General features: G+C 47.5%; 4 protein-coding genes and 1 long non-coding RNA gene across 5 annotated transcripts; 1 reads left to right on the top strand and 4 right to left on the bottom strand.

The window, feature by feature from the left end:
• Positions 1 to 3,745: 3,745 nt before the first annotated feature.
• On the bottom strand, positions 3,746 to 17,716 carry LOC131906866 (zinc finger protein 282-like). The gene is made up of 5 exons (XM_059257685.1): positions 15,979 to 17,716; positions 12,815 to 13,168; positions 10,981 to 11,107; positions 6,478 to 6,585; positions 3,746 to 5,768 (listed from the first exon to the last, which is right to left on the bottom strand). Exons 1-5 carry the CDS (start codon positions 16,000 to 16,002, stop codon positions 4,681 to 4,683), a joined length of 1,701 nt encoding a protein of 566 aa, XP_059113668.1. The 5' UTR covers positions 16,003 to 17,716; the 3' UTR covers positions 3,746 to 4,680.
• Positions 16,051 to 29,334, bottom strand: Znf783 (zinc finger protein 783). The gene is given in 7 exon segments (XM_059257037.1): positions 16,051 to 16,199; positions 18,473 to 19,210; positions 21,317 to 21,448; positions 26,568 to 26,693; positions 26,814 to 26,940; positions 27,027 to 27,365; positions 29,176 to 29,334. Coding segments are annotated over 7 exon segments (1,635 nt in total). The 5' UTR covers positions 29,200 to 29,334.
• Positions 29,335 to 34,909: 5,575 nt separating this feature from the next.
• Positions 34,910 to 52,918, bottom strand: Znf212 (zinc finger protein 212). Its single transcript, XM_059257684.1, has 5 exons — positions 52,744 to 52,918; positions 45,446 to 45,835; positions 45,191 to 45,317; positions 38,460 to 38,540; positions 34,910 to 36,800 (listed from the first exon to the last, which is right to left on the bottom strand). The coding sequence occupies exons 1-5, from the start codon at positions 52,765 to 52,767 to the stop codon at positions 35,980 to 35,982; spliced, it is 1,443 nt and encodes a 480-aa protein (XP_059113667.1). The 5' UTR covers positions 52,768 to 52,918; the 3' UTR covers positions 34,910 to 35,979.
• Positions 52,627 to 64,497, top strand: LOC131906865 (uncharacterized). Its single transcript, XR_009378218.1, has 2 exons — positions 52,627 to 53,051; positions 62,260 to 64,497. It is a non-coding gene; the product is annotated as an uncharacterized LOC131906865 (long non-coding RNA).
• A 355-nt stretch (positions 64,498 to 64,852) lies between these two features.
• Znf282 (zinc finger protein 282) lies at positions 64,853 to 92,480 on the bottom strand. The gene is made up of 8 exons (XM_059257683.1): positions 92,256 to 92,480; positions 89,657 to 90,076; positions 80,216 to 80,342; positions 79,302 to 79,421; positions 77,009 to 77,128; positions 75,252 to 75,365; positions 74,384 to 74,497; positions 64,853 to 67,269 (listed from the first exon to the last, which is right to left on the bottom strand). The coding sequence occupies exons 1-8, from the start codon at positions 92,418 to 92,420 to the stop codon at positions 66,446 to 66,448; spliced, it is 2,004 nt and encodes a 667-aa protein (XP_059113666.1). The 5' UTR covers positions 92,421 to 92,480; the 3' UTR covers positions 64,853 to 66,445.
• Between the last annotated feature and the right edge of the window lie 8,903 nt (positions 92,481 to 101,383).

Genomic DNA, 101,383 nt, shown 5'->3' with positions numbered 1-101,383 from the left:
ATCAAGATCTTTTCCCAAAAGTATCACTAATTCTGTTACTTATAGTTAAGTGGGTTTTTTGGTGTTTGTTGTCTTTTTGTTTTGTTTGTTGTTAGCTCTTCCCATAATGCATCTGACAGGGCATTATGTGTAGTTCTGTGTCTACACATAATGTAGACAGGATCTCACTGTAGTCCTGGCTGTTCTGGAACTCATTGTATAGAGCAGGCTGGATTTGAACTCAGGGACACATGTGTCTATGCCTTCTGAGTGCTGGGATTAAAGGTGTACACCATCAGCGTCAAGCATCAAGACCTTTTTTTTTTTTTTTTTCTGAGACAGGGTTTCTCTGTGTAGCTTTGGCCCTTTCCTGGAACTCGCTCTGTAGACCAGGTTGGCCTTGAACTCACAGAGATCCGCCTGGCTCTGCCTCCTGAGTGCTGGGATTAAAGGTGTGCGTGCGTGCGTGCGTGCGTGCGTGCGTGCGTGCGTGCGTCCGTCACCACCACCTGGCTCAAGGCCCCCCCTTTTTTTTATTCTGCAGGGGGCGCCAGATCTTGTTACAGATGGTTGTTAGCCACCCTGTGGTTGCTGGGGGTTGAACTCAGGACATCTGGAGGAGCAGCCAGTGCTCTTAACTGCTGAGCCATTTCTCCAGCCCTAAGACCCTTTTTAAGAGAATATTTTTTTTAATGTGTATGGGTGTTTTTATCTGCATGGATACTTGAGCATCTCTGATGTGCCTTGTGCCTATAGAAGCCAGAGAGAGCATCAGATCCCCTGGAACTGGAGACTGGAGTCACAGACAAGGTGTGAGCAGCCATATGGGTGCTGGGGATCACACCCAGGTCCATTTGGAAGTTTTTGACCACTGAGCCATGTCTCTAGCCCATGACGATTCTCTTAGCCATTTCTGAGCAATAGGTTTAGAAGAAGTGGCCCTTGGTCTATGGCTGCCTAAAGCTTATTATTAAGTTCAGTTTCACTGCTCCATAGGTGCTGACATCATTTCAAAGCACTGGGCCAACATTATTCAGTTAGTTGTATTTCTATAGAAATTTGACAAGTAGCAGGTACCCATCTTAAAAAGGAATAGTACAGGGACATTGTAACAGCGTATTGACAATCCTGGTTTGTAATAATGGTTTCCAATTATGAACTCAAGGCTGAAGTTAACAACTAAACCAACCAGATGACAACAGGGGGTAAGACTTGTAAACAAATATTAGAAGAAACTAATTGAATTAAAGTAACTTGAGAATGATGAAGAGCTATAATTGAATAAAAGGTATACTATAGCTTTCTTTTGAAATATAAGCCGGGCGGTGGTGGCGCACGCCTTTAATCCCAGCACTCGGGAGGCAGAGCCAGGTGGATCTCTGAGTTCGAGGCCAGCTTGGGCTACCAAGTGAGTCCCAGGAGAGGCGCAAAGCTACACAGAGAAACCCTGTCTCGAAAAACCAATATATATATATATATATATATATATATATATATATATATATATATATATATAATTTTTCTGTTTATAATCACCTCAAGTGTCTACCTTGGCTTTGATAGCTTTCATAGTTTTTTGAGGCAAGGTCTTATTGTGTAGCTCTGGCTGGCCTGGAACTCATTAGGTAGAGCAGGCTGGCGTCAAACTCAGAGATCTGCCTGCCTCAGCCTCTGGAGTGATGGGATTAAAGGCATGCACCACCACGCTCAGTGCCTTTACAACACTTAAGTATCCATTCACTCGTTGAAATATTTGGTAATCATCTAAGGCATGCCAAGCAGTTTTTTTTTCGGGAACAAAAAGTCCCAGTCTTGTGGTTTTTGTCATGGAGGAAGATTATCAATGATTGTAGGTCAGACAAAGAGCTTATGGAGAAACATAACAGAATAAGGGAAATAGGAAGGGCCAGAGTAGACTGTGAAGTCAAGCATGGCTCCTCATACTGTAATTCTACCACTCACAGGCTGAGACAGGAGCTTCAGGCTAGCCTGGGCTACTGCATGTAAGACATGGTCTCAGAATACTACGTAATGGAAGAGCAGAAGGGGAATATAGTAGTTATTTTTGTGATCCTGGCAGAGTGTCTAAGAAGCAGTCTAATGGAAGGGTTTATTTTGCATCGCAGGGTAAGAACATTTGGTCGGTCCATCGTGGTGAGGGAAGCATGGCCACTGTGTTGGCCTCTGACCACGGTCGTGAGAGCGGCTGTACAGGGCTTCCTCCTTTCTGGGTAGATGGAGAAGAGGAGGAAAGGCTTTCCATCTCATCACCAGCTCCACAGCTTCGGACACAGGACCTGTTCTCTTACAGATCCCCAAAGCTCAGCATCTTGACATGCAGTAGTCAGATTCCAGCACCCTCTGTACAGGACTAGATTTCCTTTCCTACCACCTGTCCCCAGACGCTTCCAGTTCTCAGACATTCAGCTCCTGTTAATAAGACTCTCTTCTGAGATGGTCTAACTGTAGTCCAGGCTGGCTTCAGGACTTTGTCTTTGAAGACAGGGTTTCAAGTAGCCAGGCTGGCCTTAAATTCCCTATGTCACCAAGAATGAAGATCATTCTGCCTCCACATGCCAAGTGCTGGGATTATGGGTGTACACCATCGTTGCCAGTTTATATGGTACTGGGAATCACAGTTTCATGCATGCTAGGCAAACAGTTCTACCAGGCTCCATTCCCAGCCTTAATAGTATTATCGCAAGACACTTGTTCATTCTTTGAGATTATGCAACCGGATGCAGGCCCTTTGTGAAGACCATGAATGACGTCCTCACCCTAAAGGTGTTTGAGAAGTGATTGCTTCCCTGATGAAGGCACTGCAGAACAGGCTAGTTTCCAGGTCCTTGTCCTAGTGTGACATGGCAGCTGGGACTTGGGGTTATGGGGGCACTTGTTCATTAAGGAGTGCTTTCTTCGATGTGGGAGGGGTTTTGTTGTTGCTTTTCGAGACAGGGTTTCTCTGTAACAGCTCTAGCTGTTCTGGAACTCACTCTGTAGACCAGGCTGGCCTTGAACACAGAGATCCTCCTGCCTCTGCCTCAGTGCTGCGACTAAAGGCAAGCACGGTTGCGCACCACATGCTCGACTATTATGGGAGTTTTGAAATAATGCCACTGGGGTCCACGCTCTGAGTGTGTGGGGTGTGTGTGTTATGTAAAGGGCTTATATTTGGTACAAAGTAACAGGGGAGGAATACAAATTACCACCAGCACCTGGGGATGGGGAGACATTTGCTGGTCAGGATCTACCCAGGAGAACCTGACACTTTTGCTCAAATTGAAAATATGGCTACAGTTGGGATGCACTTATCTTGCATTGGTAAGTCATAAGGACAGGGCTAGAGCTTTTCCTTGCTTAGAGAAGTAGAAAACAAAGGTGTTTTACAATCAACAGACCTCAGGATTAATGAAAGTTAATGTATAAATATTGAGGTGGGAAGAGATGAATTGTGTGGTGCCCCCTAATGGAAACATAGCACCCATTCCACAGATAATGCTTTCTTTCTTAAGCTTCTCTATTTATGTGCACATGTCTATGTGAGCATGTGCTCCGTGTATATGTGTCCCTTGAAGAGGGCTCGAGTTGCAGGCAGTCGTGCTTTCTATGGCCCAGACACAGTGCCCTCCAGGAACACATCAGCCTGCCCCACCCCAAGTCTGCCTCCAAGTGCTTCCCATCACTCTTTCAGAACTTCAACATGGACACACAGTTAAAAATAATTCGCCACTATTACCCAAATCTGGAGCCAAATATTACTGTAAAACAATAACCAATTTTGGCAGGGTCATCAGGGCAAGAAGGGGAGTTTATAGTTCTTCATAAATATCTTTATTTACAGGTTTTAAGTGAATATGGGAAATCTCAGATCTTGGTAAAAATCACCTCCAGACGCAGACAAAGCCCAGAGGGCAGAGCAAGCAGCCCAGGTCTGTTTTCCCACATTCCTCCAAAGTGGGGACAATGACACTGAGTCCCAGCCCCTCCAGTGGGAGTCCTTGGGAACACGCATGCGGTTATTCTACAAATACGGGGCCCTGGTGAGACATAGGGTATCTGAGAACTCCTAAATGATACTTTGTTTCTTTAAACAGGGACACTGTAGCCAAACAGACCTTGAACTTCTGATCCTCCTGCATCAACACGAATGCTAGGATCACAGGTATGTGCCATCATGGCCAGCTTAATTTATGCTGGGGATCTAACCATGGCTCCATCCATGCATGCTAGATGGACACTGTTGAGTCACATCCCCCAGCCCTGTTCTAGGTTAATCTTGGAAACTAGTTTGAGTTGAGTTCCTCAGACAGAAGCGGAGCAACTCAACTTTTCAAAATTGCAGCATTCCTAACTGGCCAAACCCCTTTGATGGTGAAAAGCTCATTGCTGCCCAAACTGCTGAGATGGTGATGGAGCAGCCAGGATCTCAGGGGACGCTGCTGCTGCTGCTGCTGCTGCTGCTGCTGCTGCTGCTGGCAGATACTCACGTTTCACTCTTCCCTTCACCCGATGCTGGAGCCTTCCCTGCAGCAAGATCTCAGGGCACTTAGCACCTGCAGTCCGAGGGAGACAACCTTCCCCGGGAGGCCTAGCAGATGGCAGGCACCACACATCTGACCCAAGAAGCGCCCCGTAGGAGGCAGCTTGGATTCAAGGGGACCCAGAAGCCCTGTGCGGCCTCATTAGGGAACTCTCGGGGTGCTACCCTGCATTCTCCATCTTTACAGAGAGACAAGTATGCAGCGACCCCACCAGACCGTCCTGACCCTGGCCACTGAGCTGCTGACCTCTGCCATATGCCTTAGTGTCCTTGGACCTGGGTGAGCCAGAAGGGTCACTGGAAAACTTCCCCCTAGCTGCGCCTTTAAGGAGACCTGCCGGTGACTCATGGCTTGGTGAGCTCTTCTCACAAGCCACGTAAGTAGAGGAGGCTGGGCGGGCGTGACTGCCCTGGTGGCGCACCAGCCAGGAGCGGCAGGAGAAGCTCTTGCCACACTGGCCGCAGGTGAAGCGCTTCTCCTGAGAGTGGCTGCGCAGATGCCGCAGGAAACTGGGCTTGTGCGTGAAGCACGAGCCACACTGGGCGCACTGGAAGGCACGCTCCCCGGAGTGCACACTCTGGTGTACTGTCAGGTTGGCCAAGCGCGTGAAACGCTTGTCACACTGGGTGCACGGAAATGGTTTCTCACCCGTGTGTGTGCGCCGATGTTCCACCAGTGTGGACAGGCGCCCAAAACGACGGCCACACTGTGCGCACGGGAAGGGCCGCTCTCCGGTGTGGGTGCGCTGGTGCTCCAGCAGCGTGGACAGGCGACCAAACCGCTTCTCACACTCGGCACATTTGTAAGGCTTCTCCCCGGTGTGTGTGCGGTAGTGAGTGGTGAGTGTGGACTGGTGGACGAAGCTCTTGCCACACTGGATGCAGGTGTAGGCACGCTGGGCTGTGGGTGCACGCCGGTTCCTGGTGAGAGGGACCTGCTGTGTGGCACTCTGGGGGCACTGGAGACTGGCAAAGGACTGAGCTCCATGGTGTGGGTGATCATGCTGAGTGCCGGGCTCTTTGACAATGAAGTTCTGGCCATTCTCAGTGCCCTCAGGAGCTGGCACAGGCTGACTCTGAGAGCCTCGGGGGAGGGAGGCAACCTCTCTCTCTCTGGAAACAGGGAGCAGATCCCTACAGGTTCCCCTCTCGAAGTCCTCCTTGCTGGGTCTTCCATCGGTTGCCCAGGCTGACTCTGGTACCACAGACTCTCCTTCCAGGGTCCTTTTCTTGTTAGCTAGCCAGGTTTCTGGTGGGAGGAGACACAGCAATGAGTCATCTCTGCCACAGGCTCTGGAGCGAGGCCGCCTGATCCCTCCTGTTCTTTGGTATGGAAGGCCTGAGGCTCACATGAGTCTGTCACTGAAGGCCCTCACTCTGGCCCTAACCTACCCATTTCCCACTTGCTTTCTGCCAGAGGCCTTAGTCTGTGTCATCTACATGTCATCCAAACGCCCTTGCAGCTAAGCTGTGGCTTCAACAGCCTCCCAAGACCAGCTCCCTGACAGCCGGATGGGTGCCACCAAGACCATGAATGAGATAGCCCACCCACCACACCGATTACAGAAGGCCTTCACATGTAAATACATTCTGAGTGTACGTGCCTTCTGAGGATACTGTCCACAATTTTTATCATTCTCAAAGGGCTCTCTGGCTCAGACATGGTTTCCTCCTCTTAAGTTGTACTGTTAATTTGTGGTTGTCTTTCTCTTAACTGAAAAGTCCTGTGGGGATGGGGCTGTGTCCTCTGCATCAGTCAGTGTTACAGTGCCCACCTAGCACAATGCCAGCATAGTTCCTAAGCCAGCCAGGATACTGTGGGACAAGTGTCCACAGCAGACAGTAGAGACAACAGGACAACACAGGACACTTGCTCACTGCCACTTCCAGACACAAATACAGAAGGCCTCCCGGAGGTGTTCAGAGGCCCAGATAAGCAGCCTGCCCCTGGGCCTCACCTGAGCACAGATATGCACTGCTTGTCTCCCGCAGGTTCTTCTCATATGCCTCTTCTTCTTGCTTGATCCAGGGAAGAACACTTGGGACAGAGTCCAGCTGGCCTGTTTCTAAGGAAGAGAGAGGAAGCCCTGAGGGCATCAGATGTCATGGCCTCTTTCCTGTGATAGTCTCTGTCCAGGACCAGTGACCACAGTGCACTCCCAACAGAACCACAGAGCCCAGCAAAGGCAGAACAAATAAGTACTGGGATTTCTGATAAGACAGGAGAGCAGGGGTACACGGCTTCTGAATGACCAGTGGTAGCCTATGACCAAGGGCCGGCAGCCTTTCATCTTTACCACCCCGCTTTCTGTAGGAAAGAACAGCTGGAGTTTGGCTGGGCCTTCAGATCCCCCAGAATACAGACCATGCCTCTAGAACACTTCTTCAAGCAGATAACCAACAGGATGTAATAAGGCTCAGACTTTTCTAGCTACATGACCTCTGATAATTTACCTAATATCTCTGTGGCTTAGTTTTTTCATCTACTTATATGAAAAGACACAAACCTACAAGAGATTTAAGTGGATTAATATTTATCGTGCATAAGTACTAACGGCAATCCTTTCCCTTCTAGCTTTTTGTTGTTTTTCTTTTTTTTTTTTTTTTGTTTTTTTTTTTGTTTTTCGAGACAGGGTTTCTCTGTGTAGCTTTGCGCCTTTCCTGGAACTCACTTGGTAGCCCAGGCTGGCCTCGAACTCACAGAGATCCGCCTGGCTCTGCCTCCTGTTGTTTTTCAAAACAGGGTTTCTCTTACGTGGCTCTGGTTGTCCTAGAATTTGCTTTGTAGACCAGGTTGGGACTAAAGGTGTGCGTCACTGCACCGGGCTCTTACTAGGTTTTTTTTTTTTTTTTTTTTTTTTTTAAAGATTCATTAGGTATACAGTGTTCTGCCTGCATGACAGAAGAGGGGACCAGATCTCATTATAGATGGTTGTGAGCCACCATGTGAGTGCTGGAAATTGAACCTGGGTCCTCTGGAAGAGCAGCCAGTGAGTGCTCTTAACCTCTGAGCCGTGTCTCTAGGTTTAGCTTTTTTTGAGACAAGGTCTCACTGTGTAGAGCAGGGTGGCCTCGAACTCACAAAGTTCTACCTGTTTTTGCCTCCTAAGTGCTGGCACTCAAGGTGTACGCCACCACCACCACCAGCTCTACTTGCTTCCTAATGGTCACCCTGAACGGCAGTGGCAAAGCTACTCCCTAGGAAAGACAGAGTGACAGGTTGAAAGACACTTGGGTCTGAGACACCTGAGCTGCCAAACAAGCCTGTCAGGAGTGGGAAACCATCTTGTCTAAGCTGTTACTGCAGTATTTGGGTATGGGTTTTATCAGTCTCTGTCTGGCGGCCTATGTAACACAGTACCCTAGGGTCGGTGTCCTTCAAGGGCCAAGGACCTCACTAGTCTGTGCCCATCTCTAAGCTCCACATCCATACCACAGCACGTCATCCATGTTCCCTCCTGATAAATAGATGCTGCCCAGCCACGTGTAGCCACCTCCCCTACACAGGCTGCTTCCATAATTTTAACTGGTGGCACTTCGAGCTTTGGGAAAAGAAGTCAACAGTAATGTGTCACCTGGGTAAAGCACTTGCTACCAAGTCTGATGACCTGAGTTGAATTCCTAGAACCCATGTGACAGGAGAAAAGGGATTCCCACAAGTTATCTTCTGACTCACACACACACACACACACACACACACACACACACACACTGTGAAGTCTCTGAGTACGAACACCAATAATAAGAATAGCAGCTATGCTGGGAGGGGCTTGGGATGGGGGAGGTAGCCAACAAAGAGGCTTTAAAAAATATGGTTATGATGCATGTATATATGTGTGCACATGAGTGCGGTGTGCTCAAGGACAGACGGCGTCAGATTCCCCTGGAGCTGGCGCTACCAGCAGCTCACAGACACCTGACATGGGTGTCTGACATCAGTGCTGGAGTCAGATTCAGAACCTTTAGACGGCAGCATGCACTCTTAGCTTCAGAGTCGTCTCTCCAGCCCATGAGAAGCCTTTTAAATTGGGCCTGGTGGTGCACAACTGTAATCCCAGGTCTCAGAAGGCAGTGGTAGAATGGCAGCTACAAGTTCAAGGCCAGCCTGGCCTATATAGTAAGTTCTGGGCCAGCCGGGGCTACATAGCAAGGCCGTATGCAGACAAAGAAATGCTTGACCTCTGCATTGCTGAGCAAAAACATATTCATGTGAGAATGCACTTGCATAATCATTAAAAGGCTAGACGCTCATCAGCCCTTGCCCAGGGGACCCCTATAACCAGCTTCTCAAACCCTGAGGGATCCAAATCACTTGAACATGTTGAAACTGTAGGCCTATGCTTACTGATTGAGGATTCTCAGAAATCTGGCAGGAAGAGCTGCCTTTGGAAACTTGTAGAAAATAAAGCAAGTTTACACCAAATGACAGTGGAGTGACGGCTAAGGCAGCAAAGACTCTCCAAGGTGAGGCAGTCCTAGTCCCCTAAGGATACCACATTCCAGAGCATGCCAAAGCTCCAGAGGAAAGTTCTGGACACCTCCAGGGACATACTAGCCAAGCCCAGCCTGTTCTGCATCTGCTTCCTGATGACACCTACCATGGGGCCCCAGGTCCCCTCACTGTACCACAGGAAGGGGAAGCAGGGTCCTCAGTGAACCAACAAGTATCTTCACCCACTAAGCAAGCTCTCCTGGTCCTTTATATCTCCCAAGCACTATTGGCTGATTTCTGTATCCTGGCACTCTACCTTCTCTGTGGTATCCCTACCCCTGCAGGGACCCCAAAACACTTTTAACCTCAGTGTGACTTGCCTACCACTCAGTGTGCTCCTTAATTTACCTACCCAAAGAGACCCCTTCAAATGAGGGCTTTTCTCCTCAAATATGGTAAAAATCTAAAAACAAGGAACAGGGCTTGAGAGAGAGTTCTTACAGAGAACCTGGGTTTGGTTCCCAGCTCCTACCACTGACTCTTAACTCTTCCTAGGGGATCTAACATCACGTGTGCAGTGACCCCACAGGTAGGTAGGTAGGTAGGTACATACATACATACATACATACATACATACATACATACATACATACACACACACACACACACACACACACACACACACACACACACACACCCCAACATGGAATGGTACCTTGGCTAATCTTTGTGTTCTGAGCAAACAGGGAATCTATTTCCTTTCAGTGGAGTGCTCCCTTCTTCTCCTATTGCTTCTTCCATTTGAACTAAGGGTTTCTTTACCTTTCAAAAAGCCAGGGTGGGTCACACCCATAATCCCAATACTCCAAAGGCTGAGGTAGGAAGCACAAGTTCAAGGCTAGCCAGAGCTACCCAGTAACTTCCAGGCCAGCCTAAGTTATAGTAAGAGCCTGTCAGATACCGGGGCGGGGGGGGGGGGGGGGGGGGGGGGAGGCTGGAGCTATAACTTAGTGGGAGGGGCTTCCCTTAGCATTCACAAGGTTCCATCTCTAGCAGTTGGAAAGCAAACAGTTTTGCAATTTGCATTCCAACTTGTGCTATTAGCTGAGAGAGAATGAAAACTGAGCTCTCATTCTGACCCAGTACTCTTTCACCCTAGAGTGTGCCAGGCAGTGTGGAAGGGAAACGTCAAGCTAAGACTCGGCTCCTTCCCTGAAGAGAGCACACCTGGTGTAAGCAGGGCAAAGAGCTGGGCCATGGCATAGACAGGGCATCAGAAGTCTCATGGAGGTGGTAGACCATCTGCCTCACCCTGACCCTTTTCCACAGCTCCTGGACTGGTATCAGAATTCAGTGGTGGAACAGGAGTAGGTAGAGTTACAAACTAAGTCCTAGAGGACAAAGGTAGTGACGTCTCCACTCTACAGAAATGAACTGGGAGGAACTGGACAGTGAGGAGCAGATTCTAATCTGTGCGTCTCCACTGAAGCCTTGGATAAGCGATTTAACCTTTCTGCAAGCTCCAGGATGATGCAAGAGCTGGGGATGTAGCTACGAAATTCTAGATCAAGTCTCACATAAAACTCCTGCACACTTGGCTGGAGGGCCTACTGTTTACTGCTAGCCCTCAATTCTTAGATACCTTTATAAATCATGCCCATGGGGCTGGAGAGATGGCTTAGTGGTTAAGAGCACTGAATGCTCTTCCAGAGGTTCCAAAGGACCCAGGTTCAATTACATGGCAGCTTACAACCATCTATAACTCCAGTTCCGGGGATCCAATGCCCTCTTCTGGCCTCTGCAGACACCAGACATGCATATGATACACAGACACACATGCAGGCCAAACCACCCATACACACAAAATAGAAGCATGTCTACACTTAGTTCTAAAGATGGGAATTAAGGATACCTTCTACCAGCTTCTAAGACAGAGGCCCAGTCTACTCTGGCTCTCAGATCCAAGAGTCTCAACACACTGAGGAAAAGGATGAAAGCACATCTGGAAGCCCTTGGGGATGTCTCTTACCCAGAGAGCCCAGCATCTCACGGCTCTCCTTTGCTCCGTGCGTGCAGAGCTCCTTCTGCCAATCTTCCGGACTGCCTTCCTGTTGCTCGGGGAAACACCCAGCTACCTCTTCAGTAGTCATAGAAACCTGGAGGAATACAAATCCCCACAGCCCTTCAGAGAACAGCCAGAAAGAGCTCCGAAACTGTGGGCACCACTGACCAAATGCTAGCTTCTGCCCACCACATGTCCATAGAAAGTGTCCTCCCAGCTCTCCCGGGCACACCTGGATCTTCTGTTGGAAGCCGAACGGAGATGCTTTCTGTAGATTTCCTCGACTTGAACCAGTCCTCACTCTCAAAGTCATTCTGGGGCCTTCCCTTCTAGCCCTCTCCATTCCTCTGTGTCAGTTGCCCACACTCAAACACTTTCTACCAAAGACCCCCAGCGGCCGCACCAGGCTGAGGCTCAAATCGGTGCCTCATTCAGCCCTCATCAGAGAAGCTTCTTCCTATAGGAGGTGGGAATTAACAGAGACCCACAACTGGACAATGTGCAGAGTGAGAAATTTGGAGCACTCAGTCCCAAATGGAATGTCTTCATCCCCCCTCCCCTCAAGGCTCAGGGGAAAGGAGGATGGTAAGAGCCAGAGGTGATGGACGACTCCTTGGAAAAAGTGTCCCCCAGACCCAGCAGGACCGATGCACGTGGGAGCTCAGAGAGACTGCCGTGTACACATGACCTGCACGGGTTCAAGGCGGATGCAAGTCCCACCCTAACTAAGGAGCTATCCGAAATTGATAGCCGATGGCAAAAGCAAAAGCAGTTTTTCCAGTGGAGTCTCACTGGGTATATTAACCACACTTCACGGCAGGCCCCATGTCCAAGAGGCGCTGGTCAACATAAAACAAACTCAATGGTATTTTTTTATAGACTTTAATTTTAATTAAAATTTTAATTTTAATTTTGCTTTGTTTGGACATGTTTTTGTCTTATTAGTAGTCTTTTGCTTGTATATTTTGGTATCTGCTTTTTTATTTTTGTGGGTTTTTTCTTTTTCTTTTTTTGTCTTTTGAGACAGGGTTTCCCTGTGTAGCTTTGGAGCCTGTCCTGGACCTTGCTTTATAGACCAGGCTGGCCTCGAACTCACAGAGACCAGCCTGCCTCTGCCTCCTGAGTGCTGGGATTAAAGGTGTACGCCACCACTGCCCAGCTGTTTTTTATTGTTGTTGTTGTTATTCTTTAAAGAGAGACAAAAAGAATGTAAAGTTGGGTGGGTGGGGAGATAGGAAGGATCTGAGAGGAACTGGGGGAGGGGAAAACATGATCAAAATATATTGTATGAAAACAATTTTTTTCTTTTTTTTGGTTTTTTGAGACAGGGTTTCTCTGTGTAGCTTTTGGAGCCTGTCCTGGAACTCACTTTGTAGACCAGGCTGGCCTCTAACTCACAGAAATTCACCTGCCTTTGCCTCCCAAGCGCTGGAATTAAAGGCATGCACCACCACCCAGCAACAATTTTTTTCTTTTTCTTTTTTGGATTTTCAAGACAAGGTTTTTCTATGTAGTCCTGGCCTCAAACTCAGAGATCCACCTGCCCCTGCCTCCCAAGTGTTGGGATTAAAGGTGTACACCACCAATTGAAAACAATTCTTTTCAATTAAAAAAAAGGGGGGGGGAGAGGTTATTCTGCAATAAGACAGCTGTTGCTGCCCAAACATATCCTTCCCAACAATTCACTCTACTGCCTAAGCAGACTCCTTTCCAATGTCACATTCTCTTTCTGACATTTTTAACAGCTTCTTAAGGTCCACTGTAACTAGACTGGAGACCTCCCTTCACACTCTATGAATACCTTGGGGGCTTCATCCTTGCTGCTAGGGGGCAGCCTCAGGACCCAGGAGTTCCGGTTTTGCATCTGACTTTCTAGGTTCTCCAGCCGACGCTGCAGCAGCCCATACTCCTGCAGCAGGGTCCCCAGCACAGCCCACTTGCCCTCCAGCTGGCTGCTGAGCTCCATGGCTGTCTTCTCAAAGTCAGCCAGCCTCTTCTCAGCTGACCCTGTTCGTATTTCCAGGCTTTGAAGATGGACAGCTTGGGATTCTGTTTTCTTCTCCACTGCCTGAACAGCAGCCAGGATGGCTAAAATGGAGATCTCCGCAGACTGGATCTGGACCTGTTGTTGGAGGTCAGTTCCCACATGCCAGTCCTGTGACCAGAGACAAGGAGATGGGTTAGCTTCCAGAAGGCCAAGAACTGTTCTCAAATATAGTAAGATCAGGATCCTCTGGAATGGGTTCAGATTCCTCACGGGCTAGATCCCAGTCAAAAACAAAAGACACTGGACCCCACAGAGCCTTCATGGGAGGAATAATTCCCATTGCAATGGAAAGCAAAATAGTGAGCATTCAAATGTATACTGGATTTACTCTTGCTCTGTTGAGGAATATTTGTTTAACTATGCAAAGATGTGTTGTATTTGTTTATGTTGCAGAATATTTGTTTAACTATGTAAAGATGGGTTGCTGTTTTACCTTGCCTGCCTAAAGCACCTAATTGGTCTATGGCCAATAGCAAGGGAGGAGGTATAGGTGGCACTTCCGGGCAAGGAATGAGAGGAGGAATTTTGGCTCAGGGAGAAGAAGAGAGACACAGAGACACCAGGGGCCAGACAGACAGACATGGAGGAAGCAGGAAAATAGGACGTACAAAATGAAAGAAAGGTAAAAAGCTTCAAATCAAAACACAGATGAATAGAAACAGGTTAAATTAAGTTAAAAGAGCTAGTGGGACAAGTCTAAGCTAAGGCCGAGCTTTCATAATAAGTCTCCATGTTTTTATTTGGGGGCTGGTTGGCGGCCCAAAGAAAACTCCAACCACATTGCTTTTCTTATATCATTAGGTCTATCAGTTACTTAACCACCTTTTCTTCCTCTGGGAACGCAGCCCAACAGGAAGGTCACAAAACCTGAATACCCAATGGCAATCTCACCCCCCCCTCCTCCCACCCACAGGGTTTCTCAGTATATCCTTGGCTGTCCTGGAACTCACTCAGTAGACCAGGCTGGCCTCAAACTCAGAGATCTGCCTCTGCCTCCCAAGTGCTGGGATTAAAGGCGTGTGCCACCATGCCCGGCACCCTTACCTCCTCTTACAGCAGCTTCCCCTAAAGTGAGGCCCTGCTGTTCTGACCTCAGTGATCTCTAAGGGCCACATGAATCATCTAGTGCTGTGTGAACTCCCAACCTGCCCGAGACACTAGGTGTCTTAGTTAGGGTTTCTATTGCTGTGATGAAACACCATGACCAAAACCAACTTGATGAGGAAATGGTTTATTTGGCTTACACTTTCACATCACTGTATGTCACTGAAGGAAGTCAGGGCAGGAACTCAAGCAGGGCAGGAGCTTGGAGGCAGGAGTTAAAGCAGAGGCTGTCAGGGAGTGCTGTTTAGTGGCTTGTTCCTCATGGTTTTCTCAGCCTGCTTCCTTATAGAACTTAGGACCACCAGCCCAGATGTGGCGCACCCACGACAGGCTGGGCCTTACCACACCAGACACTAGTTAAGAAAATGCCCTACAAGCTTGTCTACAGTCTGACATTATGGAGGCATTTTCTCAGTTGAGGTTCCCTCCTCTCAGTGGACCCCAGCTTGTGTTAGGTTGGACACGAGGCACCTCACCAACCAGCCCCTGAACTTCCTTCCCCACTGGAGGGCTAGCTCTTAGCTGCCAATAAGCAGGAGTCAGAGAAAGCTGAAAGCCAGCATCTAGTCAAAAGGAACTATCCCGAAGAGCACCCTGTCTAAAGGAGGTGGACAATGTATCATGCATAACTGCAAATAATAAGACAAAGAGCAAGGAGCTCCTCTGTGGGGACGGCAGATAAATCCTGCACCAGGCCTCTTCCAGAACTAAACTCTGTGCAGTTTGAGACAAAGATACACTATTCTCCTAAGGCTGTTTTCTCAATTACAAGGTCATCATGACTTTCCTATCTCTTATGCAGTGAAGGATGAAATAAACTACAGGTATAAAAAAAGCACTCGAGGTGTACCACATTACCTTATATTGTATTACTAATAAACACGAAGGTTCCAGACCACTGACCGGAATGTTTTATGTATTATAAACCAAAGACTGCAATTAATCAAATTTTGTGACACTAAACTTTCCCTTAGACATCTTCCATAAAAAGATACAAAAAGTGCCCCCCGCAATTAGATACTACTTGTCACCGACACCGATCTTTTCCTCCCTTCTTTCACAGCACCATGACACCATCCTGAGGTCTGACCACTGACCCATACAACAAAATATGGCTGGGAGCAGGCAAACAGTCTTCACAGGTAAGGGTCAAATGTCTTCGTTTCTCTGGGACCCTCGCCACAAATCTGGCACCAGAACTGTCTCTGAAGTCGCTGCAAAGCTCTTGCTAGCAGATGACCTCTACCTTCAGAGACAGTATCTCAGCAGTTCATTCACAGGAGTTGGAAGGCGATAGGTCATGCCTGAGCCTAAAACACGCCTACCAGCTGCAGTAGCAAAGTCTTCCTGTGGATTATTGGGAAACAGCAGGCGAGGATGTATGCATCCACCCTGAATGGAATCCAATTCAGGCCTGAAAGGCCACGGAACCCTCGTAGGCAGGGACAAGATTACAGTTCCCAGGACCAAGAGGATTAGCTGGAGAGACCTTAGCTCGGGAATAGATCTGAGATAGCTAATAATTTCGAGGGGAAGGCGGAGAGATCCCAGAAAAGGAGTCATATGGAGTAAAAACGTCCACAGCCGGTGCATCAGGCCCAGGCATTTCCTGGTTAAGCTCAATTGGCTTATAGTATGAATGCTCAAAACCTGGACAAGAGACAAGGACTTTATCATGTGGACATAGGCGTCCTAGTCTTCCTCCCTGAGGCCCTGGCTGAGCTCTACCCAATTTCAGGAGGTGTAAGATGTCCTCCTGGCTAATTCAGGAACCTTTTCGCATCCCCCACATGGTCGGTGCGGGCCGCCCTTACCGGAGCAGCGGCCGCCTCGGTCATGGCTGCACGCGATCCTGCCTCGTCCCAGAGTCGCCGCTGCGATCTTCCCTACAGACGGCCCTTCCTGGCCCACACGCACCAGGCTCGGATGGCCGTCCGGGACGAATAGCCTAGGGACGGAGTCTGCAGAGCCGTGAGCCCGCGGCGTCTCAGCTGCTCCTCCACGGCTCCCGCGGCTGGATCGCAGGCTCCACCCGCTGCAAGCGGGCTCCCCATTGGCTAGCCCTGGAGGTTCCGCCTCCTGGCTACACAGAGCCCAGGCCTCATTGGCGAGCCGAAGCACCAGCCCCACAGCGTGCGTTGGCGCGTTGTCTCCGCCCGGCAGGTGTGAGCGCCAGGTGTCTGGCTCCTTTCGCCTATGAACTCCACCTGTGTAGAGCCAAACAAACCACTGAGGTCACCAGCTCAGACTACCCTGTACAAACTAGGCCACAAGCACGTAGTTGCTTATTCCAACGTGTTTATAGAGCACCGATCAGGCTAAGATTTCCACCTTCACAGTTCTTAGAGTCATACGGCCCAACCATTTCTTTGTTTTAAAAAATGAGGGAGCCAGAAGAGTCTGGGATCCTATCTGGACTCCATCGCTGGGCTCCCGCAGCAAGCAGCCTTCGTTCATTTTAAACTCAAAACATTCTTTAACGTGTCCCACTGAATTCCCGGACAAACGCAGTAAGCCTAGTTGGGCATGATGGCGCAGGCAAGTAAATCCTAGCATTCTGGAGACAGAGGCTGGAAAATCACTCAAGCCCAGAGCTACAAAGCACTAATTTCCCCACTCCTAGCATTTGAATTTGTGCTTCAAATATAGAACGTGTTTCCAGGGAGCATTTAGCATTAGAAGAGGGCCTAGAAACCTTAGCCCTGCACCTCCAGAGCAGCAGCAGTGAGCTCTTGCAGCTGAGGATTATGCTGGAGACAGATCGACGGCGTATATCTTGTCTGAGCACTAACCAACAGCTGTAGTCTTGCTTCAGGGGCTTAGACAGCAGTTGGGTGAGCAGGCAAGGAGGATCCAGAACCATGGTTGAACTGTCATAGGCTTGCTTACTCATCCCTGCCCCAGGAATGATGGCAGTGCTACCCTCTGCCTCATCTGTTCAGGACTTTTGAGAGGCAAGGGTCTGAAGGACATGGGGAAACAGCACAGTCAGATGAGGGCACCTGGGGGCCCTCCTGAACGTGCCCAGGTGTCTGAGTGCCAAAGGAGAGCAAACTACCAGGAGAGCTGGGACCCACCAGGCTGTCTAGGCGGTATCCAGCATGGTGTGGCCGAGGCCCAGCCACCCTCAAGACTCTGACACTGTCACCTCAAACTCCTGGTCTTCAGCTTGTGCTTCTGAAGGGCCCCTAAAGTGCCAGCTCAGCTGGAAAGTCTTACTTTCCAGAAACTGAAGGAACTGCCACTTGGCAAAATAGAAAGGTCCTTCCCGAAGGAGTCTGGGGAAAAGGGCACAGGATCAACCAAGAAAAGGCCCAGACTTAAAAGGAAGGACAACCAGACGCACTTGTCTAGCGTGTCTTTTGGCACAGACAACTCTAAGGTGACATCCTGGAGTGTTTTCATTGTTAGACAACGAACATGAGGCTCAAGAGAGCTGAAGGATTCCCAGAGTCCCCCAGGCAGGGGCTGCCTGGGCTTGTGCTACAATCCCCACCGGCATTTCTGCAGCTCTGTCACGGTGGGTCAACCACACTGTCAACCCCAGACCAGAGGAAAAGCTTGCATTTCCCTCACTAGTAAAAGTAGTAACGGATGTGATGGTCTCGTGAGGGAAAGGCAGGGAAGACTGTGAGTCACTCTAGGTATTCAAAACACCTGGCACTCTGCTTTCAGAACAGCAGCCAAGCTGTCCCAACCAAAACAGGTCTAACTAAGAGGGTCCTCCCACCCTGTCAGCACCACATGGAGGTAGCAGAGTTCCTGCCCCTCAGCAGCGTGGAATCTCCTAGAAAAGTCTCAAAGTTACAAAGTAAAAATAATAAAAAAATTTTAAAATGCAAATTGCTGGTGCCTTCCCTTAGCTATCTGTGAACTGCTTTTTTCTCAGACTGCAGATTTTTATCCATTCAAACCTTTCCCCCCTGAGGCCTCTCTTGTCCCATTCTGGAAGAGCCAAAAATCTTTGTTCCTACTGACTACAGTACCAGCCAAAGACCCCACCTTAAATCTTAAGGAATCTTTCACCAGTCAGGAATGTCCTAAAGAGAGGATTAGGAGACAGAGGCACAGTCACACACCTACACAGTCACCAAAAGGGTGACTTCTTCCCATGGAAGTTGAATGGAAAACAAAACCAACAAGAGTCTCCAAAGCTCCAGAACGAGGGACCAGGGTCAGGTCAGGCACAAGGAAAAGGCCCTGAGAGAGCACGGATCCTCCACGGTACCCAGGAGAGCCAGAGGGGACCACGTAGGGCTGGGCTTTCCTGGTGGCCAGAAGGCACGAGGAAATGCAGGACAGCCTGGCCTCAGGAGTGGGTCTGCATGTGGACAGTCAGGTGGTGGTTCCTGTTGAAGGCCCGGCCACACTCGGGGCACTGGTAGGGACGCTCACCAGTGTGGATGCGCTGGTGACGGAAGAGGTCGGAGGGCCGGCGGAAGGCCTTGCCACAGTAGGGACAGGCAGGCCAGCCTTGCCTGCTGCCTGTGTGCTGACGCTGGTGCAGTATCAAGGTCTTCCGTTGTTGGAAGGAGTGCAGACATTCACTGCAGTGGTAAACCTTCGCTGCTGACCTCTGTGCCATGAAAGCACTGTTTGCCAGGGAACGGTGGCTCATGGGCTCCTCAGGCAGCCAGCCGATGACAGGCCCGGGGACCACCACCTCCCCGGGCTCCAGTGTGGAGTGGCTTGACCCAAGAGACAAGCCACTCCAAGCCTCCCTGTGTTCCTCCTCTTCGACGTGGGTCCGCTGATGGATTGTCAGATTGATCTTCAAGCGGAAGCTCTGCCCACAGTCAGGACACGGGAATGCCCGCTCCCGTTGTCGAGGAAGGATACGGGGTGGCTCTTCCGTAGCCTCTGCTGCCCGGGGTTCCCTACTCCATCCCCCAGGCACTTCCTGGGCATGATGCCGTCTAGGGCCTCTAGTCTTGTTCCTGGGCCTTCTGTGGACTCTATACATGGACGGGCTCGGGGACTCCAGAAGGTGCTGCTCAGGTTCATCCTCAGACTGGGCTTCTGTCTTGATGGTCACGGCACCACCACCTGGTAAAGGAATCATCACTGGTTCCAAGAGGACCCATGGCCCCCTCGCCATTTGATCTGGGTTTTGTGCCAGGCCCAGGCCTCTCCTCTATTCCCGGTTCTGTGAGTGCCAGCAGAGAAGATTAGGGTCCTACTCACAGACACCATGGGGCAGGCACTGCCTCCTGGATTATTCCATATGGTTTGCTGCCTTATGCTCATTCCTAGAAGACGAGCTAAGAACAGCAGAGAAGGGAAAATGTTGCAGAGGCCAAGAGGAGCTAGGGACTCTGTGGAGTTAAGGATTGGACTCTGGGAGACAGACGGGTGAGACCGTAGTGGAGAGACACTCCAGCCATGGCAATGGTGCTCCCGAGACCCTAAGTGTTGTGAAGATAATAGGTACAATCAGAGAAGGACAAGGGGCCCACGGGCCCCAGCTGCTTCCAGACCATGATTGGGAGGCCTTGTGGGTCACCTGTGGCTGTAACCCAGCACGCAGGAGGCTGAGATGGGAGAACTGCCACAAATTTAAGACAAGCCTTGCTACGCAGTGATTTTAAAGTCAGCAAGCTATATACACCCCATCTCAAAAAAAAAAAAAAAAAAAAGCCTCTGTGGCCTAGGGGAGGGGTGACTGTCGTCTGTCACTCATCGCAAACAAATCCTATCAGCCTGCGACTCCTGCAGGGCCTCAGTGCAGGTCTCACCTGATGCAAGGGCACAGGTGAGGGACAGAGCCATGAAAGCACAGGCTGAAGGGAGGACAGCTGTCCCCAGGCACAGAGAATAGAGGGTCTGGTCATTGAGCCCTACCAGAAAAACATGGACTTCAGGTGAAGGACCTACATTTAAACTATTGGTCAACACACAAAGTGGGAGATGCCACAGGCTATGAATGCAGGTGGGCCACCTCATAGGCTGCTGTGGGACTGGAGCAGACCACAGAAGCAGCCTTTCTATCACTAGCAGACCATAGCCTGAGGCATGCAGCATGTCCTCAAGCAGTCTTTCTATTAAGGCCAGTTAACCACAGGCCGAGTGCTACTCCCCAATGGCCCTCTGAGCTTCTGTGAGGCTCTGCCACGGCCACAAGTGTCTTCTCCTTTCACTCACCTGGCCCCTCAGAAGGAAGACTATCTGCAGGAGGGGAGGGTGGCAATTCTCTCTCCTGTTTAATCGATAAAGTGCTGGTGTTTGCTGGAATTCCTGCAAGAGGGAGAATCGGATGAGGGCCATTCCCGACACAAGTATCACAGGAGATATGACCATTTCCCCAGCAGGCCCTGGACACGCTTAAGGGCCTGCCAGGAAGAGGAGATCTTCAGGCTTCCATCTGGAGGGCTTCTGAGGTAGGAACAGAGCTATGAAGGCCACATCCCCAACCCCTTGTAGGCCCAGGCTCATAACCTGTGCCTCCCCAGGTCACCTTCATCAGCCTCAATCACAGAAGGTTTGGAAGGCCCAGGACAGAGTCCAGGTCTGTGAAGGGCAGGGACACTACCTCCTTCCTACCCGAGGTCCCACCTCACAAACTCCATGCATACAGCGTGGGCTTACAGACTGGCTGGGAGGAACACGGGGTAGGGAGAGCCACGTGCGATGGGGAAATGCAGAGAAACCACTAGAAGGAAGGCGACAGAGCTGGGAGTGGGGCCAGCGTCCAGAAAGAAGAACAGGGGAAGAGAAGGAGGCGGAGCTGAGTGCACGAGGCTCAGTGCCCTGAGTCAGTCTCAGAAAAGGACCAGCAGGAACTGCCTATAGACAGAAGCAGACACAGAGTCCTGAACGAGTGGGAAGTCAGAGTTCTCAACAGGTTTTCAGAAGACTGAGAAACTGCAGCATGCCAACCCAGCACCACACTGGAGGTGTGTGGACACAGACTGCCACGTTGACATGGTCACTGTAAAAGCTCCAGCAGGCCCCATCCACACTCCTCCCATTACTCCAGCCAGACAGGTATGTCCAGGTGCTATTCAGACACCTGAGTACTGAAGAGACTAAACCTACCTCTCCAAGGCCCATCTTAGAGGCCCATCTCCCAAGAGCCTACGCAACACAGCTCAATATTTGGCTTGTTTCCTATGCTGTGGACACCAGTGCTGCTGCCCAGCTGATCTCACTCACCAGTGTCTGGCTCAGGTGGAGTAGCTCTCGCTTCCTCTTGCTGCCGCCGCTGCTCAGGTGCTTGCCTTTCTTTTGGCTTCTCCTGGGCAGGGCTGGGTTGACTTGGGGCATGCTCTGGACTCAGAGGGATTCCTAGAAACACAAACCAACGTCACTGAGAACAATACCAAGGTCTCCTAGACAGGTGGCCAGTGACTCTGGGGCCACATAAATGTAGAGTCTTGGGATCCTGGGCTTTCAAACCAAAGATAGGATGTGAAGATACAGTGGCCATGCTCATTACCCCCAAAACTTGATTCTTACGTAATGCCTCTTTTTTGTTGTTGTTTTTTGAGAAAGGGCTTTTCTACATAGCCCTGGCTGTCCTGGGACTAACTATGTAGACCAGGCTGACGTCCAACTCGAGAGATCCACCTGTTTCTGCCTCTCTCTGCTGGGATTAAAGGTGTGTGCCACCATGATAAGCTATGTCTAAAGCCTCTTTGTCCACAAGGACTCTGCACAACATGTAATTCAACTGAGAGTGTGAGACAGGACATGACAACTGGATCAAGAGCCTGGCTGTTCACTCCCATGGTGGCTGACAACAGGCTGTAACTTCAGTACCCTGGGTCAAATGTCCTCTTCTGGACTGTGGGACAGCATGCACAGGGTGTGCATACATACAGGCAGGCGAAACATCTATACACGAAAGTAAAATAAATATACATAAACATAAAAGAAAGAACCTGGTTATTAAAGGAAAGGAGGAAAAGGATGTCCACCAGACATCAGATGGCTGCTGCCTTCCTGCTTCAAGCTATCTTCTGTAATGCCAGGGAGCCCCTCGGCACAGCAGAAAAGACACACTGAAGATGTCATCTCTGGAGCTCTGATTTTCTTAAATACTCTTTTTAAAAAGATGTATTTGTTTGTTTATTTAGTGCGTTGATGTTTTGCCTGCATATATGTCTGTGTCAGGATGCCAGGTGCCCTGGAACTGGAGTTACAGACGGTTGTGAGCTGCCATGTTGGTGCCGAGAATTGAACCAGGTCCTCGGGAAGAGCAGCCTGTGCTCTTAACCGCTGAGCCATCCCTCCAGCCCCCCAAGCACTCTTTTCAGACAACTCCACTTCCACACCTACCCTCTTCCTACCCTCGGATCTATGCATGGTGTTGCTGTGGCCTGCCTCCCAGAATAGCTCCTATAACCTGGTTGTGGCTGTGGTTGTTGAATGGAGGCCCCCCAAATGTGATTAAACAGCCTCTCCCACACAAAACAGAGCTGGGGGGAAGGGCATTTTGGTTTTCTTTCCTCTTGCTTTTGTTTTCTTTAGTTTTGTTTCGAAGACAGGGTCTCACTGCATAGCTCTGGCTGGCCTGGAACTCAACATGTAGACTGGTCTGGCTTTGAACTCATAGGGCTCTGTCTCCCTCCGCCTCCTGACTGCTGGGTCACACCATGCCCAGCCTTACTTCCTTCTTTTAGAAAAATTACTAGAGAGAGGTATATATGAAAGAGAGCGAAACAGAGACAGACAGACAGACAGATGGGGTATGTAGGTCAGAAAGCTACCTTCAGAAGTTGGTTTTCTTCCTCTGTGGGTTCTGGGGATAAAACTTATATCATCAGGTTCATACATGGTGAATACCTCACCACTGTGGTGAGGACCTCTCACCACTGTTGAGCTATCTCAACTGCCCTTCTGTGGTTGTTTTTGAGACGGGGTCTCACATGTATTCCAGGGTGGCCTCACTATGTGGCTGAGGATGACATTAAACTTCTGACCCTCCAGCATCTATATGCATAGTGGTGGGATTATAGGCATGCACCACCATACCCAGTTTTTCTGGTGCTAGGGATCAAACCGGGGCCTCATGTATGCTAGGTAAAACAATCTACTGAGTGAGATACTTCCTTCATACTTCCTCTCTCTCCTGTCTTTCAGGACTAAAAAACCACCACAACAAAAACCCAAACGATTAAGAAAAAGAAACAGGCCGGGCGGTGGTGGCGCACGCCTTTAATCCCAGCACTCGGGAGGCAGAGCCAGGCGGATCTCTGTGAGTTCAAGGCCAGCCTGGACTACCAAGTGAGTTCCAGGAAAGGCGCAAAGCTACACAGAGAAACCCTGTCTCGAAAAACAAAAAAACAAAACAAAAAAAAAAAAAAAAGAAAAAAGAAAAAGAAACAGACTATGAACAAAAGGTTGATGGCTAGAGAGCTGATGGTCTGCTGATGAAATCAGCCAAAGGTTCCCACCATGGACCCACGTGTGCTGAGGACAGCTGGGATGAACAGCATTTGGATGAGAAATCCACAATCACAGAAAGAGGAGGCTCTATTTCTACATGTGTTTGAACTTACCAGTGTGGTTTTTCATGAACACGGGGTTCAGGGAACAGGACATGTGAGACACTCAAAAGCAACATAAACAGGCCTCTCCCCTGCCTCGGCTGGCATTTCTCTTCCACAGGAACCACTAACACCAGCTATAGCGCCGTGAGAAGTGGATCTGACGTGCTGCTACTGACTCTTCCACATACAAGGCGCAGTGCTGGACACTGGGGGGCCACACTGTTCGCAGACAGTGTACACACAACACTCAGTACATCCCAAAATTGTTACCTCCATAATAAACCCAAACACAGCTGCTTTAGCTAGGTGTGGTGCTCATACCTACAATCCCAGCACTCAGGAGGCTGAGGCAGGAGGATGGCTATGAGTTAAAGGCCAGCCTGGGCTACATATTAAGTGACAGGCCAATCTGGGCTATGGTGTGAGACCCTGTCTTAAAAGCAAACAAGGCCAGCAAGATGGCTCAGGAGGTATGTGCCCTTGCTGCCAAACCTGACGACCTGAGTTCTGCCCCTTGAACTCACAAGTGTCAGGAGAGAACTGCCTCCAAGTATTTTCCTGACCTATGGACACACACAGACACATAAATGAATAAATATAATGGTTTTGTTGTTGTTGTTATTTTTAAGCAAACAACAGCAACAAGAAGCCAGTGTGGTGTCACATGCCTGTAACGCCAGCACTTGGAAAGCTGAGGCAGGAGGACCACCAAGGTGGCTACAAAATGAGTTCCAAGCAAGCCTGGGATACAAAATGAGACCCTGCCTCAAAAAACAATTCAGAATGTCTATAAGGGCCAGTGAGATGGTTCAGCAGGTAAGGCAGAGACAGGCAGATCTCTGTGAGTTCAAGGCTAGCCTGGTCTACATAATGAGTTCCAGGACAGCCAGGACTACATAGTAGCAAGATCCTGACTTAAAAAAAAAATAAGTAAAAAAACATTTTGTGCCTGTGTGTATAAGTGTTTTGCCTTTATATGTATATACTGTATGCATGCCTCCTGCCCAGAAGAGAGCACCAGATTTCCTAAAACTGGAGTTATAGACAACTATAAGCTGCCATGTGGTTGCTAGGAACCGAACCCAGGTCCTCCTCTGCAAGAGCAGTGAGTGCTCTCCAGCTCTCAGGAGTCAGTAACACTCCCCTTTGGTATCGGGGATTAAGGGGGTCCAGCCCCTCGATAGTCCCCTCCCAGGGTCCAGGAAGAATCTACAACCAGCTGATAATTTAATCTTGATGAAAAGAAATGAATCTATGTACACAAAACTCCTTAGTCCATACACTGCATTATTCTGTCAGTTCTCTCTCTACACAGCTTCTATTCTGCTCTTATTTTTTGCTCCTTTCTTGTCTGATTTCTCTCTACATTTGTCTGTTGTCCCCTCTAAGTTCTATCTTAATTCCTTCATCTTAGTTCTGCCCCATCTCGGTTCTCATCCATCTAGTTCTTTCCCATATCAGCTTCTCTCTCATCTTGCTCTTCCTCAACTTGTTCTTCCCCATCTAGCTCTTCCTCATCTTCCATCTTGTTCCTCTGGTCCTCTCTTCTAGTCCTTCAATCTAGTTCTTCCCATCTAGTCCATTCCTCTCCGGTTCTTACCATCTAGTTCTTCTGTTCTCTTGTCTCTTCTCTGTCTCATTTTCAAGTTCTTTCTTCAAAAATCCTCCTCTCTCTCCTTCTACCTCTCCGTTCTCCGTATTCTCTCAGTTCTCCCCAAGTCTCTCAGAAATCCAGTTATAAAGCCAAGCAATGGCAATCCTTTGCCAGAGCAAGGTCACCAGGCTTGAATTCTTACTGGGTCATAAAGGCAGGTAAGAATTTTCCTCAGGCAGTGACCACCAGGCTTTCTTTTACAACCCAAAAGGGGAGTGGTAAAGGAGGAGGCCAATAGAGAGCTAGTGATCAGTTAGTATATCAAAAAGGGAATTTATGTGCTCAGTCTACATTCCTAGAAGTGGTTAGGTGAGAAATTAGGAGTCTATCAGTAAGGCTGTAAGGAAGGAGGGTCTCACCCTAAATTGCACAAGAAATAAAGCTATCCTTCTGACCTAAGAGACAGGTGTTGTTTCATTTGGCCTTGGATGCTTAAGTCTGTTCTTAGAGAGTAGAGAGGGATCTCTAATAAAGTACCTTCATCCCTCCAGGGATGGAGCTGGCAGGATGCTGCCAATGACGATAATTACAGGGAGGCTTGAACGGGGGTTCTGGCTGTGCACAGCTGTCAGTGCAGGTTACCTAAACATTCCTTTAGTGGAGGGGAAATGGTGCCCAGTCAATGATGGAAAAGCTACAATAGCACACACGAAACTCATAGCAGGAAACGGCTGATAATCAAAAGCCAATATCACCAAGACTCCTCGAGCCTCAGCCTGACCTCTGAAGGCCTTTGGCTTCTTCCAGGCATTAGCTTTGTCATAATCAGCTGAAATCCTACTTTATACATTTTTTGTGGCTTGTAGCACACTGGCTATGGAGGAACAACCCCAGCCTTGTCCCCAAAGGGCCATCCCAGAGAGAAGTCCAACAGCAGCAGTTGTCTCCTGATAATGACTAAACTGAGCAACAGTGATGCCAGGTGGATGTGGACACCACTGAGGCTGGCACAGTGCAGTGGTGGTGCCACCATGCTTTACCATGACTGACCATCAGCCCACTTAGGAGACGCCTATTCTATCCTTCATCTGTATTTGCCATCCCTTTTGTGCTGGTGCCTCCTATACAGAGGCAGAATCCTTAAAGCTCTAAGAAGTCTTCTGCTTACTCCTGCTCAGAGCAGCCTTGGACAAAGAGCAGGGCATTCTGGGTGAAGGGCCTGTGCTCCCTTTCCAGCTCCAAGACAGTCCAGTATATCCAGGAAGGGAGTGTGTAGCTCACTGTGCCCCAGCAGCTCCCAACGTGTGCCAATACTTACCAGCGTTCGGTTTCCTGGGGCATGCTGTCTCCTCCTCACTCCCCGTCTGACCCCAAGGGTCCGCAGGACAGGGCTCTTCTCCCCTCTCTATCCGGATGAGGATGTCTGGTTTGGAGATGGCATAATCTGCATACAGAATGGGCGGGGGGGCATGGAGAAAGGTCTGGGGCTGACTGCCTATGGCAAAGGCAAAGACTGCAGGAAGCTATCCTCAGACAGAAGCCCAGGTATCCTCTGCAGCCTTACCCAGGGAGACCAGAGACTCATAGTTGTTCCTCATCACGTGCTTGTAGAGCTCCTTCTGCCAGTCCTCCAGCTTGGCCCACTCCAGTTCAGAGAAATACACAGCCACGTCATCAAAGGTCATAGGCACCTGAAACCACAGTGTCACACTCGCTCACCCACACATTTACAGGTATGGGTCCTCAGGCTCCCCACCTCAGGCTGTCCAAAGGCTACCTTGGGGACCTCGCCCTTGCTGCCTGGGGGAAGCCTCAAGACCAAGAAGTTCTGATTGCGCAGCAGGTTCTCCACATTCTCCAGCCGCCGCTGCAGCAGCCCATACTCCTGCGGCAGGGTCCCCAGCATGGCCCACTTGCCCTCCAGCTGGTTGCTGAACTCCACAGCTGTCTTCTCACAGTCAGCCAGCTTCTTCTCGGCTGTCCCTGAGCGTCCTTCCAGAGTCAGCAAACGGGCCAGGCAAGAATCCACTTTCTTCTCCAAGGCCTGAATGGCTGCCACCACGGTCCACAGTGTGATCTCTGTGGAGTAGAGGTATGAGCTCTTCTCTGCATCTGGCTGGGTTGAAGAAGAAGGGGCGGGAGGCCTCTTATTACACATCTGCTTGTCCCTCTGAGCAATCTGCTAAAGGGACAAGAGAATCACATAATCAAAATAGCCACATCGTAAACTAGGCATGGTGGCACATATCTATAATCCCAGCATTTACAAACTGAGGCAGGGAGATCACCTCAAGTTCAACGGCAGCCTGAACAGGACAGTTCCAGGCTAGCCTAGACTAAAGAGTTGAGACCAGCCAGGTATAGTGGCACATCGTCTTTAATCCCAGCCCTTGGGAGCCAAAGGCAGGTGGATCTCTGTGAGCTCAAGGCCAGCCTGGTATGGTTGGTCTACATGGCAAGTTCCAGACCAGCCAGGACTGCATAGTATAACACTGTCTTTATTAAAAAAAAAAAAAAAAAAAAAAGCATTTCTTCCCATGTACCTGCAGGTCTACATTTAAAGATTCACCCAACCTGAGATAAAAATATTTTGAAAGAAAAAAATTGTATCTGTTCTGAACATGTACACACTTTTCTTATCATTATTTCCTCCGCTATGCAACTTTTAGCCCTTCCATTGCATTGGAAATCTAGAGATGATTTACGGTATTTTGGAATATATGAGTGGGTTATATGCAAACACTACATTATTTTATGTAAGGGACTTGAGCATCCCTTGTGCACCGGGGGAGAGCTGGAGTTATTACAATAATGTGGTAGATAGTGTTGAGATCTATCCTGTTGGCAAGTTTTTTGGGATATGAGGTGCTACAAGACAGCTGAGGGATAGGAGCAGGTGGAATGATCGGGCAGGTGTCATCTGGGCAGGTACAGAAAGGCCTTCCAGCCCCACTCCCATAAAGCCCATTTTTTCTTCCTCGCCGTCAGGGAACCCAGAAGGACACACAGAAAACTAAAGGGAAGGAGAGGTTCCCTTCAACAACTTTCCAGGAAACTAAGGTTTCAGAAACTTGTCTAAGACATATCGGTAATAACAGATACCACTTACCGGGAGATTTTTACAGGCAAAAGTTCTTCTAGCATGTCCTCTGAATTGGCCATACTGAACATGACCAAGCTACCCTTTTAAAACTGCTAAATTTGCAGTAGTCTCTCAACCTTCCTAATGCTTCGACCCTTTAATACAGTTCCTATGCTGTGGTGACCCGCAACCATAAAATTATTTCGTTGCTACTTTGTAACTGTAATTTTGCTACTGCCATGAAGTGTAAATATCTGATATGTGACCCACAAGTTGAGAACCACTGAAGTAATCTTTAAAGAAACAAACGAAAAAGGCCACAAAATTCAGAAACCTGTTGCAAACAGGGTTCAAATTGTTTCCTACTTAAAAGAAGAGTTGCTAGGTATTTTAATGGTGGTCGCATTCCAAGGTGTTGGCCTGAGGCCTAAACTCGACATCTACCTGCCCCTCGGCGGCATTTTCAGCCTTGCGGATGTGGCCGGTAGGCCACCCTGGGCCTTCTCTGACTGCTCGGCCGAAGGCCTCAGAAGAAACAATGGACAGGGGCTCTCAGCTGTGTTATCTGCGGGGACCTTCGAGGCCTTCGGGGGAATCCGAGCGCCCGGCCCAGCGGGGACACGGGGGTGGGTCGGGGGAGCAGGTCACCGGTCTTAGGGCCCAGCCCACCGGGCCTGCTGTTTGGGCCTCCCGCCGCTGGGTGCAGGCCGGTGGCCTATGCGGCCTCCAGGCCGGTGGCTCCATGAGCCCGGCGGGCTGGGTGGGGGCCAGGGTAGGGAGGTGGCGCTCCGGGACCGGTGTGCCGAGACCCTCGCAGGCGGCGGCCACGGGCCGGGGCGCTTACCCGGGCGAGCGCCGCTTCGGCCATGGCTACCGTGCGGTCGCTGGGGTGCGATCCTCCGCCGACAGGTCGGGCCAGGCGCGGGCTGTGGTTCTCCGCCGACAGGCTGCGCGTCGGTGACGAGCAGGAGGCGCCCAGCGTCGGAACTGCTGCCCGGCGGCCGCAAACTCCGCACCGTCCCGTGCCACGTGCCCCGCGGGCCCTTTAACAGAGCCGCGGGGAAGGCCGCGGCCCGGCGCGCACAGCGCCCCCTGCAGTCCGAAGGACCGCACCCCGGGGGCGCTGGAGCCGGCCTTGAGCGCGCTCCACCCCGCGGCCGCTAGCCTGCGATGCCCACCCTGCCGCTGGTGCCCTGCTCGCCTGGCAGCTGGCCTCAAGCAAACCCTCACGCGGGTGAATTCAGGAAAAGAAGCCAGTGAGGGAAACGCTCAGGAAGTTTCCAGACTACCCTTATCCCAAGGGTTTTCAGATTCCAATTTCTAGGGCTTGTAACCTAGAGAAGGTAACCTAGGGGGAAACATAAAGGTTTCTAAACCCTCTCTTTGCTTTTTCAGAACAAATGGGAAGCCCTAAGGGGGAAAGTGGATTTAAAACAAAATGCAAGCCCAGGACTCAGGTATACCTCAGTGGTAGAGCGCTTGCCTGGCTTGCGCCAGAACTCGAGGGAGGTGTTTCTGGGGTATCCTCCTCTCAGGCACCCACCTTCGAGGTTCTTAGCCTCGGGGATTTATGAGTCTCATCTGCATCCTGAGCAGATCCCCCTCTTCCAGCCCTCTCTGCCACACCCAGTCTGGACTGGCATGTGACATCAGCAGAGCATCTGGAAAGCCTTGGTCCAGGCGGATCATCCTGTACCATTCAAATGATACAATGCAGGACCACAGCTACTGTGTTCATTTGTAAGGCTCTCTAGCCAGTTCATGTTCTGAATTATCCTGAATAAACTATTCCACTTAAGACCAATTTCCTTCTGAAACTAGAAAGCTTTACTCAGGAAAGCCAGAATTAACCTTGGAATAGAAAGTAAAACCTGCTTTTCTTCATTTCCTGCATTTTCCACTCATGCTATGGTCTTTATCCAATGAGCCAATAAACTTCTGGCTGGCAAGTGTGTGTGTGTGTGTGTGTGTGTGTGTGTGTGTGTGTGTGTGTTTTGTATTTTTGAGTTTGTTTTGGTGTTTAAAATATTTTAAAAATAATTCTAGGGCTGGAGAGATGGCTCAGTGGTTAAGAGTACTGGCTGCTGGTCCAGAGGACCCGGGTTCAATTCCCAGCACCCACATGGCAGCTCACAACCATCTGTAACTCTAGTTCCAGGGGACCTGACACCTCCACACTAATGTACATAAAATGAATTTAAATAAATAATTTAAATAATAATAATAATTCTAAAAGAGAATTAGTTCTGAGGCTGGCAAGACGGCTCACTATGTAAAGGCCTTTGCTGCCCGAGATGATGCAAACCTAATGATCTGAGTTCAACCTCCAGGGCTCACATAAAAGTAGAAGGGGAGAGCTGACCTACACACACACACACAGTAAGTAAAACTTAAAAAAAAATAGTTGCATGCTGGGCATGTTGCTGTACACCTTTAATCCCAGTACTTGGGAGGCAGAGGCAGGCAGATTTCTGAGTTTGAGGACAGCCTGGTCTACAGAGAGTTCCAGGATAGCCAGGGCTACAGGGAAACCCTGTCTTGAGAAACCAAAACAAGCAAACAAAAAAACAATTTCATATTCATCTGCGTGTGTGGCACTTTCCTGTAATCTCAGCACTTGGGAATCTGGGACAGGGAAAGATCTAGGTCTGCTTGGATTACACAGTGAAACCCTGTCTCAAAAAACTTTCTTTTTGCACATGAAAGCTAACAGTCATTTGGTAAATCGAGAAATCCATGAATTCTGCTTAAAGGGCAAAGGAATTCCTAGCACCCACATGGCAGCTCACAACTGTAACTCAGGGGAGAAAACTCACTGTATAGAACAGAATTGTCGCAAGTTCTGGAATGCTGGGCACAGTCTCACCTGGTTTGGGCTGTCAGTCAGTCCCTCATCCAAACCCTTGAGGGAGAGAAGAGAGCTGCACAGTGCATCTCAGGTCTTAAGGGTAGCCACGAGGCCACGACCCACAGGCATGTACTTCAAGGTCACAGGCAGGCAGAGCCATTACCTGCTATGTGTTTAGAGCTGGGCTTCAGGGTCACTGAACTACAATCTGGGAGTGCACACTATAATACTGTTAGTCTAGGGAAGTCTGTATAAAGACCCAGCATAAGAAACTAGATTTAATAGAAAACAAACTATGGCCCATGTGTCTGTTCACTGATGTATCCCAAATGTTAAAACTGCCTACATAACAAGTACCCATCATTTATTTGCTCTCTAAAGAAATGGATGAGAAAATGATGGCTGAGTAAAGAAGGTGTCTGCTGCTGAGCCTGCCACCTGGAGTCTGATCACCACTCCCACACGGTGGAAGGAGAGAACTCTAGGTTGTCTTCTGATCTCCACTGTGTGCCTTGGCTATGTGTCCTCATGCAGGCAGATTTTTCTGTCCCACCAATCTGCTCCCAAATCATGACACAGACACATTATAAAAGATCAGCCGATAGCTTAGGCTTGTTTCTAACCAGTTCTTATAACTTAAATTAACCCATTTCTTTTAATCTACGTCCTTTTATGTGGCTCAGTTACTTTTACTTTGTAATGCCCATGTTGTTTCCTCTGCGTCTGGCTGGCGACTCCACCTTCTTCTTCCCAGTGTTTTCTCTAAACCCCCCCCCCCCCCAATCCTACCTGGCTATTGGCTGTTTAACTTTTTATCAAACCAACCCCAGTGACATATTTTCAGTGTAAAGGAATATTCCCCAGCATCCTCACACATACAGTAAGTGTAGAGGAGATAAAGACAGCTCTTCCAAAAAGGAGCCTGGACACCAAAACACCAAAACACCAAAAAAACAAAAGAGGCTTCCTCAGGACAGGAAGAATAATGTGACTGCAATACAACTGAAGAGACTTGGTAAGGTAGGCTGCAGAAGCCTTCAACACTAAAGAGTTTGCTTTTGATTAGCAGCTGGGAATGCCACGGCAAGACCCTGAAGAAAGCCCATGTCCAACAGCTCCAGAACACCATGTGGTGATGAGAGTAGCCTGGCTGACTAGAGAGTCGAGTTAGCGACCATTAGAACCTGAACTGTGTGAACAGGAAGGAGAGAGAAGGCATGCCAGCTTAGTTGGGTATGTGATGTTGCTGCCCTGTGTGTGACATCCAACTTAACCAGTCTGCTTCCCACCTTCTTCTCCACACCTCCCAGAGCAGCCTTTCAATGTGTGACAGTTGAAACAGGCAAGTAATTTGTGTTATTTAAAACAGTGCCTACAGAGCCTGGCATGCCGGCTCACACCTGAAATACCAACATTTAGGAGGCTGGAGGTGGGGGGATTGCTGTGTATTGGAGCCTAGGCTACATCACAAGTTCCAGAACAGCTGGGTTAGAGTTCACTATTAAAAAAAAAAATGGCAGGCGGTGGTGGCACACGCCTTTAATTCCAGAACTCAGGAGACAGAGCCAGGCAGATCTCTGTGAGTTCGAGGCCAGCCTGGGCTACCAAATGAGTTCCAGGAAAGGCGCAAAGCTACACACGGAGAAACCCTGTCTCGAAAAAAAAAAAACAAAAAATGGCCAACACCAACTGACAACCTGAATCCGAATTTGACCCTTGGAGTAGGAGGGACCCAACTCCTACATGTTGTCCTCTGACCTCTACACATACACCATGGCATGCATGCACCCATACACGTACAAATGTTAAAAAACTAAAACTAAACAAAAAACAGTGCCTACTGAGGGTCACATAATGATGTTAAGATGTTGAATGTGCCGAACATGGTAGCACACACCTGTAGTCCCAGCACTCGGGAGGCAGCGGCAGGTGGACCTCTGAGTTCAATGCCAGCCTAGTCTAGAGTTCCAGGAAAGCCAGGGCTACACAGAAACCCTGTCTCCAAAAACAAAAACAAGTATGTTCTGTGTACACATGGACCCATGAGATTTCCCCAATGCCCAGCTTCAGTCTTTGTATAGACACCTACCTGTGTTCCACCACTCAGTTTTGATTCAGACACCTCTATGTCCTCTTCCTGTTCTCGTGTTGAATAAAACTATATGCCATAAAACCCAAGTTACTCATTTTGTTTTGAATGAAGATTCAGTTTCTGTCTTTTAGATATAGGACTCCAATGAAGGATATTGTCTAGTACTAATATCATAAGTGATGTGTTAACTCTGGAATAAGAATTGCTGTTCAGGTGGGGATGCAGGAATTTTAATTTTTGAATGAAATTATCTATTATACATTAAGACAGTCTTGCTGCTGTAATGCAAAGACATGATGGACTGAGGTGCTATTGATTTTTCTCCAATGTGAGGGAGGTCCTTCTGTTAAGTTCAAGTGGGAAGGAAAGGAGCCTTTGCCTGTGATAGCCCCTCCCATCTTCAGAAACTATCTGCCTTTTAAAACAGGTTCCTTCCTCTGTTGGACACTACAGTATCTGTCCCTCGGCAAGCAGGGATCTCTGAAGCCTTCTTTGTGACCTGGGCCAGGCAGGGGTGGGGCATGCCTTTAATCCCAGCACTCTGGAGGCACAGGCAGGAGGATCTCTGTGAGTTCCAGGCCAGCCCGGTCTATAGCGTGAAGTCCAGAACAGCCAAAGCTATTACACAGTGAAACCCTGTTCTGAAAAACCAAAAAAAGAAAAAAAAAATCCTTTTCTTTTTCTAGTGGATTTTTCACAAGTTTTGTAATCTTGTAACTGTCCAAGCTCTACTTCCTAAACTTTCAGAACTTTAATGAAAATTTTAAACTGAAGGTGTTGTTTAGGATTGTTTACAGGTGTTCTGCCCAATGCACACCCAGGCATGGTGACAAAGCCTTAAGTGTTCTCTGAGAAAATGATGCTGATCACCACAGACACAGCATCTCTTGGGTTGTGAAGCCTGGCTCTCTGCTGTTCTTCACTTCCTAGCTTTTCTTCAGTCTCTTCTCACCTCCTGCTGTCCTGTGTAGTGATCTGTGGGATAAAGTATGCTTTTGCCCCTACCCCCTACAACATATGTGTTTCAAGTTTTAATATTGCAATGAAAGTGCTATATGCTGGCATTAAAAAAAATGTTGCTCTGCATGGTGGTACTTGAGAAATGGTGATGGGAAGATCAGGAGTTCAAGGGTCACAGCAAGTTCAAGGCCAACTTGGGTCATATGAAACCCCACCTCAAAAAACCAAAAATAATAATTTTTTAAATATGAATTCTGCCAGGCAGTGTTAGCACACACCTTTAATTCCAGCACTTGGGAGGCAGAAGCAGGCGCATCTCTGAGTAGGAGGCCAGCCTGGTCTACAGAGACTCGGGTACCAGGACAGCCAGGGCTACATTGTTTGGAAAAACAAAAACAAACAAAAAAAATGTTCCAACCCAGAGGGATGGAGTCTGGGCGTGTACCACCTTCAAGTTCCTAGCAGGTGCTGAGACTGCAGTTCTGGGAACAGGGATACAGAATCTAACCCTGACATTAAGGTATATAACTGGAGAAGCAACAGTACCCCGGTCCAGTGTGTGAGCTCTGAGGCAAGGTGGTCATAGGTTCAGGCTAGGCTTCCTGGTGAGGGATCTCTCCCAACTTCATTCCAGGTGAAAATTCTTGGTAAACAGAAAACATCCCATGTGACTTTTTTTTAAATACATGTAACAAGATTTATTCCAGACAACTGTAAATCATCCAAGGATACATTCACATATGACCAAAGAACCCACTCTCCTCCCTCCCCGAATGACAGTGGGGAAGGTACTCAACACTCCTGAGACAAGCATCTGTGCTTTTCTCCCTCATCCCAGGACAGACACTGGAAAGTCTAACCTGAACCACCTCAAGTGATATCTGGTGTAACAGGATCAAGCTCAGTCTTCCACCCCCACCCCACCCCCACAGAGCTGCAGAAACACAGCAAAGCAAGGGCCAGGGATGAGGAGAGGATGTCCAGACACCGGACTCCCAGAACCGAACCCTCAGCTTCTTCAGAGAAGTCTGGACTCCCCGCAGGGGCTTCGGGGCTTCCTCTGGGCCCACCTGGGAGGACTAGCCCCATCTGAGTGCACTCAGCAAGCCACTGAGGGCAGCCAGCAGTGTGTCTCGGCTCTGTGGCCTATGTTAAGTGTGGGTGGGCTAAAAGAGCCCATAAACTATTCCCTCCTGGAGGGTAGGCTCAGTTCCCATGTTAGGAACAACTTCTACAACTCTTGAAATTTATAAAACAAGTTTGAGCTATATTTTTAAAAAATCAACGAGAATCTAACTCCAAAAAGGGGTCTTTAGAACAACCTAAGCAGTTCCTTTAAATTATTTATACTAGTTATTAACAAGGAGGCTACAAAAGGCAGGGAAATGTAGGGTGACTTCCTGGAACTCTCCACATATCTGTGGCCCCATTGAACTGTGGGAAGACGTATGAAATGCTAAGATGGACCCTGGAACTGACCACCAGTCCCTGTGGTGTGACAGTGCACCAGAAAGGAGAAAACCAGGGACCTGAAGGGCTGAAGAAACAGTAAACCCAGTAGCAGGGCCAAGATGGCCGAGGCTGGGGCCATAGATCCTCTCCTGTGTCTCACACTAGCCTTTGTGCTTAGCCAAGGGGGACAAAGCAGAAACAATTCTCCTCAGGAAGAAGTCAGCCTGACTTCGTAGTATCTCTGCGGGGGACTCATGCCACCCCCCTCCACCCCCGATGGTGAGGGGCCGGCAACCTTAGAGCAGGCCGTTGGGCCTTCCGTGCTCTGCAGCCAGCCCACCCCGCTCCCGCTGGTGGATCTTCTGGTGCTGCAGGAGGTGCTGCTTCTGGACAAAGCTCTTCTCACACTCAGGGCAGCTGTAGGGCCGCTCGCCGGTGTGGATGCGCTGGTGCCGCACCAGGTCGGAGGGGTGGCTGAAACTCTTCCCACAGTACCCACAGATGAGAGAACTCCGACTTTTCCTCCAGGGGATGTGGCCCGGCAGAGCAACCAGGCTGTTAGGTGAGAACCTCTCCTGGATCCGCGGGCTGGTGTTGGGGCCCTCCTGCTGGTGGCAGCGCTGGTGGGTCACCAGGCTGACCTTGCAGCTGAAGCTCCGGTGGCACACGTCACACTGGTGCAGCTTCGACTTTTTGGCCTGTGGTTTCAGCCGTGGCCTGGGCCTAAGGCTCTCCTCTGGGTCTGTGGCCGAGTAAGGCTCTCTGCCCGCGTGGCTCTGCATGTGAGCAGTCAGCTGCTGCTTGTAGCGGAAGCTGATCTGGCATTCAGAACATTTATACGGGCTGGTGTCCCTTTTCACCTTCTGGCTCTGTCCACACTCCTGACCCTGCTGCACCTGCCTGTGAGACTTCTGTTTTTTACCAGGGGCAGGGTCCCTATTGCCCTCAACAGACTCAGGGTTAGGGTCCCCTGGGCCTGATTCCAAGAGGGCAGAATCTCCTGGACTATTCCAGAACACAGCCTGCTCCGAGCCAAAGAAAGCCTGCTGTTCAGCAGCGCTGGAAAACATGCTGGGAAGACCGGCAGGGCCCTCCTGCTTAACCATGGCCCTATCTGCTGCAAGGAAGAAGACCAACAAAAGATTACATTCCAGCACTTCGCTATCTCCAGAGCCAAACGCTTGGGGACTTCAGAAGACTCAGAATAGAGCTCCTTAGGATGACTGAATGAGGACAATCTGGAGGAGGATCTGAACATCTTACTCTTAAGAGAACAATGTTACTATAGTTCTCCAAACTTGTCTATAGACTGGTATTTAAACTATGAAAAATGACAAAATATACTGTAACAACTGATTAATTCAAAAGTGTTAAAACAACAAATTTGGAGCTGGGCCTGGTGATACAGGCCTGTAATCTCAACTACTCAGAAAGATGAGGCAAGTTAACAGATTGCTTAGGCTACAGAGCAAGTTCAAGACGAGTGTGGGCAACTCAGTGAGATCCTAGCTTTAATAAAAAAATTCCTTTTGGTTTTTGGTTTTTGAAGACAGGGTTTCTCTGTGTAACAGCTCTGGCTGTCCTGGAACTCCCTATCTCAAGTTTTTAAAAGGATTTTTTAAAAGGGGGGCTGAAGATAAAGCCCAGCCGCAGATGCTTGTCTAGCATGTGCAAGGCCCTGCATTTAACCCACTAAACTAACAGTTTGACAACTATGCATCCAGGAGAAGGAGAGACGACTCAGTGGATAAGAGTCCAAGCTGTTCTTGCAGAGAACTCAAGTTCTTATTCCCATCACCCACATGGTGGCTCACAACCATCGATAACTCCAGTTTCAAGAGATCTGATATCTTCTTTACTTCAAGCATGCAGTACACATAAGCAGGCAAAACACCCACACACATAAAATGGTAAAATAAAATAAATTACAAGTCCATCCAGTTCTGTCCTCCTGGATATTCTGCTCAAATGCCTTTCCCAGTTTCTTTCTCCCTTGGCCCTGAGACTTGTTGTCTGCCCTCTCTCTCACTCACTCTGACCATAGGGCATGAAAAAGCATGCCACAATCTGCAATACTCCCAAGACTGGCAGGAGTTAAGAAACACCTATAACAGTTCTAGTGCAAGTATGGTGGCTCACAACTGTAATCCTGCTCAGGAGGTAGAATCAGGAGGATCATGAATTCTAAGCCAGCCTGAGCTACAGAGTGAGTCTAGTCTATTGTATACTACATAGTAAGACTTGTCTCAAAAACAAGCAGAGGCTGGAAAGACTGAACAAGAGCCTTTGTTTCTAACACCCACGTCAGGTGGCTCACAATCATCCCTAACTCCACCTCTAGGGGATCAAACACCCTGTTTTGCCCTATATGGATACCCCACACACATATCATACAGTAAACACAGACACACATGCATACATATAAATAAAAATAAAATAAACCTTTAAAAATAAACAAATAAGCTGGATGGTGTTAGCTCCCAGGACCAGGGAGGCAGACACAGGTGGATCTCTGAGTACAAGGCCAGCCTGGTCTACAGAGGAGTTCCAAGACAGCCAGACCTACACAGAGAAACCCTTTCTGGAAAAAAATAAAATAAAATAAGCAAAAACACAACAACAACAAAACCAAACAGGAGTCCACAACCTGCATGTGCTAGATGAGATCACTGACATTATTGGGCAGTTTGGCTATGGGAAAGCTCCCTATAAGCTATAAGACCCTACAAGATAGAGATAGAGGAAGAAGATGGAAGAATATGCTAGAACTACTCACCCAGGTGGGTACCTTCTTCCACCAGGTCACCCACCATCTCTGCACCCAATTCCGCTTCTTCTTCTGGCTGTCCAAGGACCTCTGGGTTGGAAAAGATACAGTGTGAGTCCAAGAGAGTAAAAACTTACAGCATGCTGGTCAGATGCCAGGGAATCAATACTAACGGTTAGAAAGACACAGAGATAATGTTACTGTCATTTCCCCTAGACATTTCCGGCCAATGCAAACCTCATGATGTCATCTTTTTAACAACTGAGTAGTACTCCATTGTGTAAATGTACCACATTTTCTTTGTCCATTCTTTGGTTGAGGGGCATCTAAATTGTTTCCAGTTTCTGGCTATTACGAATAATGCTGCTATGAACATAGATGAACAAGTGTCCTTGTGGTATGATTGAGCATCCCTTGGGTATATGCCCAAGAGTGGTATAGCTGGGTCTTGAGGTAGTTCGATTCCCAATTTTCTGAGAAACTGCCATATTGATTTTCAAAGTGAAAAGTTTGCACTCCCACCAGCAATGGAGGAGTGTTCTCCTTACTCCTCATCCTCACCAGCATGAGCTGGCCCTAATTTCTGCTATTCCTTCATGAGGGCCACTAGGCTTAGGTACCAGTGTCCACACAGCACTACCACCTCTGCCCATACAGCTGAAGTTTTGCCAAGGATTCCTTCCACAGTGCCTAATTTCATCCTCCTGGCCTCCTTGCTGAAGCAATGCCACCAGGTAAGGCAGGCTCTGTGACACGGGAATAGCCTTCAGAGAGTGCATAACCCATCTGGGACATCAGTCACCTCTCTGACCCACTGACTTTCCTCACCATCATTCTGGTCAGCCAGTGGCCTCCTTGGTATTCCTCCAAGGACCCACATTTTAAAAGTATTTATCTAACAAGAAAAGAATACATTCGTCATATAGCACGCATTAGTATATTTTACCTAAAACACTTCCACAGACGGTACTTCCAGTCTACCAAACAAACATGGAGACCACAGTGGCTGGTGATGACACCGGCTAATTGCCAAGAAAAGGGGGATTTGTCAGCCTGTGCTGCCTGTCTCAAGTCACAAGATTCCTTTCTTTTTTTTTCTTTTTTTTTTCCTGAGACAGGGTTTCTCTGTGTAGCTTTGCGCCTTTCCTGGAACTCACTCTGTAGACCAGGCTGGCCTCGAACTCACAGAGATCTGCCTGCCTCTGCCTCCCGAGTGCTGGGATTAAAGGCGTGCGCCACCACCGCCCAGCACTAGATTCCTTTTTAAGTGTTTTAATTATATTATTTATGTGTGTATGTATATAACATGTAACAGTTTGGGTACATCTGTGCCATAGTGCATATGTGAAAGCCAGGAGGCAATATTGTTGTGGCAGGAAAGCCACGTTGTGGAATATTACTTTTACTATGTAAAGGTGTGTTACATTTGTTACGCAGCATTTCTTTAACTATGTAACTAATATAACTATGTTGCTGTTTTACCTTGCCTGCCTAAGGCACCTGATTGGTTTAATAAAAAGCTGAATGGCCAATAGCTAGGCAGTAGAGGGATAGGCAGGGCTGGTGGGCAGAGAGAATAAGTAGGAGGAGGAATCTAGGCTTGAGAGAACAAGAACAAGGAAGAGCAAAAGGAGAGAACTGTTGTAGAATATCTGCAGTGGACAGCTGTTCTATGATCTTGAAGCACTGCCCCTAGAGATGTGGCAGGTAACTGATCCACCTACCTATGACCTTGAAGTACATGCCCCTGGGGCATGGCCTCTTGGTGACCCTTAAGACCTGAGATGCACATAGACATCGGTCTCTCTTAGCTCCCTCATGGGACTTAGATGCAGGACTGATCCAGGTGGCCAGAACAGCGTTCCAGAACCTGTGTCAATTCTGCTCTGTATGATGAGTTTTTCCCCTTAATAAGTTCTTTGCCCTTTAAACAGACTCTGTAGATTTCTTGTTATAAACATTATTTTAAGATGTGTTACATTTGTGCTGTGGAACATTTGTTTAATGATGCAAAGATTTGTTGCATTCTTTTATGTTGCATTTGTTTAACTCTGTGAAACTGTGTTACTTTGCCTGTCTAAAACATCTGATGGTCTAATAAAGAGCTGAACAGCCAATAGCGAGGCAGTAGAGGGATAGGTGGGGCTGGCAGACGGAGATAATAAATAGAAGGAGAAATCTGGGAGGAAAAGGAGGAGGAGCAAAAAACAAGGAGAGAAGGATGCTAGGGGCCAGCCACCCAGCCACACAGCCAGCCATGGAGTAAGAGTGAAAGTAAGATTTACAGAAGAAAAGTAAAAAGCCCAAAGGCAAAAGGTAGTTGGGATAATTTAAAGTTAATAAAAGCTGGTATGAAACAAGCCAAGCTAAGGCCAGGCATCATTTATAGTTAAGAATAAGCCTCCATATGTGACTCATTTGGCAGCTGGGTAGTGGGCCCCCCAAAAGAACAAACGAGCAAAACAACCAAGAACATGTTGGTGTACCAATATGAGGCTCAAACTTCCCTAGGGTCTGAGAAATTTGGGGGCGGGGGAGCGGTGCACACAGGGAAAGGATATGGCTCTTTAAGAGTTTTTGCCAGCTAGCAAGCCTTTGAGCAGCTGGTACGTGAAGTAGGAACAAAAAACTAACTAAGAATGCCTGCCACAGAGCAGGGCACTGGCATTTCATAGCTAGGAAGGTTGAATGCCCTTCCTGGTCATGTACCTCCCACAGGGCTTTAGGCTTGGCTCTCATGGACCTAGAAGCAAGCGGAGTCAACCAAGAGCTGCTCAGAGGATCCAGGTGTAGCTCAGCAGTCTAGTTCGCTCTTGCCATCAAATAAGGCTAAAAGATACGCAATAAAAGAAGTCCAGGGGCTGGAGAGATGGCTCAGAGGTTAAGAGCACAGACTGCTCTTCCAGAGGTCCTGAGTTCAATTCCCAGCAACCACATGGTGGCTCACAACCCACCTGTAATAAGATCTGGTGCCCTCTTCTGGCCTGCAGACATATATGCAGGCAGAACATTGTATACATAATAAATAAATAAATCTTTAAAAAAAAAAAAAAAAAGTCCAGATGGAGAAACCTCTAAACAGGTTCCAGTGTGTTTTACAATGTGCATAGGCTTAAGAAAGAAAGAAAACGGGTATGGGCAGTTATAGAAAGAAAGAAATAGTTTAGAAATAGGAAAGTCTTTAGAGAGAGAGTAAAATAATAAAATAATTAGTAAAAGAATAAGCCACATAGAGATGGGAAATACACAGGGAATCTGGATCATGTATATCATTGTGTTGATTTTGAATTTTTGAATGTTGATAAGCAAACAACAGCTGTTAAGAGACATGGGATTGCGAACTGGACTGCTAAATTGAACCAACTTAGATACTTTAGGAATGCTTGAACTTTAAAAAAGAAATTAAAAAAATGCATTACTTTGGAGAAGTAGTTTTGCTTTTGTTTCCACAGGAAACAGGAGGCTGTGGGTTTGTTCCAGGTTAATATGAATCAGGTTTGATCAAGGGAGACCTCCTGAACCTTGACAGGTGATATCTATCAACAAAGGTTATAGCTGGTCTTTCCAGGACTTGGCTATTATCTCAAAATTTTCTCAAGGACCCTAAAAATGCTTCATCAACAGACAGCAGGAAGCAGTTTGGAGAAAACAATGCTCACATTCCCAAGAAGGGTGTGGGGGGCTTTTGGTTAATTGGTGGGTTATGGATGTTTGTTATCTTTAGGAGAATATAGGAATGATAAAAAGGTAGATTATTGAATCTACTTTAAACTAAAAAACAACTATTAATCTCAAATATTTTGTATTGGTATGGACTTTTGTATATTGATATAAATTGAAAGTAATTTTTGTTATAACATACTGTATATATATTTCTACTCTTGTTTAAAGGATTTTTGTATATTGATACAAATTTAAGGTTATTTTTGTTACAACATATTGTATATATGTTTCTACTCTTGTTTAAGGTACTGTACATATGTGGTTCATTTAAAAATATAAGGTAAAATTCTAGTTTTTGAAAGCTATTATTATGAACTATTTAGGATACACATTTAGGATCATGAAACACAGGTCAGTAGTTAGTCATCTATAACAATCAAATTTGTAGATATATTACGTGTGTTTTCTAGATCATACAGAGATACGTTTTAAACAGATAAATGGTCTTCAAACACTTCAAAGACCTATAGAATATGGCATTTAAAATGTTCTGTTAGGGTTTTTCATGACGATGAGACACATCTGCTCTTGGCAGCACCAATTTACTTCAGAGAAGATGATGGGCATTGAAGAAACTCCTTATGGAGTTTGCTTTCTTTGTAGCAAGGTTAGCCACTGGGCAAAGAAACTGCTTTTGCCTTGACTGCTGACAATGTGCTGTGCAGACTGGACATGCAGGACACACAGGAAAAAGACTGTTGAACTTTGCCAAAATAAGGCAGGCAGCCCTTCAAGGTTCCTGCTTTACAGAATAGTCTGCCAGATATTCTGCAGGACACAGAGAAAAGCAACTGACGAACTTTGCCAATACAAGGCAGGACAGACCTTCAAATTTCCTGCTTCACTGAAAAGTTTGCCAGATGTTCTGGATCTGTAGGCTAAAGATGAATGTCCCAACGTTGTAGAGGCACTTTGGGTGACTATATAGGCAGTCAAATGTCTCTGTCATTAGATAATATTTCATCCTTCTGAGGTCTCTGATGGAGTTGAAGACCAGATAGTTATAGCTGCAGTTTTCCTTAGTTATGATAGAAAGTAAATTAGTTGAAAAACTTTGGGTTCACAAAGGTAGGATAGATAATGCATTATTTTCTCTGAATATGCTAATTATAGTGGACAGATTATTATAAGTGTAATTCTTACTTAAGAACTGTTTTTGTTATGTATAGTATTACTGTTAAAGTTAAAACCTTTCTTTTTATTTAGACAAAAAGGGGGAAATGCTGTAGAATATTATTTTAAGATGTGTTACATTTGTTTATGCTGTGAAACATTTGTTTAATGATGCAAAGACGTGTTGCATTCTTTTATGTTGCATCTGTTTAACTCTGTGAAGCTGTGTTACTGTGCCTGTCTAAAACACATGATTGGTCTAATAAAGAGCTGAATGGCCAATAGCAAGGCAGGAAAAAGGATAGGCAGGGTTGGCAGGCAGAGAGATAAATAGGAGGAGAAATGTGGGAGGAAAAGGAGAAGGAGTGAGAGAACAAGGAGTGGAGGACGCTAGGAGCCAGCCACCCAGCCACCCAGCCACCCAGCCACCCAGCCACCCAGCCACCCAGCCACCCAGCCACCCAGCCACCCAGCCACCCAGCCACGGAGTACGGGTGAAAGTGAGATTTACAGAAGTAAGAAAAGGAAAAAGCCCAGAGGCAAAAGATAGTTGGGATAATTTAAGTTAAGAAAAGCTGGCTAGAAACAAGCCAAACTAAGGACAGGCATTTATAATTAAGATTAAGCCTCTGTGTGTGATTTATTTGGGAGCTGGGTGCCCTGGGTGGCCCCCTCACTGCCCCCCACCCCCACAAAAGAACAAAGGAGCAAAAACAACCAACAACAGAGAACGAGGGAGAAAGAAAGGGAGATGCCTGGGGCCAGCCAGGCAGCCAGATACAGAGGAAGCAGTGAAAATAGGACATACAGAATGAAAGAAAAGTAAAAAGCCCCGAGGTAAAACACAGATAAAAAAAAAAACAAAAAAACACAGGCTAAATTACGTTAAGAGCTAGTGGGACAAGCATAAGATAACGCCGACCGTTCATAATTGATAATAAGTCTCTGCATCATGATTTGGGAGCTGCTGGGGCCCAGAAGAAAGCCCGCGATGGCACCTTTAAGGGTCAGTTGTCTCCTTCTATCCTGGGATTGAATGCAGGTATCAGGCCGTAGAGCGAGCACGTCTGTCCACTAAACCACCTCATCAGTTCCAAACTGACGGGATTTCTCATCAAACCATCTTAACTATTAAAGAGAAACATTAGCTGGGCATGGTGGTACATTAGGTCCCAGCACTTGGGAGACAGATGACAGGAGTATCTGTGAGTTCAAGGCCAGCCTGATCTCCATGAGTTCCAGGACAGCCAGGGCTACATAGAGAGGTTTTGTCTCAATAAACTAAACTAAACAAAACAAAAGTATATTTGTGGTGGTTTGAATGAAAGTGGCACCCACAGGCTCACATGTTTGAAGACTTTGTCGCCAGCTGGTGGAGCTGTTTAGGAAAAGTTAGGGGCGTAGCCTTGTTAGAGGAGGCAAGTCAGTGGGCACAGGCTTTAAGGTTTCAAAAGACTGAAGGCAATCTGAGTTAGTTTTCTCTGCATCCTGCTTGAGGTTCAAGGAATGAGCTCTCAGGGCTGTTCCAACCACTTGCCATCTGCTACCTCTGTTTAGCCATCAAGGACTCGAACCCTCTGAAACTAGAAACTCTAGGTAAATTTTTTTCTATAAGTTGCCTTGGTCAGTGTCGTATACAGCAATAGAAAAGTAACTAATACTTTGTAGCTCTGTATTAAATACCTATATTATACAGCAGCATAATATCATCATAAACAGTTTCAAGAAGTGAACTGTGTTACCACAGAGAAGAAATACAAAAGGCTCATCCCTGAGACCTTTCCAAGTCTCTGCAGGTGACTCATCCCTCCTCCCAGCAATGGATCAGAGGACGAGAGCCAGGCAGAGGCTCAGGTGCCATCAGGAGGGCTCTGAGAGGATTCACGGAGAAAACTGCCACTCACTCAGAGAGACCAAGGTCTCATAGTTGCTCTCCATGACATTTCTGTAGAGCTCCTTCTGCCAGTCCTCCAGGTTCTCCCACTCCTGTTCTGAGAAACAGACCCCGTCATTCTCAAGGGATCCAGACACCTGCAGGGGTAAGCCACAAGAGATGAGTACTTCAACTCCTATCATGAGTACGGCCAGTGATTTAACATCTTGACTAATCAGGGGCTAGGCTCCCCTTCTTTCCTAACTTTTAAATTTAGAGGTTCTACCTTGGGGGCCTCCCCCTTGCTGCCAGGGGGCAACCGCAGGACCCAGAAGTTCCTGTTGCGCAGCAGGTTCTCTACGTTCTCCAGCCGCTGCTGCAGCAGCCCGTACTCCTGCAGCAGGGTCCCCAGCACGGCCCACTTGCCCTCCAGCTGGTTGCTGAACTCTACGGCTGTCCTCTCAAAGTCAGCCAGCTTCTTCTCGGCTGTCCCTGCACGTCCCTCAAGGTTCTGTAGTCGGGCAGCCTGGGATTCCATCTTCTTCTCCACAGCCTGAATAGCGGCCACCACTGTCCAAAGTGAGATCTCTGTGGTCTGAAAATATGGGCTTTTCTCTGTTGTTTGTGAAGGTGGTGTGGCGGGAGCTAATGGTGTGGAACGCCGTTTCCTCCTGTGCTGTAGGATTGAGGATACGAGCCAGTGAGACAAGGTCACTTCCAAATATCAAAGAAAGCAAGCAAGTCCAAGTCCAGGACTCCTAGCTAGCTTCTTTAAAACAAACAAAAATTCAAATATGCTTTTTTTTTTTTTTTTTCTGATAACGTGCCAGCTAGTTTTATGTCAATTTGACACAGGCTAGAGTCACTGGAGCCTAAACTCAGAAAATGCCTCAGTAAGATCAGGATGCAGATAAGCCTATAGAGTATTTTCTTAATTGGTGATTGATGTGGGAGGGCCCAGCCCACTGTGGGTGGGGCCACCTCTGGGGAGGTGATCCTGAGTTCTATAAGAAAGCAGGCTGAGCAAGCCATGGAGAGCAAGCCTGTAAGAGGCTCCCCTCCATGGCTTCTGCTCAGCTTCTGCCTCCAGGCTCCTGCCCTGACCTCTTTCAATAATGAACAATGATATGGAAGCGCAAGTCCAATAAGCCCTTTCCTCCTCCCCAATGTGCTTTTTGGTCATGGTGTTTCATCACAGCAATAGAAATCCTAAATAAGACAGGTACTGAAAATTTCCTGTGGGGCTGGGCATGCAGCTCTGTTGGTATCATGCTCACCTAGCATGCACAAAGCCCTGACTTGGATCTGAAGCACCATATAAACCAGGGTGCACACTTGTAATCCCTGTACTTGAAAAGGAGGCAGCAGAATTAAAAGTTCAAGGTCATCCACTACAAAGCAAGTTCAAGACCAGCATAGGTTACAGAAACCCTGTCTCTCAAACAAACAAACAACAACAACAAAAAAAAAAAAAAAAGAAAAAGAAAAAGAAAAGGGAAGAAAGAAAAAGTTACATGTGTATTTTATAATAATTTTGGAAAATATTAGAAAAACAGAAAAAATATCACCATACAGTTAAGCTTTTCCCTCAAGTTGTCCTCTGATCTCTACACTCATGTATGCACACATATGCATGCACACATATACACAAATAAATAAATGTAAAAAACCATTTTTAAAGCCATTATCGGGCTGTTGAGCTTGCTCAGCAGATAAAGGCCAAGCCTGAGAACCTAAAGGTTGATCTCTGGGATCCACATGGTGGAAGCGGAGAACTGACCCCACAAGCTGGCATCTGACAACCACATGAGTAAAATGGCACACTCACTCACACACACACACTACACACAAAATAAATAAATAAATACATAAGAGCAGGGCCAGTCGTGTTGGCACATGCCTTTAATCACAGCACAGGTGGATCTTTGTGAGTTTAGGCCCATCCAAGGTCTACATAGTGAGTCCCAGGCAGCCAGAGCTACATAGTAAGACTCTGTCACAAATAAATAAATAAATAAATAAATAAATATCTAATAATAATAGTAAACAGTCAACATTTACCCACTAATCTGTAATGTTATTCTCTACCATAAATCAAGTTCCTTTACCTGTCAGTCTGTTTCCTTTTTTTTCTCTTCTATGGGTTAATTTTCTGTCACTTAACCAATATTGTGACCTTATTAACTCTAGCTGCATAGTAATTATTTATACTTACTAAGACAAATCCCATCTCTTTTATAGTAGTACCTTGGCTTCTTTTGGCCCACTGATATTCTACAAACATTAAGAATTTCACAAAAGTGGGCTGGAGAGATCGCTCAGTGGTTAAGAGCACTGACTGCTCTTCCAGAGGTCCTGAGTTCAATTCCCAGCAACCACATGGTGGCTCACAACCATCTGTAATGAGATCTGGTGCCCTCTTCTGGCCTGCAGGGACACATGCAGGCAGAATACTGTATACATAATAAATAAATAAATCTTTAAAAAAAAAAAAAAGAATTTCACAAAAGTATCTTCAGAGACTGTGTTGGGAAATGCATCAAATTCCACAGATTAAATTTGAGAAATAATATTTTTAGGATAAAATGTTTTGATCCATACATAGAGTATGCTATTGCATTTGAAGGAATTTTAAAGCATGTTCGATATTTTAATATATTCCCTTGCTTTCTATTCCAGACAACTCTAGCTATGTATCAAGCCATCTCAAAAATTAGTGACTTAAAGACAACATCTACTTTGCTCACAAATCTGAAGTCAAAGTGGAGAAAGCCTCGAGTCTGTGCTCCACTCTGTGTCAGTGGGGCAGACACAGGCAAGCAGGTATGTAAAGAAGCCCATGTGCATGCAGAAGGCAGAGGGACCCCAACTATTCAACAGCCCGACCCAAAGTCTAAGTCACATCTAATACCAACCCAGACCTGTGTGAACACACTTCCATTTCTGATGTGCCTTTTCCTTTTTTCTTTATATTTTTTACTCTATGAATGTTTGGCCTGCATGTACATATGGGTACCACACGTGTGCCTGTACCGGTGAAGGCCAGAAGAGGACATCAGATTCTCTGGAACTGGAGCTACAGATGGTTTGGAGCCACGATATGGGTGCTGGGGATTGAACTTCGGTCCTCTGCAAGAGTATCAAGTGCTAGGTGGCACCAGCCTACACTTCCAGATGGAGCAGTTCATCTCCAAAAGGAAGACTGATGGTGTCTACAGGATAAATCTGAAGAGGACCTAGCAGAGGCTGTGGCTAACAGCTTAAGCTGTTGTTTCCAATCTCCAGGAACACTGGACCAGAGAGGTCCGCTAAAGTTTGCTGATGCCTCTGGAGACACTCCAACTGCTGGCTGGGTCCCAACCTGGACCTTCACTGATGAGATCCCAGCAGCCTTCTGGGAGCCATGCTTCTGGGGGTGACTCATCCCAGGGCTGAGCACCAGCCCTTCACAAAGGCCTTTTTTTTTTTTTTTTTTTTTTTTGCAATTGTAATCATTTTTAAGTTCATAATTCAGTGGCATGAATTACATTCAAGATATTAATTATACTCATGATATTCATTAAAAAAAAAAGAGTATCAAGTGCTCTAATCCATGGAGCCATCTTTCCAGGCCATCCCTCCCTCCCTTCTTTCATCTATACTGTATCATTATATAGAGATATTATATGCTGATAGAAAATGGATAAAATAGTGAGGCAGTGGTGGCACACACCTTTAATCCCAGCACTGGGGAGACAGAGGCAGGCGGATCTCTGTGAGTTCGAGGCCAGCCTGGTCTACAGAGTGAGTTCCAGGACAGCCAGCACTGTTACACAGAGAAAGCTTGTCTCAAATAACAATAAACAATAAATAAAAATAAATAAAAGCTAAACAAATATTAATAATGGCTTTTGAACACACGTCTTTCCCCAGCTCTCTATCTATTCCTATTTTGGGGAAGGATTTCCCTTTTCTGAGACAAGTTTCTATATAGCTCTGGCTGGCCTGGAACACGTAATACAGACCAGGCTGGCCTAGAACTCGGAGATCTAGCTGCTTCTGCCTCCCAAGTGCTGGCATTAAGGGCAGAGCCATCATGATGAGCTAAACTAAAAAATGTAATGCTCATTTTGTCAGTCACACTAGCTGTACTTCAAGGCTTGGCAGCCCCTGCATCTAGACTACTGCAGTGAACGGAGCAGCGTATCCCCATCCTCTGCAAGAGTTCTGCTGGATGTACAACATCCTTACTATTTTTTTTCTGCTAGATAAAATACTAGATTATATTTGAATATTCTAAATGATGATGAAATTTGTCTGTCAATTTTTAAATATATCCGAAGCTATGTAATTAGCCTCAAACTAGTTTAAAGATGTCATTTCAAGACAGAAAATTGAATCCTTTTCCATATTAGCACAGGAGTATTTTCGATCTCTGGCAATGATTCACTTCTAAGCCAAGTTTCTTTTAATTAGTGTTATTCTGACAAATTGTTCTCGTACCCTTTTATATTTAACCATTTGTATAGACTTTTCTTTTGGATTTTTCCAAAACGAAGGTTGGATTTTTCCCATCCTCATAATCTTTGCCTTAGTTCAATTAAATTTATTGTGACTGACTTTTTAGTCTTTTAGCAATTATGAAAAGTTTATTTACAGAGACCACTGACTTCTCATCACTTCTTCCTAACTTTTACATCAATGTTGTCATATAGCTTAATTATTGCTCATTAACTCCGTAACAAGTTACTGTCTTTTTTTTTTTTTTAAGATTTATTTATTTATTTTGTATACAGCACGTATGACCAGAAGAGGGCACCAGATCTCATTACAGGTGGTTGTGAGCCACCATGTGGTTGACTAGGAGTTGAACTCAGGACCTCTGGAAGAACAGTCAGTGCTCTTAACCTCTGAGCCATCTCTCCAGCCCACAAGTTACTGTCTTATTCAGCCAGGCATTTAATTCCAGAACTTGGGAGGCAGAGCCAAGGGTTCTCTGTGAGTTCAAGGCCAGCCTGGTCTACATACCAAGTTCCTAGACAGCCATAGCTACCTACATTGTGAAACCCTGACTTAAAAAAAAAGTTTACTCTGACCCAGTGTTGCCTTCAAGTCCCATCTTTAGTTTTTCTTTTTTCCAAGGTCCCTTGATTTCATAAATATCAAACACAATGGTTCAGCAAATGCTCTCACAGCTGGCTTCACAACTCGGCTCATCTTTTAAGAGTTCACACTGTCTACTTTTGGGTTATAAGTATCATTTGTTATGCTGTTTTTAAATTATCATACAAAATAATGGGCTTCTGATTTACTATACATCTCATTTACATAGGGTTTTTTCCCTCAGTATTTTTAAATTTTTGGTTGTCATTATCAAGACATGAATTTGACTTAGCAGCACAGAATCCTCACCTGAAGAGATATGTGAGAATACAAATATGTTCAAGAACAGTTTAAATAAATTCTACAATGTCAAAACTGTAAGTTCAAGTTGAGTTTGAGATTTTGGTGGACCTTTACCGTCTCAATGAGGTCTGCCGGGGACGCATAACTAGGGGTGGGATGACCAGAAAAGGAGTCTGCTGGTCCTCCCACCTCATGCTAGTACAATCCAGTCTAGAGAAACACCAGACGATGCAGAAATGCTGTAAACACAGTGTCCTCTTTTCCCAGTTCAGTGTTAATTCCTTGAAAATAAACACTGATAAATCCTTCAGTCCATTCCTAATTTGTTTTTACCCATTTCCTAGAAAAACCATAGTCAATTCCAGCCAAGGCAAAGTTCTCAACACAATTTTTCTTTGACCTCTTTTTTTCTTTCACAAAAAGATATCTCAGGATCCCCAAAGTGTTTCTGAACCCAAATAGCTGCAGTAAAACTCAATTCGAATGCCAAAGTGCACAAGGGTGATCATACTAACACTATCTAGGAGTCTGGAGATGAGACAGCCTAGGGGTCTGGATGGGGTTTGTCCTCTCCGCCAGTTAAAGAACTAAAAGGCAAGAGAAATCTCAAACACGACTGACAGAATCCGCAGTTGATCAAAAGTGTTCATTGGGGGTGAGGAAACACGTGAGCAGCAGACACAGAGAAAGGACCGCCTGCAAAGCTGAAGGGAAACTCAGGAAGCTACTGGGACTTTTCTGAGGCTGGGGGTTTTAAAGCCTCTGAAGAGTTTCCCTCCCCTAATTTAGTGTCCTTCCATTCGAAGATGACTGATTGGCCCATAATTGTCGTGCAACACGGTCTGATCAGGCCTTGAACTTGTTGACCCAGACCATCAGCAGGGGACCTGCTGGCGGGAGACAAGCCTCCAAAGGCCTTTGGTTTAGGCTGCCAGTCTTGTCTCAAGTTGGGAAGGTGAGGAAGAGAATGTCCATCTTGGAAATTTGCCATCTTTACTACCTAGCCGTGGCCCCTCTGTTTGCCTAGCAGGGAGTCTAACTCCTAGTCTCTAACTAGCATTTGGGAAGCTAGCCTGGTCTACATAGCTAGTCCCAGGCAGCCAACTACATGTCAAGACCTTATTTTGAAAGATTTAAAAAAAAAAGTTAGACAAGAAAAAGGCTTATGCTTGTAATCTTTACACTTGGGGGTCTGAGGTAGGAGTTTAAGGCCATCCTCAGATATAGGCTAGGCTGAGGCACGTGACACTGTGCCTCAAAACAAACCACCACCAATCAAAACCGAGCACAAAGGTTCACACCCGTAATCCTAGCACTTAGGAGACTGAGTAGGGAAGACTGTCACCGGCTGGAGGCCAGCCTGTGCTACAGAGTGAGGCCCTGTCTCAACGACAAGAAGCCAGTTAAGTTCCATCTGTCCTACCCTTTTCCTAAGTTAACCGCTACTGTGACATAGTATGAGAAGACCAGAGCCAGATTAAAAAAAAAAATTAGAAATTTCTTTAACCACGAACCCAACATTCTCAATTCAAGTTAAGGAGACAAAGGCCTAGAGAGGTGCGCACAGGCTGCCGAGAGAGGTGAGCGCGGAGACAGGCCCTCAAATCATTTTCAGAGTCTTCACACTCCCTGAGGAGAGATAGCTGGAAGGGGAGGAAAGCAGATAACAGTGCGCACCTACAGCTCCGAAAATACACCTGTCCCCAAGGAGAGGAGGCCCCGCCTGGTTCAACCTGTAGCTGCAAACTCAGTACAGAAAGATCTACGACAGAACATGGCACCCGGACCAAAACCCACTGCTCGGAGAGCAGCCCTAAGTCCTGCGGTCTCCCGCAGCTGAGCTCAAAAGCAACGAGCGGAACCAGGGTTTTAACCCGCCATCACTCCAACTCAGAAAACGAGTCCCTCAGCTGGCACGCAGCTGGGACTAGGTGGGCACAACCACAAACAATTCAACAAGCTTCGCACAAGTTTCTCCGCCGAGACGCAGAGAGCCCAGCTCGGAGCCCGACGCACAAGGACCCGGAGAGCGAGCCGGCGGGCGGGCGGAGGGGAGGGAGGGTAGCCGGACGGAAGGTCGGCATCCGCCGGCGCCAACGGCCGCGGAGGAAACCGAGCCCGCGACCGAGCCGCTCAAGCCCCGCCCCGGGCAGGCCGCTGTCTCTCCCGACGCCCTCCCCGCCTGCCGGCGCGCCCTACCCGAGCGGGCGCCGACTCCGCCATGGCCGCAGTCGCCCCACAACACCGACTGGCGGGAGAGTGCTCGGGCCGGGTGCCACTCCGCCAACCGCCTGGACTTCGGGGAGCCGCCACCGCCGCGGTGTTGATACAAGGTGCATTCTGGGAACGTGCCCCCTCCCCGTGCCAAGAAGAGCTGCCCCCGCTCCTCCCGCCGCGCGGCCTTCCTACTGCGCCACAGTGCTCCGGGAAGGTGAACTGCAGCTTGCCGCTCCAGCCATTGACTATGGGGTATAAGCGCACAACCAAGAGCATCTTTTGGGTTTAAGGTAATCCCCTGCACACCGCGAAATGCTTTAAGAGATTCAAATATGTGTAAGTTAAAAAAAAAAAAAAAAGGCACGCGGGAAGGAGAGGGACTAGTAGAGAGGGTAAGGGGGGTTGGATGTGATCACAATACGTTCTGTACATGAATGTAATTGTCAAAAATAAAGATAATATTTTTATTTTATACATATGATATTATAATATTAAATGAGTAAACTCACACTTTTCTCTGAGGGGAGAACACAGCCTAAGCTGAAAAAAAAAAGATGAATTCTCAAAGGCCAGTGATTTTATTCCAAACGCTCACCGGTTACTTGGCTTTTTAGAAACTAGAAATGCAGATTCAAATGCCCAGGTCAATCTACTGTAGAATAATAATTATGGTAATCAGAGGCATTGCAGAATTCAAGGTATCCTTAATCACAAATAATTAACCTAGTCCTTGCGCCATGGTGAATGTTAGAGACAGTATGCTGTGCATTCTGGCTTGGAAATGTCTGGCCGCATCATCACCAGCACCTTTAACCCCAGCACTCAGGAGTTTGAGGCCAGCCTCAGCTCTGAAGTGAGTTTCAGGCTAGCCAGAAATATCGAAAGAGACACTGACTCCAAACAAACCCCCCAAACCAATACCAGCAACACCAGTCACACTTGCCTCGTTTCCACCACACTGTCCGTCGATGATGAATGAGAAGGATGGGAGTTTCCACTTTGAACAATGGGCATAAATAGCTTCCTCTGAGAATTAACTACTCTCACTAGACTGGTTCCTTCTTCATGTTCAGGACTGGGATCAGATGCTACAGGTGATCCCTGAAGGGACACTGGCCCACTCCAGCATGTGGCTCTGGCAGGCCCAGCCCTTCTCCCTGATTCCCTCTGCTTTGCTAAAAACCGTTAGATTACATTCCTGAAGCTAGCCCCCAAGGTTCATTCCTGTATTTGCCATTTCCTCCTCCTGTGGCTGACTGCCAAGGTCCAGCTATCAGAGTATTGAAGTCCAGCAATCAAAAGCCCCTTTGGCTCACCTAATTAACATGTAAATTAAACACCCCATCTTAACATGGGGGTTCCCTTTGTACCTTTATAAACTGCCATTTTCCTATGTGCCACATCTGTCTCCTCTCCGTCCAGAGGCGGTCCTCCCCCTGGGGCAGACACCCTGCCCCCTCTCCCTCCTCCCTTCCTCTTCTCCCTTGTCCTCTGTCTCCTGTCTTTGTCCCTTGTTCCTGTCCCCTGTCCCTCTGGAGCAAATAACTGTCCTTTGTGCTGAGTACTTGGTCTTGGGGGTCCTGAGCCCATACTTTTCCTTTCAATCCCTGTCTACATTGACTACAGCTAACAACGTCCTCCACGACCTGCTGAAAGAAATTTTTCAGCATCTGTTTTCACAAGCACTTAAAGCCTCCGTTTATATAATTTTTTTAAAAAGCACTGACTCACTTAGGCTCACAAGGCAAGTCCCAGTGTCTCTGCCTTCATCTTGTTTATTGACTTGGTTCGGATCATTCCTGCTTGACTCTCCATAAGCATGTAAATCCTCCAAGGAGTGTGTCTCCTGGACCCATCTCATCCCTTTTCTCAGCCGAAGGCGCAGACGTAAGTCATTGTCCCAAGCCTGTAGTCACTTTGAATCCCAGGAAGAGCAGAATGTTGAAAAACAGATCATCTCTCAGGTAAGGGCAGTTACACCCTGAAGCTGCACCCTGCAGCAGAAGTAACCATCTTGTAGGAGCCAGATGGATCCTCTCAAGCAATTCAATGGCAGCGATGAGGACTTCTTTTTTTTTTTTTTTTTTTTTGGTTTTTCGAGACAGGGTTTCTCTGTGTAGCTTTGCGCCTTTCCTGGAACTCACTTGGTAGCCCAGGCTGGCCTCGAACTCACAGAGATCCACCTGCCTCTGCCTCCCGAGTGCTGGGATTAAAGGCATGCGCCACCACCGCCCGGCAATAAGGACTTCTTCTAACCACTTTGCAGAACCAGAACTGCGACATCAATGAACTAGACCATCTATTAACCACGACTGCCTAATTATGCATACTTCTGCTTAATTATGCATGCTTTCTTGCCCTTTGTTCCAATTCTATATATGCCAAAACACCCCAAAAATATATTTGAGGTCTCTGGACCCCTAATTCTCTTCTCTCTGCTTTTCATCTTATCTTTTTAAAAATCTGTGTGTGTGTGTGTGTGTGTGTGTGTGTGTGTGTGTGTGTCTCGCATACCTTTAATCTCAACACTTGGGAGGCAGAGGCAGAGGCAGGTGGATCTCTGAGTTCCAGACAGCCATAGCTACATAATGAAACCCAGTCTCAAAAAATCTAATTTTTTTTTAAAGGCATGAAGGCTAGAGAACTACCTAGTTCAGTTCCCAGCACCCACATGGTGGCTCATGACCACCTGTAACTAGTTCTAGGGGGTCTGACACCCTCTTGTGGCTTCAGAGGTCTTCTGTATACATGTGGTACACATATGTTCATGCAGGCACACAAATACACAAATAAACATTTAGATGGTGTGGCTCGTGCTCTCTCTGTATTTGCTCCCTTTAGCTCCCCACTGAGAATGTAAGGCAATTCATGTGGACTGTTTGTGGAAGCTGTGTGCCTGGCATGGAGCAAGCACTCAATAACAAAATTTCTGGCTTCTGCTTTGCTTCTATATTTGCAAGAGCAAAGCCTTGTACTACAAGGAACTCACCAAGAAAAATGTCACTTTGTTGAGTCTTTCTCAGAAACTACATTTGCCCCTTCCTGCTGACGACATTCATGTGTCGACACATGCCTCTGGAAAAATCTTCCAGTGTGGCTTCCAATCGCTACAAACAGTGCTGCTGCTATTAGAGAAATAAGGAGTGTGCACATGTTAGGATCTGTGTCCTCTACGTCTGTAGAGTGTGAGCACTACACACAGAGCCAAGACTTGACATTGTCCATTAGCAGAGAAATCTTTGCAACACAAACCAAGTTGATTGACTACCCTGCAAGGGTGCAGCCACAGATAGCGTGGTGGTGTGGTGTGGTGTGGTGTGGTGTGGTGTGGTGTGGTGGTGGTGGTGTGGTGTGGTGTGGTGTGGTGTGGTGTGGTGGTGGTGGTGTGGTGTGGTGTGGTGTGGTGGCGGTGGTGTGGCAGCCTTGAATTCCTAATTCCTAAGCCTCTGCCTCCCGAGGCCTGGGATTACAGGTGTGTACCATAAGATAATACAATTTTAAGTTTAAAATGATGCCTTTAAAATATCTCTAGCCCAAAAACTATATAAAAGGGGGAGGGCTGGAGAGATGGCTCAGTGGTTAAGAGCATAGGCTGCTTTTCCAGAGGACTTGGGTTCAATTCCCAGCACCCACATTGCAGTTCACAACTGTCATAACTCCAGTTCCAGGGGATCTGACACCTTCACATAAAATAAATTTTAAAAATATATAAAAAATACCTCTAGCCCTTAAATTTTCTATTTTGTGTAGCATATATTTATACATATCATACATAGCATATATATTATATATGTATTAGCATATGTATGTAGCCTAGACTTTTTTTTAAATTTTGAGACAGCATTTATCTACATAGCCCTGGCTATCCTGTAGACCAGACTGGCCTTGAATTGACAGAGGTCCACCTGCTTCTTCCTCCTGAGTGCTGAGTTTAGAGGTGTACATCACCATTCCTAGCATAGACTTATTTTGGGGGGTAGAGGATGGTTCAAGACAAGGTTTCTTTGTAGCCTTGGCTGTCTTGGAACTAGCTCTGTAGACCAGGCTGGCCTCAAACTCACAGAGATCCGCCTACCTCTGCCTCCTGAGTAGGAGCTAGGACTAAAGGCATGTACCACGACTATACTGTTCAATCACCCCTGCTAACCCGCTAGTCTCCACAGGATGAAGACCATGCTTTTCCAGGTCATTAAAAATGCTAGACGGGCCGGGCGGTGGTGGCGCACGCCTTTAATCCCAGCACTCGGGAGGCAGAGCCAGGCGGATCTCTGTGAGTTCGAGGCCAGCCTGGGCTACCAAGTGAGTTCCAGGACAGGCGCAAAGCTACACAGAGAAACCCTGTCTCGAAAAACCAAAAAAAAAAAAAAAAATGCTAGACGGAGGCCGGGCGGTAGTGACACACACCTTTGATCCCAGCACTTGGGAGACAGAGCCAGGTGGATCTCTGTGAGTTGAGGCCAGCCTGGTCTACAAAATGAGTTCCAGGACAGGCACCAAAACTACACAGAGAAACCCTGTCTTGAAAAACAAGAACAAAACAAAACAAAACAATACTAGACAGAACATACCTTGGCTCAAGGTGCATCCATTGCTGTGTGTATGCTGAGGAGCCCCATTGTATCATCAGCCTGGCATGCCTCTCTTTCCTTGGCACAGAACTTTCCTCCCTGTAGGAAAGGCTCCTCTCAGGTTTTGTTTGCTTGGTTTTTTTTTTCTTCTTTTCCCCTTTATTTCTTTCCCTGACCTCAGTACTAGGAATCATTCACATATTTTAAAAGTGCCCCCTGATATGAGCTATATCCCAGCTTTTTTCCCTTTTTGTTTTTTTAGGGGTTTTTTGAGACAGGGTCTCTCTATGTAGCCCTGGCTGTCCTGGAACTCACTCTGTAGACCAGGCTGGCCTTAAACTCAGAGATCCACCTGCCTCTGCCCCCAAGTGCTGAGATTAAAGTTGTGAGCCACCACCGCCCCATTCTGTTTGTTTTTGAAACATAGTATCACTATGTTGCTTAGGCTGGCCTTGAACTCATTCTATAGCACTGGCAAACCTCAACTGGCTTAGGATGGCCTTGAATTTAGGATTCTCCTCTGTCAGCCTCCTGTAGTTGGGATTACAGACCTTTGCCACCGGGGCAAGTCACTATTGCCATCTTGTTAGGTGGCATCACCAGCCTGGTCAGTGATGGAAGGGCAAGCATCTGACTTAGCTGAGCTCCATCGTAGCATCCTAGTCTCCAGGCAATAGTCCTTGAGGCAGGGTGGGCTTGTGACATGAACTGAACCAAGTAAAGCTCTTCCTCTTCAGGGTGAAGTAACTATACAGGGTTTGGAACAGTCTGATCTCTCGTTTTTTGGAGTAAGTAAGCTGGTTTGGAAGAGAGACCCAACACAGAGAAGGGGACAGAGATAAGAGGTGATTTTTTTTTTTTTCACTGTATCCTGGGTTGGTTCAACTGCACCTGAGTCTGTGAATGATTCCAGATTCTTTCCAGAAGTTTCTCATTCTTGGTTCGTCGTCTGTTGATCACAGTTAGAACTATTTGCACTGATGAAAGCATTATGGGGGACTATAGAGATGGTTTAGCAATTAAAAGCACTGGCTCTTCTTCCGGGGGACTGGGACATTGCATGGTTGCTCATAACAGTCATTCCCATTTCAGGGGACCTGCTCTATTCTGGCTTCTGTGGGCTCCAGGCACATGTGTGGTACACAGACATATATGCAGGGGAAACACCTATACACACTTTTTTTTTTAAGTTAAGGACTATAGGAAGCTGGGAACTCTTTCCCTGAGCTGAAGCAAACAAACACCTAAGACAACAAATCAACGTGGGATTCCAGCTTGGGGAACCAATGCATTTATTGAACTTATTTACAGAGCATGGGTGAGGGGTTATCTACAGGAGTGTGAGTGACCCTAAATCAGCTGCACCACTGGAAGTCACACTTCACCACGGGCAGCAGTTTCCTTAGAGCTGCAGAGATGGAGTCTCCCATCAGTCAGCCTACACTCTTAGGTGCTCCAGCCCCTCCTGAGAACGGAGGCCACGTGCAGCTAGAGGAGAAGTGCATTCAAGTGGCTGGGAGGTGCAGGAGGGAGCTGCTGGGCCCTCACATCCTCCCTACTCTCTTCTGAGGGAATGTCAATAGTCAGCATGCCAGATCTGGTTTCTTGCAAGCAGTCCCAGCTGTTCTGAGGATGATGGCTGTTCCACTTGGAGGGCAGTGCTCTACGACACTGGGATACCGGACACTTTGTCTCCAATTGTTTAAAAGAAGTATTACATGAAGCTGGGCATGGTGGTGTGGATATGCTGTAATGCCAGCAGGGATGAGGGCGAGGTGTTGAGGCAAGATTTTTCTTCCCTGTTTTGATCCTAGGACAGGCTCAATCTCAGTCATCCTTCTGCCTCAGCTCCCTCAGTACTAGGATACGTGCCTACATCACCATGCCTGGCTTAAAGCAAGATATTGAGTTGGCCGTCAACTTGGGCTGCACACTGCACCTTTAAAAAAGTATTATAGTCTTCCATGATCAAACCAAATGTAAAGGCTCAGAAGGCCCTCTGCCTTGTCCTTGTGCTTTTCTCAGGCAGTTTCTAGGACCTGGAGATATTTCTAAAAAGCTCTGCTCAAAGTCAGAAAAGGATATAGTCTGGAGGGATGGGGCATTCTGTATTGAGGCAGTAGAGGCAGAGCTGGAGTTTGAAAGAACAAGACTTGAGCCTAATTTCCCTGGCCCAGGATCTCCTAAGAGTATGGATGGAAATAAATGGGGTCTGGTCTGGTCATGCTGAAGATACAGGCCTGGCACAGCAGAGAGAGAACTGTGGGCAATAAGGGACAGAGCAGTGAGGGCATTGCGAGAAAGGTGTTGTTCTCATAGGTGCAGTGTGGAGAAAGAAACGCTTCTTTAAAGCAGGCCTGGTGGTGCTGGTGGGACAGCTCCGTGGGCCAAGGCACTTACCAGACAAGCTCGGCGACCCGCGTTCCTTCCTGGATCCCAGGTAAAGGTGGAAGGAGAGAACTGACTCCACAAGGTTGTCCCCTGACCTCCACAGAGTACAACAGAACACCCTCAAATAATAATAAATTTTAAAAAAATAGGCCTGGTGACACACACACTTCCATGACCCCAGCACATGGTAGGCAGAAACAGGCCATCCTCAGTTACACAGTAAGTTTGCAGCAAGACCTTGTGTCGGAAGCAAGCAAGCAAACACATAAACAAGCAAATAAAAACACTCCCAATAAAAACCACAAGGTAATCAATAGAGATTTGGTAAAATAATAATAGTAATAATAAATCAGGTCCACCCACTCGTGTAAAACATGCAGCTGCTCAGCTGGGCATGGTAGCAGCCTACTTCTAACACTGGGAGGCAGAGGGACTCGGGTCTCTGAGTTTATACCAGCCTGGTCTATACAGCGAGTTCCAGGACAACTAGAGCTATATGGTTCGATCCTGATTTTAAAAAGAGCAACCACAAAAAGGAAGCCATTTCCTATGTGCCCATCCCAATAATTTCTCAGACACCTGACAAAAGGAAGGATATGACATGAAGAACCAAGTGCCATTTCTACAAAGTTAACATTAGAGGGAGTATTTTCTAGAACTCATAACTTGGATGCTTCCTCACAGGGGAGCCAGATATGTGTATGACAAGATTTTGTTTTGTCTCAGCTTCCAGAGTAGCTGGGACTACAGTTGTGGCCACCATGCCCTGCTAGATTTTTTTTCTGCATATCCCCTTTTTACATTTTTTATTTTAAATATATTAATATAAAATCTTCAAAATTCCATTCATTGATTGATGGTTTGGGAAAAAAATGATACACAATTATTCTTAAAGAGCAACTAATATTTTGTTTAACCAGCTTTTTATTGGCCATTTGAATTGTGGGAAAGGAGGCCACAGGAAATGACTTGGAAGACAGAGGCGAGCAAAGACAGAACAAAATTGTAGCATAAAAAGATTAAGATTTGAGCCGGGCGGTGGTGGCGCACGGCTTTAATCCCAGCACTCGGGAGGCAGAGCCAGGCGGATCTCTGTGAGTTCGAGGCCAGCCTGGGCTACCAAGTGAGTTCCAGGAAAAGGCGCAAAGCTACACAGAGAAACCCTGTCTCGAAAAACAAAAAACAAAAACAAAAACAAACAAACAAACAAACAAAAAAGATTAAGATTTGGGGGTTTCCCAAGTATATCCTGGAGAGGAGGGCTGAGGAGCCTCCGGATAGAAGAAAGCTGCCCCTTAGTGAGATGGGGGAATACAGAACAGAGAAAGATCAGGATGGTGGGCTCTGAGACATTTCTGGTGATGAGAATGCTTCACAGTCTTTTAAGAACAGAGACAGAAGCCGGGCGTAGTGGCACACACCTTTAATATCAATGCTTGGGACGTGGTAGCAGGAGGATCTCTGTGAGTTCGAGGCTAGCCTGGTCTACATAGTTCCAGGACAGCCAGAACTACATAGTGAGACCCTGTCACAAATAAACAACAACAAAAGAACAGAGAGGGCTGAGGGGGGTTAGGTATAATTTCAGGTCTTTTGCTATGCTGTGCTGTAAGGAGGCACCGTCCCTGACTTATAAAGTACAAAATCTACTACACTTAAGTGTCTTATGGGGGAAATCAATGCAGAGCTAGAGGGGAGACCAGCCCTGGGCCCAGTTTGCCCTGCAGGGCCGGTGTGATCCCCGCCCCCATTTTTTCCTTACTCCCTACCAATGTCCAAAACCCAGGAGTCAGATCTCAAAAAGACAATTAGGACACTAGAATCCTTGATCCTAAGATAGTGTTTGGAGTTGATGATATAGCTTAGTTGATAGTGTTTGCCTAGCACACACAAAGCTACAGGTTCAGACTCAGCAATATATAAAGCATGTGTGGTGGTACACGCCTACAATCCCAGCACTCAGAGGGCAGAGGCAGGAAGATCGGAAATTAAAGGTTATCCTTGGCCACATAGGACATTGCAGGATACTCTGAACTACATGAGACCATTTCGGAGAGAAAAAGAAAAAAGAAAGGAAGAAAAGGCTTGGAAGAAATACGGTGGGAAAGTGCTTACCTAACATTTAGGAAGCCCTGGGTTCAAAATTCAGCATCACCCACCCCACCAAAAAAAAAAAAAAGAAAAAAAAAGGGAGTGGTGGGCGGGGGCGGGGGAAGGGTGCTTGCTGTGCAGGTAGGAGGACCTGAATTCAAAACCTCAGCACCACAGAAAAAGCCAAGTATACTTGTAGCCCCAGTGTGCTGTGTGTGTGTGTGTGGAGGGGGCAGCAGAAGCAGCACTAGGGCTGTTGGCTGCCAGCTTAGCTTCAGGTCCAGTGAGAGACCCTCTCTCAAGGGAATAGGCAGAGAATGAAAGAACAGGACCTAACAACCTCTGCTCAAGTACAGGAGAGCATCCGCACACAAAAGGTATTTGCTTAGAAATGGAAAAATCCGTTTAAATTTTAAAAAGACATTTACCTATTTTTTGTCACTTTCAGTGGTCTCTGGCTTATGCCACCTTCTCAGGACTTCCATCGAACCCTTCCTGACCTCCTCTGACAGCTGTGTCTGCCCCGCTTCTAACAAGTTCTACAGGGCTACACCACAGTGGATCCCCGGCTCGCTGACGGTCATCTGTGGGACAGTTTGAGTATTCAAGGTCTTCCGTGGCCTGGACTGTGCCTCACCATCTAACTGTATATCCTACAAGTCCGTACCTCTCTGCTCTGGCCACACCGATCTCCTTCTTCCTTACAGTCCCTTCTCCCTGCCTTCCTTTCCGTTTGCCCCATGCAGCTCATGCTTGCAGCCTGACTTCTCCAGGCAGCCGCACCTGCTGCTTCATGCAACATGAGCTCAGCACGTCTTACATAGGCCAGCTGTCAACAAGCACTACTACCTTGGATTGCCCATCTCTTCTCCATGTGCATCAGCCTCCTAACTTCAGCCACATGCAAACCATCCCCCAATACTGACATGGGCTAAAACATCAAGGTGATTCACTGATTGATATGCACAGGCCAGCATACTGAAAGTCACTGACTTTGGTCAGTTCTGAGAGTAGAGCTTATTGTCCTGGGGCTTGTCTCAAGGACTGGGACCACTCATGCTGTAGCTGAGGGCACCAGTACAGTGAAAGCCACTGGAATGTGATCCAGGAACCCACAGGTAGGCACTGTGGGCATTGGTGCTTGCTCACTGGCTTCTCTAGACCAGTGTTCTCCAGCCTTTCTGTATCATGCCACTGTGGCAAGCCCTAAGGGAGATCAAGTGTGTGTTTCTACATCTAGCCTACATGCAGCCACATGGTTTCATTCTCACAAATGTCTTCTCTCTCCTATTACATCTCAAGCTTGACAAGAATTGGGTCTTACACATGGTCACTAAGTGTTGAATAATGATCAAGGCCCATCTGTCGTCAGTCTTATCCTCTAAACACTTTTTCTATAGAATGACACAAATCACAAAATGTTAAGGGACCAGGTCAAGCTTGGTGGTGCATGCCTTTAATTCCAGCACTCAGGAGACAGAGGCATGCAAATCTCAGTGAGTTCCAGGCCAGTCTGGTCTACAGAGCAAGTTCTAGGCCAGGCAGCACTGCATAATAAGACATGGTCTTTAAAAAAAAAAAGTTCCACAGGGTGGACACCTTTAATCCCAGCACTCAGGAGACAGAGGCAGACAGATCTTTGTATTTGAGGCTAGCCTGGTCTACAGATCAAGTTCCAGGATAGCCAAGCCTACACAAAGAGATCCTATCTCAAAAAAGAAAATAAAACAGAAATAACAAACAAAGAGGTAAGGGACTCAGGCCCTGACCAGTGTCACACAGCAGTTCTCTGGAAGGTAGACATGACCATCACCACTGTGAAGCAGAGCTGCTAGGGTAGCCTACAGGAGACCTTGGTCCACAGTCTCAGTAAAATGAACAGTACAGCCACTGGGTCTATAATGGCAGTGAGGCTGTTACGATCCCTTGTGGAGAGAGGGAAGCGTCACAGCTGACCTCACCAGAGGATTTGGTCAGCCCTCCCCCTGCCCAGTTGTATATAATCTTAGACATGCTAATGTGTGTAAGAGGTAGAAAACGGACTGGGGTGGAACTCTTCAGGGGTGCCGCTGCCCGAGCTGTCCGTGCTTCTGTAATTACTCTTAGTAAACCCACTCACCAACTGCTCTGGCTGGAATCCATCTTTGGTCTGTCGGAGTGAATACTACTTTCATGGCTCCCCAGATCCCCTCCTTGTCTCTCCTTTTGAGAAGCAGCCTTTGCAAGGCTCTGTACCCAGAGTGGTGGCAGTGCAGAGAAATGCTGCAAACCAGGAGTCAGCTGTCTGGACAATGAACACAGCTTCAGAAGGATCTAGAAGCAGCTCTGAGCACTGGATGTTTTCATCTTTCTGGGTCTCTTCCCCCCACTTTTCACTATTTGAGACTTTAAGCGCGCGCACGCGCGCGCGCGTGCACACACACACACACACACACACACACACACACACACCCCTGGGGCTGGAGAGATGGGTTCTTGCTATTCTTGCAGAAGACCTGGATTTGGTTCCTAGCACCCACATCAGGAAGGGGGCCATGCTAACAAAAGCCATTCAGAGTGTAGTGGAGGGTGGCAGGACCCACCAAACTGGGCTCCAGAGCCTTGGCTGTCAATAGCTCCATCAACATACCTCTTTGGGAATCAGCTTCTTAGGTGTAAAATGAACTAAGCTCAAACTATGTGTTAAGTGTTTTAAATTTATGTCTCAGTAGCTGTTACCCCTCCCCCACACACTTCCAGCTGTCAAAAATATTTGGATCTTACTTTCCGTGATTTAGATTATGAATTATTATCTTTGTATGCTTCTGAAAAGTAGTATATTGTCCCCTCCCAAACAATCCCTGAACTGGAGGGTCCCCTCCTACTCTACCAGAACTCCACTGAACACTCCCTTGCACATATTTCAAGATAACTTGTTTTCCTAAGATCAGCCTCCTTCAAAAAGCTTAGTGAAGAAATCCCAGCTTATTGGGTTGCAGTTCATTGAGGTCTGCTGTAGGATGCCATGCTGGAGGACCCCCCAGCTTTGGGAACATGCAGTCTGCAATCTGGATACCTTTTATTTAATTTCAAGAATTCCCTTTGCACGGCAAAAAGGGGTCTGAGGAAAGCGGAGCAGCGCAGATGAGCGGAAGGACAGAAGCAGAGCGCTCACAAAGGTGGTGCCATGAAATGCTGGCACCCGCCACGCTCCCTAGCTGGGAGAGAAACAGGATCCACAAGAGGAGCAGGAAAGCCATTTTTGACACAAACAAGGGTCCTGGGGCACGCCACCCCACCCCAGTGCCTGGCCATGCAAGATGCTGAAATGGAGACTGGCCCCCGGCTGCGGTGCTGGGAGCCATGGAGCGATGCACCAACATGAAAAGGAGTCCTTTGGGCGCTTCCCAAGGCGCCTGCAGGGTCAGAGCATAGTAGGTCTGTGTCCATGTCCATGAGCACAGTCAGTTAACAGATAGCACCAACTGGGATGCCCAGGGCAGGAGAGAGCTCAGGCGCTAGCACCCACTTGCCCAGCCCTCTTGGGCAGAGTCTCATTCCTTGGTGGCTACTCTGGCAGCCTGTCTTTCCTCACCCTGTGCCCTGGGAAGCTGGAGTAAATCATCAGGGTGAGGTCTGACCCAGGGCACCAGCTGCCTCTGGAGGGCCTGGCCTTAACTGTGCAGTGAAAAGCTGCTGCTGCACCTGACTGAATGATCAGAATTGGGAAAGACAGGCTGGGGGCCCAGGCTCACGTCAAGGAAGAAAGGGCCTTCCCAAGAACAAGCCTAGACATTTTACAGCCAATCAGTTCCCCGTTCCCAGTAACCCCAGGAGTTGGCCCCTGTTGCTTCTGAGAGAATTTGGGGGATCCGAGGAGGGAAGGGAGAGAGGAAAGAGACCAGGAAGGCCAGGTGAGAGCGGTCTGAGACCGACAGAGGTAGGCAGTGTGTGCGCTGGGGACACGGCACTGGGCTGGAGCCCGGTGCGGCTCGGCCACACTGTTCTCATGTGGTCTTGCTCAACAACTGTCTCACCGTGTCTCACTTTCCTCACTTACCACATCGGGAATATCCTACCCCACCTATCTCGAAGGGATAAGCTAAGGGTGTAAATAGATAACGGATAGAAAACACTTTTTAAAAAAGTACAAAGCGCTGTTAGAGCGCGAGGCAGTGTTGTCATGAGAATGTCACCCTTAGCGCACCCCTCGGTTTCCCATTGCATCTTTCTTTTTCAGGGCGTCTCCTCACCTTAGGATGGATCGTATTTCCTTATTTCAGAAGGGTTTTGAGACTCCCTGGCCACTTTCCCTGATCAGAATCTGTGGCCCCAGCGGCCAGTGGACACACTAGGAAGTTCGAGGCGTGTCCAAACGATTCCTACCGCCTTGCTGTCCCTCTGGAACCTTCCCTGGCCACTGGGTCCACCCTATGAGATGAGCTGGACTGTCCACGAGGGTTGGACAGTACTGGGGTACCCCGGTCCACCCTTTGGAATACCCTGTCTGGAGTGCAATTCCTGTGCCGATTTCCAGCAGGAGGTGGGGAGAGGGCGGGGAGGTGCGCTGAGAACCGTGGGGCAGGAGGGTTGGTCCTCAGGAACCCTGGCCCGCCCCAACTTCAGTCCGGTCCTCCCCGCCCTCCAGCCCAACCCTAGTCTCGCTCTGGCGGCACCTGGAGCGGCCGCGGGGCCCCCAGGCCAGGGCCGTTGTGCACGCGCAGGTGGTCCTTGAGTGACTCCTTGTAGCGGAAGCTCTTGCCACACTCGCCACACGTGTAGGGCCGCTCGCCCGTGTGGATGCGCTGGTGCTTTAGCAGGTTCTGCTTGCGGATGAAGCTCTTGCCACAGAGCGCGCACTGGAAGGGCCGCTCGCCCGTGTGCAGCCGCTGGTGGTTTTGCAGGTGCTCCTTGCGGCTGTAGGTCTTCTCGCACTCGGAGCATTTGTAGGGCCGCTCGCCACGGTGTGTCATCTGGTGGCGGATGAGGCCGGAGTGGCAGTTGAAGCTCTTCTCGCACTCGGCGCACTCGTAGGGCCTTTCCTTGGTGTGGCTGCGGTGGTGGATGATGAGGCTCTTGCGCACGCCGAAGGTCTTGCCGCACTCCAGGCAAGAGTAGGGCTTGCTGCGCGCGCCGTGAGCCAGGAGGCTCCGCCGCAGGCCGCCCGGGCAGCAGCTGCCGCAGCCATTGCCCGCACTTGCTCCCGTACTGCTGCCACTACCCGCACCAGTGCCGCCGCCGCCGCTGCCGCCGCCGCCACCGCCACCACCTCCCGCGCTGCCTTCCCCGCTGGGCTGAGTCTCGCCTCCAGTACTGCGCTCCCCGGGAAGCGCGGGGAAGCCGTCCTCCAGCAGGCTGCGGCTCCCGGGGCCTCCAGGGTTCTCCGGCACCGCCAAGGCGGGCAGGCTCTGCTGGTGAGGCTGGGGTTGCGGCTGCGCAGAAGCTGGGGTTGGATTCTTCACCAGCAAAAGGCTGTCACCTGGAGGCGAGGAGAGAGACAGAAGTGACACACTGATAGCTCTTCTTCAGGAGCCCACAGTGTCCTAGAGGGGGCTGGATCCTCAGGGCCTCGGTTTCTCTGATAGGCTGAGCCCGAATGCTCACCAAAGCCCCTGAGCATTAGGATTAGGGATAGGAAAGGCCTCCAGATACTTCTGCTACCCAGAAGTCAACTTCAAAGGTAGCCTGTTCAGGGGTCTAGAGTGCCAGCTCTTTCTCAAGATCTGGATTGGATTCCAGCATCCACAATGCAGCTCACAACTGTCTAACTCCAGTTCTAGGCGGGCGGGATCTGATGCCCTCTTCTGGCCTCCACAGACACCAGGCACGCACAGGGAGCATAGACATACATGCAAGCAACACCCCCTCCCCAACACACACACACACACACACACACACACACACACACATATTTAAAATTTTGTAAAGATAGACTGAGTTGGGTGTGGTGGCACATGCCTTTAATCCCAGCACTCGGGAGGCAGAGGCAGGAGGGAGGATCTCTGTGAGTCTGAGGCCAGCCTGGCCTACAGTGAGTCCAGTACAGCCAGAGCTGTTAGACAGAGAAAACCAGTCTTGAGGGAAAATAGCTGTAGTCTGAGGGACAATGCTAATTAATCTTCAGAGATTCTCTCAATGGGAAGGCGAGAATTTGCCCTAGGTGAAAACCCTCTAGAGGATTACCAGAATGGAGCACAGTGAGCTCAGGCCCAAACCTCAGAAGGATGTGCAATTAGGGCACCAGGCCTGAAAAGGCAAGTTGGGTGACTAGGATGGTGTGAGTCCTGTCAGGATTTAAGGGGGCCTGGCCTCTGACAAAACTGTAGTGTCATTTCACAGCATGGCTCACCAGGAAACTGCTTCTACCCAGGCAGTAGTGTCTTTCCCTTGCACCCCAGCATCTCCAGGCCAAGAGTCCCAAAGCTCTGGGTACCAGTGTGTGTGTGTGTGTGTGTGTGTGTGTGTGTGTGTAGAGGTGCAATGGGCAGAGTCCAGGCTCTTTGTGTCAGAACAATGACCTCAATTCCCTATATTTAGGAGTCTTATGCCTCCTCTTCTATCATACCGTGTTATGGGTCCCAGCTCCGCCCACCCAGGACCTGACCCCCATTCAGATGGTGAAGAAGGTGAATTTTTATCCACCCCTTTTGCTCCTCGGTACTCCCATTTGGGAGCAGGGTCAAATGGAGGCAGCTTCTCAGGTCACAACTACCATGTTTGTACCCCATCCTTGACTCACTGGCATCCAAAGCCAGCTCCTAAACACCACCTTACGCAGGCCAGGCTACCCTCCCTTCAGGCCTAGTGAACCCTGACCAATATTTCTATAGGAGTGGCCGGAGCAAAAGCCAAATGCATTCTCACCTGTATGCCGGATGCTCAAATGCACTATCCTGGCTCCACAGCATTGTGTGGGACTGGCTACAATGTGGGTTTGCTGCTTCTCCACCAAGGCCTGTTTCTTCACTCCTTTCATATGCTCATTAATTCCTGGGGAACCCACCTACAACCCCACCCCGATAATTCTGGAATCTCGGCAGGAGCAGAAGTCCACTTTCTCCACGGTCTGTCCTGCCTGCCACCCAGTCTTTGCTTTCTGTCCCAGTCCAGCACTCAGGGTCTAGCAGTGCAGTCACTCAGCAGCCAACACCCTGGTGGCTTTTGATCCTCCTCAGTTCGGTTGCCTAGAGAATCCCAATCCCCCAGCTTCTCTCAGGCACTTGCATGAGCTGAAGAAACCGCACACCTGTCCTGAGGGCCCTTCCCACAGGCCGGTGCCTGGGCTCTTGCCTTCAGTGACTTCTGCGTTCCCACCCTGCAATTGTGTTACCACACCCACCTCCTCTTCCAGCTGTGTCTCCTCCTGCGCCGCGCATGGGCGCTTCCACTTTCTAGTTACTGCCAGTGAAGATTCAGATACAAGCAAGAGACTGAGATCTGTAAGTAGGTGTGAGAAGTTTCCTGGGAGACTTCTGGAAGGTTCCTTATCCTTTAGAGCAGTGCTTCTCAACCTTCCTAATGCTGTGACCCTTTAATACAGGGTCTCATGTTGTGGTGACCCCCAACTATAAAATTATTTTCGTTGCTACTTCACAACTGTAATTTTGCTACTGTTACGAATCGTAATGTAAATATCTGTGTTTTCTGATGGTCTTAGGAGACCCCTGTGAAAGGATTACTCCACCCCCCAGAAGGAGTGGTGATGCACAAGTTGAGAAACATTGCTTTAGAGTTAGTAGGAACAGAATACTTTCCTCTTCTCATCAGGTCTGTATGTGATGCTTGGAATAGCTGATGGGATGTTGACATCAGCCCAAAGTTGGTACCATGGCAATGGTGGCCACTGAAAGAGGTAGAAAAAAACCTAGTTCCTCAAAAACATAGTTGGGTCCTCAAATCAAGTAAGCCTGACCCTGAACTGCCTGCTCTAGTTACAGAGAAGAATAAACTTTTTTATCCCTCAAGGTAGTTGAAATCAGGGCTCTAAAGGGGTTAAGAGTCCAGGTATTGGAGCTGGATAGATGTCTCAGTGATTAAGAGCACTTGCTGTCCTTCTAGAGGGCCTGTGTTAGGTTTCTAGCACCCACAAGGCTTCTCACAACCATCTGTAACTCTAGTCCCAAAGAATCTGATGACCCCTTCTGACCTCCTTGGGTACGCACACACATGTGCAAAGACATATATCCAGGCAAAAACTCATACACATAAAATAAAGGAAAAAATTATCCCAGATCCCATGTGCCCTGCCCCACCTGCCGCCACCTCCGCTCATTTCCCTGTTCTTTAACACAGCCATATTTTACCAGGAGTCAGAGCCACTCACATTTGCTCTCACCACTTCATCAACCCTCCCTGCCTGCTCAGGTTTGAATTCAGGACCTTACACATGCTGGGCAAGCATTCCACCACTGAACTACATCCCCAGCTGTTTTTGTTTTGTTTTGTTTTGTTTTTAAGACAAAGGTCTCACTATGTAGCCCTGGCTGGCTTTGAACTCACAGAGATTCACCTGCCTCTGCCTCCCAAGTGCTGGGACTAAAGGTGTGCGCCACCACACCAGCTAGAAACAGCTTTTGTGAAGGTCATGAATAATCTCCAGCCTCAGGGTCGTGAATAATCCAATAGCCTCTTCCATGCCAAGCATATTCAATCTCTCTTGGGAGATTGACATAACTTTTCCCTCCCTTCCATCCAAGAGATTATTTTCTTCTAGCCTCAGTGAGGCCATGTTTTGGTCTCTACTGAGATTTCTTTCCTTCACTGTCGTCTGTGTGGTTTAAGGGCTCACACAACCCACAAGCCTTGAAACAACTAATGTAATTATTTGATTCTTTGATCCTGGTCCTGGGAATGTAGCCTCTAAGTCCTTGGAGGTTTCTAAATTATTAACAGAAGTGTCCTTATTGCTCCAAGTGGGCACTGATGGAGTACGTTAATGGGCTCAGTGTGTACCCCAGACAGTTGCCACTAATAAGATGACTCAGGATGGGGCTGGCCATGCCAGCAAGATCAACTCCTAATTAAAGTTGGGATTTGTCACTCGACTTCGAGGGAGGGGATGACAGAGAATGAGTTGGATCTCATGGCGTTGACTCAATCAGTCAGTCACAGTCAAACTCTGGACACTGAAGCTTAGGGAAGCTTCACTGGGTGGCAGTACTCTGCATACTGCTACATATCAATGTGTTGGAAGCATGGAATATCCTGACTCCACTGGGAAAGGACCCAACAGACCTATCCAGACATCTTCCTTCTGCTGGTTCTGATTTGAATCAATTGGCTATAATAAAACTGCAATTCTAAGCACAGCGCATCCTTGAATTTTGCAGGGAATTCTATAATGTGTTTGAACTTGAGAGGCAGCAGGAATCCCAGAATTTGGAGTCCTGGGTAGAGGTGGCCTGAAGCCTCACAAACTGGATACTCATATCTGAAGTGAGTGCCATGTTAGACTCAACCAGGTAGATGGTGTCTGAAGTCATTCAACCTATCACGCTCTAAACTTTCTCTTGAACTCCAGACCCCTATACTCATCTACTCAGCTCACTTCTTGAAAGTCGCCTAAGATATGAATAGTCAAATGCAGAACACTCCGTTTCCATGGCTACTTGCCTGTTCCCCAGGCTGAGCATTTCAGCAAACCGTCCTGCCATGCACTGAAGCATTCCTAATGGCTCCTTCACACATGTCCCTTCTCTCCACGAGTACTGCTACTGCGCCTACTCTGACTTCACTTGGCTTATTGCAAACTTACCAACTTACAAACATTTCCTCAGCTTCCCATCTAGCTCTAAACCCACCATTCCCATTTCTGAACTGACCTTGTAAAAATGGAAACCAGGGGGCCGGACAGGACTGTTGAAGAGGATCTGGGTTTAATTCCCAGCACGGCCCCTCCATGGCAGCTTACCACTGTCCATAACGCCAGTTCCAGAGGATGCAATACCATCTTCTGGCCTCAGGCACCAAACATACATACAGTGCACATACATGCATACAGATAAAACACTCCAACACGTACAAGAAAAAAATGGCCAGGCACATTTGAGAGTAAGGCAATTAGATCTTGTTACATTACCCTATTGAACTCCCTCTGCTAGGCTCCTTCCTTATTAGATACAGTCCGGGGCTGGCATGATAGCTTATTGGATAAAGGCACTCAATTCTTGCCTGATGACCTGAGTGTGATAGCTAGAACCCACATGGTGGAAGGAGAGAACTGACTCCAACAAATTGTTCTTTGAGCACACACACACACACACACACACACACACACACACACACACACACACGATATAGGAGCTCTACCCACTGCCCCAGCCCCAGCTCCTAAAAGCTCCTAAAGCCTCCCTGGCTTTGCCCTTGCACTTCCCTCTAGTGTACTATTCCAGATAGGCCCGTGTCTCCTCTTTTTGGGGGTCTAGAGCACATTCAGCCCCCTTTCCCAGGAGGCTTTTCCTGGTTCTTTTGCCCTAAGCCCTCTTGCTTGCTCCCTTCTTCCTGATCTGGCACCTTGGCGCCCTGGCCACACTCTGCCTTTACTTAATGTGATTGCTTGTTGGCCTGTTTATTGCCCTTGTCCTTCCCACAGAGGAAAAGGTCTTCCTTCCCTGCCTGTCCTGTGTATTTACAACACCACAGAGCACTGAGTAGGCACTAGTAAATTACTGTTCAATAAACAGAAACTAGAAAAGGTGGGGCCCGTTCTTTTGACCCAAGGCAGTGGTTAACATGGAAATTTCATGAGTGCCTTCAAAACACAGGGCATCTGGGTAGAGAGGACCTAACTCAGCCTCCTCTGGAAGCAAATAGTAGCCAATGGACTCCAAACTTCTACCCAAACCTGCCTAATAGAGTCTCACTCACAGTAGTTTTTAGCGAACTAAATTTCCAATCTTTCCCTACAGTCTCAATTCACATTTAATACATAAAATAAGGAGCCTCTTTCACTGAAATACCACATCCAGCTGGGCTGAAGTCTGACCTTGAGTCCAACAAGGACACCCTGTGCGTGCACTCTCTCTTGTGCAAGGCTAGGACTTGGGAAGGAGGCTGGCCGGCCAGCTAGTACCTGTCCCTGCATCTTACCCTCTGCCTCTGCCACCCTCTTTCCTGCCAATCCCTTTCCAGAAGATTCTTACACATAACACCACATCTTCCAAAGCATCCATCTAGTCCATCTAGCTCTTCCTGGAAACCACTGTACTAAAGCTGCCATTAAACAAAAAAAAAGATTTATCTATGGGGCTGAAGAGATGTCTCGGTGGTTAAGAACACGTGCTCTTGCAGAGGACCCAGAGTCAATTCCCAGCACCCACCTGGGAGCTCACAATTGTCTATAACTCCAGCTCCAGGGGATCCAATGACATCCACATTTAAATGGTGCATAGACATACATGTGGACAACACTATACACATAAACTAAAATAAATCAATCCAAAGGTTTTAGAGATCTCATTCTACTTATATGTATCTGTGTGTGGGTGTGTACACATGAGTGCAATGCCCATGGAGGCTAAGGTGATAGAGCCTCTGGAGCTGGAATTACACGGGATTGGGAGCCACCTGCTGAGGGTGCTGGACACCAAAGATTGCTGTACTAGAGCCGTCTTAACCCCAAAGGAGCACGGGTGAAATGCTTTCAAATTCTAGTGTTAATAAGCAGGAGGCAGGTTCCCTCCAGGAGAAAGAGAGAAGCCTTACAAAAAGGCTGTAGTAACTGAAGGGACAAACATTTCTAGATCCTCATGCCTCTGCAACTCTGGGCATTGCCTCCCAAATGCTAGGGCTCAAAGCTGTCCCCCAAATAAAATACCCTGACTCAAAATGTTCTGTGAGTTATCATATCCAAACTAAAGTAGGAAATAGCCCTTTGCAAAGCGTAGCAAGTTTCCTGGGGGCTTTCCCAGATCTGTTGCCACGCCTGCACAGACCCAAGGAAAGGCTCCTTCAGGCCCACCTGGAGAAAGGGGCGGTGGGGCCAAGGACAAGGGCTGAGCAGACCTTCCTGGCAGTGCCTGCCGAGCTACTTCCCATGCCCTCCAGGCCGGACCTAAAGGGCAGGAATGTGCCTCCGTTGTTAGAATGCCTACCCTAGTACGTTTAAAGCCTTGGGTTTGATCCTCAGAACCACATAAAACCAGGTTTGTGGTCAAAGGCCTACAATCCCAGCACTGAAGAGGTGGAAACAGGAGAATCTGGAGTCCAAAGCCATCCTTGGCTACATGAGCCTTTGCCCAAAACACTCTAAAACATAAACTTTAAGTAAATTAAAAACACCAAATCTAGAAATGGTGGCTAGGGGCTACTGAGGTGGCTGCTACTATCACTTCTTCCAATGCCAGTGGCCAATCTTCTGGTTCTCCCCTACATCATCCTAGTTTGCCAACAGGTTGCAAAAATGACTGCTCTAAATTCCACTTCAAACGAGGACTCACACCTCTCCCATCCAGTGACAGTTCCTCCAGACTCTAAAAGGCTGTGACCAGCAAATCACCCGAGAAGGGAGTAGGCTGGAGAAAGCAGCTCTCCTGCTGCTTCAGCTGCTCCGAACCAAGGACCCCAGGCTTCTAGAAGAGGCACAGATTACTCACTTGGGCCGGAGTCTAGTCCAAGCTCTCCTTCCATCGAGTCACGTGGGCCCCATGGATACGGCTGCTCTTCCTGCTTGATCCAGGACAAAATGTCATGTGCTGAGATGAGAGATTCTGTTGTCAGGAAAAAAGGCAATCTTAAGACTTTATTCATTTTTCTCTGAGCATCCACTATCCACTGAACTCCAGAGAGACTATGCTGGAGGGAAGCTCAGCTTTGAAGGCCGGAAGAGTCACAGTTGGCTGGTCTGACCAATAGTGCAGAAGCAGCAGCCACTGACAAGCCATGGCAAGACCCGGGGACTCTGTGAGGGGACTGTGCTTCCATCTGCCTGGTCCCCTCAATGGACTCCTAGGCTCAATTTGCCATCCTCTCTCCCAGATACAGAGGGTAGGGTGAGACCTCCCCGCTCTACAAACTCACATAAACCATCCCCAGCCCAGAGGGGTGAGTTTCCCTAAACAGCTGGAACCTCCCCAGAATTTTCAGGGGAGATACAAATGAAATACAGAAAGGGACTGGAGGGATGGCCCTGTGATTAAGAGCACTTGCTGCTCTTGCAGAGGACCCAAGTTCAGTTCCCAGCACCCACATGGCAGCTCATAACTTTCTGTACTCGAGCCCCAGGGAATCTGGCCTCTGTAGGCACCCACATACAAATAAGTAAAAATAAAATAGGTCCTGGAAAAAAAAGGAAAAGAAATTCTAGAAAATATAAACTACTTGCTCTTTGACACATAAATACACATAGCTTTTAGAAGACTTTTGTTTTGAATCTTCAAAAAGCAATGCTAAGGTAATTTTTGTATCAGTTCCATGGACACAATGAATGCCAAATTTAGTAATTCCCTCTGACATCTCTCTCACCTGAGTTGGGATCTGTGGGAATATCTCTCTCTGCCAAGTCCTGCTGGTCCCACACACACTGTTGTTCCTCTTGCTTAATCCTGGACAAGAGGTCCTGGGCGGAGATTGGGGAGTCTACTCAGGAGAACAAAGGCAAAGGTATTAGAGAGGAGAGAATTCCCACCAGTCTGTGTTTGTAGTGACTCTGATTTCATGCAATTATTTGTTTTCCCTAAAAGTCAAGGATAAGAATAAATAAACTATCCCAATTAACTAAAGGTTGCACCCACTCTGGCCATAATGAATGGAGCTGTGGCTGAAGGTCAGTGAATGTCCCAGGGCAGTGAACAGGATATAGAATGTCTCCAGAGACTTACTAACCAGGATGAGTTCTCTCCTCTGGTGCTATGACCTCCACAGAAGGGACCTCATGCAGGCACTTCCCAGGAAAACAGCCTTCCCCGGGAAGCCTTTCATCAGTATCTGAATGGAACTTTTCTAAGACAAACATTTTTTTTCACAAGCTACTAACTGGTATTTAACACCTGTAACCCCCACACTTGGGAGGTGGAGGCAGGAGGATCAGAAGTTCAGGGTCACCCCTGACTACATAGTAAGTTTGAGGCAGCCTTGGCTACATTAGTCTCTGTATCAAAATTTTTTTTTCTTTCTTTTTTTTTTAATCAAACCCCAATTTATCCTTTACATAGCCTTTTTTTTTTTTTTTTTTTTTTTTAAATCTCTTAATGGTTTCTAGAGACTTCATACATTTAAGGAATCCATTTGACAACCAGTGAAGGCACAGATCCTGTCTGCCCTTCAGCTGCTGTCACTTGCCTGTGTGTCTCAGGCTTTCCTGGAGGAGGGATGGAGCATTCATTAGTAGCATATGGTAGCTACTTTTAGTGTCAACTTGGCAACAATACTCAGATATCTGGTCAAACATCATTCTGGATTTTATTATGAAGGTATTTGTTTTTTCAGGTGAGATTAACATTTAAGTCAGTAGACTAAATAAAGCAGATGATCCACTATAATGGGGATGGGCCTCATCCAACGTGGTGAAGGTCTTAATAAAAAAGATGGCCAACCCAGGGAAGAAGGGGTTCTGTCAGCAGACAATCTTGTGAACGGAGCTGCAACACCAGTCTTCCCAGATCCCATCCGGCTAGCCTACTTGCTAGCAAATTTTGGATCTGTCAGCCACTACATTAGCCAGTTAAACAAATCCCTCTCCATATGTACATGTACATGATCTCACTGCATACACACAAACCACTGGTTCTGTCTCCTGGAGAACTGGGCCTCATGCACACACCTGCCACAGCAGATTCTCATCTAAATACAGCCCAGCTGAAACACCATGGAGGGGCAGCTCCCCATGGCATGCAGCAACGGGGTGCCTGGCCTGGAAGTGGCAGCCCATAAACATTTGTGTAATGTATCTTTGGGTCTAGGAACAGATCTTATGGCTTCTATCTTCTGCCACCCACAGAGCCCAATAAAGTGCTTGTACTAAGCTGTTTTTATAGGGACAGAGGGACAATCCAAAACTTACTAGACAACGGAGAAAAAACCAAACAAGCAAGGCTGAATGTGGCTCTAGACCCTCAATGCTGAACTCCGAGTCTGTGCTCTGCAGAAGCCTTGTCTCAGCCCAGTTCCGCACTCATACCTCTTCCTTTGCTAGCACGGCCCTCCAGCCTGACACCCTCGGGGGCTACAGACCATTCCTCACCTCACCTCTCCTGGGCCAAGTGGCGATTTGGCTCACTTACCAGTGATGGATTCTGTGGGGATGGCTCTTTCTTCCAGGCCCCTCTGGGCCCGAACACACAAGGTTTCCTCTCGCTTTACCTGGGAGGACATGTCCTGTGCAGGCACCAGGGGCTCTGTTCCTGGGGAGAGAGAACCACACTTCTGAGAATCTTCTACCAGTATGTTGGTCACCGAGATGTTCCGCGGTCAGACTCATGGTTGTCAGCACTTCTAGGGGACAGTACAAGAGTCTTGGCTCCCTACTGGAGTCATATGGGACCCTGTGGAGCAGAAAGTCCCAGCAGCAGAGAAGTGAGAATATTCAAGAAAAAGGGATAAGAAAAAGGATATGATGATGGCTCATGGATGCAATCCTGGCAGTCAAGAGGCTGAGGCAGGAGGATCACCATGAGTTGGAGGTCAGTTTGAGTTACATAATGAGTTCTAATCCAGGTTAGGCTCAGAGTAAGACCATGTCTCAAAGAAGAGAGACTAGGCCAACAGCAGCATGAAGTATGAGAAGCCAAGGAGAGGCTTTGGAGACGGCGTAGCATATAACTGGTGGGGCTGACCAGACGTGGAGCATGTTTGTGCAGAAGTCACTTACCCTTGTTTTTTTTTGTTTTACACTAGTGGCCAGACACAAACATATTGCTCTATGGAGCAATCAGGCTGGGCAGAGGCACAACCAAATCCTGATGCTGGGTGAATAAAAAGTATCCTTAAGCATGAAAGCCAACAACCTTTATTTTTCACAGAATATGCTTTGTGACCAACAGGGCATTTTCTTCGGGAGCGTTTTAGGACAATGTAATAGCTCTTGGTGGAAGACAGCTTAGGCAACAGGAGAGACTGGGTGAGGACCTAAAGAGGGTGGCCCTGGTTCCACCACCATCCTGCTCCGTGAAACCTCCCTGAATTTCAGTCTGCCCATTTCATCTAAAGTGGGGGTAGTGGTCCTGGCTTTGTTTTGTGACTCATGATAACTCAGTGAAACTGCTGAGTTCACAGGGCCCAAAATGTAAAAATCTGCCATACAATATTAGAATCTGTAACCACAGCTGCCGAAGAATATCCGAGGTGCTTAATGAAGCCTGGGAAAGGCACTGAAATGAAACATCTATCATGTGAAATCCACAAAGACAGAGGCAGGCCTACCTTGCTGGGACTGCAGGAAAGGGAAGTGGGGAGGAGCCGCTAATGGTGTGGGGGAGTCTCAATCTGCATGTATGCCTTTGTACCAGAAGAGGGCATTGGATCCCACTATAGATGTGAGCCACCATGTGGGTGCTGGGAATAGAACCCAGGACCTCTGGAAGCGCAACCAGAGCTCTTAACCACTGAGCCATCTCTCTAGCCCCAAGTTAATAATTTAAAAGGGAGAATTTTATGACCAATAAACTATAATAAAACTGAAGATCTAAAAGGAGAAAGGATAGTGCTGGACATTCCCATGAAAATATTATTAAAAGACAGTGGTGGGGGCGAGAGCCAATGGGTGAGAGTTCATAAGTGAAGCAGAAGACACCAGTACAGCATCACTCCACACCTTGCCCAACACTGTTCAGGAAGCAGAGGCACCCAGGAAAGTCCTCCAAGGCACAGCTTGGGCTAGACCCTAGTGTCTTCCACCCCAGTAAAAGCTGCCAACTATGATATTCTTAGGACTAATGGTTTCTTTATGAGTGAGGGAAGAGACCTGGGGTGAGTTGGGAGGTGTGTGTATCAAAGCGAGAATAGGCTATGATGTATGGATTACACCCAGGCAGTGAACAACTGGCCAGGCAGAACCACACTTCTCATGCAGACTTCCACCACATCTGTCAGTCTCCCTGAGCCTGGGCCCGGGCCCTTTAGCTGTTCCTAGACCTAAGACCTCATGCACCCCATCATGTCTGGGAGGTGTCTCAGCTCAAGCCCTTCCTTACTTGGATTTTATTTTTTGAGATAGGGTCTCAATATGCTACCCTGGCTGGCCTTGAATTCTCTACATAGACCAGGCTAGCCTCACACTCACAGAAATCAACTTGCCTCTTACGCCTCTTGAGCATTAGGATTAAAGGTATATACCACGTCCCGTCTCTTCCCTGGCTGTAAGTTCAGAGCTATCAAAGGCCGATAAGTATGGCATGGTTTTAGGCCCTGAGGGCATGACCTGTGGTCATATTACAATTGTGGCAGCAGTGGGTCCTAGGAGCATTAAGAGCTGTTCTCTCCTGACCCACACAGAGTCAACTCCTTGTGTGAGTACAGGGTGCCCAGCTCTCCTCTCCTGCTCCTCCCTATTCCCACCCCTAGCTCAACAGCCATTACCTGTGTCTGCAGCCACTGGGATTTCTCTCTCTTCAGGATGCTGCTGCTCCCACACACAAGGCTCTTCCCTGGGTTCTGCCTGGACTGGAGCATCAGGCTTGGACACCGGGCCATCCGTGTCTGTGAGATGGAGAGAAAGCGGGAAAGAGGGGTTATGTGAAGTTGACTAGTGAATTCAGATTGAGGTGATGCAGCTGGGCTCTCTGGTACCAATGTTCCTCAGCATGGTAGTCATTAAGTAAGGAAGGAACCTTGAGAGCAAGCCAACAGGACCTGAGGCTTCTAATGTAGAAAGAACTGGTTTCCAAAAGTCAAGAGCACACAGCCCGTGGTTGACCCCAGGCTGCTAGGATACAACACAAGGAGGTATAAGCTTGCTATTTTATGGTACTCTAGAGTAACAGTAGTGTCACATACACTACCACAGTGACAGGCTCAGCTGTCACCCTTTTAATTTTCATCTTATCATAAAAAGATCTGTATTCCTTTCCATTAGGCTCCTTTATGCTATGGGATATTGCTTTTGTACACTGGTTTAATAAAACGCTGATTGGCCAGTAGCCAGGCAGGAAGTATAGGTGGGAAAAGCAGACAAGGAGAATTCTGGGAAGAGGAAGGCTGCATCAGAAGACGTCAACCCGTCGTCCAGGGAGCAGCATGTAATGATACACAGGTAAAGCCACGGAACACGTGGCGACATATGGATTAACAGAAATGGGCTGAGTTTAAGTGTAAGAACTAGTCAGTAATAAGCCTGAGCTAACGCCAAGTGGTTTTAATTAATATAAGCCTCTGTGTGTTTACTTGGGTCTGAGCGGCTGCAGACCAGGTGGGACACGGGAAAACTTTCAGCAACACCTTTACATCTTGAAGCCCTCAGCAGACCTCTGCCGGCAGAGGGGAGGTAGCCTTACCCAGGGACATGAGGGTTTTGTAGTTCTCCTTCACCAGATTGCTGTAGAGCTCCTTCTGCCATTCGTCCAAGTTCTTCCACTCATCCTCAGAGAAGTAGACAGCAATGTCCACGAAGGTCACTGGGACCTGGGCCAACAAGGGTTTCAGTAAGCAGCCTGCTGCTGTTCCTCAACCCCCTCTCCTGGGGCCACAGAGCCAACCTACCTCAGAGCTTGGCCTCTGTTCCCAGCACCCCAATTTCTACATCCCAGGTCCCATCCATTCAGTCCTATGGATTCAGAATCCCCTGTAGCTGGCCTTCCTAGGTAGCCAACAGCAATGCTGTCAGTGCTGCCCTTTTATTTATTTACTGTGTGTTGTCATGCGTGTAAAAGCATCTACGCAATGGCACACATGCAGAGGTCAGAGGACAACTTGCAGGAACTGGTTCTCATATTCCACCAGGATCCAGGTTGTCAGGCTCAGTAGCAAGAGCCCTTACCTGCTGAGCCATCTCTGGGCTCTCTTTTCTTTTTTCATTAAGCACTTACGCCTGTCTTTTGCTATTTCAGACAATTAGACACTGAAGGCAAAGCCATAGTCAGTGTGCGTCTTTGGGAGTTCAGGATAACAGGGATATGAGAGATACCAAGCGTGGGAAACAGGAAGCCAAGAACTGTAAAACTGAGTAACAAAACCTGTATTTCAGGTCGGATCACCTGTGTGTACACAGTTAATTTTTTTTCAAGATTTAATTATTTTTACTTTATGAGTGTTTTGTCTGCATGAATGGCTGTACACTATAGGCTTGCAGAGGCCAGGTGAGGGGCTAGATCCTCTGGAACTAGAGTTACAGTGGTTGTGAGTCTCCACTTGGGTGCTGGGAATCAAACCTGGGCCCTCTAGAAGAACAGGCAGTGCTCTTAACCACTGAGTCATCTTTCCAGCCCCCCAAAGTTAAATCTTGTCACCAAAACGGACAATCCAAAGGCATGTGCCTCAGCTCCAGGATGCTGCCCTGTCTTATGAGGAAGTCCTGCTGTAGCTGTGGCTACCGTCAGTCAGTCACTGCCAGTCCAGGTACTCTGATCTGCTGTAGAGAGCTGCTGTTTCATTCTGACCGGGAGCCTCGTCCATACTCATTTCAGCCTCCACCAGCACCGCCTCACTCCGAACCAAGTTGTTTCACTTCCATTAAGTAATCCCAGAACTTCCCTCTCTGACCACACAGGCTTCCTTCCTACCCCTCTCACATCCCTACTGAACCCGCTTCGGACTCTCACTCTGAAATCCACCCAGCCCTACACGCCTGCATGTTCAGGGACAAAGCTGGCCGTGTGGGATGCTGGTGTGAATGACGAAGAGCCGGCAGGGCCAGGTGCAAAGCTGCTGGGTGCAAGGCCTGCCAGCCCACAAGCAGGTGCATGACACTGCGAGGGACCCCATGCAGGTGTGATATGCACAACTGTGTGCAGGGGCCACGGCTCCCTGTCCATCACTAGAATTAGAACGAGAACTCCTACCAATCTGGGGAAACATGCGACCCCCTTTCTCCATTTTATTTCCCGGTTGCTAGATGAAACCAAGGAATTCTGCAATCAACATCTGCTCATGCCAACTGCCCCAGGGCTGCTTTGGAAGCCCTGTGTTGACATCTTGTCATGTTCCCCAGGGAGTTTACTGCAAACTTCACTCCCCAAGCCCTGTCTGGCCTCCCGGCATCTTCTCCTACCTCTCCCTGACCCTGGCTGGTGTTAGGGAGCTCCTTCTTTGCCCTTTTCTTCTTGCTAAGTCAAACCTGCCATATTCATTCTATGTTTCTCCTCTGCCTCCCATCTGCAAAAGTTAATCCAAACAGTGTTGACTCTTTCACATCTCTGGTTTCTCCCTCTCACTGGCTCTTTCTCCTGAGGGTCATTTCAACCTAAGAAAAACTGTCATTCACTCAGACTGGAAGATGGCTTAGTGGGTAAGGACACTTGCCACCAAGTATGACGACCAGCTTGATTCCCAAAACCCACATAGTGGAAGGAGAGAACTTATTCCTACCTCTACACCTGTGTTATGGGGGGGGGGGCACACACAAAATAAATAAATAGATGATTGATAGATACATAGATACATACATAGATACATACATTATATATATATATATATATATATATATATATATATATATATATATATATATATATATATATATATATATATATATATATATATAAAACCCAGCTGGGTGATGGTGGCGCACGCCTTTAATCCCAGCACTCGGGAGGCAGAGGCAGGCGGATCTCTGCTATCTCAGTTCACTCTGCTCCTGCTCTTTACTTGGGATATCCTAAGAAAAGTCTGTTTGTTTGGTTTTTTTCTTTTTCAAAATCCATATACATTTTAGCTCTCTAAAATCTAACATCTATTCTCTAAAACCAAACTATATCCTGAAAATTCACCCATGACTTGCTGCTAAACTCTCCCTTCGCTAGGCCAGACCACCGTTCTGGAGCTTCCTTTTGGGGTCCTGTGACTGCGTCGCCTGTCACTCAGCTGGCTCCTGTCCGCTCTGCTGTTTCTCCTTCATCTCCTTAGACGAAGCTCTGCTGTTATCCTTTGCTGTTTCTTCTCCTTTCCATTGTTTTTATTGTAACTGTTACCTCTCTGAGGATGGCTTCCCTTGTCCCCTTCAAAGTTCTACAGCCTTCTAAGTCACTTCTTCAATCACCTGTGAGTACCTAACACTAAATATATCCACGGTGTGTTCACCATCTGCAGTACAGCTGATTCTTCACTTTATTTTACCATTCCTTTGGAGAGTAAAAACTTCAGAATAATTTCTATACAGTTGGAAACAGACATCCCTCTTTAAAAGCTTCATGGTGGCAGAATATAGAAATCTAAGACATGGTCTGAGATAGAAGGGAGTCTGAGGACCAGCTTCAGACAGGAAAGACTTCCCATGAATTAGCTAGGAATCCATCAGTGGACACGATAAGCCTAAAGGATCAGAGAGAATATCCTTCCTAGACCTAACAGATAAAGAGAATGCATCTTGAACACCCAAGAACATACAGTGAGCCATTAACTGTGGTAAGCAACATTCATGAACACTCTCCTGGCACTCTAGAGTTGTAGTGGTTATAAAATATACCTGTAATTTCTTTTTGTGCGTATGTGTTCATGTTTGTGTGTGCAGATTCACATATGGGTATACCTGTATGTCTGGGTATCCACCTCCTTTGTGACAGGCTTTCAATGGCTTGGAGCTCATCAATTAGGCTAGACTAGCTGGCCATCAAGCCCACGGGATCCTTCTGTCTCTACCTCACTAGCATGTGATTCCAAGCACACACCAACATGCCTGGCTATTTTTCATGGGTTCTGGGAATCAAACTCAGGTGTTTATGCTTGTCTGGCAAGCATGTTACTGATTGAGCTATCTCAATAAACATTTTTACACCCTTCAAGTTGGAAGAGCCTAATTCTCCATCTCTTGAGTGCAGGCAGGATTTAGTAACTCACTTCTAGCAAATGAAGTGAAATTGTATAGCATAGAATACACAACACCCATCCTAGTCTCTTTCTTTGAATCCCTCATTCTAGGAAACAGGGAGGTAGCTTCTATGTTATAAGTAGGTTCAAGCAGTCTTGGGGAGGTCCAATCAACCAGGTAAGGGAGTTATAGTCAACCTTCAAATGACAGCATTACCAGTCAAAGGCCACACTGACACCTCACAGGACTGACTGAGTAGAACCACCCAAGCTGTTCCTGATTCCTCACTCACAGAAACTATCAGATGATTTATTTTTTAGGCTACCATTTTGGGGTCATTTGCTGCCTGTCAACAAATAACTAACAATGACTACATAGTGTTTTCCCATAAACAAAATCAATGACTTCTCGTAACTCCAAAAAGCAATTACAATGTCATCTTCATGTTATAAATGAAGCTCAAAGGGACCAACTAGGAATTTGCTTCACTACTTACACGTCTTTAAGGAGAAACTGAAGAGCCTCAGAGACAACAAAAGTACACTTGCCCAATAGCAGGAAAGGCAGCAGGGCAGCACAGTGAATGCAAACCCAGGCCTGCTGATTCCGTTATCATGCAATGGCACGGGGCAACGTGAGACTCCTACCGCTTCATCCAACCATCAGAACAAGTGGCAGGAGGTAAGGACACTGCACATGTTAAGGCACACGGTACAGACAAAAGCAAAGGGACACACGTGACTGGATGCTGATCATGCTACTCAGGCAATATATATGAAAATCACAGTTGACGCAAGATCCACTTAGGGCTATTGCAACTCAATTTCTTACAGCCTCGATACACAGATGTCGGGCAGCTCTTCTGGTAGTGTCAATAGACTGGGCGTCCCATTGGATACAAAGACATACTGAGACATGGTCCCTTCCCAGGAGCTCTGAGCTCTTCAATGAAAGACTAAGTAAACGTGTTCCACATGCCATCTCTAAGCTGATCGCCACTATAAACACAAGGCACAGTCATGAACCAATAATTTACATTCTGAGTAGGGAAAGCTAACCAAAAGGAAAAAAAAAGTAAATATTCAAGAGTCAGGAAGAACTTGGTACTCACTGTTGCTTATCTGTCCATTTGGACAGGGTCCTGCTATGTAGCTCAGGCTGGCTTTGAACTCAATACATATCCCAGGCTGGCTGCAAACTCAAAATCTTCCTACTTTCCAAATGCTGGTATTCCAGGCATGTGCTACCACACTCACTTGGGGCTTGATTCCTTGGTAATCAGGTGACCATGGAAGGGCACACTGATTAAGTAACAGCTAAGCAAACTCCAGTGGAATTGGGGGACTGACTAGAGAAGCAGATAATCAGGGAAGGAGCTTCCTGGAGGAATGTCCCTGTGGTAGGAGCATCTTATGATGCTGGAGAACAGCAGGAGGCCAGATGTCTGGCAGGTACTAGGCAAGAGGGAGTGTGGTGGGGATGAGGTCAAGAAGATAGCAAACTTGGATGTCTATTTGGAATGAGATGGGAAGCCAGGGACAGGTTTGAGGACTCAGTGTGTGGAGGCACCTGCCACCAACCCTGACAACCTGAGTTCCATCCCTGGGACCCACAAGGTAGAAGGTCAGAATCATCTCCGACAGGTTGTCCTCTGATGTCCACAGACATGCTGTGGTACACACCCTTCATCCCCCTAAATTAAATGTAATTAAAAAAATGAAACCAAAGATTGCATGTAAACTACATTTAAAAAAGAAAAAGATGAGAAGCCATTAGATGGGTATAGTATGACACTTTTTTTTTTTTAAAGACAGGGTCTCATATATCCCTGGGGTGGCCTTGAAGTTGCTGTGTAGCCTAGGATGATCCTCCAATTCAGACCCTCCTGCTTCCACCTCCAAGTGCTGTGATTACAGGCATGTGCTGCCATGCCAAAGTTTATGAGGTGCTAGGGATCAGTCCGTGCATGTTAGGCAAGCATTCTACCAGTGAGCCACATCTTTAGCCCACGGATGAGGTATGTGAATGGGATCACTGTGGCTATTCTTTCAGGAATATACTGTAGTATGGGACCTAAACAAGGATGGAGAACAGGAGATAGGTCAAGAGACTGAGACAATAAAAAGGCAAGACGAGACTGGCTTAAAGCAGGTGATGGGGGGGGGGGCTGGAGAGATGGCTCAGAGGTTAAGAGCACCGACTGCTCTTCCAGAGGTCCTGAGTTCAATTCCCAGCAACCACATGGTGGCTCTCAACCATCTGTAATGAGATCTGGTGCCTTCTTCTGTATACATAATAAATAAATAAATCTTTAAAAAAAAAAAAGAAACTGCTTTAAAAAAAAAAAAAAAAAAAAGCAGGTGATGGGGCCGGTCAGACTATGGAGGTGTACCAGAGGAGGAATGTGAGAAAGACAGCAGCTGAGCAGCATCCTAGGGCTTTGATCTGAAGGCTGAAAGGATGGAACTGTCACCAGCAAAGATGAGGGAGACTTTGGACAAAACAGGCTTCAGGCAAAAGACCCATAGTTTAGTCTGGTCCTATTAAATCCAGGATGCTGAGTTAACAGGAAGAAATGTGAATCTGACATCCAAGAAGAAAATATAAGAGGGATATATGGGAAAGGGTGCATCTGAGAGTCACAAGCCAATAGACTGCAGTTAAAACCATGGGTCCGGATGAAGTTATGAGTGAAGGGGTGCAATGCTGACTGACCCAGGACCACTCCACAAACACTCCGAAGATGAAAAGAGGAAGCCAAGCCAGCAAGGCAGACTGAGGACCAGTAGCTAGCGAGACAGAGAATGAAGACAGACAGGCATCCTAGAAGCCACATGAAAGATGTTTCAAGGAAGGAGTAGCCACCTGCTACTGGTGATGGGATTAAGAGGATGATGACAGAGACCAGACTAATGGTCTTATACCGAGGACAGAATGAAGGTCTTAGGAAGACCAACAGGAGAGAAAGAGGGGATAAAAAGTCTGATTGGCGTTGGTTGTGGAGAGAGTTATCCAGTTACCAGTGTACTGGAATACTGAGAAGAGATGAACCTGTTCAATGAGAACAAAGGATCCAGACAGCCCAGTCCCTCCACTACATGAAGTACACGGAAGGATAAGAAGTGAAGGGAGAGCCTGCAGATTTCAAAAAGTCCTAGGCCAGCAAGATGACTTAGCGGGTAAAAATTTGTGCCTCACGCCTGGTGGTAGCGCACCCCTTTAATCCCAGCACTTGGGAGGCAGAGGCAGGAGGATCTCTGTGAGTTTGAAGCCAGCCTGGTCTATAGAGCAGTTCCAGGACAGCCAGGGCTGTTACACAGAGAAACCCTGTCTTGGAAAAGAAAAAAAAAAAAGTATGCCTCAGAAGCAGTTCAACCCCAGAACCCACACTACAGAGACCCAAGTCCTGAAAACTGTCACCCAATCATGTACGACTCTTTAAATTTTGATTCAAACAAAGAAATGGAGAAAAAAAACCCACTGAAAATCTGAACATCATGGTGGAGGTGGTGGAGGCAGGGTAATATGGAATTTGTCATACTCTAAAACGAGTCCTTACAATTTAGAGTGATACTGAAATATTTATGAGTAAGACGATGACGATGATGATGATGATGATGGTGATGATGACGATGATGATGATGATGATGATGATGATGATGATGATGAAAGACAGGGTCTCACTTTGTAGCCCTGGCTGGCCTAGAACTCACTATGGAGACTAGATTGATCTCCTACTCACAGAGGTTTGCCTGTCTCTGCCCCACAGAGGCTGGGGTTAAATGCACGCAGCACGATGGCCAGTATAAATAAAATCACTGATGCCTAGGATTAGCTTCAAAATAAAACAAGGTTGGGAAATGAGTAGAAAAAACAAGCTCGGCCAAGAGTTTGAATGCTGAAGCTCATGATGGACACTCAGGGGCCCCTCACAATGTTCTATCTGCTTCGGTACATATTTGAAGAGCCTGTAATAAAATGGTAGGGAGGTATTGGATGTAACAAATATAGAGAACTCTTTCAAGGCATTTTTCTGATGATGAGAAGGAGAATGAGAATGAGGCAGAAGGAGGTGCAGGGTCCAAATAGGAGTACAGTCTTCGCATGATGGTGAAGATGATTTTAAGATAGAGGAGACAGCTGATGATGTAGAAGGAAGGGTACGGGTGGACACAGAGCCACAGAGGCAGGTGGAGGCAGAATCCACGTACACCAAGATGGCAGACCAAGGAATGAACTTCTATACTTCTATTTATGGAAGCATCTTTTTTGTTTGCTACATTTCCTTGCATGAGCATGCATGTAACAGGACAACTTATGGGAGTCAGTTCTCTCCTTCTATGTGGTGATATTTTACTTGTGCTGAAATGTGGTGATATTTTATTTGTGCTTTAATAAATAAAGCTTGCCTGGAGATCAGAGGGAAAAAACAGCCATTTATAAGTAAACAAAGAAGTCAGGCAATGGTAGCACATGCCTTTAATCCTACCATTTGGCAAGCAGGGATCTGTCTGGATCTCTGTGAGTTCAAGGCCACACTGGAAACAGAGCCAGATGTAGTGGCACATGCCCTAAATTCCAACACTAGTTAACCATGGAGGTCTGGAGGTCTGTACAGACAGACAGGAAGTGACAGAGCTGGGCAGGAAGAGGAAGTGATGTAGCTGGACAGAGAGAGCAAATCAGACGGCAGAACAGCAAGGCATATAGGCATGGGTAGACAGGAAGTAAGGCGCTTTTGGAAGCTGAGGTATTGGTGAGGGGAAGTTAGCTTGTGGCTGTTCCTATTCCTCTGATCTCTCTCAAGCTTTAACCCCTGTACCTGACTCCATGTTTTTTATTTAATAAGACCATTTAGAAATTCGTCTACACTTCTTCCGTCTAGGTCCCCTGGATCAAACTTAAATCATCAGCCTTATCTGCGAGTGCCTTTACCAACCCATTGCCAGCTCTGTTTTGCTTTGTTTTTTAATTTATTCATTTTTTTTGTTTTGTTTTGTTTTGTTTTGTTTTGTTTTCGAGACAGGGTTTCTCTGTGTAGCTTTGCGCCTCTCCTGGAACTCATTCTGTAGCCCAGGCTGGCCTCGAACTCACAGAGATCCGCCTGGCTCTGCCTCCTGAGTGCTGGGATAATTTATTCATTTTTAAGTGTGTGTGTTCCACGAATGAATGCTGGTAACCAGGAAGGACATTGGATCCCTACTGGATCCCCAGGAACTGGAGTTACAGACCGTTGTGAGCCACTTGACCTGGGTGCTGGGAATTGAACCCGGGTCCTCTGGAAGAACAGCCAGTGCTCTTAACCACTGAGCCATTTCTCTAGCCTTGGTTTTGTTTTATTGAGAAAGTGTCTCACTCTATAGACCTGGGCTGGCCTAGAACTCACCATGTAGCTCAAACTGCCTTCGAACACATGGCAATCCTACTGCCTCAGTTCCTCTAGTGCTTAGATTCCAGGTGTGAGCCACCATACCCAGCTTTGGAAGCCTCCATTCTCTGAGAAATACAGAACAGGGCCATCGACTTGGGAATGCAGTGTTGATGAACCAAGAGGAGAGTGGAAACGGGAATAGAACAGAACTCTATAAATTCCAGAAGGGCCCACCTGAAATCAGTGATCATAACTCAAAAACGATTCTAGGCTGCATGGTTTTGAGCCTTTCTCCAGTTCAGACAAGCACATACACTGTCACATGAGTAAAACCAAGCAGTAAGACCCATAGTTCTACAGACAGCTAAACGACTCAGGGAAGCTGGAGCAAGATCAAAGCCTCTAACATAAGCACATAGGGTCATTGTGGGGAATGGGGCCAGCTCTGCACTCGGGACCAAGTGAAAGGCATAGCACAGGCTTCCCATAGCCACCGAGACAACATGGACCAGTGAAATCTGCTACGCTTGACAAGGCAAAATCAAGGGTTTGTTCACCTGTGTCGGTCCTCACCTCTAGCCCTGCCCCTGTCTCACCACATACCTTGGGGGCCTCCCCCTTGCTGCCCGGGGGCAGCCGTAGGACCCAGAAGTTCCGGTTGCGAAGCAGGTTCTCCAGGTTCTCCAGGCGCCGCTGCAGCAGCCCGTACTCCTGCAGCAGGGTCCCCAGCACGGCCCACTTGCTCTCCATGTGGTTCCCAAACTCCACGGCTGTCTTCTCGCAATCCGCAAGCTTCTTCTCCGCTGTTCCTGTGCGTCCCTCCAGGTTGAGCAGCTGGCTAGCCTGGGCGTCCACCTTCCTCTCTACAGCCTGAATGGCAGCCACCACGGTCCAGAGTGAGATCTCTGCTGTGGGCAGCTGGGGTTCGCGCATCATGCGGTCAGGAAAGACAGGGGCCCTATCTGGGAAGGGCGGGAACTGAAAAGGCATGGGTCGCCTGGCATCCATGTCCCATTCTTGAGCCTGGGTACAAAGGGAGAAGGGGACAGCTCAGGATAAGAACATGTGTGAGAGAGAAGGGGGCCTAAAATGGGATAACCAATCAAATGCTATGGAATACCTTCCTTCTACCCAGCCTGCACCTCTGGCTGTGCTCTTTAATGACGTCAGTGATAGCGAGAGCAGCCACCCATCCATCCCACTAACCACTCTTCCACTTCCTTCTTATGAGAGCCAGGCTGGTTGCTAGTTCACCTGCCTTGGTCCCCGGCACGTCTAGGGCATGGCCTCCTGCCTAGCATGTCACAGGCCTTTCTCTGAACAGAACAGCCCAGCCGCTTTCCTCGTGGGCCACACCGAATGACAAACCTGCCATGTGGCTCTCACTCTTTGTTTCAAGGGAGGAATTTCCGTGTAACTTGTCTGAAGTTAATCTTCTGAGCAATCTCTCTTGCAGGTTAGGGCAAGAATGATCATCTCTGCTTTACAGATGACGAAATTGGGGAACAAAGAAGCAGCTGGTCATTCTTGAGCACCACCCTGCACCGCCAGCTGGTTCCAGGTGCCACAGGTAACACAAACACTTTGCAGACTCGCAGCCCCTGTCACTCCTACTAGGCCTACCAGCCAGAGGAGGCCGAGCACCTAGGCTAGACAGCCTACCAGGAGTCGTTAAGTCCTACACACAGCTACTTTTTCATAACTGTGCAAAAAGGAAAACAAGTTTACCAGGCAATATCGCTTATTAGGAAGAGGGGACATTCTTCCGTCCCATGAGGACTAAAGGGAAAAGCTCTACCCTTCCTTCTCTACTTCCGGACGAGGGGGCTCCCCATGGCCCAGAGCCTCCTTCTTTATTTTCCAGGAGGTACAGGCTGGGAGCTGAGCCCTATGGCAGAGAAAGGAGCGTGGAGGGTGGCCAGGGTGTGCTGGATGACAACAGGGGCTGACAACGACTCTCGGTCCCACACGGGACAGGGAGAAGCGTCCCTTTCTCTTTCTGTCCTCCCTGCTTCTGCCGTTGGGAAAAGTGGAATCCTACAGCTGTGAGGTGAGCTAGACAGGCCTTCGACAATACTACAAACTACTTTCTCAGATTCAGAGAAGCTGTGACAGCCAGAGGACCACCCCACAGTGTCTAAGAATTCTTCTCCGACACGGAGAGAGAAGAACAGGGCCCCAGGAACGGCAGCCCCTGCCGGGTCCCGGTGGCTGGATGGCCGGCCATCAGTGCCATCCACAGGGCTTATGGAGGCTTCACCAGGGCCTTGTCCAGAGAAGGGGTAAGAGTGGCAGTGGAAGTTCGGGAACTCAGAGGCTGGTGCATTTCACCAGGTTTGAAGACCTACTGCTGATCCTTTTGCTCAAAACCAAACACAGTGACTCCAGATTGACTTGTCAAGTCCTAAGTCCTGGCTGAGAGTCAAGTGGGGACACCGGGGCCTTCTGTGGAGTCCAGTCCCAGGGCAACTCAAAGCCTCCCCTGTGAGACAGTGATCTGTAGCCACTTGAATCCTCTTCCCCTTGTGTTTTATACCCAAGGCCGTGCCGGCTGAGTCCTAGGCACCCTGAGATCACTTGCGGAGCCTAAAGAAACAACTGGAGCCTTCTCTCTCACCCCCAGGACCCCAAGACAACGCTCAGGGATGCGGTTTGGGCGTAGTCAGTTGTCTTAAGCTGCTCAGGCGATTCCAATATGCAGCCAAGTTTGCTAAACCAAGGCGACAAAGTCCCCTCCCAGGCCCTTTGCCTGGCTCACCCCTTGTACAGAGGAAAAGTGGGCTGCTCTTTATTCTCGGAGAAAGACAGTAATAAAACAGCTTTAAACCCTTTTATTAAACTGACTACAGTGTAAACATGGTAGAATTGTTCCCTCTGTGGGTCGGGAAGAGGCCTGTCGCAAACCCAGGCGGGTCGGACGCCAAGAGGAACCCCGGTCCCGGCTCAGTGAAGCGGCCACGGCCGCGCCAGGTCCGGGGCAGCACAGCCCTGGTTCCTGCATCCCATGGGCCCTGGGCCCAGGCAGCACCGGCCCGGGCAGCTGCTCCGTGGCGGCGCGCAAGGGCCTGGCGCTCGGGGCCTGCGCCGGGCCCGCTTCGGCGGCCGCCCGGGACCGCGGCAGCCGCGAGGCTCCCCGAGGCCCGGCCCCGCCCCGCCCCCACGGCAGCGGCGCGGCCATGGCGCCCGCGGGCGCTGCACCCACCTGCATGGGCGGCATTCCCTCGGCCATTTCCGCACGCAGCGCCGGCTCCTGGTGGCAGACCTCCTCCGGGGGCAGAGCCTGGGCCCAGCTCCAGCTCCCGCTGTCCAGCCCCAGGCCCTGGATGCCCAGCTGCTGAGGCTGCGGCCGTGTTGACACAAACTGCATCCTGGGAGTGCTGTTCCCCGCTCGGGCCGGCCAGGGAGAAGAAGAACGTTTTCCAGGCGCCTTCCCCCTTGCCGGGGCCGGACAGCTCCATCTACAGCCCGTAGGAGCAAACAGTCCCCTTTGGTGGCGCTCCCCGCCCCTCGCAGCCGGCGCGCCAGCCAATGGCCTTGGAGCTCCTGCCCGCCTGCAGGGCTGGCCGGGGGCCGCTCCAGGCTGGGGGGCCACCGCCGCCCCCCAAAAAGGAGATGTGGCGGCGAACCCGGCCTCTAGGTCTGGGGTGGTCGGTCTTCATGTCACAAGCCATGCGCGGGCCTGGACTGTGGGCTTGATTTCTATGACTTATTATGAATGCATTGGCCATCCCAGGAGAAAAATGGTGAAAATTTTTTTTCACCCTTGTGAAAATTTTATGGAAATATTTACTGAACACCTACTATGTGTCAAGATTCTGCTTAGGCAGAAGGTGGCTTTTGTGGTTACATACTCGTGGGTTTAAACTGCAAAATCACTACTGGCTGTGATTTTTGAATATTTACTGTCCCCAAGCTTCCTGTGTTCTATATAAGCGATGGTGGGGACAGTACATTAGTCTTATTCTAATGTTGAAAACTTGGGAACTAAAGCCTAGCACACAGTAGGCTCTCAGCAAAGGTAGTTACCCTAACCCTTTTGCCAGGCGTGGTGGTGCACACTTTTAATCCAGCACTATCTAGAGGCAGCTAGATCTCTGAGTTTACGGCCAGCCTGGTCTTCCAGAGTTAGTTCCAGGCCATCTTAAAAAGAAAAAAGTAATCACCTCCCAATGATAAGTCCCTGTAGTTATCTACTGCATACTGTCCACTTTGTCTTCCTAAATGACCAGGCTGTATCTTGCTGGGGGGCAGAGCTCTCTAACGCTTATCACCTTACAGAAAGTCAGACCTGATGGAAGCCATGAGTTTTACTACACTTAAAATTGAGAACAGTATGAGGCTGTGGGGAGGGGGAGGGTGCCAGAGGGGCTATCTTCAGAAGGACAGTTATCAGGTGCTTTGTTAGGTATGCTTCCAGAATATAGAAATGGGTATTTCACAGGCTTATTCTCAAGGAGCTTTGGGGCTAGTGAAGGTTTCGCTTCCAGAAGTCGGTGATTTCTCTCCCTGTTTCCTGGATACAGGCTGTGCTTGCATGCTAGTGCAATATCCCATTGTAAATATCATGTCCACTATTATGAGAGGAACCAGGCAAGTCCAGCCTGGAAAGCTCCAGACAAATATGCTTCTACCAGCCATCCACATCTTCGAAGACATATTCTGACCTATGGAGGTCAATTCTATTTCCTCTTTCCTAGAGATGGGAAATGGAGGACTAGGTTAGTCCCAAGTGTTTAAGCTATCTCCTCAGAATAAAACCAATACGATTTCCCATCATAAGTGTGTAGTGACTCATAGCAATGTCCCTTTTCATCAAGTGACACCACCATCTAATTCAGTTACCTCTTTGCAGGTGGACTTTTACACAGTCACTCACACTTTTACCTTGTGGCAGTTTCTGCTTAGGCTAGCGGTCCAGTTCACATTTTTATACGAACAAAATGCTCAAACAGGTTCTAATGTGCATTTTCAACATAGCTGCATTATTTTATAATTACCAAGCCTACCAACTGTGGGGCACAAAACTCTATAATCCATGCCAGCTTTTCTTCTGGGAGAAAAGCAAGGAAGCACACGATGGGGGAGCTGTGGGAGCTGCATTGGTCATGGACCCTATGAGAGGTGCTGTGATGACCAAGGAACGGAGGAAGCTGAGCTATCCCAGGCTGCAAGACAGCCTGCACTGGGGGTGTCCAGTCAGTCATTAGAGCAGTCTCCAGCAACCACTGGTTAACTATGAGCTCTCTGAGGAGCAAAATGGGCAACTGGTTAAAGTATCATAGTTAATGTACACTTTCTGCAAGAGATAGACTTAGGCCTGGCCCTTAACTTGTCAGGTGGATATTGACTATTTCCATCTCATCTCCAAGAATTCTATAGCTATTGCTCTGGACAGAGGACAAAAGAGGGGACTCAGAATTTTCAGAACATTTATCTACCATTTCCTAAAGCTCTCCAAGCCTCCAATGTTATATATAAATGGGGGATATGCTAGTCTATTTTAATGTTGAAAAATTATAAACTAATGTCTGGCACATAGTAGGCACTCAGAAAAGGTAGTTACTTCACCCCTTTGCCAACATGGCAGTGTGCACCTTTAATCCCAGCACTCTGGAGGCAGAGGCAAGTGGGGTTTTATTTGATAAAGGAAATAGCTAGGCTTACTCTTGGCTTAAGTAAAGAGGATAATAGGTTTCTATCTACTAAATTAGGCCTCATCCCTAATTTAACAAGCAGGCTTTCCACATGTGATATTGAACATCTATCATCTCAGCATTCTGGAAGCTGAGGCAGGAAGATCAAGAGTTCGAGGCCATCCTGGGCTGCCCTTAAGCCACTCTCAAAAACAACAAAATGAACCAACCAAATAAACAACCTCCCCTCCCCCCAAAAAAGGCTATGGGACTGCCAAGGTGGCCAGTGGGATTAGGAAACAAGGCCAGCCTCAGAGACTCAAGCTTTCCTCCCTGTTGGCATGTGCATGGCTATAGACCTACCTCTAGAATAAAATTATGCCTTCGCACTAGGGAGTCAAAGACCCTTTATTATTCTCTAATCCCCACTCGCTGCTCTAGGAAAGCAGGCCAACTTAGGCTATTTCCAGTTCAATAACCAACTTTCTCATTCATGATCTTCTAATTCTCACAGGCACTCTGGAAGCACTTGAGGGAACTTGAAAAAAATAAAATCCATTCTCTGTCACAGAGCAATGAAGCCATGACAGATACTTTTAAGTATTTCCTAAGCCCCCCAGGTCATTCTCATGTTCAGCCACGAACAAACCAGTGCAATAGTCATTTGTATATCTCCTTGTCCTTACCCCACAAGATCATATGAGAAAATGAAAATCCTAAATCCTACTGGCTAATAACATAAGCATGGTTTAATTATCTTTGGTAACTTGTTTATCCTGTTTATTTACTGAGGTTGGCTGGTAGATATTGCATTTCTTATGCTATTTTTAATTTTTTTAAATTTTAAACTAGAAGCCAAGAATTGATTGGCATATATTAGTTCATGTACATCCTTAATTTTGAATTCTGCTTGGTTTGGTTAAACAAAACCAAATCTCCAGGAATGTGCTTGCTACCTTCCTGACTTGATATTCTCCATATATGTATTTATATTTATGAATATTACATAGTATGGATATAATGTGGTAGTAAAGGCTTATAATCTCAGCCCTTGGGAGGTGAAGACAGAAAGATCAGGAATTCAAGGTCATCCTTGGTTATATGTCAAGCTCAAGACCATGCTGGTCTACTTGAGATTACGTTTTTAAAAAAAGTTTTCTTGCCAGGCAGCTTTGGTGCACACCTTTGATCCCAGCACTCTGGAGGCAAAGGGAGGTGGATCTCTGTGTTCAAGGCCAGCCTGATCTACTGAGCAAGTGCCAGGACTACCCAGAGAAACCCTGTCTTGGAAAAAAAATTTCTTGGGAAAGTTGCAACCCTGGAGCTATTGTTACAGGAGGTTATGGACACCCAAAATGGATGCTGAGAACAAAACTCTGGTCCTCTGTAAGAGCAGTAAGTGCTCTTAACTCCTAAACCCTAACTCCTAAACCACAGCCCTATTTTTTAGGGCAATTTCAAGATTGTATTATAAATACTGCTTTGCTAATAAGCACAAACCAACATAGTTCAGTGAAGTTTTATCAAGCCCTTTATTTGGAATGTAATGATTGAGATGAGAACTTCGGAATCACTGTTTTTGAGGCTGTTCTGATGAGACTGTAGTGTTCTGTCTTCCTTGGTGGTCTTAGGCATGATATGGAGGGGACATTTAATCGACCAAGTTGACCAAAGCCGTCACATATCTGTGACTGCAGTCAATTCTATAAAAAGAAAAAGAGGCTGGGGGGTGTGGCTCAGTTGGTAGAGTGCTTGCCTGACATGCACAAAGCTCTGGGTTTGATCCCTAGCACTTGGTAAAACCAAGGAGAGGCAGGAGCAGAAGTCCAGAGAAATCTAGGCTACAAACCAAGTTTGCAGCCAGCCTGGGATACATGAAACCCTGTCTCAAAAAAACAAAAAGAAAAAGGAGGAAATGTGAGGTGGGGGCACTGAAGAGTCAGGCTTGGTCCACTCATCTGTAATCCCTTCTCCAGGGAAGCTGAGCCGAGACTGTGAGTTTGAGGCCAACTGGGTTATACAGTGAGACTTTGTCTCTAATAAACAAATAAACGAAAACAGGAGCAGGGTCAGAAAAGGACACTACCTCTCCCTCCCTTGACTTCAGGCGGCAAGTGACTCCTTTCACAAGACAAACGGCATCTTCCAGGTATTCTGAGCGAGGACACTAAGCGTTGGTCTTATGATCGTATTGGTGAAATAGAAATATTTGAAGAAAGCTCCATAAGCATTAAACAGAGATCCTGTCCCCTCTGGCAGCACTAAACTGCTGTATGGTTCCCATTCCTGGACACGTTTATGAGGTTCACAGATCCTGGTACAGGGGCCAGAGGAATTTTACTGCTGACTGTAGCTGACTGAGTCAGAATGAGCATGGGAAAAGGAACTGGGCCAGATTTCCCAATTATAGAATCTAAGAAAAACTGAGAAATATCTAAAAGAATATATTTTAATTTTTTTTTTTTTTTGAGACAGGGTTTCTTTGTGTAGCCTTGGCTGTCCTGGAACTAGCTCTGTAGACCAGGCTAGACTCGAACTCACAGAGATCCACCTGCCTCTGCTTCCAGAGTGCTGCCATTAAAGGTGTGTCCCACCACTGTCCTAAAATTCTTTGTTTTAAAACAGTGGTTTAGCAAAGTCCATCTTTGACTTCATGAAAAGCAACAGAATGAGCCAGCCATGTGGGACTGGACAGGGAACTCAAGACTCCCGAGGGGATGGAACTTGGTCCCCACACTGTCAGCAGCTGTCACTCCTTCATTGTGGTGTCTTTCTTTTGGAACATGGGAAACTGAGGATTGCTCGCATCTGTATTGATCAGCATGGGGCAATATGTTTACTGCCAACCTAATTACAGAATCTGCTTTTGAAGTTTAAAAAACAAAACAAAGTGGTTTAGAACACTTGTTGCAGAGGACCCAGGTTCGATTCCCAGCACCCACACAGTGGCTTGCAATCATTCATAACTCCAACTCTAGGGAATCTGACACCCTCTTCTGACCTCTGCAGGCACCAGGCACACACATGATGGACATACACACATGCAGGCAAAACACTGACACATAAAATACAATCTAAAAAAAAATTTTTTAAGAGGAGGAAAAAGAAGAAAAATCAAGTGAGAATCAGAGCCAAATGGGGTTGTGGCATCAGAAACTTATGTGGGCTGGTAAATGTAGAAAATAATCAGTAAGAGATCATACTAAATTTATGAAAAAGATGGTAGCAAAAGGCTGAGCCAGCTAGGGGTCATGTACTTCTGTGGGCAATCTTTTTTTTAAGCAAAAGATGTGCCGGGCAGTGGTGGCACACGCCTTTAATCCCAGCACTCGGGAGGCAGAGGCAGGAGGATCTTTGTGAGTTCCAGGCCAGCCTGGTCTACAGAGCAAGATCCAGGAAAAGTGCAAAGCTACACAGAGAAACTCTGTCTCAAAAAACAAAACAAAACAAAAAACAAAAGATGTTTGTTTCTATGTGTATGAGTGTTTGGCCTACATGTATATATATATGTACCACATGTATGTCTGGTGTCTGTAGAGGCCAGAAGACGGGACCAGATCCCTTGAAACTGGAGTTAAAATTGCAAGCCACCATGTGGGTGCTGGGAACCCTTTAAAAACAGGGTTTTCCTATGTAACCTAGGCTGGCCTAGGATCCTCAGCAATCCTGCTGCCCCAGCTTCCCAGGTGCTAGGACAACAGGTATGAACCATCACACCTGGACAAACCTTGGCTCTTAACACTTGCCATTTCCAGTGCAGCCTGGCTTTGTGATCACCTTTCAGGTTGGTTCTGTAAAATGTTGTGTCATGGGTTCTTAAGCCTTACCACATCTGAGATACAGGAAGCATTCCCACTACCTTATAAGGAAACAAGGTCTTCAGAAGGTAAAATAATGTTATATTACTTGAGACTTGAATCTAGGTCTGACATCAGAAGCTCTGCTCCTAGCCATTAATGCTGTACTGATGATGAGCATTGAGTCCCTGTACCCTCCTTAGCTCCACCCCCAATCAATCTGATGTGTGTGTGTGTGTATACACGTGCACGTGCGCTGTGTTATACTTTCGTGTGGAGACCAGAGGACTTTGGGAGTCATTGCTCAGGAGCCACTTGGTTCTTTGAGACAGGGTCTCTTATTGACCTGAGACTTACCAAATTTAAGCCAGGCTGACAGGCTAGCAAGAGCCTCCCCAGTGCTGGGATTCAAGCCCATGGCATTGGTCCTGGTTTTTTCACGAGTTCTAGGGATTAGACTCAGGTACTCATGCTTGTATAGCAAGCACTTTACTGAGATATCACTCCAGTCCCTAATTTTGAACTCCTAATTATCTTGTTTATAGGAACCTGAAACTTGCCAAAAGAACAGCCTGTTGTATACACCCCATATGATAAGAGACTACCTCTTTGCTACAGAGAACCAGGGTGAAATGAGCAGTCAAAAATATCCATCCAATGACACATGCCTTTAATCCCAGAACTTGGGAGGCAGAGGCAGGAGGATCTCTGAGTTCAAGTCCAGCTTGATCTACAGAGCAAGCTCCAGGACAGCCAAGGCTATATAGAGAAACCTTGTCTCAAAAAACCAATTATGTATGTATGTATGTATGTGTATGTGTGTGTGTGTGTGTGTGTGTGTGTGTATCCAAATGGATATGTATATGTATATAACAATATCAGGTCCTCATCTGAAAATGCCTCATTGCTACTCAAGCAGCTGCAGAGGCTGCTTTTTGTTGTCTAAGGAGCTAAGGCAAAAGAGGGGAGGAATGTTCTGTCTCTTCAAGAAATACGACATAAACCTGGGATTTCCAACCCATTGACAAGAACTTAGGTACTTTTTTCAGTGAGACTTTTTGAGACTGAAATAGTATTTGTTATTGTCTCATAAGTCAGGGGGACTGGCTGAGACAGATATGGATATCATCTCAAGAGAAGCCTAGGGGAGCCCTACCGGAAACTTTGTAGTTTATTAATGAAGGAAGTGATGTAGAGCATGGCTCTCTCTGGAGTTCATGACTAAGGTGTTTCCATTATCAAATGCCAAGTAGGAAGGGATCAATCTTCTTTTACTTTATAAACAATTGACCAACTTACATTTATTTTCATACTGTGGCTGAACCAGAGGCTCATTCAGTGTTGACAATGAAAACTCCAGAAAGTAAAGAGTAAATCTGGTTAGAGCCATCTCCTGGATGCACTCTGAGGAAGAGTTTTTGCGCCATCATCTAGGGAACAGACAGATCAGTAGGACATTTCTGGAGTTTCCTCTTCCCTACAGGGACTGGTCATGAGCACTAGGCCCCAAATGCCTCTTTAATTCCAGGGTTAAATGTATAGTTTCTCTCAAGACACCAGGTAGACAAGGAGATTCTACCCGCTGAAAATTTCTGTTGGACTTTACATTTCCAATGAGCCACTTTTGAATCTTTGACAAACAAATAGGTTCTACTTGATAGGAGATTGATGAATGGAAGAATTGACTATACAACAACTGAAGTCCCTACTTTGAGCCACACTAAGGATTAGCATTGATTCCATATAGTTCCAAGTTTCTGGAATGGCCCTGCCATTTTAGTTGGTTTTATGGCTCTTGTTTGGTTGGTATTTGAACTACATTCTCTTTTAGCCATTTTAGACCCCTGCTGGCTATGGCTCCTAACAGAACAGGCATTGGGATCCGTTGGCAGCACTCTGGTACATAGGCCTCGCATTAACTTTTGTGTCCTTGGTAAATCTGTTAAGTTCAGATGAACTTCAGATGCTATCTAGCCCCACACCAAAGCTTCAGTAGGTATCTTCTCTTCAGCTCTAGCAAATGCTTCCATCACCCTGAGTATAATGCCTTGATTCCTTCTTTTTCAGGTGCAAATCTCACATTCAAGTCCCTACTGGGTCATTAATGAAGCTAGAACCTGATTTGGGCATTTCAGAATTTCCAAGTTTTCCTGTGGGATGGTCCAGATTCTGGCTAAGCTCTTTATCCCAATATACCACAGTTCTGCCATCATCTGTCTTATCTATCCCCTGGGGATTTTCACTGCCTACAGGCTGAAAGTTATGACAGCAGACCAGGTCTTACATACATTTCTTATGTCTCCCAGGACCCTTGGTATTATTAATGTCACTAAACAGTGTTTCCTATATGTGATTATGCTGAAGAGCAGCATGTTCAGGCAGAACTTTGGCAGGAGCACAGTAACTAGGCAAACACCATTTCCTACTGTGGGTACACTAACCATGCAGACTGAAGGTTGGGCCTAGTAATCAGGAGAAAGCATTCTTTTCCTTATCCAGAAAGTGCCATGTCTAAACAGTTCTAGATCTCATTCTAGACATTACAGAAGACTCTGGAGGAACAAAGGAGTGTAGGATAAACAGCTCCTGTCCCAAATATAGGGCTTCTACATTCTCTGTCCTCTACTTCAGGACCCACTAAGAGCAGAACAAGACAAGCTAACTTCCACCAAGTTTCTACATGAGTTTCTCTGCTTTGGTTTTTCTGCCTCATTTGACTTTGTTTGGACAGAAGCCAAATGAAGGACAGGATTTTAGCAGAGAAGAACTGTATCACAAGAATCTTCTTTCTTTTTAGAAAGTTTCTGGAGGCCCACCTTTTCTTTCAACAGCCTCATTTTGGTGATAAAAATGTGAGAGCTGAAATAGGAAGAGGACACATAGCTGGTTACACAGACACT

Source organism: Peromyscus eremicus, chromosome 3 (genome assembly GCF_949786415.1).
Source record: "Peromyscus eremicus chromosome 3, PerEre_H2_v1, whole genome shotgun sequence".
Lineage (NCBI taxonomy): Eukaryota > Metazoa > Chordata > Mammalia > Rodentia > Cricetidae > Peromyscus > Peromyscus eremicus.
Note: the sequence above shows the minus strand (reverse complement) of the source record. Positions and strands in the feature narration are given on the sequence as shown.

What these genes read in the sequence shown, in the direction of transcription:
- Znf212 (XM_059257684.1), bottom strand. Translation starts at nt 52,767, where the DNA reads ATGGCGGAGTCGGCGCCCGCTCGG. An exon ending in CGGAGTCGGCGCCCGCTCGG is followed by an intron (nt 45,836 to 52,743) that starts GTAGGGCGCGCC and finishes TCAATCCTACAG; the next exon opens with CACAGGAGGAAACGGCGTTC. An exon ending in TGAGACCTTGGTCTCTCTGA is followed by an intron (nt 38,541 to 45,190) that starts GTGAGTGGCAGT and finishes TTTCCAACCCAG; the next exon opens with AGGTCCTTGGACAGCCAGAA.
- LOC131906866 (XM_059257685.1), bottom strand. Translation starts at nt 16,002, where the DNA reads ATGACCGAGGCGGCCGCTGCTCCG. An exon ending in CCGAGGCGGCCGCTGCTCCG is followed by an intron (nt 13,169 to 15,978) that starts GTAAGGGCGGCC and finishes CTCTGGTCACAG; the next exon opens with GACTGGCATGTGGGAACTGA. An exon ending in TGAGATGCTGGGCTCTCTGG is followed by an intron (nt 6,586 to 10,980) that starts GTAAGAGACATC and finishes TCTCTTCCTTAG; the next exon opens with AAACAGGCCAGCTGGACTCT.
- Znf282 (XM_059257683.1), bottom strand. Translation starts at nt 92,420, where the DNA reads ATGCAGTTTGTGTCAACACGGCCGCAGCCTCAGCAGCTGGGCATCCAG. An exon ending in AGGGAATGCCGCCCATGCAG is followed by an intron (nt 90,077 to 92,255) that starts GTGGGTGCAGCG and finishes CTTTGTACCCAG; the next exon opens with GCTCAAGAATGGGACATGGA. An exon ending in CCCCACAGAATCCATCACTG is followed by an intron (nt 75,366 to 77,008) that starts GTAAGTGAGCCA and finishes TCTCCTGAGTAG; the next exon opens with ACTCCCCAATCTCCGCCCAG.